The sequence below is a fragment of the Phaenicophaeus curvirostris genome, chromosome 30, assembly GCF_032191515.1.
Source record: "Phaenicophaeus curvirostris isolate KB17595 chromosome 30, BPBGC_Pcur_1.0, whole genome shotgun sequence".
NCBI lineage: Eukaryota > Metazoa > Chordata > Aves > Cuculiformes > Cuculidae > Phaenicophaeus > Phaenicophaeus curvirostris.
Window position 1 is genome coordinate 3947675 of NC_091421.1, and position 141169 is coordinate 4088843.

Below are 141169 nucleotides of genomic sequence, written 5' to 3' on the forward strand. Positions count from 1 at the left end.
ACAGGTGTTAGGTACCAGTTAGCTAAAAGGCAAAGATTCTTTTTCTATTGTTTCTTCAAGTGCTGGTGGAATTCACTGAGGTATCTTAGCCGGGTGACGCCTGATCCCGGCTGCCTGCGCACAGTAGAGTTTGTTCTGACTGGAAAGCCGCTCTCTGTGTATCAGGCTGTAGTGTAATAGAGATGAAGGCTTTCTTTTCAGATGCAGAAGCTTCCTCTGAGAAGCTAAAATATTGCCAGTAACAATGTCTTTCACGTTATGAGATATTATAGCAAGATGATGTATTTTAACCCTTCTGTCTAGCAACGTTGGAATGGGGCAACGAGCTCACGTAGCACTTTCTGATATTTGTGTGTCTCTGCGTTGCAGGATCCAAACAATTCCGAGTGTCTTCGTGGATCTGCATAGAATTGGTGAGACAGGAAGCAACTGCTGTCAGCTAAGGAGAAAGAAAGGTGCTCAGCATCGCCTATTTATAAACTTCTTTGAGTGCCTATTGACTACAGTTCCACCACTAATTGAATAAATTAATTTGAACAGTGAAAATAAACTAGGAATCTCTGTGTGTCTGTCTGAGAGTAAACATAAAGAATGCATTTAGAGATCACCATGGAATTATATGCCATCAGAGCCTCATTCAAAGAGGAATTCGCACCCTGCTTGGAAGGGATGTCAGCATGGATGATCATGCAAGTGGTCTGATGGTCTTTACAGGCTTCTTATTTACCAGCCAGGAACACTCACCTGCTCTTTGTTCAGCTCCAGATGAGCCCAAACTCTGTGCTTTATGCAGTCCCCCCCCCACTATCTGTGATAGTGTAAAGAAGGAAAATCTGTAGTTTTCTCTGTAGGGGCAGAGAAACTGGGGGAAAGGAGGGGGAAGAGGGATGATGTCAGAGTGCTGGAGCACCTTCCATGCAAGGACAGGCTCAGAGAGTTGGGATTGTTCAGCCTGGAGAAGAGAAGGCTCTGAGGAGACCTCAGAGCAACCTTCTAGTACCTGAAGGGGCTCCAAGAAAGCTGGGGAGGGGCTGTTGACAAAGGCTTGTGGTGATAGGACGGGGGGAATGGGGATAAACTGGAGAGGGTCAGATGTAGATTGGACATTGGGAAGAATTTCTTCGTGATGAGAGTGGTGAGACCCTGGAAGAGGTTGCCCAGGGAAGCTGTGGCTGCCCCATCCCTGGAGGTGTTCAAGGCCAGGTTTGATGGGGCTTGGAGGACCCAGATCCACTGGGATGTCCCTGCCCAGGGCAGGGGGGTTGGAACTGGATGATCTTTAAGGTCCCTTCCAACGCAAACTATTCTATGATTCTATGTGTTTTGGATGGAGGGGGATGATGTGTTTTGAGGGGAGAGGGTGGTGTGTTTAGTGGGGAGAGGGATTCAAGTAGCTTTGCTGTTTTCTTTACTCTTGGTTCTTTTCCCATTAAAAGGTATTTCTCCAGACCTGCCCCAGGCCTTTGTGGGAGGGGCACACTCTCCTGGGTGGAAAACTGGTTGGCTGGAGGGCCCAGAGAGTGGTGGGAGATGGTGTGAAATCCAGCTGGAGGCCAGTGACAAGTGGGGTTCCCCAGGGCTCAGTGCTGGATCCAGCCCTGTTCAATGTCTTTATCAATGACCTGGATGAAGGCATCGAGTGCACCCTTAGCAAGTTTGGGGATGACACTAAGCTGGGTGGAAGTGTGGATCTGCTGGAGGGTCGGGAGGCTCCAAAGGGATCTGAACAGGCTGGACCGCTGGGCTGAGTCCAATGGCATGAGGTTTAACAAGGCCAAATGCCGGGTCCTGCACTTGCGGCACAACAACTCTATGCAGTGCTACAGACTGGGAGAAGTCTGTCTAGAAAGCTGCCTGGAGGAGAGGGACCTGGGGGTGTTGGTTGACAGTGACTGACCATGAGGCAGCAGTGGCCCAGGTGGCCAAGAAGGCCAATGGCATCTTGGCTCGGATCAGACACGGCGTGGCCAGCATGTCCAGGGAGGTTCTTCTCCCTCTGGACTCAGCACTGGTGAGACCACTCCTCGAATCCTGGGGTCAGTTCTGGGCCCCTCACCACAAGAAGGATGTTGAGGCTCTGGAGCGAGTCCAGAGAAGAGCAACAAAGCTGGTGAGGGGGCTGGAGAACAAGAGGAGCGACTGAGAGAGCTGGGGATGTTTATCCTGGAGAAGAGGAGGCTGAGGGGAGACCTCATTGCTCTCTCCAACTCCCTGAAAGGAGGTTGTGGAGAGGAGGGAGCTGGGCTCTTCTCCCAAGTGACAGGGGACCGGACGAGAGGGAATGGCCTCAAGCTTTTCCAGGGGATGTTTAAGCTTCCATCTCCATGGAAGGGCCTCCACTTCTTCAGGGCTTTGTCAGCTCTTCTTCTCCTGCCTTCTGGATAAATTCTGCTGGGAAATGTCCAGAGCCCAGAGGTTTCCCATGTTGGTTTAACTCTGCCAGCCTTGCCCAGGGCTCTGTCTCCCCGATCGTATTTATTTCCCGAGTGCTGGATCGCTGCCTGCAGGGTTTGTAGGGAGGCATCCTGGCCTGGCTGCTGGAGCTCCTTTCCAATTGAGCTCCCTGCTCATTTGCTCTGTGATCCTTCAGGACGGTCTTTAACTCCAGCCTTGATTGCCATCGCTTTTGGGGTCTGGCAGTGGAACCTTTCCAGGGAAAAGGCAGAGGAGGCAGGGAGCACAGTGCGGTCGGGTCTGTCCCTGCAGAGCTTGGGGGCTCGGTCACTGGGGAGTTGTCCTCTTCTCTCTTCTGGTGGAGACATGAAGCAGCCGGTCCCCAGCACAGACCATCCCGGGGGTAGGAAGCCCTGAACGTCCAGAGCCAGTGCTTACCGAAATCTCCTCTCAGACCTCGAGCATGAATTTTCTGGCTTCTAAGTGAACCTTGTGCTGCGAACATAACTGGCCTCAGAAGGATGTGTCCACTGAGGATTCCTTGTCTTCCCAGAGAAACACGGAGGTTTAAAACTTTTCTTGACGATCTCCCTGCATAATCTCACTCTGTCCTGCGTGTCCATGAAGTGAAGGGACTATGATCCAGCTCCAGGGGTCTGGTGTGGATGGACTGGGCAAGGTCTAAAGCCCCCCAAGACCCCTTTAGAGTGTCTCAGGACCCTTCTAGGGATGCACAGAACCCCTCTAGGAGCCCCAGGAACCCCTAGAGCCCCCCAGGACCCATCTAGGACCCCCAGCACCCCTTTAGGGAACACTAGGGCCCCTCTAAGACCCGCCAGAACCCCTCCAGGTACCCACCAGAACCCCTCTAGGTACCCCCAGGATGCCCCTATGTCCTTCAGGACCCCTCTAGGGCCCCCTTGGACCCCTCTAGGATTCCTCAGAACCCCTCTAGGGAACCCCCAGGACCTCTCCATGACCCCCAGAACCCCTCTACAGACCCCAAGGACACCTATAGAGCCCTCTAAGACCCCCATAGGGTCCCCCAGCATCCCTCTAGAGCCTCACAGGACCCCTCTTGGGACAACCAGGACCCTTCTAGGACACCCAGAAACCCTCTAGGGACAACCAGGACCCCTGTAAAGCCCCCAGGACCCCTCTAGGGACCACCAGGACACACCTAGGACCCCTTTACAGTCCCCCAAGATGCTCCTAGACCCTCCAGGATGACACTAGGGCTCCCCAGGACCCCCTGAATCCTTCTAAGTTCCACCAAGGCCCCTCTAGAGCTCCCCAGCACGCCCCTAGGGGCCCCCAGGACTCCTAGAATCCCTCTATGGACACCCAGAACTTCTCTAGGGATTCACAGTGTCCCTCTAGACCCTCCAGAACAACTCTAGGGACCCCCAGGACCTATTGAATCCCTCTAAGACCCCTCAAGTTCCCACTAGAGCCCTGCGGGATCCCTCAGGGGACCCCCAGGACCACTCTAGAACTTCCACGCCCCCTCTAGACCCTCCAGGGCCCATCTAGGGACCTCCAGGACCGTCTGAATTACTCTAAGAACCCCCAAAGTCCTTCTAGGGAACCACAGGAACCCTGTAGAGCCCTCAAAGACCCCTTTAGAACCCCCTAGGATCCCTCTAGGGACCTCACCGGACCCCTCTAGGGCCCCCCAGGACCTCCTGAATCCCTCTAAGAACCCCCAAGTCCCCTCTAGATCCCCGAAGGACCCCTTTAAGGACAACCAGGACTCCTCTATCGACCCCCAGAACACCTTTACAGACACCCAGAGCCCCTCTAGGAACCCCCAAGACTCCTCTAGATCCCCCCAGGATCCTTCTAAGACCCCCCCCGTAGGGCCCCTCTGGACACCCACAGAACTTCTTTAGGGACCCCCAGAACCCCTCTAGGGACACCCAGGATCCCATGAATCCCTCTAAGGACCCCCAAGGCCCCTCTAGGGACCCCAAAGACCCATCTACTGACCCCCAGAACCACATTATGGACCACCAGGTCCACTCTAGAGACCCCTCAGGACCCCCTGAATCCCTCTAAGAACCTCCAAGCCCCCTTTAGAGACCCAAAGGACCCCTCTAGGGACAACCAGGACCCCTCTAATGACCCCCAAAACCCCTTTAAGGACCCCCAGGACCATTCTAGGGACCCCCAGAACCCCTCTATGAACCCCCTTGGCCTCTCTAGGGACCCAAAGGAAATTTAGTACCCCCCCAGGTCCTCTTTAGACCCTCCACAAACATCCTAGAGACCCCCAGGACCCCTCTAGGCCATTCCCTGATTCCCTCTAAGACCCCCAAGAACCCCTCTAGGGACCCGCAGAACTTCTCTAGGCACCCACAGAATACCCATAGAACCTCAAAAGCCCTCTAGAACCCCCCCAGGACCCCTCTAGGGTTCCCCCCGGGGCAATTGGGATGGGAAATAGGGAGAAGGAGCCGCTTGTGGAAGAGAATCTCGAGCCCCCCCTGCAGTACTGGATACGGCCACACGGCGGCAGCACTGAGCGGGGGGGCGCTATTTTCCTCTTTTTATCCCCAAATTGGTCCTGGGGAGTTCGAGAGGCGGCCTGGAGCTCCCTAAAGGGGCTCTGCTGACCCCTAGAGGGGTTCTGGGGTCCGTAGAGGGGTTGTAAGAGGTCTTAGAGGGGTCCTGGGGGTCCTACAGGGGGTTGTGGGGTCCCTAGAGGGATCCTAGGGGGTCCTGGAGGGGTTGGGGGGGTTCCTGGAGGGGTTCTGGGCTTCCCTACAGGGGTCCTGGGGTGTCTCAAGCAGTTCTGGGGCACCCTAGAGGGTTCCCTAGAGGAGTCCGGGGGTTCCATATAGAGGTTTTGGGGGTACTGGGGGTCCCTAGAGGGGTTCTGGTGTCCCTAGAGGAGTTCTGGGGGGTCAGTAGAGGGATTCTGGGGTCCCTCGAGGGGTTCTGGGATCCCTAGAGTGGCTCATGGGGATCCTAGAGGGGTCCTAGTGGGTCCTAGAGGGGTCCTGGGATGCTCCAGAGGGGTTCTGGGGGATCCTAGAGGGGTCCTGGGGGACTCTAGAAGATTTCTGGGGGTCCTAGATGGGTCCTGGGCTTCCCTATAGGGGTCCTGGAGTCCCTAGAGCAGTTCTGGGGGGTCCTAGATGAGTCCTGGGCTTCCCTATTGGAGCTTTGTGGGTCCTAGAGGGGTCCTGGGGGTGTCCTAGAGGGGTCCTAAGGTCTCTAGAGGGGTTCTAGGATCGCTAGAGCGGTTCTGGGGGGTCCTAGAGGGGTTCAGGGGGATCCTAGAATGGTCCTGGGGTCTCCAAAGGGGACCCCTCTAGGGACACCCCAGGCCACTAGAACCCATCTTGAGACCCCAGGACCCCTCCAGGACCCCCCAGGATCCCTCCAAGACCCCCAAGAACCCTTCTAGGGACCCACAGACCCCCTATAGAACCTCAAAACCACCATGCTTTGGGGTGAGGGACTCCAGCTCCCACCATGCTTTGGGGTGAGAATCTCAAGCTCCCACCATGCTTTGGGGTGAGAATCTCAAGGTTCTGTATCAAAAAAGATATTGTGGACCACGTGGGGCATAGCGCCTCACTCTCAAAGTAAAGATCATCCCAAAATTGTCTCCCATGGAGTCTCATGTACGTTCTAGGGTTTCACTTGCTCCATGGGTGCATGTGGCTCTTGGAGGTGAGCATTGCCTTGTGTTTTTGAGAAGGAAACCTCTTGGAGAAAAGCCTACTGGAAGAGATTCTTAGTTTGAGCCTCCTGAAGGTGATCCAGAAGCTGTTGATCAGCTCAGAACCCGGGTGGGTGGGCTCCTGTTTCCCCAGAATGAGCCAGGCAGGTGTGCTCATCAAGGGACACTATTTCACAGGAGATCATGCTTGGGTTCTTGTTCATTAATCTTCCTCCCAGCTGAACCTCTCACTGCTTTCTGTCTTGTGTCTCCAGTTCCCAACAGTTGACCTGGAATGGAGCTTGTTCCAGCCTGTCTCATCAGAGATTGTATTTCAGAGCTACATTCCCTATGAGGTCTATGAAATGCCACTGGTTCTGAGGAATATAGACAAGGTAAGTGCTGGGATATAGAGGTTTGATATTACAGAAACACAGAGCGGTTTCAGTTGGAAAAAACCTTTAAGATCATCAAGTCCAATCGTAAGTCCAGCCCTGCTATGTCCACCACTAGACCATCTTTCCAGGAACGATGTCTAACTCTTCTTTAAACACCTGTAGGGATGGTGACTCAACCACCTCCCTGAGCAGCCTATTCCAATACTTGACAAGCCTTTCAGGAAAGAAATTCCTCTTAATATCTTAACTGGGGGGTCATCGTGATGTCGGTAAGTTAACAGCTCTCATCTTCTGCATCAGTTTTCCCTGCCGAGGGAAAACTTCTCCCTCGTTTCTTTACAGCCCCTTTGAAATTCCCCTAGCTTTCTCCTTGTTTCTGGGGTTATCTCTGTTCTTTTGGGTTCCTCCTTTTTCTCCGGCTTGCTTTTACTCCCAGTAAGGCCACAGCATCTGTGGTCTCCTTCTCTTGCAAGGGAATTCCTTCCTTGCCCCTGGAGGGCCCCTCTGGAGGTGTGACTGCATGGATGTGTGCAGGCAGAAGCAAGCAGGTTCTTTGGGCTGGTTGATGATGTGATTGCAACTGAATACAGCTGGTGTCTTCCCTGCTTGGTCCTTCCTTCCCAGTGGGACATTGCCCAGCTGCTTCTGACCTAGAGGTTTTTTCCCAGGGATTCAATCTCACCCTCGTGTGGTCTGTATATTGACCTCTGGAGTGAAAAGGTGCTCTGGAAGGGTGTCCTAGAGGGGTCCTAGTGGGTCCTAGCGGGGTCCTGGGATGCTCCAGAGGGGTTCTGGGGGATCCTAGAGGGGTCCTGGGGGACTCTAGAAGAGTTCTGGGGGTCCTAGATGGGTCCTGGTCTTCCCTATAGGGGTCCTGGAGTTCCTAGAGCAGTTCGGGGTGGGGGGGGCTAGGTGAGTCCTGGGCTTCCTTTTTGGGGCTTTGAGGGTCCTAGAGGGGTCCTGGGGGTGTCCTAGAGGGGTCCCAGGGTCTCCAGAGGGGTTCTAGGATCGCTAGAGCGGTTCTGGGGGGTCCTAGAATGGTCCTGGGGTGTCCAAAGGGGACCCCAGGATCCCTCTAAGACCTGAAGAATGCCCTTTCTGCATTGCAATGCCTTGTGACTTTGGTGAGAATCTTCAGTTCCAAGTGTTATCCTTTCCAGAGACAGACTGTGTGAAAAACCACGTGGATAACTCTCAGAAAAGGATGCTCCTTAGAGGAGGCTGAGCTAAAAAGTTAGAAAATTGATTCTGCTTTAGCTCAAATCTCAACATTCACCGTTTATTCTAGAGCTCAGGTGACTCCTACTGATATCTTCAAATACACACACGCACGTATAGATTGCTGCTCCAAGATGTTGTCGGCCTTCTTGGCCACCTGGGCTACTGCTGGCTCATGTTCAGCTGCTGCCAACCAACACCCCCAGGTCCTTCTCCACCAGGCAGCTTTCCAGCCCCTCTTCCCCAAGCCTGTAGCCCTGCATGGGGTTGTTGTGTCCCAAGTGCAGGACCCAGCACTTGGCCTTGTAGAACCTCATCCCATTGGCCTCAGCCTATGGTGATTCTATGATTCTATAGGGGGAGCTGGGTCCAGGGGAGCAGCTTCGAGCCCTTGTTTCTCCTGTCAGGGCAGCAGCCAGGACCCTTCCTCTGAGATGCTGGCTGCCAAGAAGAAGGTGTCCTCCACCAAGAGACACTTGAAACCTCCTGGCTCTGCAAGGCTGGGGTGTCCCCAGCAGCCTTGGAGGGCTGTGGGGCTGAGGGTGCGCTGCAGGGGCTCAGGACCCAGGTTCACAGCTGCACAGTTTCTTTACCGTGGGGGAGGAAGGCAGCATGGATGCCTCGGTGGGTGCAGCCCCACCATCACTGCTTCATCCCCAGGACAACATCTTCGTGGGCTGCAGCGGGGACAGTGACACCCCCGTGCGCCGGGAGCCGTGTCCCATCCCGGGCTCAGCTGCAGGATGGGGCATCACGGGTTCATCGTGGGTGCCCTTCCTGCTCCCCATCCCCCCGCAGATGCTGCTGGGTCCCCCCCAGAACCATGTCCTGCAGTACTTGGGGTGTCCTCTTGGGAAGGTGCACAGCTGGTGGCCAGCAGCTGGTGGAGTTGGGGTGCTGCAATTCCTGGGGTGAAGGGCAGCAGCCCCAGGGTGGTTGGCGGGTGCCAGAGGGTGAGGAGGGGTAGGATTTTTTATTATAACCATTTTATTTTTTTCCCATGGCCTTGTAAACCAGTGCGGAGGACCTGCAGCAAATAAACACCCGACTGTGCTCAGCCTCCTGTGGTCTCTGTGTGGCGCAGGATGACCAGGACCCCCTGTCTCCCACCACCAGTGTCTGCCTCATGCCCCAGCTTTGCAATCGGGTTCATGCTTCTCCCAGCTCCAAGGCTTTTGTGCCTGGTGCTGCAGAGATGCCACAATGGAAGAAGCTGGCAGGGCTGTGGACAGCATGGCCCTGGATTGAGTTTCCACCTGTTCCCGTCGGAAGCCTCTAATTTCTGGAAGTACTGGAAGGCATGCCTTGTGGCCTCACCAGCTCCTCTCATTTTCCACCTGGCCAGGAAGGTGCCTTCTCACTGCAGGGCAGGGGGAAGCTGTGTTGGGGTGGGACGGCTCCTGGTCCTGCATCCTGCGTGCCCACCTACCTGGTGTGCAATAGGGCTGGCACCAAGCTCCACTGGGCAGGGGGTGGCTGCCCACCCACAGGGATCTGCAGGCTGCTCGATGTAGTGCCAGACCCTCCGGCTGCACAGTGGCAGGAGGTTTAACGAGGCCAAATGAAAGCTGAGCTGAAAGCTGAGCCAAAAGAAAGCTGAGCCAGGTCCCAGGAGCCCCTGTGATTCTTCCTCCTCCCCCTACTTCTCTTCCCCCTCCTCCTCTTCCCCCTCCTCCTCCCCCTCTTTTCCTCCCCCTCCCCCTCCCCCTCCCCCTCAATCCCCTCCCTGGGCAGCCTCTACCACTGCCCAATGACCCTTTCCCTGAAAATTTTTTTCCTGATGTCCAGCCTGAACCTTCCCTGGCAGAGCTTGAGGCCATTCCCTCTCGTCCTGTGCCCTGTCCCTTGCGAGAAGAGCCCAGCTCCCTCCTCTCCACAATCTCCTTTCAGGGAGTTATAGAGAGCAATGAGGTCTCCCCTCAGCCTCCTCTTCTCCGGGATAAACACCCCCAGCTCTCTCAGCCGCTCCTCTTCTTCTCCAGCCCCCTCCCCAGCTTCGTTGCTCTTCTCTGGACTCTCTCCAGAGCCTCAACATCCTTCTTGTGGTGAGGGCCCGGAACTGACCCCAAGATTCGAGGAGCGGTCTCCCCAGTGCCGAGTCCAGAGGGAGAAGAACCTCCCTGGCCCTGCTGGCCACGCCGTGTCTGATCCAAGCCAAGATGCCATCGGCCTTTGCAGGCAGCTTTCCAGCCAGACTTCACCTGGTCTGGAGCTGCACAGCATTGCTGTGCCCCAAGTGCAGGAATCCTGCGCTCTCGGCTGAGATGAAGCTCCAGAGAACAACCACTGAGCACCAGACTCCAGAAATGCACTGCCCTCTCCAGTGAGGGCTTTGCTGCAGCTTCTGGTGTCACACAGCTGGGAGGAGGCAAGGATCCGTGCGACAGGCAGGAAGGACAAACCCACAGGGACCCTGAGAGAGGGCTCTGGGGCAGTTTTAGGAGCTGGTGTGTTTGCTGGGCATTTATGGACAAAGACTCATTGGGGTTTTTTTTTCTGCTGGCAGGAGAATGCATGCCTGTTTAAGGCTGTCAAGTCCTCGCAGGTCTGGCTGGACTGCTTGGGATACAAAGACAGAATTGTGCTCAACGGCCTCTTTGAACTTGTGCACAAATCTCTGCAGCTGCTGCTCACCAACATGGACCCTGAGGTAGGTCCATGCTTTTTTCCCCCAGCGCAGTGCCCCTGCTTTGCCCCTGCTCAGGATGTTTTGTTCACTTCCTCAGGTGTTTGGTGGTCGAACGTGCCCATCTCAGCACTCCCTGCGTTCCCCTCCGTGCACCCAAGCAGCGAGCGCTGGAGGGGCTGGTGTCCCACCTTGTTCTGCTGTGCTGGGACGACGGGGCTGGGGGTTGGGAGGGATGTGGGATGTGATATCAGGAAAAAATATGTCAGGGAAAGGGTCATTGGGCACTGAACAGGCTGCCCAGGGAGGGGGTTGAGTCACCTTCCCTGGAGGGGTTTAAGGGACGGTTGGACGAGGTGCTGAGGGACATGGTTTAGCGATTGATGGGAATGGTTGGACTCGATGATCAAGTGGGTCCTTTCCAATCTAGTGATGCTATGAAGCATCACGCAAGGCACTGACCTCTTTCAGGCCGACGTGGCCCTGTTGTTTGAGGTGCACATGGAGGTGGTTGATGACAGAGTGCAGTACAGTCCCTCACTGGAGGCAACAGATGACAACAGCTTCTTGGAGCTGATGGAGAGCCTGCTCAATGATATCTTTGCCTGTGCGGCATGTGTGCTTCGACTGCTGAAGGAGAAGCTGACCTACAAGGTAAGTCCACAGTGGGCAGCAGCTTCCAGCTCAGCTGGAGCTGAGAGAGGGAGCCCGGTCCCTCAAATCGATCCCTGAGAGCTCTGCCCATCCCTTCAGAGCACCCTGGAAGAGCAGACGGAGCTCAGCAGGATGCAGGAGAAGGTGGTGACACTGGTGGTCAATGCCATGGCAGAAGGTGAGGAGCATCAGCTTTGAGGAGCAAGCCCGGCAGTGGCTGGAGGATCCTGAGGAATTCCTGCAGCGATTCCTCACCTTTGGCAGTGCCACCAGCCCCGAGGAGCTGGAGCCACAGCCAGAGGAGGAGCCCCTGGCTAGTAAGACCTCATCCATCCAGCTCTTTCAGCAGGAGGTACGGTGTGGGTGCCTGGGGAGGTCCCAGGTGCCTGGGGTGGCCATGGTGGTGTGGGATGCCCAGGGAGGCGCCGGTCACAGGCTGTGACCAGCTCTTGTCCCTAGATTGAGGCGTGCGAGGCGATGTACGAGGAGGCGTCAGGCTTTGCCAACACCCAGGTGTTTAAGGGGTGGCTGCAGAGCGACTGCTGCCCCTTCAAGCAGGCGCTGCTGGGTGCCGTCAAGTCCCGGGGCCTTGTGCTCTGGCAGCACCTTGTCAACCACGTCACCACCAGGTAGGTACCTGGTGAGCCCAGGTGTGGGAACAGGGCATTCCAGGTGACTGGCACCTGGCTGGGCTGTGGCAAAGGCACCACTGTGTGCCAGGGCAGGGCTGGGGCCCGAAGGACAGAGCCATGGAGGTGTGGGTGAAGGTGCCAGACACCCCCTTAGGGGCAATTCTCTGCTGAGCCAGCCCTGAGCAAGGGCAGGGGGGCTGTGAGGACCATCAGGGATGCCTGGTGAGTGACACCACCTTCGTCCCAGTCTCCAGGACCTGGAGGGTTTCCTCCAAGATGTGAACGCTGCCTTGAATAAACCTCTGGAGGAGGGAGATTATGACGGGCTGGTGGAAATGATGGGGCACCTGAGGAGGGCCAAGGAGAGGCAGGCAGTGACTGATGGCATGTTTGAGCCCCTGAAGGAGATAGTTGCTCTGCTCAGCACTTACAGAGAGCAGATGCTAGAGGAGATCCACCTGCAGCTCCAGGTGAGCTGTTTGGATTGGGACAGGGCTGGGCACAGGCTCCCTGGGGCCACGCTGCCAACACCATAGAATCATAGAAGCACCAGGTTGGAAAAGACCCACTGGATCATCGAGTCCAACCATTCCTATCAAACACCATGTGGTGCTCACTACAGGACCTCCCCGAGTGCTGGAACAGCACCAAGAAGCTCTGCTTGCGTGTCAAGAAGAGTGTGGCCCCTCTGCAAGCCAATGAGGCCAAGATCATTCGCAGAAAGTGCCAGCAGTTTGAGGTACCTTCCCCTGGGCTTGGAGGCAAGCGAGCAGCTTCTCAGCAGCTCCGGGAGGACTCCACTTCTTTCCCTGGCTGCCAGCTCCAAGCTGCTCCTCCTGATCCCTGTCCTCCCCACACAGATCCTGCAGCATGCCTTCCAGGAGAAGTTCTGGGGAAGAAGCCCCTTTTTCCTACACCCAGACCACTTCATGTCCTTGCATAAGGTAAGGAAGGGTAAGGAACACTGGGGTCATCGCTGTCCCAGCAGCTCTGCCCAGCCACCCCTGGCCCTGGGCACCGGGTATTGCTGCACATGGGGCTGGGGAAGGGTGGCTGCTCTGGCTCCAGCTCTGGCTCCACCTCTGGCTCCCAGATGGGGAGGGTGGCTCTGATGGGGAGGGTCTGGCTCTGCGGCAGTGACTCTCCCATGCCCACCCCACTGCGGTGAAGATGGAGCCATCGCCGGGATAGGACACACATCCCTGGCACACAGTCCCTGGCTGAGACCATTTCTTTCTCTCCAGACAGCAACAGGCAAGCATTGCTGCCTTGGAGAGAGAGATGGCAGCCCTTTCCGAGTCAGCGGGGCTGTTCCAAGTGTCAGTCCCAGAATATAAACAGCTCAAAGCATGGCACAGGGAGGTGCGCTTGCTGAAGGAACTCTGGGACATGATCAACCTGGTATGTGCTGTGGTCCTATGAGCCAGTGTGACTGGGGTGGCAGGAGGAGGCAGGAGCACAAGGCTGTGCAGAACAGGCTTCTGCGCTGAGATGCTCCTCACAGTTTTGAAGTTCCTGAGGGCATGAGGAGATTCCCAGCATCTGCAGACAGTGGATGCCGGCAGCATCTGCGGTTGCACACAGAGACTGAGAGGCGGGGGCTCGGTGCTGGCCACTGCACCAGGACGTGGCACTCAGTGCTGCCTCCAGAACAAGGGCTTGGCAGCAAACTGCTGTTGGCAGGCATGGGCACCTGGCCTCAGGTTTGCCAGCCAAAAATGCAAAGCTGTTGAAGCTCCTCCAAGAGTCTCGTGGCTGTGAGAGGTGGGATGGGACACTGGACAGTTGTCACAGCTGTGCTGCAGCGGCTGTGTGTGCTGGTGGGGGTGTGAGGGGTGTGCGGGCGCTAGGTGTGGGAGACGTGGCATGGACACGCAGGCAGGAGTGCTTCTGCTAGTGATCTGTTCCGTGAAGATGTATTCCTGGATTCAGGTGAACATGACCATCGATGGCTGGAAGACAACCAAGTGGAAGGATATCAATGTTGAGCAGATGGATAGAGACTGCAAGACCTTTGCTAAAAAGATTCAGAGCTTGGATAAGGAGATGAGAAGCTGGGATGCGTTCACAGGGCTAGACAGCAGCGTGAAGAACATACTCACGTCCCTGCGTGCCGTCAAGGAGCTGCAGCACCCAGCCATCAGGGACCAGCACTGGCAGGAGATCATGGAGGCAACCAAGGTGCGCCTGGCGCTTTCACCCTTCCCTGGCTCCAAGCTCTGACCCAGGAGGCTCCTGAGATTTGCCTCCATCAGGGGAAGCATGCAATCTCTTTTAGAAGCTGGCCATACACAAATAGCAGCGTAACACCTTTAAACATGGCTCTCAATGAGCCACTGGGTTGCCCCTCTGTGGAGGGGAGCCCATGTCCTGACAGTGCTGGTTATGCTCCAGGTGAACTTCATCACGTCTGAGGACACAACCCTTGCAGATGTGCTGAGCTGAACCTGCACAAGTTTGAGGATGAAGTTTGTGGCATTGTGGACAACGCCATGAAAGAATCTGGGGTGGAGAAGGTAAGCAGGGCTCAATTCCTCCCGTGCTTTGCTGAGAGCCCTGTTTTGGTCATAGAATCATAGAATCACGAGGCTGGAAAAGACCCACCAGATCATCAAGTGCAACCATTCCTATCAGTCACTAAACCATGTCCCTCAGCACCTCATCCACCCGTCGTTTAATCATCTCCAGGGAAGGTGACTCAACCGCCTCCCTGGGCAGCTTCTGCCACTGCCCAATGACCCTTTCCATGAAAAATTTTTTCCTAATGTCCAGCCTGACCCTCCCCTGGTGGAGCTTGAGGCCAGGCGCAAGGTCCTACACCTGTGTTGCACCAATCCGCAGTTTCAATACAGGCTGGGGGTGGATGTGATTGAAAGAAGAGCTGCGGAGAAGGATTTAGGGGTGGTCATTGATGAGAAGCTCAACATGAGCGAGCAATATGCACTCACAGCCTAGAAGGCCAACCGTGTCCTGGGCTGCATCCAAAGAAGCGTGGACAGCAGGGCAAGGGAGGGGATTTTCCCCTTCTACTCCTCTCCTGTGAGACCCCACTTGGAGTTCTGTATATTGTTCTGGAATCCTCAACATAAGAAGGAGGTGGAGTTGTTGGAACGGGCCCAGAGGAGGCTACAAAGATGATTGGAGGGCTGGAGCACCTCCCAGATGAGGACAGGCCGAGAGAGTTGGGGTTGTTCAGCATGGAGGAGGGAAGGCTCTCAGGAGATCTTATAGAGACCTTCCAGTACCTTAAGAGGCTTCAAGAAAGCTGGGGAGGGACTGTTCACAAAGGCTTGGAGTGATAGGATGAGGGGGAACGGGTATAAACTGGAGAGGGGCAGATTTAGACTAGACAGAAGGAAGAATTTCTTCACTCTGGGAGTGGTGAGGCCCTGGAACAGGTTGTCCAGGGAAGTTGTGGCTGCCCCACCCCTGGAGATGTTCAAGGCCAGGTTGGATAGGGCTTGGAGGACCCAGATCCAGTGGGAGGTGTCCCTGCCCACGGCAGGGGGGTTGGAACTAGATGATCTTTAAGGTCCCTTCCAACCCAAACTATTCTATGATTCCATGACTCCTTAGGGAAATCTGCAGCCTTCCTGGCATCCCCGTTAAGGACATCCCTAGGAAACCTCCTAGCACAGTGCACCCCTGGACTATGCCCCATTCCTGCTCTTCCATGTGGGAGGTGAGGAAGCTGCAATGCGTAGCCCAAGGGTGATCAAAAGAAACTTCAGGGCCTTGGGGCGGTTGGTGAGGGGGATGTGGGGAAGATGAAGAGATGGCGTGTTCTTGGAGATAGTTATTTCATGCTCTGCAGCAGGCGGGTGGGAGCTCCCTGCTGGAGCTGTGTGGGTGCTTGCAGCAACGTGCAAAGCCTGGGCTCTCAAGATATGTTCTGGGTCTTGCCCCCGCTGAGCTGGCGGGTGTTGGGATGGAGCAGGGGGCCCCTGCAGGGACCAGGCAGGTGCTGAGCATCCCTAGGCAACCTCTGCATCCCTTGTGACCTCACTGGCATCGGAGCTGCTGGGGTACCCTGTTACCCTGGAGATGGCCTGATGTTAGTGTGTTCCTTGAGGAGCTGGCACGTACAGCATGCAGACTGCTTCGGGAGCATGATTTTGCTTGTCACAGGTTGTCCAGCCTTGCCCTTTGGCTGAAAGAGGGGGAATAACTCGGGGTTTTACTTCTGTGAATCTTAACTCTGCTGCTTTAACATTATCCAGCAATGAAACAGGGTTGGGGAGGCCTCCTGTTCTCCACTTAGGAAGGATGCCGCAGCCTCGAGATACGGGGGTATCCTTTGGTTCTGCTGTGAACGTGATGCCAGATTTTCAAACTCAAATTGTTGTTCTTTCCAGGTGACTGAGACATGGACACTGGCAAGATCTGTGAGCCCCTGAGGCCCGCTCTAAAGGCTCATGGATCCCAGGGCAAGGTGTCAGCACCTCGTGTTCAGATGTTCAGATCGGCAGAGAAGCCTGTAATTGACAGTACCTCCAGTGGCCAGGTAGGAGCGGTGTTCAGGCTGTAAAGTCCCCCTGTGTCCCTCCTCTGCCCACCTTCCTGTTGTCTAGTAGTACTGGGAAGCTGGATGCCTGCTACCAGTTCTACTCTGCTGTGCTTCTATCAGAGGTGACTCTCAGGATGTGCTTCCTTCCATCCTCTGTGGGTGTCCTGCCAGCAAATTCACCAGTGCTGCTCTGGCCAAACTGGCCTTCCATGAGCTGGGCTTTTGGTGGGCGACTCCAGCTCCATGAAAAATTTTTCTCTAATGTCCAGCCTAAGCCTCCCCGGGCAGAGCTTGAGGCCGTTCCCTCTCGTCCTGTCCCCTGTCCCTTGGGAGTAGAGCCCAGCTCCCTCCTCTCCACAACCTCCTTTCAGGGAGTTGCAGAGAGCAATGAGGTCTCCCCTCAGCCTCCTCTTCTCCGGGATAAACACCCCCAGCTCTCTCAGCCGCTCCTCTTCTTCTCCAGCTCCCTCACCAGCTTCATTGCTTTTCTCTGGACTCGCTCCAGAGCGTCAACATCCTTCTTGTGGTGAGGTTGTTCCTTTTACTGACTGGAGTTCACTTGGCTGGAGGTGACCTAGTGCTGAGCTCTGTCAAGGAGATATTTCTGCATACTTCTGCGGAGGTGTCTATAAGGCCAGAACAGGGAGAGTACAAGTGTTAATTAAAAAAAGAGAGAATAAAAACTTGGACCAATTCCTTTCCACGTAAATCCTGGCACAAGGCTGCTTTCCTGCATTCCTCTAACTCACTCAGCAGTGACATCTCCACATGTATGTTGGATGCGAGCATTGTGCTAGGGTTGAGTTAAGGGATTTCTGATGGCTCCTCCCCACTGTCTCCAAGGGTCACTGAGTCACTCCAGCAAAACTAAGGAGGAAAGAAAGGCCCAGTCAGCAGAGTTACAGCACGGGTGGACGAGGTGCTGAGGGACATGGTTTAGTGTTTGATAGGAATGTTTGACTTGATGATCCAGTGGGTCTCTTCCAACCTGGTTATTCTATGATTCTGTGATTAGATCATGAAGGAGAATCTAATAGGACACAGTCACTTGGTTGAAGCATGCGCATTCTGCTCTGTATCATTATCTGTTGCCTCTGATAAATTACCCGTCAGTGGCACTTCAACAAGAAAAGCCTTTGTGAACCAATTTCTGTAGCTCTTGTGGATGTTTTGTGTTTCAGCTGACTCCTCGTGCTTTCACGAAGAAGTCTCCCACTGCCAGGCAGAGGCTGGCTGACTCTCAGGAGTTGAAGCTGCCCGCAATTACCCAGCAGCGAGGGCCGAGTGAAACATCTCATCACAAGGTAGCCTTTCTCTGCCCTTCCCCTTGCTGTTTGATGTGGCATTTGTAGACTCAGTCCAGCAAAACTAAGGAGGAAACAAATACCCAAACAGCAGAGATATCCACAAGTGGCACATGGGATCGTGAAGAAGAAGCTAATGGGACGCAGCTACTTGCTTAGAGCATGTGCATTCTGCTCTGTATCATTGAATTACTGCTGTTAAATGTTTCAGCAGAGAACTTAAGGGATTCCAGGATGATCCTAGCATCTGACAGTTTGCCTCTGACAAATTATCCGTCAGTGGCACTTCAACAAGCAAAGCCTTTCTGAACCAATTTCTCTCACTGATGTTTTGCATTTCAGCTGACTCCTTCTGCTTTCATGAAGGAGATGTCACTCACTACCAAGCAGAGGATGGCTGCCACTCAGGAGATGAAGCTGCCCCCAATTACCCAGCTTCGAGATATGAGCGAAACATCCTTCTTCAAGGTAGATTTTCCCTGCCCTTGCCCTTTCCTCTTGATGAGGCATTTGTAGAGGGTGTGTATTTGTGACCAGCTTCCCTCCAGCTCATCCAAACACCTCAGTGACTGGGTCCCATTGTCCCCTCAAACTGTTGGTGGCAGTGGATTCCTTCTGCAATCTGCTAGGGGAAAGGGAAAGCGTTTTTCACGAGTCAGATGCTGAAATCCTGCTCTATGCTAGGCCAATATAAAAACCCCTCTGCTGAAGCTGGAGTTAGCTCCCATCTTAGCTCCCATGGCTAAAACACGGTGCTGGGGGAAGGCTGGGGCAGTAATGACCTTCCCATTTTCCAGCCTCTTGCTGGAACAGCCACCTCGTGCTTTGACGTAGTCACTATCAAATTCTGGAGTCACGACTCCCTCAGTGGTGGCACCATTGGCCTTTAAAGGCTGCGGGTGCTCTGGTAATGACTCAGGATTTAACAAAAGATTAATGCTTTGGGTTGGAACAACGTATGGGACCCCTAGAAAGGTTTTAGCTTTGCAGGGTGCTGGATGCTGCCAGATACACAGGGGAATTGCCCTGGGCAGAGTGGAGTGGCTGTGCTTTATCAGGATCAATGTTTTCTCAGATGTATATTTAAAGCTGTTTTTTTTCCACGTGACTGCTCAGCGTAGCAGATGGTCCAAAGAGGTTGATGACTGAGGTGAGCTTCTGAGCAGAAAACTTCCAGCAAGAGACCTGTGAAAAAAAGGTTAAGGATCGCTCTAGATTGCACAGGAGGTCGGGAATGCATGAGATGAGCACAAAAGCAACTGTCAGTGTGATGCATCTGGTGGCTTCAGCTTGACCAGGGTCTCTGTGGAGGAGCAGGGGACCTGCCTGTGCCTTTAGAGTGGGAACAGCGCAGCTGGAAGTGGAGAAGCAAAGCAGGGAGCAATTTTCTCAGAGTAATGCCTCAGTCAACACTTGCTGTTAGTCTATATTTTCAGGCATGCTTCTGCAGTGGTATTAAAGAAAGCAGCAGTCACGGAGTACAATAAATCATCCATTTAAAGCTTATGGAAAAGGAGATGCCAAGCCTACTCTTACTCATAGGGTGGCTGTGAAGAACTGAAGCTTATCACCAACCGATTGATCTCACTTGTCCTTTCCCTAATGAGTGGGTTAGGGTGCTGGTTTCTAGGTTCTGTATCAAAAAAGATATTGTGGACCACGTGGGGCATAGCGCCTCACTCTCAAGGTAAAGATCATCCCAAAATTGTCTCCCATGGAGTCTCATGTAAGTTCTAGGGTTTCACTTGCTCCATGGGTGCATGTGGCTCTTGGAGGTGAGCATTGCCTTGTGTTTTTGAGAAGGAAACCTCTTGGAGAAAAGCCTACTGGAAGAGATTCTTAGTTTGAGCCTCCTGAAGGTGATCCAGAAGCTGTTGATCAGCTCAGAACCCGGGTGGTTGGGCTCCTGTTTCCCCAGAATGAGCCAGGCAGGTGTGCTCATCAAGGGACACTATTTCACAGGAGATCATGCTTGGGTTCTTGTTCATTAATCTTCCTCCCAGCTGAACCTCTCACTGCTTTCTGTCTTGTGTCTCCAGTTCTCAACAGTTGACCTGGGACGGAGCTTGTTCCAGCCTGTCTCATCAGAGATTGTATTTCAGAGCTACGTTCCCTATGAGGTCTATGAAATGCCACTGGTTCTGAGGAATATAGACAAGGTAAGTGCTGGGATATAGAGGTTTGATATTACAGAAACACAGAGCGGTTTCAGTTGGAAAAAACCTTTAAGATCATCAAGTCCAATCGTAAGTCCAGCCCTGCTATGTCCACCACTAGACCATCTTTCCAGGAACGATGTCTAACTCCTCTTTAAACACCTGTAGGGGTGGTGACTCAACCACCTCCCTGAGCAGCCTATTCCAATACTTGACAAGCCTTTCAGGAAAGGAATTCCTCTTAATATCTTAACTGGGGGGTCATCGTGATGTCGGTAAGTTAACTGCTCTCATCTTCTGCATCAGTTTTCCCTGCCGAGGGAAAACTTCTCCCTCGTTTCTTTACAGCCCCTTTGAAACTCCCCTAGCTTTCTCCTTGTTTCTGGGGTTATCTCTGTTCTTTTGGGTTTCTCCTTTTTCTCCAGCTTGCTTTTACTCCCAGTAAGGCCACAGCATCTGTGGTCTCCTTCTCTTGCAAGGGAATTCCTTCCTTGCCCCTGGAGGGCCCCTCTGGAGGTGTGACTGCATGGATGTGTGCAGGCAGAAGCAAGCAGGTTCTTTGGGCTGCTTGATGGTGTGATTGCAACTGAATACAGCTGGTGTCTTCCCTGCCTTGTCCTTCCTTCCCAGTGGGACATTGCCCAGCTGCTTCTGACCTAGAGGTTTTTTCCCAGGGATTCAATCTCACCCTCGTGTGGTCTGTATATTGACCTCTGGAGTGAAAAGGTGCTCTGGAAGGGTGGCCAAGGAAGGATTTTGCTAGGGTGTGGCCAGGTCTCTTCTCATCTTTCTGCAAGTGCAAAATTGTAGTTTCATGTCTTTCCTGCAGGTTCCTCGGCGGGTGAAGGTCGTCATGGAGAAGTCACTGTATTTCAAACTGGTCGTCCCCAGTGGTGTGTGCCGTAAGGTAGCACCTGGCATGACTACATCTTTCCGCGTCCTTTTCACCCCTGAGGAGAACAAGGTGAGAGTGGAGGCCCCAGGAGACTGATGGTGCCTTCAGTGGAAGCTGAACGTGCAGGGCTGGATTAGGAACAGGGCACGTGGTGTGGGTTTTGAGGAACTGTCCTGGTTTCAGTGGGGTGAGACTGGATCTAGAACTGGGGGAAAACCCTTTCCCATGGCAAAGATGATGCTCTCAAAGGCTGGAGGCTCTTAGATGTTTCACAAACAGATTTTTCAGCATTTCACCAGGGACTGACTGTCGACCTTTCATGTGACAAAGTCTTTTTGAACACGAACCTGAGCATCCCCTGCCACGTGTCGCTGGCACGTTGCAGGTATTAGGAGCCAGTGCTGTGGCCCAGCTGGGTTCTTAGTGGTGCCTTTAATAGCTGGCAGTGGGGATTGAAGCAGGTTCTTGTTACTGCTGTAGTCCCCCACATGACATGACTCTGTTTTGGTGCCTCAGAATCAAAATATGAGTCAGTTTTGTCTGGTTCTGCAGGCTGAGAGCATGTGAATCCAAGGAGCTGTTTCTTCCTTGTGAGTTAACAGCCCTGTACACGTCCCGTTGCTGGAATGAAAGGTCATTAAGGCAAAAAGTATCATTGTGTTATTGAATGCTGTGGCTGGAGTCTTAGAAACAGCAGTTTTCCTTTTGCTATGGGGGTGGTATAAAATGCCCAGTGCCGAGACTGTTTCTTTCCTTGCAGGATTATTTCCACCAGCTCACCTGCATCACAGAAAGGGAAACGTTTAATGTGCCCATTCGAGCTATTGGTGCTCGAGCTATCCTGGATTTCCCGGATGAGCTGAACTTCTCCTCCTGTCCAGTCAAGTACACCACCCAGAAAACTCTGCTCATTCACAATGTCGGTAATCGGGTGGCCCACTACTGCCTCAGCACTGAGAGGTAATGGAGCTCATCTCTTTTGTGCAAAACATTGTTTTGCGATGATGTAGCTGGTGAGCAGTAATGAAAAGGAACCAGAGTGCATGAGCTGCTGTGTTGCCATAGGTAGAAATGTGCAGGAAGTGGGTTCTGAGGTTCCTTACAGTGTTTTAAGCATGATGTAACCATTGACCAAACTCCGCAAGCTGCAGAGAATCACCAGGTTGGAAAAGACCCACCGGATCATCGAGTCCAACCATTCCCATCAATCACTAACCCATGTCCCTCAGCGCCTCATCCACCCATCCCTTAAACCCCTCCAGGGAAGGTGACTCCACCACCTCCCTGGAATGGATCCCTTCGTGGAGGAGAGTCAGTAGCTCTGATTGTGGATGTTGTGTTTTTCTTCTGCTGACCGTGGTTTGATTGCTTCTTGCTTGCATAAGTAAGCTGAAAGGAGCTAGACTGCAAAAGGAATGTAGTCCTCCAGTCTGCCACAATAGTCCCGATATCTCTCTTTGTGTTGCAGCCCTTTCTATGTCAGTCCATCCATTGGGACCCTTGGAACTGGTGAATCCATGCAAGTAACAGTGGAGTTCCACCCGCTGAAAACTGGGGATCATTCCAAATCCCTGCTAGTTCACTATGACACGGGTAAGTTTCAGTGCCAGAAATGAGCAGATGAGAGGAAAAAGCTGAGTCCTCCTGTGTGTCCTGTGTCCCAGTGTGCTGGCCCATCCCTGGGGACCCTGGTGTCACCAGGGTGTTCTCCATTCCACATGGTGTCTGCCACCACTCCACCTTGTCCCAGCTGGCTTCCTGCCCTCTCCAGGTGTTACCTCCCCATCCCAGCTTTGCCTCAAATAGCAGTGAAAACGATTGGTGATTAGGGGATTGCTAACGCAGATCCTCTCAAACAGGAAGGCGGTTTTGGAATCCTGTTTTTCTGGCAGTTGCTCAGTGCCAGAAGGAGGAATGTGGATTCTCCATTGCAGGGTGCATGCACACCTGAGGAATTTTCTTCCTATGCCATGCCATGTTTGCAGTGTAATGTGGGGAATGCATGTCTCTGTCAGACTCTTCCCAATGCCTGCTCTTTCTTACACATCTCCATTCCAAACACTGCTTCTCGGTTGTCTTGCCACAGACTCTTTTTCTGTGTCACCCCCTGCCCGTGCTTCGCAACATCAGCTCTCAAACAGCCAGGACCTGAGGGCTCTTGGGATTTGGCAGCAGGTGCTCACTGTTTCCCCAGATAGGTGTAAAATTTGTGGCAGGGTACCAGAAGCCAAGATCAGGCCACAGAAACGCTGTCGGCTTATTGAGTCACTTGAGGAAAACATACAACATGTTAAAACACTTCCTTGGTTCAGCAGAGGGATCTCATGATCCAGAGCTCTAGACGCTTTCTCCATTGCATTTTCTGTGCATTTCCTCTTGCCTGAAGCCTTGGTTTGTCCCTGCTGCTGGGCGTTAGTCGTGGGAAGTGTTCTGTCCTAATCTAGGTGACTCTGTGATGCTTGTACATTTTGGTTGTCTCGAATTTGTAGAAGTTATAAAATGGCTCCTACGTCTTCTAGATGCTCTTTACAGCCTTGTGAGTTCGCTTCCTTCTGCTAGTGGTGGTTTGCTCTCTTCTAGTATCAGCAAGTGAGGTGAGTAAAGGTTCTCCCGTGCTTTGTTCCAGGTGAGGATATCCACACAAACCTTTGTGGGGTGGCTGTAGATGTCGACATTGGACTGGAGAAGAGTTCCTTGAGAGTAGACAACACATACGTAACTCTGACAAACCGCAGCTCTGTGGTCCTCCACAATCGGAGTGAAATCACAGCCCACTTCCAGTGGAAGACTTTTGCTACTCAGGAAAAGGAAGATCAGGAGAAGCTGAGGTTGGTTTGAAAGACTCATTTCAGTAACATACTCTGCTCAAGGGTAAAACCTTCATCAAAGGTTGTGGCTCAGGAGGTGTCGGTGCTTTGGAATGATTTAGGAAAAGTATGATTTAGGACACCATCTGCGGTGTCAGGGGATGTCACTGAGCTCCAGGGTAGTGGAGCTCAACACTTCCCATTCCAATTCCACCCGTGCTCCAGCTGAGGATGATGTTTTGGGGAGAGAAGTTTGATTGCATTGACTAGATAGCAAATTTGTGTTTTGTGGGAGCAGAGACCGCTGAGGTCCAGAGATCCAGCACTACAGAGGGTTCACGAGGCTGAGGAAATAGCTGCTGTGACGTGTGACTTAGTGTAGCTGCGGGGAACAGAGCTGTTGGGACAGTCACTGCAGCTGCTTCTTCTCTGGTTTTGATAATGCAGCAACTGCTTTCCCAGCAGGGTGCAGGGTGGAGTCCTGTGGCCCAGAAAGCAGAGGCCATCCTGCTGTGGGAATTGACTTCCACTGTCCTGGTTTCCAGCAGAATAAGCTGTTTCTCCCCTTCCTTAGAACCTGGAGAGGGTTTGGAGGTGAAGGCTTCTGTGGGGAAGCTCGGAGAGCACAGGACAGGGAATGTCCATGACTGTAGTTCCTTCCTATCTGCATTTGAATTTAGCTGGGTGGTGATCGCTATCCTGTTTCTGCTGCAGTGCCTCTATCTGTTGCACTTGGAGTCTTCTACTCATCCCCCAGCCTTGTCACCTGCTGGTTCTTCAAGGCCAGGGGACTGCAGCCAGCTCGGAAGCAGCTTCACTGGTTCTCCCTCTCCTTCCCTTGGCTGTGATTTCTGTGATTTCTGCTACGACTGCCAAGCGTAGGAGAGGTCAGCTGCGTCAAAGCTCTGGAGAGAAGGCCAAAAAGGAAAAAAAAAGATGGTTCAAGGCTAGATTTAAGGGTTTGGATTCAGAGGTGATGCTCCTTCCTTTCTCAGGGCCTCTCTTTTCATGCATATAACCCCATTAATTTCACTGAGGTGATGCGATGCCTGAATTAATTCATCTGCTTTTTACGTGCTCTGGTGGAAGGCAGTATAGGAAAGAAACAGTATAGAGTTGAGTTTTCCCTGCAGGTCCAAAAGGGAAGATAAAAAGAGTGATGCTGGTAACCTCCAGCAGCAATGCAGCTCTTTCTCCCCTCCCCAGTGAAGCACTGCAGTGGATGCTCCTTGGTCTTCATCTGGCTCCCCCAAGCAGCTCGGTGGTAGGAAAAGTCAGTTGAGGTTGTTGGTGGATTTTCCATCAGCTGCAGTGATGGCTTTGAGCCAGGTTGCTCTCTTGAGGGCTTCTGGCTTTCGTAAAACCTCTTCTCAGCTTGTGAGCGTAGAGTAGAACTGCCTGCCGTGCAAACACACAGCACGTGGCAGTCAGATCCCTTTGGGACCCCGTGGCTCAGGGTCCCCTTGCTCAGGGTCCCCTTGCTGAGCTGCTGCTGTTCCTCCCTGAGCCCATTGCTGTCCCTGCAAATTTGTTGCTTATTAAATGATCTGCATGCTTTGTCTCTCCCCGTGGCTTCAGGCTGTGCCATAAGCTGCAGACCCGCAATGACAACATGAGTTATTTTTACATGGATGACATAGAGGACGCCGTTCTCCAGGAACAGCTTCCTCTTCTCTCTCACGCCTTCAAGAGCAAGAAGGCAAAACTGCTAAGAGGCCCCATGCTCTTCTCTGATGATGTCTTCAGCATTGAGCCGATGGTAAGCAATAGCTGAGAACTTGCCTTTCTTCCCTGCCTCATAGAATCACCAGGTGGGAAGAGACCCACCGGATCATCAAGTCCAACCATTCCCATCAATCACTAAACCATGTCCCTCAGCGCCTCATCCACCCCTCCCTTAAACCCCTCCAGGGAAGGTGACTCAACCCCCTCCCTGGGCAGCCTGTTCCGGTGCCCAAGCGATTGGCAGATCCCGCATCTTTCGGTGTCCTGAGAAAGAAGACTTTGGGTTTATCTTGTGGGGCTGAGCTTGTTGCAAAAAGTATTTCTGAACTGTGGGCTCCTGGCAGGCAGCCTGAAGCCAAACTCGGCTGCAAGGGCTATAAACTTAATTATCCTTGCATCCTTCAGAGGTATCGATTGTTATACTTAAAGGCACGACTTACACGTAGCATATGGGGATTAACAAAGGGTCTTAGAGCGCTGTCAGTTCACACAGTGACCTGCAGAATGAGATGGTGTGTGGAAAGGAGGCCAAATTCAAGCGGAGTTTAATTGTGGAAGTGCCAGTCCCTTTATATAACCTGGACTCCTCATGCCTGAATCTCCCTTCCAGTGTTGCCTGTGAGCCTGGACACAAGGCTGGCAGGTTTAAATGGACTTTTTGAGTTCTCTTGCATATAGATACGGAAAATGTTCTGCCTTTCTGTTTGTGTAAGCAAACTCCCACGTCCTTGAATCAGCCAAAGCCCAAATTCTGAGTAATTGCATGATAATAAAAAAAATCTTTCTACAAATACATCAATAGCAAAAGGAGGACCAGGGCGAATATTCAATCTTTTTTGGATGCAAAGGGAACAACTGTGACAAAGGGTGAGGAAAAGGCTGAGATACTTAGTGCCTTCTTTGCTTCAGTCCTTAATAGTAAGGGAAGTTGTACCCTGTGTGGACGTCCCCGTGAACTAGAGGAGCAGAACAAAGCTCCCACGATCCAAGGGAAGGTGGTTAGAGACTTTCTTGGCCAATTAGACACCCGCAATTCTATGGGGCAAGTCTTGCTGTGCACTGATGCTCTGAATAAAGGCTCAAGTGCTGGGGCTGAAAACAAGAAATGTAATGCTTGAAGAGAAATGATTTACTGTCTGCTTCTGTTTTAGGAGGGAGATGTCTTGCCAAATTCTTTGATTGAAATTAATGTGACCTTTAAACCTCAAGAAGCCACATTCTATCAAAAAATGGCCTACTGTGACATCTCAGGTACGGCTCCTTCATCTCCTGTTGGGCACGGGGAAGGCAAGACACAGTCTTCCAGCCCACTCTGCTCTAGTGTAATTGCTAGGAAGGGTTAGCGTGTGGTTTCCTGGAAGCCTTCTGTCCAAGACCAACCCTCCGGATTCCTGACTGTGAGGTTGGATCACTCATCCCAGAACAACCAAAACATGGGTTTGCCAGCGTTTGCTCTGCTGTTAGGTGTCTGTGAATGTCAGAGACTATCGTGGAGGCAGCCTGGAAAATCCAGGATAACAGAAGGAATTATTATACTGAAACAAAATCTCTTCCCCAGGCCGTGAAACCAGGCTGCCCTTGTTCATCGAAGCGGAAGGCATTGAGTCCCAGCTTCGCCTAAACCTGGAGGAGCTGGACATGGGGGAGGTTTTTCTTGGATCAACCCACAGCTATGAGGTGAGCAGTTAGGGTTTCACAGGGGTTGGTGTGGATCTTGATGTCTCCCTGGGCCACCCTCATGGACCTGCAGGATTTCTGGTAACTCAAGCAGTTGTTGGCAGGGAATAGCGACGTAATAATCATATCGGGGGGGTTCAAAGAATGTGGATGTTTTTTTGATGGGTTTTGAAATGTGCGTGTATTGTTCCTGAAGCCCTAATCCCTGGGAAGCCTCCTTCTGAGATCAGCTGGGAGGCTTCATGCAAAAGAAATCCCTTGACATGCAAAAGCAACACTGGGTCCAAGAGCCGCTTCAGCCTCGGTACAACTCAGGCTGTAAAGCAAGAAAATCATTTCTGGAAAGAGGCAAAGAAACTTTCTACATATTTGCACCCCCCCGCCCCTCTACTCTCAAGTCTTCTGCAAAAGAAACAAGATAGAGGAACTGAAAGAGGTAGAAGATGAGGTGGTCCATCATTTCAAAAGATTGAATGTGGTGGAGAGGGACACGTTAAGGTGTTTTCTTACCAAAGCATTGTGCTCTGCACTTGTAATGCTGATACTTTATTGATTCTCTCTGTACCAATTTATTATTTTCATTACTTGAGAAAATGTGAGTAAGTAGGTGATGCTCTTAGTGCTGCACTAAGCAGCAAGGCTGGAGGTAAACCTCAGCTCGGCATACAGTCCCAGACTGCAATTTATAACTCAGGTGTGAGACAGATGAGAGGAGAGAGCAGTTTTCAAGTCACCTTTGCAGACTTGGAGTATGGGAATATTTTCAACAGCAGCTGCAAGACTGAAAAATCAGGGACATCTCTTTGCTTCTGTCTCAGCTTTTCTGACAGGTTTTGCAAGGACTAAAATTGGGGAACTGAAATATGAAGTAGAGAGATTAGCCCATGGAAATGGCAGGGTTTCCCTCTGCAGCAATGAGCGATGTCCCAGCTCTGCTCTGGGGAGGTTTGTTGGTGATAGTGCACAGGCAGATGTGGATGTTCCTTGCCTGACATGAAAAAGGTGAATCTAAACAAACACTGCAGGACTGTGTCATTGGCTCGAGGCAGTTTATTCTCATAATGGTAAATATATTTGTGGTGGCTGTGCCTATTTAGAATCATAGAATGACCAGGTTGGAAAAGACCCATCGGGTCACTGAGTCCAACCATTCCCATCAATCATTAACCATGTCCCTCAGCACCTCGTCCACCCACCCCTTCAACCCCTCCAGGGAAGGTGAACTCAACCCCCTCCCTGGGCAGCCTCTGCCACGGCCAAATGACCCTTTCCAGGAAAAATTTTTTCCTAATGTCCAGCCTGAACCTCCCACGGCAGAGCCTGAGTCCATTCCCTCTCATCCTGTCCCCTGTCCCTTGGGAGAAGAGCCCAGCTCCCTCCTCTCCACAACCTCCTTTCAGGTAGCTGGAGAGAGCAATGAGGTCTCCCCTCAGCCTCCTCTTCTCCAGGCTAAACACCCCCAGCTCTCTCAGCTGTTCCTCTTCTTCTCCAGACCCCTCACCAGCTTGGTTGCTCTTCTCTGGACTTGCTCCAGAGCCTCAACATCCTTCTTGTGGTGAGGAGCCCAGAAGTGACCCCAGGATTCGAGGAACGGTCTCCCCAGGGCCGAGTCCAGAGGGAGAAGAACCTCCCTGGCCCTTCTGGCCACGCCGTGTCTGATCCAAGCCAAGATGCCATTGGCCTTCTTGGCCACCTGGGTCACTGTTGGCTCGTGTTTAACCAACACCCCCCAGGTCCTTCTCCTCCAAGCAGCTTTCCAGCCAGACTGCTCAGGGTTGTGCCCCAAGTGCAGGACCCGGCATTTGGCCTTGTTAGACCTCCTGCCATTGTTCTCAGGCCATGGATCCAGCCTGTTCAGATCCCTTTGGAGCCTCCTGACCTTCCAGCAGATCCACGCTTCCACCCAGCTTGGTATCGTCCACAAACTTGCTAAGGGTGCACTCAGTGCTTTTTTAGGGAAGAGAAATTCTTTGGAGTAGATGGTGCTGCTCTGCATCTCTCACTCCTCCTTTGCTGATGCTGAGCAAAGCTGAGAAAATGTCACATTGAAGGAAAAGTAGAAGAAACCTGAATTATGTCCTGTAGCAGAGCTGGGAGCCAAGCAGCAGCACTCAACGTCTTCTGCCTTTTTCAGATGTGGAGTGTTTAATTAAACACAAGTCGTACTTCTGTAGAAAGGAAGACTTAATGTATTTCTGGTTTTGTTTTCTTGTAGGTGATCCTGTTTAACAAAGGAGCCATTCATGCTTTCTTCACTTTGCCGCATCCAAGTACAACTGTGGCCTCCTGCTTCAGCTTTGACCCCAAGGAAGGCACCATTCCACCTAATGGGCTCCAAGCCATCACGATCTCTTTCAGTCCCACCTTCCTGGGGAAGTTCAAGAGAAGATTGAAGTTCAAGATTAAGGGATCCCCTGAGTTTGTGACTTTGACTGCCAGGTAAGGAGGGGTAGAGGAGCTCTGTGGGCACGTTTGTAGCCACCTCTGGGTACTAACCTCCTACCAACTGCATTCCAAGGGAGGTTCAGGCTGAACTTTAGAAAAAAATATTTCACAGAAAGGGTCATTGGGCATTGGCAGAGGCTGCCCAGGGAGGGGGTTGAGTCACCTTCCCTGGAGGGGTTTAAGGGGCGGGTGGATGAGGTGCTGAGGGACAGGGTTTCGTGATTGATGGGAATGGTTGGACTCGATGATCCGGTGGGTCTTTTCCAACTTGGTGATTCTATGATTCGATGAAGCTGAGGGGAAAAAAAGGTGTTGCCTACAGTCTTAGTGCAGGGGCAGGTTTTGCTTGTAAAGATGTGCTGATAACAGGTGAAATAGAGTTTTTCCTGGATAGCACCCACTGTCTCTGCCCTGCAGCCCCAGTTCTTTTGCTCCTGAGGAAGGAAAGAGCTGGCAGCAGGACAGATGTCTTTTGGTTTCACCATTACCAAATGAAGTTGTCCTTTTTTTCCCCACCAACTCCTTGGCTCTGGAGATTCCCACCTACCAGGACAACCTGAGCCTCCCTCTGGAACACTTATTCCAGCTAAGAAATACCAAAGCGGGGAACTTGCAGCGGGGGAGGCTGCTTACAGCAAATCCACTTGGGTGTGGACACCTCTGTATCCATCATGTTACAGATGAGGGAACTGAAGCAGGAACCTCGGGGCAGACCCTGCCTGGCACAGTCCATGCAGATGTCATGCTAAGCACAAGGGTGATGGGTTGATTTGAAACCCACTGTGGTTCTGAGGCCGGGTTTTATTGATCTGAGCACTCATGCAAGCAGAAAGCACTGCACGTCTCTAACCAAGCCTGTCTTTGTCCTCACAGGGGCTGTGTCATCGCACCAACTTGTCATTTCAACGTACCTTCCCTGGACTTTGGTATTGTCTCCTTTGGTGAGTGTGCCCTCGAGTTGAGAGGTGTGACCAAGGTGGAGCACTGTGGCACCAGAGCATCTCTCAGTTGTGTTTCTCTGCAGCAGCCTTCAAGGTGTTAAACCAGGGCTGCTGGTTGCAGTATTTGTCCATCATGACCTCAAATGGGACCAAAGGAACAGAAACCCAGTGTGTCCTGGTGTTTCAGGGAGGTGTTTGAGTCACCTTTCCTGGAGGGGTTTAAGGGATGGGTGGATGAGGCGCTGAGGGACATGATTTAGTGTTTGATAGGAATGGTTGGACTCGATGATCCGGTGGGTCTTTTCCAACCTGGTGATTCTATGATTCTTGTCCAGCCCCAGCTTCCCACCCCTTGGCAGCAAAATGACTGTGAAAGGGACTGCAGGAGAAAGAATTTTATGCCACTTGCAAGCCTGTAGCTACTCTGTGGTCTTGCTTTCTGTGGAGTGGGCTGCAAGTTGCCTTGTGCTCCGACTGGTTGCCCCAAACCAGGAGATGCCTTGAGGCTCCTGCCTAGAGAAACTGCATTAGAGTGCTTTGCATCATGCTGTAGTTCCCAATTTTCTCCATCCTTTATCTTCCTGTGGCTTCTCCTTGATGCCAATACACTACTTGTGTTTTATGAATGGAATGTTTGGAATAAGTGGTCTGTCTGGAAGTACACTCATAAATGAAAATTAATTGGTGCTGGTTTAGGGATGTATGAGATGGCTCTTCAGTTAAGGAGAGAAAAAAATTCTCTGTGCAGCATTTCTAAGAGCAGGCATTGCCAAGGAAGTAAACTGTGATCAGTATAAAAGGGAACTTGAGTGGCAATTCCTGGCTCAATTTCTCGAATTAGCTGTAATTCCTACTGAAAAGAGCTGAACTCCAAGCACAGTTTTGTCCTAACACTAGGAATCGTGGGATAATCGGTGTCTAAGTTCATACTTGTTTTTTTTTCCTAGGCTTTCCTCGCACCTTGTCATGTTGTCTCACTAACACCTCCTCAGTACCCATAACCGTCAAACTTCGCATTCCTGGGGACGGCTTGGGAGAGCCCAGTGTCGCCAGTACCGTTCTGATGTTGGACAACACTCAATCATCCCAGAGAAGGGGAGGTCAAGGGCACAGAATTCCAATGGAATTTACCATAACTCCCTGTAGAGGGACCATTCTACCCCACGGAAGCCTGGATATCCAGGTATGGAAACATTCTGGCTATACGTGCTTCAGCAGGTGGAGCTGAAGCTTTGCTGATGTATGAGAGGGTTTTAGTGCTGCTAGCGTAACACAAGTAAGATATATGCACTAATATTAGGCTTTTCTTGGCTGGGCTACTCTGGGACATTTCTGAAGGAGCACTATTTTGTCTCCAAAGTTATAAGCTGAAGGTCTGGTACTATTTTGTGAAGGACAGAAGCCGTTCGTGTGTTTTTGGGGGCTGCTTAGAGCGATTATGGTTAGACTCGATGACCCAGTGGGTCTCTTGCAACCTGGTTGTTCTATGATTCTATGATTTCTTAGGTTTACAGTAGGCAAAGGGAAGATGAGGACAGAAGGTGGCTGTTAAAGAGAGATGTCATTGCATAGAACAATTTGCTTTTCTTCTTGGTCTGATTTCACCTCTCCTGTTGAGGAGAAGGAGCTGTATTCACAGCAGAGGTCTCCAGTGGAGGCTGGAAAAGCTCTAGTACCTGTGAACTGCACAGCACCTGCTGGGTCACATTTTGCCCTCAGCTTCCCATTGTGAAGTTGAGCTCCTTTTGTTGACATCAACAGTTTTCCTCAGGATTTACACTATTGTAGTCGAGACTGAAAATCGGTCCTTTAATTTTAATACAGTGTGGAGTAGAGCATTGGTCCAACTCTGCTTTGATTTACCTCGTATGTGCTCTGATAACCACACAACATATTTAACAAAGCAGATATTGTCAGAAGACTTCTATTATCCAAGAGACCGTGCTCTACATGTAGACCAGCAGAAGAATATGGGAAAAATCATCCCTTTCCTTACCGTGGAAGGAGAACCTGAGGACACCATGCATTCATTACTGATGGCTTTTTGGAGTGATGGCTTTTTGGAATGATGGCTTCTCTTCTCTTCCACCAGGTCGCCTTCTGTTCCAATACCGTGAAGAGATATCACCTGGTACTTCTGGTGGATGTGGAGGGTGTTGCCAAGAACGTATTATCATTGCCTCTCTCAGCCAGGTATCGGAGCTTTCCTTGCAGCTCACCCTCTCTCCTTGTGCACCCACCACCAGCACAATGCCTTGCACGCAGTTCTCTGGCTCCAGCTTCCAACAAGAAGCAGATGACACTAAGCCGGGTGGAAGTGTCGATCTGCTGGAGGGTCGGGAGACTCCAAAAGGAATCTGAGCAGGCTGGATCCATGGGCTGAGACCAATGGCAGGAGGTTTAACGAGGCCAAATGCCGGGTCCTGCACTTGGGGCACAACAACCCTGAGCAGCTCCAGACTAGAAGTCTGGCTGGAAAGCTGCCTGGAGGAGAAGGACCTGGGGGTGTTGGTTAAACATGAGCCAGCAGGGGCCCAGGTGGCTAAGAAAGCCAATGGCATCTTGTCTTGGATCAGACACGGCGTGGCCAGCAGGGCCAGGGAGGTTCTTCTCCCTCTGGACTCGGCCCTGGGGAGACCGCTCCTCGAATCCTGGGGTCAGTTCTGGGCCCTCCCCACAAGAAGGATGTTGAGGCTCTGGAGCGAGTCCAGAGAAGAGCAATGAAGGTGGTGAGGGGTCTGGAGAAGAAGAGGAGCGGCTGAGAGAGCTGGGGGTGTTTAGCCTGGAGAAGAGGAGGCTGAGGGGAGACCTCATTGCTCTCTATAACTCCCTGAAAGGAGGTTGTGGAGAGGATGGAGCTGGGCTCTTCTCCCAAGTGACAGGGGACAGGAGGAGAGGGAATGGCCTCAGGCTCCGCCACGGGAGGTTCAGGCTGGACATTAGGAAAAAAATTTTCCTGGAAAGGGTCATTGGGCAGTGGCAGAGGCTGCCCAGGGAGGGGATTGAGTCACCTTCCCTGGAGATGATTAAACGACGGGTGGATGAGGTGCTGAGGGACATGATTTAGTGATTGATGGGAATGGTTGGACTTGATGATCCTGAGGGTCTCTTCCAACCTGGTGATTCTATGATTCTAAGAAGCACTCCCTTAAGGTCCAGCTCTGCCCAACTGGATATGAGAACCGCAGTGCTTTGAAGCAGCCTATATTGCTGGTCTTACTGGATGGTTATGACCCTGAGCGTTCTTCTAAAGGGAACAGCCTGATTTTTGGTGTAACAGATTTCCAAAGGGCTGCCTGCAAGTGCTGGCCACGTGTTGGGTTACAATCAAAATTCAAAACTTGTTTGGGATGCAGTGAGCCTACAGAAAGCTGGTGTATGGTTCAGTTAACAAAGGTTAAGGGGCTTGTGGCAGGACTGGTGAGGGAACAATCAAGCTAAGAGCTCACATAGGGGAAAACAGTCCTTGATGTTGAAGGTGAGCTTTTGTTTCTCCACTTTCTCTTGTTCTTTTGAGCATTAACATTCTCAGAGCTAAGCCAAACATTGTTCTGGCTGCAGCCGGGTTCAGTCCTGTTGTGCTGCAGTGGGTATCTGTTTAATTACAAGAGGGATGAGTTTCCTTCTCCCAGGGAGAGCTGTCCAGTCAGTTCCTGGGCAGCGGTTTGTGTGTAACAAGTGCAGATGGGAACAGACAGTGTGTGGACCCAAGGGGATGGAACTGGGGGAGGGTGATGAGGCAGGTGGTGGCTGGTGCTCTCCATCGCTGGAACAAGTGGCTGAGTTTTCAGGAAGGGCAACAGGCTGGAGAAGTGGAGCTGTGGGAACCTCATGAGGTTCAACAGGGCCAAGTGCAAGGTCCTGCATCTGGATCGGGGCAATCCCCTCTGTTCCTTTCTTGTGAGACCTCATCTGGAGTCCTGTGTCTGGTTCTGGAATCCTCAACATAAGAAGGAGGTGGAACAGTTGGAATGGGCCCAGAAGAGGCTACAGAGATGATCCGAGGGCTGGAGCACCAGCTGTGGCTGCCCCATCCCTGGAGGTGTCCGAGGCCAGGTTGGATGGGGCTTGGGCAGCCTGATCCAGAGGGGTGTCCCAGCCCAGGGCAGGGGGATTGGAACTGGATGATCTTTAAGGTCCCTTCCAACCCAAACTATTCTATGATTCTATGATAACAGCACTATGGGAGAGGAGGGAGTCGTTTTTAGTGAGATACTGGAGTCTTGCGTTCCCTTAGCCTTGGCAAGCACTCAAGCCCCAGTGGAAAGGCTCCCCCAGAGCTCACATCTTGCTGGAATTGTTGGGAAGGTCCTTGCAAGACTCCTGCAGCAAAGGTGCCCCTCAGAGAACTCTGGCTCTGCCGGGGCACCTGGCAGTTTCTGTGATGCTGAGCCTCAGGCTTTTCCCTTCCTTTACAAGAGGTTGTTGAGTAAGGCGTTAGAGGTGGTTTATTGCCATAGGGGTATCAAATGTCTGCTTGGCAGTGACCAATGTGTTACGTTCCATTTCATGCTATTCAGGGGGTAAGCAAACTCTGCATTCTCTCAGTATCTCTAATTCCCTTTTGGTCATTTCTGCCTAGATGCATAGTCCCTCCGCTGCGAGTGCTCAACCCTTTTATGATGTTTGGACAGTGCTTCCTGAAAGTCCCCTATGAGCAGACACTGACGCTCATGAATGATGGCGATCTTCCGGGCTGCTTCAGGGTTCTTCCTCAGGTTTGGCACCTCCTGCCTTCAAATGTTATCGAGGGGGTTGTTAGAGAAAAAATTAAGAAGGGATTTGGATAAGACCTTGGTGAATTATACTCAGGTTGATTTCCAATTTCATATTCCTACCTCAATATAAACTCTTTAGGAATCAGTTTATCTCCTGACCTTCAGGATGCTTTCATACAGGAGAAATTAGAGGGCCGTGAAAAGCTGCTGCAAGGAGGCTGCCAGCACAGATGTGGGTATTTGTGGATGCATCAGCTTCTGGACCTCCTTGTGGTGCTAAGCCCAAGCTTGTCTTTCACCTGATTTTGTGCCTTTCTACTTTCTCCTAAAGATTTTTGTAAATCTGTTAATTGCCACTCTGGTAGATGTCAAGAAGTTGAACGCTTCCTCTGAATCTGAGTTTGATTCTGTCCCTTATAGGAGCACAAGGCTACTGCCGCTGTGCAGTACTCCAGCCCCGTGACATGCGGGATTATCCAACCTCACGGCTTGGTGGACATCCCATTTACTGTGGAAGCCCAGGTGATAGGAGAGCAGACCACGGTTCTTCAGGTTGCAGCATGTGGGCGTGAAGCGTTCCCACTGGTGAGTGCTAGAGGAGATGTGAGCTGCTGCGTGACTCGTTCTGGGGGGCCAAAAGCGTGCAGGGATTCTTCCTGGGGAAATGAGGACTTGTAATACACGGCTGGTGTGGATAAGGACCAAGGGGATTCATGGCATGAGCAACAGCCAGTGCATAGAGAAGAGGAAGGATGGTGTTCTCTTAGGTCTCCTTGCCTTCCTTCTCCTGGAGTCCATCATCATGCATGGCTTCAGCCACTTAATTTTGAGGTACCAGCCTTAACAGGTAAATTTTGACTTGCTTTTGCACAGTGTTGTGCCAAGGGCTGAGCATTTCGGGATGCTGCTTCTCCTGTCTGAGCTGCCTAAGTTTCTAGCGAGTCTTACAGCTGTTGCTGCTGTTTTCTGGAGTCAGACAGCCTTGGAGATTTGACATCACGGAGGCTGGTTTCTTTTGTGGTTAAGTCATACTCTGTGCCCTCACTGAACTGCACTGCGACTTGTCAGTATTGGGAGTTTTATCCATTCAGATCCCATTGAGGTATTTGGAATCGATGAAATCCAGCCAGACTGGATAAATTCTCTTTTTATTTTTAATGATGTGAGAAGGTGGTTTAGCAAAGCGATTTGCATTCCTTCTCTATAGACTGTGCCAGTTCTGCAAGAAGAAAACTTTCGGGTCTCAGACTGTCAAAAGGAAAACCAAAATGCTGCTTGAATGACGTAATTATTAATGTCTGTTATTCCTATCATAGCAGGAGCACAATCGGCAGCAAATGACTAGCAAGATCTCTACTCCAAAGAACCTGCTTTGCTCCTGGCTTGTGCCAGTTTCCAGAGGGTTGGCTTTGAGGGTGTTAAAAAAGTTCCTCTCCAAGTGTGGCTGTGGAGCAGCAGAAGTCAGGGAGAGTGGTTTGGGGCAAGAGAGAGTAGGAAAAGGGCTGGGAGCAGGCACAGGGGAGAAAAAGAAGAGCTGGGAGCAGACACAGGGGAGAGAAAGAAGAGCTAACACCTGGAGAAGCTGTGGAAAAGCAAGTATGAGAACCTGGGCTTCTTCATCTGCTGCTAAGGGGAGACGGTGGCTTTCAGGTGGGATCACTCCGGGTCCCACACTTGCTCCAAGCCTTCTGTTTCAGGGTTACAACACTGCGAACTTCAAAAAGCTGTAATGATCCTTTCATCTAGGAGCACTCATGGAGCTGTCTGACCTTTTTAACTTTCCCTGTTCTTTTTGATGTCTCCCACCTGCTTCCTGGAGCAGGAAGTCCATTTGGTTTGCATTGGAGAAGGAGCAGTTGTCTACGTCCATCCGAACAAGATAAATTTCGGCAAGATCCAAGTTCTACAGGATATTTCTCAACCTCTCTACCTCTCCAATCAGACTCCTACACCTGCATCCTTCCGGGCAGAGATGGCAAGTATCTGTGGGGCTATTTTCCAACAAAAAAGACTGGTCCATAGCAGCTTGTGACTTGATTTTTATATACATTTCCTTTGGCTTTTGGGGTTATTATAATGCTTCCTATGATTTCAAAGTGCAACTTGGTTTTCTGATGCTCTTCTCCCTGGTCTGGCTGGTGTCCTGTTGGAGCTCGGTGCTGCCAGCTTGACAGATAGAAACCCAAGCTAACATCTCCTGGATCAAGCACTCGCTTGGATCGTGTCAGGCCTCCAAATCACTCCAAGAAAAACCCCAACCCCCTCTTTTCTCTAACAATATTGTGGTGTTTTGGGTGAGTACTGCCTGATGTCCCACAGCACTGAACTGTGCTGGGCACTTGGAAGCCATAAATCTCCATCCTGGTGCATTTCGTGCTGGCCAGGAGGGAGCATCGCATGTATTTCTCTCTGCCTGTTGTGAGCTTATTTGCCGTGAATGGGATTTTGGATGGGCTGAGTGTCCAGTGCTCTTATTGACCCATCCATAGAGAGAGATCCATGAGATACCTGAGGCAGAGAGTTCTTGGGGAGCTGGGGTCATGCCCACTGGGGACACAGCTTGCAGTTTTCTTTCCACTTCTTGCTTTACTAACCATTTCTAGCTGGATTTTCCAAAGCAGAGGGCACTGGGGCACCTCTCTGCAGTTGCTGGTCAGGGGGAGCAGAGCACATCAGTCCTCCAGGGGCTGTTGAGAAGCACTATTGAGCTCTTGGGTAACAAGACATCTGTTCTGGGCTTTTGGTCAATCGGTTTTGCAGTTGTTCCTCAGGCTCTCAGCAGCATCCCTCAGCCATGTGGCTGCTGCGATGAGATTTTAGCACTCCTGGCTTCCTCTGGCTTTGAGCCCCTATGCAAACTTGGCCACTGTTGGGAGGAAGCCGGGAGAGGTAAAGGAGCTTCTCTTGGCTCTTCCAGAAGAGAGGCTGGAGGGGGGATAGCCTCCTCCTGAGGATGAGCATCCCTCAGGTTGAGCAAAATCGAGTCAATGAAGTCACTCTGTTAAAGGAAGGTAAAATACAGGTTGTATGAGCTCCTGCTTAGCATTTCCAAGACTGTAGCTTAGATTTAAGGAAGCTAACCCTTCGGTTTTTACCCTCATATCTTTAGTCCTTCCTCTTCCTGCACCTGACATGGGTCCATGGTTTCCCTCCTCAGTGTTCAACTTGTCTTGCAGGTTGGCAAACCCTCACGCTGGAGGATTGAACCCAGCAAAGGAGTGATCCCCCCCAACACCGAGCTCTCCGTGGCCGTCATTGTAAACTTGGATGACAACAAGACATTCAAAGACGAGGTGAAGTTGTTCATTGAGAACAGCAGAAGCTACATCATCCCCGTCCAAGCTACAGGCATTGGCAGCACGATTGTCACGGACGAACCCATTCCTCCGCAGCTCATCTTGGGGCCACAGTTCAGGTAGAGTATTTCGCTGCTCCCGCTTCTCCTGTGGGCTCAGTGAGGAGGAATTTGGCTGTAGTCCTTCAGGCTCGTTCTCTTTCTGTGCTCAAGGTCCTGGCTGCATTTCATTGACGCTACAGGAATTCCATGAGAAATATTTTATGGTCATGTGGAAGTTAGGAGATCCTCAAAAGGCAACAAAATAGAAACCAGTTGCTGCATCATCTCTCAATTTCCCTTAGTCTTAATCTGTTTATTTTTGTCCAAGAATACAGCAGCTCCCAGAAGCCTCCACCTGGAAAATGCTTCATTATGCGTATAAACATATTTCCCTTTGCAAGAACAGTACGTGCTTTTCAACTGTCTGTGGAGCATCATCTTGCAAGAGCAGAAAAGCTTAGCAGTAGCTCGTTAGCACCTCCTTGACTAAATTAATGCTGCTGTTTTATTTCCCCTCTGCCTGGGATTCCTAGAGGAGCAGCATAAAGGAATCAGTTTCCATTGAACATTAATTTTATTTCATGTCAAGCTGCAGTTATTCATCTCTTCTTGTCCCTGTCTCAGCAGTGAGACTTGATTTTGCTGCTGGGTTCATACTGGGGAAACTTCTGTTGATCCGATGTTCTTGCTATGCATCTGTCTGTATTTGATAGGAATGGTTGGACTCGATGATCCGGTGGGTCTTTTCCAACCGGGTGATTGTATGCTTCCTAAACCACCAACCAGTTGGCCGTTCAGGCAAAGGGGCAATGAGGGCTTTCTGCTCCCTGAGGGATGGGGGAATGAGGAGGAGATAGAGGTGCAAGGGCCCAACATTAAGGCGAGTGGTGCCTGGATCACCAGATGATCACCAGCTCCCAAACAGCATCTTCAGAAGAAGGCAGCTGAGACAGCTTCCGAAGGGGAAGCTAAAATGACAGTGAATCTCTTCCTCCATCTGCTTCCTAAGCACTAGGTGCAGTGAGACCTGCAGGCAGCGCCTCCCAAAAACTGTCTGAGTGCACAGCAACCAAGGCTGGTGATGCTCTGTCCACAGTGGCTGCGATGATGCTTCTTGATGAAGTTTTTCCCTTGCTGTCCACACACAGACCAGCTACTGGATGGGCACAAGCTTAGGGGTGGCCAAGGTCTTGCTCTTGCTGAGGGTTGGTGCTAGATCAGCCTTTTCGGAGGTGGCTTTATTGCTGAGTGCACAGTCAGATAATGGCATTGGAATGCTGAAGCTGGGTTACTGCTGGGAAACGGCAGCTCCCGTGACTATGTCCTTCTGCTTCTTTTCTAGCCTGACTCCCGTCCGTTACCGCTTCCATGTAACAAACAAAGGACGACGCACCCATTTGCTCTATTGGAAAATGGAAGGGACTTCCGCATATCACCAGCGTCATCGACTCCCCGCTCTCAGTAGCACCAAGGATAAACATTCCTCCCAGAACTCCAAATCTGCCTGCCCTGCCTTTAAGCTTCGACCACTGAGGATGGAATTAATGCCAGGCAAGAGTATGGAGGTGGTGCTTGAGTGCTTCTCCAGAACTCCACAGGTGAGGTCCCTCACAGGAGCTGAGTCTTTCCCATTGAATCATCTCCACTGGGGCTTCTTCAGCAGCCCCTAGGCGTTTGCCTGAGAAGATGTCAAGTGCTTTCCAGACGTTGTTTTAAGGACACAAGTTACCACAGCAGCACCAGTTGCTTTCCTTGCTGGCTACCATCAGCTGCTAAGGCTTTTTCATATTTCTATAGCTACTCTAAATAGAACTTGCTGATACTAAAATACAGGCTGAGGGAAGCACTGCTCCTTCAGGGGCAGGCGCCAGGTTACGAGGTGTCATGTGCTGAGGCAGAAAGGAAAGATGGAGGAAATAAATTACGCTTAGACGAGGAGCACAGGGAGAAAGTGAATTAGGAAAAGCAAGTTAATCTTTCTGAGGGGAGCAGTGAATGAAACAAAACCCTTTTGAAGGGAGGGAGTGTCTGGGCACAGCAATATTTTTCCTCTGTAGACAAACACAGGCAGAGGGCTTGTCTAGTACTGAGTCCTGGGGAAGAAAAACGAGCACAGTGTGTTAGCTCGATGTGACGTTCTCTGTGTGGGAAGCTGTTCCCAGGGATCATGTGGAGAAGCTGCCATCTAACCCTCGTGTGCATTCTCTGGCTCTAGGATCACTGGGCACAGATGTTTAAGCAAATATAAAATAAACATGCATTAAGCTCCTGCTGATCGTAGTGATACGGAAGGTGTTTTAAAGGGTTGTCTCAGTGGTGGCTTGAGGAAGACTTGATTACTCCCCTAGCTGACTGTGAAGCAAATGTCCCTGTGTGGTTCTGAGCTCCAGGGTTTTGCTGAAGAGGAGTAAAAGGTACCGGAAAGGAAATAAAATGGTCAGGGCACTGTGAAGGGTGTCTCACCTGGAAAGCTAAAAGGGCTGAGCACAACCAGCTCCTGCAGTCGAGGCCAAGACCTTGGGAGTGGGCTTTGCACCTTCTTTGGGTCTGGAGAACTTAATACTCTTCAGGCTGGTCAGAAGTCCAGCTCCCTCCATTGCATGTGCAACACAGGTGACTTTGAAGGCTGTAGGCTCTGAGGAAGAGTTGTCGTACCGGAGGGAAGAGCGAGAAGTGAAGGGAGGAATCTGGGGAAGTGAAACCATGAGAAGTCAGGAAAAAGTCTTGACTAGAATTGCATCCAGCTTAAGCAGAAGCTTTTCCTATGAGATGCAAGACCTCTCTTTTCCAGGGAGATTTCTTTTAAAACTGGCTCTAGGAGGGCACAGTTCATCCTAGGAATGAGTGATCCCATTCCTAGGATCCATTTACTGGAAGGCAGGCTGCCTATCTGAGTTTTTTCCGTGTGTCCTTTCCACTAAGCTTCCAAGGGAGGGTTTGCTGGCATTGATCCTTCTGCCACCAGTGCCCCTAAATATAGTTATGTAATTTTTAATCAGCTCCTGCAGCTTTCTGTAAGCACTGTGTTAGCAATGGGGTATCACAGAATCACTTGGTTGGAAAAGACCCACTGGATCATCGAGTCCAACCATTGCTATCAATCACTAAACCATGTCCCTCAGCACCGCAAAACATTAATCATTTGGGGTAGTAATTATTATAGCTGTAGACAGCACATAGCTCACAAGTGAGTTTTTGTGGATGTTAGGGTGTAGTGGTAGACATTTGAGAGCAGAATAAATAGGATGCAGCGTAAAAGGAGAGGGGGCTATTGAGGAAAGCCGTGGCTGTAACTATAAGGCAGTAATACCTGCTGATGGTTGATGGCCCGTGGTACAATTTCATCCAGGCTATCAGAATCCTTTATGCCTATAGCTGAGCAAATGCAGTGTGTTTTCTGGATGCCCTTCTCGCACCCACTGGCTGACAACGTGACTCTTGCACACAGGTGGTGAAAGAGCGCCTGTTGTGTCATGCTGTCGTGGGGAGCAAGGCAGGAAAAGTGGAGATAATGCAGGTGGATGTCGCATGTGAGTTCGTTACACCTGTTCTGCAAGTGTCCCCCAGAGAAGTCACTTTCCAGGTGATGAAGGTAAGGCTCTGGATTGCATCCTGGCAGTTAAAAGCGTGGCTGGTGACTGAAAGCCGGTGGGGCGTGTGTGCACTTGTCATAGAATCATAGAATCACCAGGTTGGAAAGGACCCACCGGATCATCGAGTCCAACCATTCCCACCAATCACTAACCCATGTCCCTCAGCACCTCGTCCACCCGTCCCTTAAACCCCTCCAGAGAAAGTGACTCAACTAATTAGCGCAAACTAATAAAAATAGAGATGAAAAATTTGAAATGGAAGGATGTCCAAGGCTGCTTTACGATGTTTTTTCTCATCTTCTGTTTCTGTAGCAACCCAGTGATGTCCTGACTCTGCAGTACCAGCCTCTTTCTTTAAAAAACCTCACACCCCTGCCACTCAGCACTGTGCTGGCTGTAGAGCAACCGTTCTCCATCCGTGATGCGAACCAGCAGCCCCTCCCTGCAGACGTTCCGGTGAGCAGCCATGGAGCTTCCTGGTGGTGGGGGTTGAACAGGAGGAGGGTGGTGAAGCGTTTCTGCTGGGAGGCCCTCCGGCAGAGAAGTTTCTTTTTTGGAGTCAGTAGTAGACTGGCCTGGACTAAATCATAGAATCACAGAATGGTTTGGGTCAGAAGGGACCATTTCCCCTCCCCTGCCATGGCAAGGTCACCTTCCACTAGATCAGGTTGTTCATAGCCACGTACAACATGGTCTTCAACGCTACGTTTGAAGCTGCTGAATGAAACTAAAGATCATCTGAAGTGGGGAAACATCCTGGCTCTAAAATATGAAGAGAAGGGAGAAGGCAGCTGGGTCTGGCCAAGTCTGTTTTCCAGGGATCTGACAAATTGCTTTCAACTTTCCCTTGTGAAAAGAGCAACTTCAGCTGTGGGCGGGGTAGATGGTATCTCTTGGAAGACATCCCAGCGCCCAAAATTGTGAATTCAAGCCCACGTGGAGGTCCCGCTTTGAGCATTTATGTGTTTTATGCCATCGGACCTCGGGAATTGATCACACTGGTGCTTAATACTCTTCATCTCCTTGCAGCATGTGAAGTTGGAGGCAGGGGAGGAACTTCATCTCACCATAGGATTTAATCCTGCTTACGAAGAGGATCTGAAAATCCGGGAGGTAGAGAAGGCTCTGAAAATACAGTTTCTTGAGCACCCTCACGAGGAGCAGGTCACGGTTCGGGGAGAAGTCTTCTTTCCAAATCTCCATATCCCAACCACAGCCGTGGACTTTGGCTGCATCTTGAACAACACTGAAGATGTGCGTTATGTCAAGATGACCAACTGCAGCCCGCTTCCCGTGCGGTACCACTGGGTGTTCATAACAGACAGCCTCGAGAGCCAAGTGAGGTATGTGCCCCTTTGCCCTTTCCTTGAAGCTCCTCTTCCTGATGTCCTGCTTGTTCCCTGCAAAGCCCAAGGCTGTTTTCCTGGGATCTGACAAATTGCTTTCAACTTTGCCTTGTGAAAAGAGCAGCTCCCAGCTGTGGTCAGGGTAGATGCTCAGGGAGCAGGTGATCTCCACCAGTTTGATTCTGGGAAGGCCGCAATGTTCTCCAGCTAAGCTGGGGCCGTAAGACCATATGAAGCCCTTTCCACATAGCCCAGAACTTAGAATCCTGTTTTACTGCTGGATCTTTAAAGCCACACTTAGACAGCTGGACAACCAGACCTACAGGGACCTCTTTTCCTTCTCTGCCAAACCAATTTGTTGTCATCTCATCCTAAGAACTTACGCTGGCACTGGAATGATGTGCAGCTGCCCCAGTCATAGAATCACAGAATCACCAGGTTGGAAAAGACCCTCAGGATCGTTGAGTCCAACCATTCCTACCAATCACTAACCCATGTCCCTCACAACCTCGTCCACCCGTCCCTTAAACCCCTCCAGGGAAGGTGACTCAACCCCCCTCCCTGGGCAGTCTCTGCCACTGCCCAATGACCCTTTCCATGAAATACTTTCTCCTAATGTTCAGCCTGAACCTTGTCTGGTGGAGCTTGAGGCCATTCCCTCTCGTCCTGTCCCCTGTCCCTTGGGAGAAGAGCCCAGCTCCCTCCTCTCCACAACCTCCTTTCAGGGAGTTGTAGAGAGCAATGAGGTCTCCTCTCAGCCTCCTTTCCAGGCGTTGACTTGCTCCATTCTGGCTTTGGAGCTGCGGGCTCAGGCCCGTTACTGAGCTCACACCATCAGTGCCCACCCAGGGGCCACATGCTGCCGAGGAGCTGCTTGTGCAGGCTCTCATCCCTCCCACTGCAGGTCCACGATCAATGCCATGTTATTTTCCAGGTTCAGCCCTCCCGTGAGTCAAAATTTCATCAATCCTCAACTATCAGAGGAGGAGAGTGCCCAGTCAGAATGCCCAGTGTCTGCAGAGAGCAGCTCTGAGGAAAGGAGTGTGGAGGAGCGAGCCAAAGGCCTGGAAACAGCGGAGAATCCTCTCCTGACCATGGAAGATGAAGATGACTCCCTGGACGCAAAGGTACATTTTCTTGGGCTTGGCAGCACGGGACACGGGGCTTCTGCAGGGGAGAAACAGAATTGTTTAGGATAGTTTTACTTGGAGAATCCCACTCAGAATCACGTACCTCTGTTGGATTTACGAGGAGGGTCTTTTTTTCGTTTGTTTCTGTTATTACAACATCACATGAGGCTTTTATCTGCATTGTGATACAAAGGTTCCCTGGGTCCTTTTTATATGAAGCCAGGCCACGGACTGATCTCGGGGTCCTGCCTTCTCAGCTCCAGCTAAAACCACCCTTTTCCACTTGCCTGCCTTCCCCCATGAGCCGGTGCTGCCGTGCCACTGAGCCGACTCTCGCAAAACAGGGCTTTGCAGGTGGCTTTGATCTTGCTAACCTTCATGAACCTCGTTGCTTTGGAGCTTCACCTTGGCAGTAGCGGGAGCTGGTACCTTGTTCTGTATCGTGTGGGACAAACCCTGCTCCTGGGGTCATAAAAAGGGATGTAAGAGAGCACAAGAGGTTCTGAAAGCACCCGTGTTGGCATGAAGTTCAAGGAGAGGGCTTGCGCTTCTCATATCCAAATATCATCAGTTTTAGTGTTATAACTACACTTCTTTTGTGAATCAGGAGAAATGATGAAGAATGGTGTGGCTGAGTGTTTCTGATGGAAGCGTGAAATCATCCTCATTTATGGCTTTGTTGCCGTGTGTGCACACATACACTAGGAAAATACAAGTGGACGTGGCTAAGTAGTCCAAAATTGCTTCAAAGGATATGTATGGATTGCGGTTTCATCTTCGGCTTGTATCACTGTTTCAAGGCAATATCTATCGAACCTCCCTTGGGAGGTGGGAGACCGTAGGCCAAGGAAAGGTGTGGTTAGCTTGGCAAAGCTTTGCTGGTTTTAAAACTTGAGAAGACTCTGCCCTCCTCTCATCTAATTAATTAGATTTATCTAATCTCCTGGGGTGGTGGAGCCTCTGATCAGGTGTGAAGATGTCCCATAAATGCTCTTGTACTACTCTTGCACTCTGCTGAATTCAAGGTCACAGCACGAAGCGCTTCTTCTCCTTAGAGAAGAGGAGAATGTTCTTCCAATTTGAGAGCAATCACAATGTCGTCGTTTATATATACAGGTTGAAAGCCTAGGGACAAGCTTCCTTTTGAAAGGTGGCACCTCTGAGGTTAAACATGCACACTCAGACAAAAAAACCCAAAACCCTTCTCAGCTGCCTTTCTCAGGAAGCTGCCTTTGGAGAAGAATGCCCGAGCAGAGATCTTCAGATCTCCTGCACAGATGAGAGCACGCGATGAAACCTAAGCACCATCTGAAATGGGGTGGTTGTCTCAAGCACTTTTAAAGTCCTTATTTTCCTATTTTTAATACATTTCCTTGCAGTTGTTTTCCTGTTTTTGTCACTAAGGACCTAACCTGTCCAGACATCAAGCCTCCTCGCTTGTTCCTTTGGCAGGAGTGAATAAAGCCAGGCTGGCGTGAGGGTGTAAAATGTCCTCGAGGTCTCTGCCAGCACTGAGTGCTCTGTGCACCCAAATTGCTTGGGAAGCTTGTGTTTGGGACGTGCAGAAGGCACCCGTGTCTCATCTGTGGGTGGGCTTGCTTGATTTGCACCCAGGTCCTGTCTCAGCTGCTCCTGGCTCGAGGAGGTGATGGAGCCTGCAGCAGAGCAGCCTCTCGCAGATCAACCAGCTGCTTGCTGCAGCCCACGATGCTTGTTTTCCAGGCACCATCACCCGCCCTTGCTGTGGAGGCAGAAGGTGCTGCAGAGACTCAGAACCTGATGAGGATCGAGGAATGTTTGAAGTCTGTGGGGTTGGAGCCCTTCAACGTGGGAATAGAGAAGGTAAGTGGAAATCAGCCTCGCTTCTCCATTTCCAGTATGACCAGCAGCTATATGGCCCCACTCCCACTGGTGGCCCTCGGTGATGCTCACAGAGCGGCTTCATGCCCCTCGAAGCATCTCATTGCCGAAGCAACTGGTCATTTGAGGAGTCGTGTGGGTCATGTCACAGGGCTGACCAAGGACGTTAACTGCACAGCAGATATGGAGGACGTTATTTGTCTCATCTCTAATCAGGTGGTTGGTAGGATATTTCTGCAGTGGATTTTGCTGTAGCATCTTGAAAGAGAGCGGCTTGCAAGTCAGAGAGAGAGAGTGAAAAGTACCAGGAGTCAGATGAGCTGGGCTGGAGTTCACAACTCAGCTCCTATGGCTCTCACCTCCAGGCCTGGTGTTTCTCTAGAGGTATTCAAGGGTGTTTTTAAGGGCAAGTTCTGCAGCAGAGAGAATTTCTTGCTGCCTGGAGACCTCCCAGATTACTTCAATGTAGTGTGGTAATTAATGCATTAAGCGGTGAATGTGGGAGAACATTTTTCATGTAATTTCTCCACAGGAAGATGCAACAGATGGAGGATGAGATGAGGATGACTTCACCTGTTTTTAAGGTCTCTTTGAGGGTGGTTCTTCCTACAGGAAGGCTGAGGAGCCTGGCGCCTGCCCTGTTGTTAGCAAAAAGTGTTGGGCACAGACTCTAACAAACGCATATTGTTATAGGCACGGTCACCACTGCCCCAGCAAGGGTGAGAATGCAAAGTCATTGGGCTCGTGTTGAGCAGGAGGGTCAAGGAGTTCCTCAGGAGGCAGGGCAAAAATTCCTGGCTCGCCAGTGTGCTGATTTGGTTATTTACTTAGCATGCAGCTTTTGTGGTCCCAGAATTCATAGAATCATAGTAGCAGCAGGTTGGAAAAGACCCACCGGATCATCGAGTCCAACCACTCCTATCAAACACTAAACCATGTCCCTTAGCACCTCGTCCACCCGTGCCTTAAACACCTCCAGGGAAGGGGACTCAACCACCTCCCTGGGCAGCCTGTTCCAGTGCCCAATGACCCTTCCTGTGAAGAATTTTTTCTTAATGTCCAGCCTAAACCTCCCCTGGAAAAGCTTGAGGCCATTCCCTCTCATCCTGTCCCCTGTCACTTGGGAGAAGAGCCCAGCTCCCTCCTCTCCACAACCTCCTTTCAGGGAGTTGGAGAGAGCAAAGAGGTCTCCCCTCAGCCTCCTTTTCTCCAGGCTAAACACGCCCAGCTCTCTCAGCCGCTCCTCTTCTTCTCCAGCCCCTTCCCCAGCTTTGTTGCTCTTCTCTGGACTCGCTCCAGAGCCTCAACATCCTTCTTGTGGGGAGGGCCCAGAAGTGACCCCATGATTTGAGGAGCGGTCTCCCCAGTGCCGAGTCCAGAGGGAGAAGAACCTCCCTGGCCCTGCTGGCCACGCCGTGTCTGATCCAAGCCAAGATGCCATTGGCCTTCTTGGCTACCTGTGCCACTGCTGGCTCATAATCAGTCGGCTGTCAACCAACACCCCCAGGTCCCTCTCCTCCAGGCAGCTTTCTAGACAGGCTTCTCCTAGTCCGTAGCACTGCATAGAGTTGTTGTGCCCCAAGTGCAGGACCCGGCATTTGGCCTTGTTAAACCTCCTGCCATTGGACTCTGCCCAGCGGTCCAGCCTGTTCAGATCCCTTTGGAGCCTCCCGACCCTCCAGCAGATCCACACTTCCACCCAGCTTAGTGTCGTCCGCAAACTTGCTAAGGGTGCACTTGATGCCTTCATCCAGGTCGTTGATTAAGAAATTGAACAGGGCTGGAGCCAGCACTGAGCCCTGGGGCTCAGTAGAATTCAGTAGAATAAGATATATTTCCCTCTTGTACTGACGCAGAGCCCAGAGATGTGAGCCTGAGATTGTCTCAGACATGAGTCTTGTGGTGCTTGCAGAAGATGAAGGATGAACTGTGAAGACCTCCTAAATACTTCAACGTAGTGTGTTAATTAATGCATTAATCGGTGAATGTGGGAGAACATTTTTCCTGTAATTCCTCCACAGGAAGGTGCAATTGCTGGAGTTAACAGAGTTATAGAGTTTGATTCTGCAAAATGCAACAGATGGAGGATGAGATGAGGATGATTTTGCCTGTGTTTAAGGAAGAGGCCCCTCCAGCGACATCTCTCCTTGGCTCCAGACCACGGCTGCCCTTCTGCGTCGATTTTGGTGCTTGACCTCTTGATCTCTCCTCCCCTATTTTCAGGTTTTTGACATCCTGCCGCGGTTCTGCGTGCTGCAGCCGAGTGAGAGCCAGTGGGTCACGTTCACCTTCTTTGGCCATGCGAACATTGTCGCCAGCGTCCTGGCTCTGTGCAGGGTGGAGGGAGGCCCCACCTACGAGGTGTCACTGAGCGGCGAAGCTTCCCTTATCAACTACCACCTGAACACCACGGAGATCCACTATGGGCTGCAGGTACCACTCCTCTTGGCATCGGTCCTTGAAACCATCACCAGTGGGTCTAGGGCTCTCTCCCCTCCCAGCAACTTGGTTGGCTGTGTGGCTTGGAAATACACTTGAGAGATACGTCCTGCATCCAAGCTGGTTTTTAGTGGCCATGCTCTTCAAGATAACAAACACTGACTCTTTGGGCAGGCAGGATCCCAGTGGTGATCTCCAGAGGAATGTGTTCCCAGGACACTGATCTACTCCTAAAGCCCGAGGTCCAAAGAGATGGGTTTTTTTTCAATGCTATGATTACTAAACAAAATCATAGAATCATAGAATAACCAGGTTGGAAAAGACCCACCGGATCATGGAATGATCCATGTGATCACTCACATGTTCCCATCAATCACTAAACCATGTCCCTCAGCACCTCGTCCACCTAGCTCTTAAACCCCTCCAGGGAAGATGACTCAACCGCCTCCCTGGGCAGCCTCTGCCACTGCCCAATGACCCTTTCCCTGAAATATTTTTTCCTGATATCCGGCCTATACCTCCCCTGGCAGAGCTTGAGGCCATTCCCTCTCGTCCTGTCCCCTGTCACTTGGGAGAAGAGCCTATCTCCCTCCTCTCCACAACCTCCTTTCAGGGAGTTGGAGAGAGCAATGAGGTCTCCCCTCAGCCTCCTCTTCTCCAGGATAAACACCCCCAGCTCTCTCAGCCGCTCCTCTTCTTCTCCAGCCCCCTCACCACCTTCCTTGCTCTTCTCTGGACTCGTTCCAGATCCTCAACATCCTTCTTGTGGGGAGGCGCCCAGAACTGACCCCAGGATTCGAGGAGCGGTCTCCCCAGGGCCGAGTCCAGAGGGAGAAGAACCTCCCTGGTCCTGCTGGCCATGCCGTGTCTGATCCAAGCCAAGATGCCATTGGCCTTCTTGGTCACCTGGGCCCCTGCTGGCTCATGTTCAACCAACACCTCCAGGTCCTTCTCCTCCAGGCAGCTTTCCAGCCAGACTTCTCCTAGTCTGGAGTTGCTCAGGGTTGTTGCGCCCCAAGTGCAGGACCTGGCATTTGGTGTCGTTAAACCTCATGTCCTTGGTCTCAGCCCATGGATCCAGCCTGTTCAGATCCCTTTGGAGAACCTCAAAACCCTCCATCAGATCTACACTTCCACCCAGTTTAGTGTCATCCTTAAACTTGCTAAGGGTGCACTCGATGCCTTCATCCAGGTCCTTGATAAAGACATTGGACAGGGCTGGACCCAGCTCTGAGCCCCGGGGACACCACTTGGAACTGGCCTCCAGCTGGAATTAACTCCATGTACCACCATTTACCATTTGCTTTCATCCCAGTGAAACAGAAGGAATTTCCCAGCATCAGGCCCGTGTCTGTAACTCCCCGCTCCTCTGTGCTCTCTTCAGCTGTTTAACAAAGTCGTGGAATCAGAAGTCACCCTGCGCAACAGTGGGAAAGCAGGATTCACCTACGAGGTGTTAAACCCCAGTGTGGCCACTGCCGACTGCCCACAGCCCCGCGAGCCCCTGGTCCTGCCCAGCACAGTGAGTATGGAGGATGCACAAGTGATTAACTGTGGCCCTGTGTCTGGCTATAGGAAAGAAACAGGGGAAAATAGACAGAAGAAGAAAATTGAATAAAAAAACAAACTGTGAAGTAATGGGAGAGGGAAGGCAGTCCTGCTGAGAGCACAGGGACACTTTGCTCGTCTTCCACAGTGGCTTTAAAAAGAGCTTCTCTTTATTTATCCTGATTCTTGCTTCAGAGGAGAGACACCACTAGCAGCAGAGCTGGGTTTGTGCTGCGCAAGGGCAGTCTGTAGGTCTGTGCTGGGGGAATCCATCCCCACAAGTCCTCTGAAGGACATGCTGATAGGGGACCTTGGCATTTGATACAAGACAGCTAGAGGGTGATGTTTTCTGATACTTTCTCAGGGTTGCCTTCTCTTCTCAGAGTGTCCATCCCTCCACTAGTCCCTCTTTGATGCATTCCTCCCCTCTTCTCACGCACCTGCAGGGTTTCCTTGGACCTGGCAAAGAGCAAGTAATGAAGATCTACTACCTGCCAGGAGTGCCGGGAGACTTCTGCAGGACTTTCCGGGTCCAAATGGGTCACCTGGAACCGGAGGAGATCACCCTGAATGGAGAGGGGCGCTTTCCCAGGTTCTCCTTGGACCTCCCGAGGAATATCAAAGGTGAGCACCGCCTGTCTGCTCTCCAGGAAGGTCCTTCTTTCCCCACCTCGTCTTCTCCACGTCTTCCATCCCCAGGGGCAGCTCACACTCACTCCACCAAGCCTGGAGGTTTCAGGGCCACCAGACCAACACTCAGCCTCTGGTTTCTTCCTGAGTCTCTGGCAGATGAGCCTGTGGGCTTTGCCCCAGGAACCATCCTGCAGAACTTGCCAGCATATCCGTTGAAGTCCTGGAAAGCTGATGGCTGGGTAGAATTGCTCAGGAAAGCTGTAATAGAGGCTGGCAGGGTTGGATTTGGATCACATTGAAGGGGATGAGAAGCTTCTTTGTGGGGAGGAAGACTGAAAGGGGGTGAACATCAGGATTCGGAGAGGAGCAGCAGGGTCTGCTTGCAATAGATTGTTCAAGTAGCGTGTTCCTGGGAGAAGCTGATGTTGGGAAAATGGGGCTTCCAGCTCAAATGGGAACGGCGCTGTGCCCAAGCTTCTATTTGAGGTTGTTTTCTTCCTTCAGGAAATGAAAAATATGAGAAGGTCTACCAGGAGGCAAAGGAGAAGGTAGAACAAGACAGCCAGAGAGACAAAGCGGTTGTTCTAGGGGAGGCTGTGGCTGCGGAGCCACCAACAGACGGCTCAGACACCAAGGTGAGAAGAGCTGCTGCCCTGTTTGGCACATGCCACCCTCCCTCTGTGTCATTTGGTTTCCTTGAAGCCCAGAGCCAGCTTCCCAATGTCCTGCTGGTATTTGGGACCTTCCTGCTCACACCTGGCCATGATCCAGCGTCGGCTCAGCACTGCCCTAGGAGCTGCCCACCCCTGGCTGTAGTCCTCCTATAGCCACACCAGTTTCCAGACTGCCGCAGGGAGAGATCCTGAAGTCTTTGCTCAAGTGATTGAGTGTAAAACAGTCTGTGATGGAGATGGAAATCCTCGCTGGGATATTTGTTGCTCACTGCCCAAGCCCTGCCAGGCATGCAGAGCTTAATAGCAGCAGCCTCGCTGCACCCGGGGACTGTGCTGCTAATGTTCATCTCCAAGAGGCATCAGCTTTATCGAGGTTCCATTTCCAAGAGGGATCCTGTCCAAGCTGCTTTGGCATTGGCTGGGGGCAGGCAAATAACTTGGAGCTCTGAAAGGTTCCTGGCTTGTCTGTCTGTTTGCCAGATAAGCTTCCGTAAGAGTCACTGGGCAGGTGAAGAGGCTGGAGTTCTTTTCCCTTGAGATAAGGCAGAGAGAGTAGAAGGTGTCACAGGCACGGACTAGGGAAACAGGAGGACCCTGTTACCCCTCTCAACAGGAGCAGGGTGGGATCCTCTTTGAGAGACCTTCCTGTGCCTTGGGAAGGACCTTTGCTAACCAGGCACTGTTTTTTCTTTCCTCAGCTGGAGACTCAGATACAGATGCAGATGGAGGAGATGCTAGTGGAAGAACATGCCCTGGAGCAGATGGAAGCTCTGGCCTCCAGTCCACCAGAGGACAGTGTCTTTGACCACCAGGCTCGCTGCAGGCTTGTTGAGTTAGTAGAGACTGTTGTACCCTGTCTCAGAGTGGCCCGAGGGTAACACCCAGCAGTGCCCCCAGCTCCTGAGACCTCCTTGTGTCTGCAGAGCTGCGGACTTCAGAAAGGAGCTGGTCCTAATAGTTTTGATGTGCTCCCTGTGAGTGGATGAGTGTCCTCACATCCACAGTGCCACCTTGAGCTTTGGTGCTCAACTCCCCAGAGATGCGAAGTTCTGCTCTTATGGTTGAGGGCAGGGCAGTGCAGACCATCAGGGCTTTCCAGACAGCACAGACACCACCTCTGCTGACCAGCTCTGAAAGAGGCAACTCGAAGCTGATGTCTTTGACCACGCTAAGTCAAAAGGGCAGGGGATCACACAGGTTGACAGACCCTAAATTGGATGAGTTGAATGCTGGTGGGACTGCAGGGCTTTCCTTGGTAACTCAGCCCTTCCCTTTGCTCTCTCGTGATGAGGCATGAGCACCATGGGCTCCAGTTCAGGAAGAAGATGCTCTGCAAAGCAAATTAATTTATGTGCTTTCCTGAGTGGCATTGCTCTGGAAAAGGACCTTCCCAGGAATCCTGTAGGGGTTAATGACTGCATTTACTGTTTCTGCTTTGGGGACAGATCCGGTTGCAGAGCAATGAAGATTTCTTGTGCAGGCAAATCCTATTACAAGGTCCTGAACCAATTTCAGGCTTAGCAGTACCATTGAGTCCAGGAGACTTATCTAGGATGGCTTTTTGTAGCAGAGGAACTATGAGCAGTATCTGTTTTAAACTGATTTTATTTTAAGGTCCCATGGGTAGGTGGTAAACCCTTGGACCTATGGTCCCCATGACTTACCAAAGCCTTATTACCACGTGGCCTTAGGTTTCACAGATATGAGCTGAGTTTTTACAGCAGTGAATAGAAACAAATCCACTATATTTGCTTCTTCATTTGCTTGGAAGTGCATCCAGGCTCTGGTTTAAGAACTGTCCTTTCTCCTCCTTTCAGGGTTGAGCTGCCCGAGTACATCCTGGACTTGGGATATGTCATCCTCAGTAGCGTCCACACACACACCGTGACGGTCACCAACACTGGGCAGTTCCCTATGTCCTTCCGCACCGATGGAAGGGTCCTGCGTGGCACAGGTAACCACTACTATGAGACTTCACTTGGGCTTGAAGGAGTTGTCTCTAACAGATTAGCTTTAGCCACTGGACGTGGAGAGTTTTTTGAGTCTTTGTTTCTCTAGCTTTTTCCTTCTTGGTGCTTTAGAGATGGATTTCTCCTGGCCAGCAGAGCCCAGAGACTTGTCCTGCCTGTGACTGCCCTGACACTTTATTGCAGGTGCTGGATTGGGGGACCTTCTTGGTCAGCATCTTCTACTCTTCTCTACCATGAGAGTCATCTATGTTTCCCTGTGTGCTCCGTGGGCTTGTGTTGCAAACAGATGGACCCTTAGTGGTTGGGAAGTGCTTTGTTTAAAGTTCATAATGTTATGGCACTTCTGTTCAGCCTTTATTGATAAAACAGCCTCTGAAGTCCTCTGGCTTCCAAAACAGGTCTCAGGCTGAGGCTACAGCACCACCCAACAATGACTCGCTGTGTCTGAAGGGTGGTCAAGTGTCTCCTCTAAATGGTTTTCCAGGGAGCACTTCGGCATGGAGGAATCTTAGCTGGAAATTCTCCTTTGGAGAGTTCTGTGCATCCTTCCCTGGGATACCTCGTGAAGGAATTGCTGGAGCCTCTCGGCTGATAGGTTTCCTCTATCACCATGTGGGATCCTTTTTTCTTGTGCTGGGACAAGGGAGAAAGAGTGATGTTCTTCTCCACAGGTGTAAAGAGTCCTTCAGGTCTCCCAGGCAGGACACCCATGGCCTTAACATGCTTGTGATGTGCTCGTGTTGATTGTGTGTCTCAGCTGCTTTATCTTCATCTGTTCAAGGTTTCATTGTGCAACCAAACCACATCAAGGACCTGCCCTGCTGCGAGACCAAGACACTTGAAGTACGCTTCGACCCAGAAAGTGCCAACCTTCCTCTGGGACAGGTGGACACACTCCTGCCCATCAAGGTACTGCCTGCTTCCTCACGTCCCTGTGCCCACGCTCCCTCTCAGGGCAAGTGGCAGGTTGGGGACAGCAGCAGATGTCACCTGGGTTCTCAGCTGGATGCTCTTCACTAGGTGGAAGGAGGCCCCACATTTCACATCCGACTCCGAGCCAACGTGTCTCTGCCGTCTCTGTGCCTCTCCAAAGACAGCCTGGTGTTCTCTGCTGTCCAGTGTGGGCAGTGCAAGGAAGAAACCATACAGTTCCACAACCACCTACAGGTTCCCTGTAAATGGTTCCTTACAATCAGTGGCCCTGTGAAGAAGGTAAAGCACAGATAATGTCTTAGGTCACTTCTTGGTTGGCTTTTCTTTGCCTCTTTTGCCTTTTCTGCCCCTGTGGCTGCATCAGCGCTTGGGCTGTAGATCATTTAAGGATGCTTTTGAGGCTCTGGAGCAAGGCTGGTTCACCTGGACCTGTTCCTGAGCTGATGCTTTGCTTCTCTGCCACCTTCACCCATTCCTCCTCTTCTGAGAGCAGCGTCCCCCTATCTGCTTGCTCTCCAGTTCTAGAGCTGCTTTGAATGTGGGTGCTCTCAGCATCTCATTTGGGTGGGTGGACGAGGTGCTGGGGGACATGGTTTAGTGATTGATAGGAATGGTTGGACTCGATGATCTGCTGGGTCTTTTCCAACCTGGTGATTGGATTCTACTCAATTCTACTCAATTTAGTTATATTTCTAAACCGTATGTAGATGACGTATGTAGGTGGTTGGACTCGATGATCCGGTGGGTCTCTTCCAACCTGGTTATTCTATGATTCTATGACTTCTTGAAGTTTAACAAAGCTGCAGATGGAAATGTTACCAGTTTTTGGCACAGAAGGTATCTTTAGATCAGTTGTAATTTTCTTAATATGAATGGGATGCTTTCAGTTATTATTCACTGTGAGGTTTTGAGTTTCATATGTTTGAAACTAGAAATTAAGGGTTGTATCCAGACTAAATTTTGGAAGAGCGTATAAGCTGTAGTGAACTGTAGACAATGGATCCTTTCACCTGTGAAAAGTCCATAAATATGCAGCACTCCACTGCTGTTTGTTTTGTAATACAAGAGCAAGTTCTTTTTAGTACTTCCCATGGAAATGTTTTGAGGAAAAACAAGTATCTTCACGGTTATCCAGAGCACTGCAGGAATTGAGGGTCTGTCCTCCCAGACCAAGGAGACATCACACTCTTGCTTTTGTGCTCAGGTGGACAAAAACATGCAAGGGAGAGCACGTCAGAAGCTGCTTCGGGAGGTGAAGAAGAGGAAGCCTCATGTTTTCACAGCACTGCCATCATCTGGAGCCCTCTCACCAGGGCAGCGGTGCAACGTACGGATCAGGTTTTCACCCACAGAAGAGGTGAGATTGGTGGTTGTCATCCCCAGGAGGTCTGGCAGGGCAGAGTGGTAATGAGAGCCCAGCGCGGGGAGCCGGGGATGAGTCTGCAAGCTTTCTGCAAGCCCCATACCTGCAGTGCCCCAGTTTCCCCTGCAGCCCCCTCTTCTGAGAGGTGCTTTGAAATCCCCATGGGGAGCTTGCATGGAGAGCATCAGGGCACTGCTCCCTCTCTGCACATAGTGGGAAATCTGCTTGCTTCCTCTCGTCTTTGCCCTCGCCTGGGTGTATTTGCAGGCTGAAATGCTCTTGTGCAGAGCAGCTGGCACCCTCGCAGGGGATTATAACCTTAAAAGGACTGGGCTAAGCTAATCCTGCTGCTGGTACCAGCAGAAAAAACAGCCAGCAGACACCTTTCTGGGCATGGCAGGACAGTCACCTGTAGAGGTTTGCTGCCAGCAGTCCCTGTGGCTCTGGCACAGCCTGCCTGCAGGCTCCCGTGCAGTTTGAGGGTAAGCAGAAATGATGGAGCAAACATTCCCAAAGGCAGCTTGTGGGGCCGTGGTGATTTGGAAACTGGCAGCGTGTAACACTGTGGCTGCCACAAGTGCTTGGCTGGAAAGCTGCTTGGAGGAGAAGGACCTGGGGGTGTTGGTTGAACAGGAGCCAGCAGGGGCCCAGGTGGCCAAGAAGGCCAATGGCATCTTGGCTCGGATCAGACACGGGCGTGGCCAGCAGGGCCAGGGAGGTTCTTCTCCCTCTGGACTCGGCACTGGGGAGACCGCTCCTCGAATCCTGGGGTCAGTTCTGGGCCCTCCCCACAAGAAGGATGTTGAGGCTCTGGAGCGAGTCCAGAGAAGAGCAATGAAGGTGGTGAGGGGGCTGGAGAAGAAGAGGAGCGGCTGAGAGAGCTGGGGGTGTTTAGCCTGGAGAAGAGGAGGCTGAGGGGAGACCTCATTGCTCTCTGCAACTCCCTGAAAGGAGGTTGTGGAGAGGAGGGAGCTGGGCGCTTCTCCCAAGGGACAGGGGACAGGATGAGAGGGAATGGCTTCAAGCTCTGCCAGGGGAGGTTCAGGATGGACATTAGGAAAAAATTTTTCAGGGAAAGGGTCATTGGGCAGTGGCAGAGGCTGCCCAGGGAGGGGGTTGAGTCACCTTCCCTGGAGGGGTTTAAGGGACGGGTGGACGAGGTGCTGAGGGACATGGTTTAGTGATTGATGGGAATGGTTGGACTTGATGATCCGGTGGGTCTCTTCCAACCTGGTGATTCTATGATTCTGTGGTTCATGCTTTGCAACAGTCCCAGGGATGTTTTAACTGCTAGTAGAAATGTGTCTTGTCTCTGGCTTTGACCAGAGGCGAGGACTGAGCAGAAGAGAAAGGGTCTCACTTGTATCCAGCAAGACCTCATCTGCCTCTTCCATGTAGCTGATGTTTGTGTGATGTAGCAGTGCCAGGTCTGTGTCTGGGCAACGTAACCCTGAGGAGCTTTTTCCAGAGTGTTGTGCTCCCTCATCACTAGGTGAAAACATGTGATAGATAATTTTAGATCATCCAGTACCCAAATGCCCTGTTATGCTTCATGCTAGGACTTGTCTCTGTTACTTGGAGCCAACATGCAGATGCTGTAGCCCCTGCTATAAGTAAATCCCTGTTTTCCATTCACTTTAGTGGTACTAATAACTGCCCAGATCTTGGGGCCAGGGTTGATTTTGAGACCTTGTCACGTGGAACTTCACCAAAGACCTTTCTACGCTTCTCTCTTTGCAGAAGTTCTACAAAAGCATTTTGAAGATTGACATTTGCCAGAGCAGCCAGCATCTCCAGCTGCCGGTCTCGGGGCATGGGCTGGAGCCACAGCTGGAGTTCTGCCCCCCGGTGCTTGAGCTGGGACCATTGCTGCCAAACAGCCAAGGGGTGGAGGGGACAGTCATGGTGAAGAACCCATGCGAGTTCCCCATTGAATTTTACTCCCTGGAGTTTGACCACCAGTACCTCGAGGAGGAGCAGGTGAGAGGGAAGGTCTGACCCCATGGGCCATGGGCCCCTAGCTTCACAGTGCTCCTGCGTTCCCAGGATAATGTCAGGGAGATGGAGGCATCTCCCAAACAAAGCCTGGTGGTGTTTCAAGGGCAGCCACGCTCTGCTGGCAGGCTGTGGAGGGGCTTGAATAGTCCGTGTTGTTGGGATGAAGGAATGCAAGAAAAGATAGATTGGCTGGGGAGTCTGTTAATGCGATGAAGTGATGTTAATGCGATGAAGCGATGATGGTCAAGAAACACATCCTATATATGGTTTCTCTTCCCCATGCACGCAGATCCTTAGGATGCTGAAGGACTACAACTCCCAAAACACCCTGTTGCTACCTCCTCGTGCCCCAGGTGACAAGCTGCCCCAAGAGCTGCTGGAGTACTATGAGGACCAGAAGAGGCTGCAGGACGAGCAGTCAAAGTCCGAGAGTGGGAAACCAGAAGGCCAGGCCAACGGTGAGGCTTTGGCATTTGGGCTATCCTGAGTGTAGACGCAGCAGGGAGTCCAGCCTACACACCCTGAGCTCTCCTTGACCTTGGTCTCCATGGAAAGCCCGTGCTTTTAGCAGCCACCCATTCCCCAGCGTGGTAGAGGGATTCCCAGGTGAAACACATCATCTGCCAGCCCTGAGCATGGCCAAAGCTCGTGCCTGCCTTCTGTGGACTGGGAAAATAATCAGGGTGTCTCTTTGTGTCCCTCAGCCACACGGAGTAGGGTGGGATGAGTTCTTCAGCTCGTAGGATCAGGACCAATGTCAGTAGCTATTTTATATTTGCTCCTTCCCAGCAACAAAAGCACAAGCTCAGAATTCCTGTGAGGGCAGAGATAGCCTGGACGGGCCTTGGGAGTCTCCCTGCTTGGGAATTTCTCCACCTTTTGCCATGCAAAGTTGTGTGTGGCAAAGCGCAGATTGCCTGGCTGTGTTCACCCACTTCTTCGCTCCCCGTCCCCTTCCTCCTCAGGAAAATCTGAAGGCACCCAGTCTCTGTCAAACAAAGGAAGAAAGTTGGCTATTTGCACCATCTCATTGCGTAGCTCAGTCGCTGCTCCCTTCATTTTTGTTGAAAACCAGTCCAGCAAGGTGGACTGTAAACTTGAATGTGGAGATGAGGAGGAGAAAGGTATTGAGAAAAGACACAGGAGAGGGGCAATAACCCTAAGCTCTTCACTTCTTTTATGTCCATTGTGGCAAAAGGGCCTCGGTGAAGGACTTCGGTGTTACCTCCATCACTTCACTGCAGCCCAGTGTCACTTTCTCTCCTACAAGCTCTGAATCCACTCTTCTATACGTCGTCTGTGGAATCCTGAGAAGAGTCTGGGGCAGGGACAAGCGAGAGGCTGGGGAGGTTTTCTCCAGCTTTGCCAAAGGAGCTCTTTTTCAGTCCAGGCGCTGGTGGGATCAGGGTGATGCTGTTCCCTTTCCCAGACGGTGCCCTCTGTGGCACCACAAGCTGAGGTGACTTTCGGTGACCCCCTAAGGGCTTGGAGCTCTTTGAAAATCCTCTTCTGGTGAATTCAGAGCCCAGTCACATCTATATTCCTGAAGCCTTTGGATAATTGCTTGGTCCCCAGATGGAGCCTCTCCCTTGGGACTGTGTAAAGCGCCCGGTCCAGCCTGTCTGGCCCCGTACCCAACAGGACTTGGGACAGAACTCTCATGAGGACCATGTTGAGAGTTGGTGGAAGGAGGTTTGGCTCAGTCCTTTTAGATATTGCCAAATGCTTGTTCTTTCCTCCTTCTGCCACCCACTTGCTCTGACCAGACACCTTCACCAGTGTCTAGGGCAGACCCTGATCTGCACGAGCCTAAAGGAAGGGCACGGTGAGACCTCGGATATGATGTTGGTTTCAGCAGAGTCTCTTCTTCCAGGGTTTGAGGGGATGGGGAGGATGATCAGGACCGTGGGTAGGCAGGTGGCTGACTTTTCTACATCGTTCTACACAGCAGAGCATGAGGAGAGCGCTGCCAGCAGCAAGGAGGCCGCAGAAGAAGAGAATGACAGCCCTGTCTACAGGGCCATTGCCCGCCACCTCGGGATCGACATCTCTGCAGAAGGGCGTGCGGCCCAAAACCTCAGAGGAATTGTCATCATCATCCACGGGGCACCCCTCACAGGCACGTGAGCTACAGCCCTTGGTTGTGCAAGGAGGGAAGGAGGGGAATTGGGTGGACTATGCACTTTGTTAATGAGTCCAAGGGACATAGACCACAACTCTGCTGGTAAAGGAAACTCCCCTAGGCCTTCACCTGGCTGGTGCAAGTGGCTTGGCTCATGCATCTAGGCTCTCATCCCCAAAACAGGATGGCCATGTCCCTGTTGCCATGTGGGACCACGCTGCCTAGGGTCCACGTTGCCTCGTCAGAGCCGTTTGTGACCCCTACTGACCCCCAAACCGTGGCCAGATGTTGCCTTGGACAGCACCAACCAACAGAGGCTGGAGAATGGTCAGAGTCGTGGTGGGACAAGGCTCAAAACCCTGGCTCAGAGTTGATGTCACCACAAGGGACAGAGTCCACAGCTGAACACGAGGTGGAGACGACTTGCTTGGCTCTGGAGTTCAACACATGTAGCCATGCTCAAGCTGCCCCTTTCGTGGCCTTCCCTAAAGGGGCACTCACCTTCTGACTATCCTTGAAGATTTGAAAAAATCGCATGTGCAAGTGTCACCAAGCAGTCATTCCCTCTGTCTCTCTCTCTCTCCAGGAAAGACCTCAGCAGCGACCTACTTGTCCAAATACTACGGTGCTGCCTGCTTATCCATTGACAGCATCGTGACAGAAGCCATCGCAAACAGCACGAGCTTGGCAGGGCTCCGTGCGCGGGATCTGTGCATGGCGGCTGCCTGTGAGCAGAGCAGCAAGGATACAGAAGATACCGGTAAGGAAAGATCACAGAATCATAGAATCACGGGGTTGGAAAAGACCCATCGGATCATCCGGTCTCACCAGTGCCGAGTCCAGAGGGAGAAAAACCTCCCTGGCCCTGCTGGCCACGCCATGTCTGATCCAAGGCAAGATGCCATTGGCCTTCTTGGCCACCTGGGCCACTGCTGGCTCATGGTCAGTCACTGTCAACCAACATCCCCAGGTCCACAGAAGGCTGACTACCCTTTGGTCACTTAGGGAGCATGGGTGCAGCATGTAGAGATGCAAAGCCGTTTCATATAGCATCTCTGGTTATTGGAAAGCAGTCTCTGTTTGAAGGGCTCAGGCTGATGTACAATTCCTGCCCCTGCGTGTCTTGGCACATGTTCCTTTTTCCACGAGTGATGAAACACACTTGTATCTATCTCAGAGGTTAATATTTCTTCAAAGCTGAATCCGCCTTGCTCCTCATGGTTATCTGGCAGAACTGCTGCCCATTTTGATGAGGAAAAATCCCTCTGAAGTAGCTCATTGAGAAGCAGATGGGCGACTTTGAGTATGGCTTCACAAACATGAGATGAAGGGAAGAATGAACACTCTAGGGACTTTCAGATGAGGGAGGCACTGCAGATGAGCTCTTTTCTCCAGAGATATTTCCCATACATGCTGCCAGGTCACGCAGCTCATGCATGTTGTGTGGTTCTCCACATGAGATCAGAGACTTTTAGGAAATTTCACTGGGCAGCTGGTGCCCTGAGCTCTGCGGGGCGAGGGAAGACGTTGGCTCTGGGGGGAGACGTTTTGCATCGCACAGCTTTGAACCGGGTTGGGTTGGGAGCTGGAGGAGTGGAAGAGGGGCCTGGGGGGCTGAGTCGGGTTACTCCGCGTGGAGGATTTGGCACGAGCAGAGATGAGTGATAGAGCTGGGGCAGGGCTGCGTGTTACAGTCTTTGTGTGAGAACACAGGATGGGTGCAAGGTGTGGAAGCTGATGGTGCTGGAGGACAAATCCTTGGCTTGATCCACAAGATCTACCGTGCGGATGGTGTCACCCGCATGCACGTTTGTTGGGAGGGACGCGGGGCTGTGTATCAGAAGCTCTCCGGCTTTAAAACAGCATCTGAAGGTGTGCTTTATCATACCACTAAGAGGAGCAAGGAAGGAGCTGCTTGTGGAAGGCAGTGCTGCCTGTGCCCAGCAGCTGGGGGATGCGTTCTGCATCCCTGTCAGAGCACAGGGTTGTGCCCAGTGGGGTGGAAGGCGCCTGCTTGCTCCCCGAAGCACAGGGCCATCCGCAGCCCAGCTGAGGCGTCTGTCCCCTCCGCAGATATCTCCTCCCGCCGCAAGCTCAGCGTGGACAGGAGACACAGCCCGCACAGGCCCCAGTCCGGCTTCAGACGGAAAGACAGCTTACGGTCCATCGGATCCCGAGTCTGGGTGAGCACTGCAGGAGGCAAGAGGAAGAGAGCGGGGCCACACATCCCAGTCTCAGAAACAGCATAAAATAGATACTGCAGGCTCCCAGGCAAAGCAGGATTAGCTCTGGTTAATGCACAAGACATTTCTGTTGCCTCTGAGAATCGTAGAATTCGTTTGGGTTGGAAGGGGCAGTTAAAGGTCATCGGGTCCACACCCCCTGCAGTGAGCAGGGATATCTTCAACTTGATCAGGTTGCTGAGAGCCCCAAACAACCTGATCTTGAAGAATTCCAGGGATGGGGCATCTACCGCCTCTCTGGGCAAGCTGTTCCGGTGTTTCACCACCCACGGCATAAGAAAATGTCTTTTCTGGTCTGAATCTCCTCGCCTTGAGGGGATTCAGCCCTTGTCCTGTTGTGTCTGTGCTGGCCAAGGGATGTGACCCCCTCCCAGGTCTCTCCCCTGATGCTTCTGGCCTGCAGTTCTGGTCTGGTTTCCCACTAGTGAGAGACCTCAGCTCCCAAACCCAGCAACTAGAATTGTTGAGGGGTTTCCAAAGTATTTTCCTTCTCTTGTGGTGTTCAACATTGCCCATCTTTTCTCAGCCCGTCCTTTCCTTTATCTGCGCTCCTACACCGCGACGGCTGAGCATCTGCAGCAGCACCGCAGGGGAGAAGGGATTTATGAGCTGTGTGTTACCGGAGGACTTGCTGGTGGACATCCTCTCAGAAAGGCTGCAGGTACGCGGGGTGGGGGCCGACGATAATTCCTGCTACAGTGAGACAGGCGGCAAGAGGCAGTTGGGAGAGGAAAGGATCTACATCTACTCTTGGAAAAGTCTTGGGCTGCATGCAAGGATCTTTGAGTGAAGCTGTGTTGGGAGTGTAGGGAAAGAGCAAAGCTTTGGAGCAACGATGGCTGGTGTCCTTCACCATTTGGATTTGCTGAGCAGCTGCCCAGTGCATGCAATAGCTGACTTACTCTTCCCATTTGACTTAATCCTCAGCGGAGTGACTGCTACCAGGGGGTGGTGTTTGACAGCCTGGACACACTCTTTGCGCACAGCATGGCGTCAGCTCTTCTCTGCCTGCTTAGAGCTCTCAAGAATCGTCGTCACATCTATTTTGTGGACCTGTCCCAGGATTACACTTCCTGGAAAACGAAGGAGTTAGAGGTGAAAGAGCAGAAAGGTGAGGCTCTTCATCGCTCTGCCTCTCAACTGTTCTCTCTCAAGCCCTCAGGCTTTCCCATGTGTGGTTCTGTTACCAGCAAAGCTTGAAGGAAATGCTTTTATTAATTCTTCAACCTTCCACATTAGCATAGCCAGCACTCAGCTCGTGATTTCTCACAGCTAATGCTGTAAGCCTGGCCTGAGTCTCTTGCACTAGAGTTTGGGCAAGCAATTGCGGCTTAATAATTAACCACCAGCCAGCTGTCCACAACATTGGTGCATGTTAACCAGGCAAGGACAGGAGCTCGATGCCTGGTGAAAGTTTGGGGGATGATTTGAGTTTGGAGCAGGGCTCGGAGCTCCCCAGTATCTCCTGATAGGATGATGGGCTGGGTCAGGGCAGAGTTGTGGATCCTCACAGCTTGCCCAGCGCAACAAGGTCTGCTTGCACTCACTAATGATTTCTCCTCTAGCCCGTGACGAAGAACGGGAGTTGGAGGAAGCTGCTAGGAGGGAGAAAGAACGTCTCTCCCAGGTGAATGAGGAAGAATATGAAGCCCTCACTGAGGAGGAGAAAACTCTGCTTAATAAGTACATACGAGAAGCTCAACGTGCGAGGAAAATGAGGTCTGTAAGCCTTCCAAGGGTGAATCCCCAGGACAGTATCCCTGAAGGGTTTCTCTGCTCCAGAGCTCAGGGAGGTTGCAGAGCAAAGGCCACAAGTGTCTATGACTCCAGGATGGCCGTTTCCACCTTCATGGTTCCCCATGGAGGAAGGATGAGAACATCTTCCCTCTGTTTTAGTGGCAAGCCCTCTGGTTCAGGCACTAGCAGCAGGGAGCTGGGCTCTGTGCTGGCCTTGCCACTGCACTTCTGAGTGTTTCTAAGGTAGTGGATTGTCACCTGCAACACCTTCCTCACCAAACCAGGTGGATTGTGGTGTCAACAGGAGTGAGGTGCAGCAGTGCTGGCTTGGTTTGGGTGCCATAGGTGAAGTCTTCCCAAGGTTTTCCTCACTGACACCAGCCATAAAAGCTGGTGTTTCTTAGGCTCCCCTTGAGCTACACCAGCAGCTGAGCAGGAGGGCGTTTATTGCAGCCTTGGCTTTCCCACTGATGTGATTATTCTCACTAGGGAGCAGACTCTGGAGGGAGAAGAAGGGCTGGAAAAGCCAAGTATTGGTGCAGGGATAAGTGGGTGTTAGTGATGTGCGAGCTGATTTACGCTGGGAACTCAGAGAAGGGCTTCAGGCATCAGTGCAGAGAGATAGTGGAGCAGATGGACCTTCTTCGAGAAGTCACGCAATCAAGACCTGATGACAGCAAGGCTTAGAATTGGCTGGCCCCGGAGGTCCTCTCCCACCTTTCCTCAGTTAGAGCATTCCCAATCTCCCCAGGCTGAGGGAAGTCCATAGAGATGGTCTAACAGTTCTGCCTGGTCTTAGGGTCAATAATGAAGGGCAGGACCAGCTGGGATTGCAGTGAGCCCAGATTTCTGATGCTGACTCTTGGGAATATTTTCTGCTTGGCTTTTTTCAAGGGAGATGAAGGAGCTGGATCAAGAGCTTGAGGAGAGGCAGTTGAAAGGCTCAGAGAAAGAGAGTAGAAGCTCCTCTAAGAAAGGGAAGAAACAACCTGGAAAAGACAAAGATACTGCTTTGAGGAGTAAAAGCCAGCCTAGAGAGAAGCAGGTGAGTGGTTCTGTTTACAGAGATCAGAAAAGCCCTCGAGTTCTTCTCGCTGAGCTCTACCATACCCTGAGAAGCCAGCAGCCACACACAGAGCTGGGGACGAGTACCTGGCCATGAGTAGCGTGTGGGGCCATCCTGGGAAACAACAGCTTGTGTGCTGCTGCTTCACCAGGAGTGTTTTCTCATGGTTTTGCGGGAGCTGCTCTTCTAGGATCATGCTGCCTTCGAGTCACAGTTTCACCTGATTCCGTGCATCCACTGTGAAGCCTTATGTAGTTTTAGTCCATCAATTCTCCCTATTTAGCACAGGAGTTAACATCTCTGAACCACGACCCATGTGGGGCGTGGTGTCTTCTACATGTTTGGCAGGAGATACCACCAGGCCTTAGCTATTCTTTACCCACCAGACTTCTCAAACAGTCAGCCCACCACAGGGATGCTCAGCACACCAGGAAGGAGCTCAGAGAACTGCAGTGGAGTAAGGAGGTGTCCGAAGTTCTCTGTTTGGGTTGGGAAGCTGTTCTATTTCCCAGCTGGTTTGCAGGACTCCTCATCAATCTGACACAGGGGAGTGTGGTTTCAGGTGAGCCACCAGCTGCGTTCTGAACTGGGAGTTGTAGAGCGATGAGCACAGGTCTCGAGCAGGGCTGAGGCTGCTGTTGCAGACACCGTTACTGTCCTACAGCATTTGGGTTGATGCTTTGAAATGTTCACTGCTTTTTTTTCCGCTTCTCCTACCCAGAACTCGAGCGCATCCATCACCACCATGTTCACCAGCATCCAGCCCAGTGTCAACAAAGGGGCAGAAAAGAAGGACTCTACTGCAAGTGTCAGGGAAGTTAGAAAGCAGCAGAGCAAAGTTTCCCTGAAATCTACCTCCTCGGCAGTAGAGGAACCTGCGGACCCAGAATCAGGGGAAACTGAAGGCGAGGCCTTGAGTGACAGCGAGAAAAACTTGGCTGTGAAGTTCAAGATGTACGAGGCATCACAGAAGGACGTGGCCCACATTTTATCATTCTGGGACAGAGCTCAAGGTATCTTGCTGTCCCCCCTGAGCCACAAAGAAAAGCATCTCAGGCGTTTATCCATCTCCAAGAACATGGAGGATAGAAAGAAGTGCAACAAGAAAAAGCACCCGGAGGAGGAGTCGGTGGAAAATCTGAAGGCTGTTGAGGAGAGCACGTTATCTGTTTTGGAAGAGGAACCTGCAGAAGAGTCATCCAGAGGCCAAGCTGTCAGGGTGCCGTGCTTGGAGGTGCAGGTTCTGAAAACGGAAGACGTGATTAAGGAGATCCTGGGGAGTGGCAAGTTGCCACCAGTGGAACAGGTAAAACCCTGCCAGGGTCAGAGCTCAAGGTGAGCTTGCCATGATCTGAGCCCTGGTGTGTCCTGCCAGGTGGCAACAGCACAGAGCCTTGTCCAGGCCACTAATTATATTCCATAACGACTCCATGGCAGCCTTCTCAGCAACCTTCACGTGGTGGGAAAGAGGGAGTGCTTTCTGTAGAAGCATCCTGGTTTTTTCAGTTTCCCAGTCTGGAAATCATGAAAAATGGTCCCAGGCCAGGGCAGATCAGGGTCACTGTTTCCTTCAGCTAAGCTGCTCAAGAGAGACGTTTCTCTCTAGGTCCCACCTGTAGGTGCTGGCACTGCTCTAGAGCTGCCAGCCCCCTTGGCCATAAAATAAAGCACTTTACTCCATGTAAATAGTAAAAAACAAGTGCCAAAAGCTCAGTGCCTGTAAGGAGTGTGAGGATGAGGGTGGTGGGAGTATAATCAGGATTTTCTCTTATGCTTTAGATCCTGGATGAACTGGGTCTGGGTCCCTCAGGGCCTCCCATTCCCTCCTCCACTCTTTACTCCGTGGTCCATTACCCAGAGGAGCGGGTGGCCCCTGCGGCAGATCCCTTGGAGCGCTTCTACCTTGTTGATCCAGAAGATGCCACCGCGGAAGACAAAAAGAAGAGTGCCTCAAGTCACCTGCATGGCCCGGCTCTGCTCACGGTGAAGGTACAAGAGACCGGGCTGGATGGGGGACGTGGTGGTGGGGAGGATGGGAAAGGATCGCTGGGGATGGGCAGTGAAGATGTGATGGGGTCCCCAGTCTGCAGGCATCCCTTTTGACTGTCCAAAAGAGACAGTTTTGCTTGAGATACGGGTTCTGTAAGATGAGCGTGTCACCTAAAGCCCTCAACATCCCTTGAGGAGAGGATCCTGAGTGAGGAGAGGCTCCTGGGTGCGAAGGTGTTGTGGCCAAAACAAAATCCAATCAGGAAGATCAAGTCCCTGGGCAGTTGTGAAACGAGTAGAGGCAGGTTATGTATTTATTCTCTCTTCTGTTGGTTAAGAGAAGACACGGCTTTGTTTCTAGAATGGAGATGTCTCAAAGCAGGTCTTACCTCTCCCTTTTCTTTCTCCTCTTCATGCGAAGAAGTCAGAGTCGCTGGTCCCCTCAACCAGGGGCAGGGAGAAAGCTGCTCACGGCCGGAAGACTTCCAAAGGCAAACGGAGCTCCAGCCGTGGCAGGAGAGGTCACCGAGTTGGATCCAGATCTTCCTCCAAGGAGAACCTTAGCAATGTGGAGAGGGCCCCGACCCCACAAAGACCTGCCAGGTAAGCTGCAAGGGAGGAAGTGATCCCATCCACCTCACCGAACGAGGTCCATCATCCACAACTCCACAGGGATGTTCTGCTGGCCCCTCCATGGGATGGCGAGTCCACAACCCTCCTCTTTGTCTTGTTTGCTTGTTAACAAGGTCTGAATTCTCCTCTTCAATTGCTAGGCTGAGTCATTGCCGATGGATAGTGCCAGCCCACGGCAAGGTCGAACTGAAGATCTTCTTCAACTCCACGGAGCTGGGCCAATTTGAACAGATGCTGCATTTTGAGACCGTGGGAACAAGGCGCCAATACCAGCTGCAGTGCAGGGGCACCTGCCTGTATCCCACCATCAGCCAGGACCCACGGTAAGGCTGGTTGCTCCCCCTGAACTCAGAGCCAAGGCTGCCTCTCATACCCCAGTGACCTTCTGGCTTGAGCAGACAGTGCCACCTGAGCTGCCCAGAGTCACTTCCTATGCTCGGAGCTGGGAACCAATACTGCTCTCTCCACCACCAAGAAAGAATATGGCTATGATAGAATCATAGAATCACCAGGTTACAAAAAAAACCCATCGTATCATCAAGTCCAACCATTCCCATCAATCACTAAACCATGTCCCTCAGCACCTCGTCCATCCGCCTTTTAATCATCTCCAGGGAAGGTGACTCAACCCCCTCCCTGGGCAGCCTCTGCACTACCCAATGACCCTTTCCCTGAAAATTTTTTTCCTAATGTCCATCCTGAACCTGCCCTGGCAGAGCTTGAGGCCATTCCCTCTCGTCCTGTCCCCTGTCACTTAGGAGAAGAGCCCAGCTCCCTCCTCTCCACAACCTCCTTTCAGGGAGTTGTAGAGAGCAATGAGGTCTCCCCTCAGCCTCCTCCGGGCTAAACCCCCCCAGCTCTCTCAGCCGCTCCTCTTCTTCTCCAGCCCCCTCACCAGCTTCATTGCTCTTCTCCGGACTCGCTCCAGAGCCTCAACATCCTTCTTGTGGGGAGGGCCCAGAACTGACCCCAGGATTCGAGGAGCGGTCTCCCCAGGGCCGAGTCCAGAGGGAGAAGAACCTCCCTGGCCCTGCTGGCCACGCCGTGTCTGATCCAAGCCAAGGTGCCATTGGCCTTCTTGGCCACCTGGGCCACTGCTGCCTCGTGTTCAACCAACACCCCCAGGTCCTTCTCCTCCAGGCAGCTTTCCTGCCAGACTTCTCCTAGTCTGGAGCTGCTCAGGGTTGTTGTGCCCCAAGTGCAGGACCCGGCATTAGGCCTTTTTAGACCTCCTGCCATTGGTCTCAGCCCATGGATCCAGCCTTTTCAGATCCCTTTGGAGCCTCCCGACCCTCCAGCAGATCCAGCTTCCACCCAGCTTAATGTCATCCGCAAACTTGCTAAGTGTGCACTCAATGCCTTCATCCAGGTCATTGATAAAGACATTGAACAAGGCTGACCAGGTTTCCTACTTGCAGCATCTCACAGCCCCTCATTCCCTGTTTTCTCTGCCCAGGGTGGTGTTCCCTCAATGCAGGAAAAGCAAGAAAGTTGGTGACGTTATCTTCAAGCAATATGTCATGGACACGGGCGTGTTCCACTTCGGACCCCTGTTCTGTGGGAAATCAAAAGACTGGTACGTGCTCCCCTCCCTGAAAGAGCATCCTGATGTGCTGCTTGCTTGGAGGGAGGTTTTGGGATCTCCAGGGTCCTGTGCTTTCACGGACACGCTGTTCCAGCAGCACAATTCAGGGCAGACCCAGGTAGAAGCCTGGGAGATTCGTGGGGTTGAAGGACCATGGATGAGCCAACTTGAGCAGGCAACAGGACCACAAGTTCTGGAGGAGCTGGGGAGGGATGTAGCTGATCTTGAAGTTGAGCAGGCACCAGGACCACAAGTTCTAGAGGAGCTGGGGAGGGATGTAGCTGATCTTGAGCTTGAGCAGGCAACAGGACCACAAGTTCTGAAGGAGCTGGGGAGAGATGTAGCTGATCTTCCTACGTGGTGGGTGCCTTGATGGCCAGAGCCACAGGCTGCTTCCAGCCTGAAGGTGACTTGGAGTAACTTGTGTCCACTGTCCGCATCTCAGTTTCAGCACCTATGAAAATTAACTTTCTGGTGATTTTTTAAAGGACTTTGAGCTCTACAGGTAGACCGAACGAGCAATCGTTCAGCTGATGCTTTGCAAACCATTAATTAATCTGTAATATTAGCGAAACTTTGTTTTGTTGTGCTATTATGTTGGTGGGGAAAACCTACAGAGGAATCCAAATGAGGGTTATGTTTTCGTGATCCTCGCTGCTGGATAAAGTCTGCCTGAAAAAAGTTGTCATTGTAGCTGCTGCCATATTTCTGGGTTTGACTTTGCTCTTCTTTTATTTATTTCATATCAGAAGCACAGTTCTTGTCACCTTGGGAGCTCAGGGGAGCGGGTGGCATTTTGACCTCACAAGGAAAGTAAATCCAAACAGTTTAAAAAGCAAGAGAGGATCTTTAGCCGGGCTGGTGAATGGTCTGGGGGCTTCTGTTTGCTTTTTTAACCCCTAAACTCCAATTTCTTTTTCACACCTGAGAGGAGGGACATTTATTACATTTAGCATTCCTCTTGGGAATTGATCCTTTCCGTTTCCTTCGCTGAAACTTTGATCTCACCCACGAAACACAGGGCAGTCTCATGACCTTTTTTGAAAGAGATACGGTGAACTATTTTTTAAAATCTCTCTTCCAAAGTGTTTCATTATGCCCTGCAGGGAAGGAAACTAAACAAAGAGCGGGGGGAAGAAGCCGTGTGCCTGGCCTACTTTAATTTTTCCAAGCGCCTTTGAATTTTTATTTCCTAAAACACTCATTAAGTGGCTTGTGCATCATCACACTTCTGGGCTGGAGGCACCAAGTAAAGGGGCTCACGTTAAAGTAATGCAAGGATGAACACGCGTGTGCAACGTCCTCCTGAAAAGGATCCTTGTTCTCAGCCTGCCTGTTAGACCTTGTTTTCACGATGCAGCCTCCCACAGACGAGACACAGGGCTTTCCATGTGTGATAAAGGCAACGGTCTCCTCTGCAGCCTTTTCCTCTTTCATGAACAGGCACGAGGTGGAGCACTGTCCCAACTACTGTGAGAAGATAACCATCCTCAATGTCTCATCCTGGGAAGAAGAAGTACGTTTCTCCTTTGACCGTGATCACCAAATGGAAACGTTTCACTTAGACCCTCCCATCATGAAGCTGAAACCTAATGAGAAGCAGGTAGGAGAAGACGGACAAGTAGGGCAGGGACCCGCAGAAAAGTTGTTCCTCCTGCTCATGGAATGCTCTTCTCTATTTCTTTTTGCGGGGACGGAACTAGGAGCTGAGCATTTGGGCACATCCCACTTCAGCTGGGCTGGTGGAGGACAACCTCATCTGCACCATCAAAGAGAACCCGGAGCCGGTTGTCTTCCGCCTGTGCTGCCAGGGGACGTTGGCAGAGCTGGAGGTCAGACCCAGAAAGGTGCTTAACTTCAGCAAGCTGCTTCTCCACAGGTCAGTCACCCTACGGCTGCTCTTCTGGGCACCAGCGTTATCAGTGAGGTCCCTTTCAGCTTCTCTTGCTGGCTGCGTGGCTGCTCGGATCAGAGGCTGGGCTAACATCCCTCTTTCTCCCAGCAGTTCACAGTCTCTTGCTCACTGTTTTTTTCTGCTTGCTTGGAGATTCCATGACAGCCACAAGCTCTGTAGTCCACAGAAATGCTGTGTGATGAGCATCCTGATGCATTTGTGTCTTGTCTGCTGGTACAGAGAACAATCCAGTTGCTCGTCCTGATCCCTCTACTTTCTGATACACTTTTAGCCCCGGACCTCACCTTTGAGACTCGTGACACAGAGGCGCTGAGGGGCATGGTTTAGTGGTTTAGTGTTTGATAGGAATGGTTGGACTCGGTGATCCGGTGGGTCACCAACCTGGTGATTCTATGATTCTATGAAAACATTCAGCCGTGTTTTCAGAGGCACGGATAGGACTGCTTCAAGTTGCCTCCAGTTGCGAGGCCGGTATGACTGCTGAGCAGCTGGTTCTGAGTGTCTTCTTGTCCCTGCAGGGTGGAGAGAAAAAGCCTTGCCCTGAAAAACCGCACCCCATTGCCGATGGCCTGGTGCATTTCTGGGTTGGAAAACCTCGGCTTCTTCCTGTCACAACGTACGGGCATCATCGGTCCCCACGCCGAGGTTAGCGTGGATCTGTATTTCAAGGCCACAGACGTTGTCCGCTTTAAGAAAACGTTTCAGATAGAGGTAAGAGGGACTCAGAGTGCTCTAAGGGATGGATACTGTGCTTGAAAATACTAAGATAAAGAACGTATGAAAGCCTGAGAATCCACAAATGCTTGTCAAGCAGGGGAAGCCATGGTGCGAGCAGCTAACAGAGACAAGGACTCCTATATTGTCTACCAAAAGGATTGAGGACAATGGTCTAAGCAGTGTTTGTTTCTTGCTGCTTCAGGTTTCAGATGCGGAAAATCTCCTGGGCACTCTTTACACTGAAAAAATCCGAGTCCTTGTGGATGTCTATGAGGTTTCTCTGGACATCACCCTCCCTAAAGGTCAGTGGATGCCCCCAAAACAAGGTAATCCAGGTGTGTTGCATTGCCTCGGCAGAGGGACAGCCAAAGCACTTGGGATGGGATGAGAAGAAGAGGCTGAGGGGAGACCTCACTGCTCTCTCCAACTACCTGAGAGGAGGTTGTAGAGAGGAGGGACCTGGGCTCTTCTCCCAAGGGACAGGGGACAGGATGAGAGGGAATGGCCTCAAGCTCTGCCAGGGGAGGTTCAGGCTGGACATTAGGAAAAAAAATTTCCTGGAAAAGGTCATTGGGTGCTGGCAGAGGCTGCCCAGGGAGGGGGTTGAGTCACCTTCCCTGGAGATGATTAAAAGGTGGGTGGGCGAGGTGCTGAGGGACATGGTTTAGGGACTGGTGGGAATGGTTGGACTCGATGATCCAGAGGGTCTTTTCCAGCCTGGTGATTTTGTGATTCTATGAGATAGCAAGCAAGCATGGCACGGATCCGTAACGCATGGATCCTTCAGTCTCCTGGGAGTAAAGCACTGTCAGGGCACAAAGACAGCCTTCAATCTCACATCTCTAAAATTGGAAGCGTGCAGCCCCATGTGCAGCCACACATGATGTGGGTGCTTTGAAATGACAGCTATGTAAACAGGCAGTTGGTGATTCCTGAAGGGTCACCACAGCTTGTAAAGTTGTTGGATATGTGCTTGGAAGCCAGGAGGTGAAAACTGAGCTCCTTAGCTGCCTAACCCTTCAGATATTCTCTGAGTAAAGGAGAGGGCAGAAAAGCAGCACGAGAAAAATTCTGCAAAGGGAAACTTACTGCAAGGGTTTTGTGCTGCCTGAGAACTCCAAAGGTGGATCTTGTCACTTGGTGTAGTCTGCAGCAGCTCACAGATCTTCACCATCTTTTGCCTTGCTGTGTGGTTTTTCTGCAGGGACAGGTAGTGACAGTCTGGATTTTGGAACTCGTAAGGTCCTGGATGAGAAGGAGCAAGTAGTGCTGTCTCTAGTGAACAAAGGGAGGAATGACATCGGGTACAGGTGAGTCCAGCTGCCTGGTCTGTGAATGCCTGGTGCCACCATCTGCCCAGGACCACATTTTCCTTCTGACTGTCGCATGCTGGCGCCCTGACAGCTCAGGTACCTTCAACATCTGAGCTCTCCAATCTCGAGTGTGTTAATAGAGAATTCAAGCCCACCCTAGCAGTTCTTTACAGCTCAGCAGGAACCAGAAGGAGAGACCCTGAAATTGAAGCCGCTCACTAGTGAAATTAATTCCTTCCCTTCCTCCCCAGGTTCAAGCTGGAAACTCTGGATACCAACATATCCTTGGCAACCCACTTCACTGTCCAGCCAGAGGAGGGCATACTGACCGCCTACAGGAAGCCTGTGCAGGTCCAGCTGATCTTCCACCCCAAGACGCCGGTGAACATTATGGACAAACCCATCCTGCAGTGCCAGGTGAGCTACCTGGACTTGGTGGTGTTGGCGTACCGTGTCCGGGAAGTGTAAGCAGAACGTGTTTCTATAGGAAGGAAGGCTCTATCTGGGGAATCGTCTCTCATCTGCATACGAGGAAGTCATTCAGAAATGATTTGTGATGTTTCTGAAGAAGAGCTGAAAATGTTGCTCTGGAGGAGCTGTTTAAACAGGGGAATTAAGCTGGTGGGGACCTGGGAGGGGGTCAGGGGACAGAGAAAGAGATTGGCCTCCTTGCTGTATTTACCAACCCCTGCCCTGGTTGCAGGTGTTTGATCCCGACGTCTCCGAAAGTGGCGAGATCATCACCACGATCCCAGTGAAGGTGTCGGCGAGAGCCGTGTTCAGCAAATACAGCATTTCCCCTGCTTCGTTCATCAGCTTCGGTGTCATGCTGAAGGGCACCAGGAAGACTCGCACCTTCGCAATACAGAACAAGGGCATCGTTGCCTTTAAATTCTCCATCCAAGCACAGTCAAAGCCCAGGTGAGAAGACCTGCGCCTCCCTTCCTGCTGAGGAGGCGCCGCAGCATGGCTGGCATGTTAGAGACCTAGGTTATTGTCTCTTTGGAGACAATTTGTCCCTTTGAGCAGGAGACCTAGGTTATTGTCTCTTCGTGTCACTGGCTTGTGAGCAGAAAAACACCTTGGTAGGACAAAGCTGGTGATACTGCTGACCTACCTGTCAGCTACAGCAAAAGGTGCTACAGGCAGCCTTCCAGGAGCCATCAGGAGCTGGAAGGCTTTCCTCCGTAGGGAGGAAGGCCAGCTTTGGCGTCAGAGAAAGACAGGGGGAACTCAGCATGATGGGTGTTTTCTGCTTTCTCCTCTCAGCGCACACCAATTGAAATCTAATGCTCCGAAGAACGAAGACTCCAACACGAAAAGGAAGACCTCACTGAAACAGGATCTGGTAGGTGGCTCTTGCTCCCCAACATCTGCCACTGCAGGTGGGGTGGAAGGACGCTACGTGGGCTGTGGGCTCTTCATCACGGGGTGGGACAAGATCTGTGTCCATCGCCTGCCAGCCACGAGCAGAGGCAGGAACTGCTCAGCGCCACTGAAAGTTCCGTGCTCTGTCTCAGACTGGGAGTTGTGGAGTCAAGGGAGGGGAGCAGGTCCTGTGTTTGGTAGCTGCCAGCCAAAATAAGTCTGTGAATACCACAGGTGAGAACGTCCCTGTTTGAACACCCAGTCCATAGGTATCAGGTGGCCTTTTTTTTTCTTATTTCCAACACCCTCTCCCATAATTTGTGACCGTTATTTCTGCTCTCTTGTCTTACCCATGGTGGTTGAAGGAACCTAGCTACCACCTTCACCCTTTACACCCTAAGTCTTTCCTCTATGCCACTCAGAACAGGCTCGGAGCTCCTTGTGGCTTTTTCCTCCCATCTTGGGGCTGCCTTTGGGTCATCCCTCCCTGCCCTGGGACTGGGCTTGGGCTCAGCTGGAAGCCCAGGAGTGGCACGCTTCTTGCTGGGGATGCTCGAGGTAAGGCTGCTGGACGTCAGTCTCTCCTGGGACTCTTTCTGCAGGCTTACGTCACTCTCGGAATGTTCACGGTTCACCCTGGCTATGGCTCCATCCCTCCTGGGGGCCACCAGACGATCACGGTGGAGTGCCACGCAGTATCACTGGGGAAACACCAAGAGCACCTCTCCATCGATATCCAGGACAGAGACCCCATGGACAATCCACTTGGCATCCCCTACACCCTGCTTGCCGAGTCCTGCATCCCAGGTACGCTTCATCCACAGGTTCCTGTGGCCAGACCTGCTGCTGATCAGCATCTGAACAGACCCTGAAGTCCTATCCTGAAATCCTCAGAGGTTCCAGTCGTTTCCAAGTGGGGAGAGGCTTGGGGAGGGTGCTTGGAAGGTCGAAAGGAAAGCCGTACCCTTTAAGACTGTGGGTAACTGAGCTCCATCCTTACAGCACCCCTTCCCCAGGCAGTGACCTGCACAGAAAGGACTTATCGAGCCTTCTGAGAGGCCAGCAGAGCCCAGGTAAAGGGAGCAGGAAGGCTTCTCCATCCTCAACCCTCCCTCTGGTCTACTCACAGGATTTGTGGTCGATGACATAGAGTCCATCTTTGAGGAGCATCAGATCTGCAGCAGCATCAACCTCTACCAGATCCTGCAGACACCGAGAGACAAGGGCGTGTTCATCAAGGATGAGAACAGGTTCCTTTTCACCAATGTCCTGGTTGGTCAGCAGGCCACAGCTCGCTTCAAAATCTGCAATGTGAACAAAGTGCCCTGCGATGTCGCCCTCGCCGTCAAACCCGTCAGCGCTCAGGTAGGAACAGAAGGCCAGGCCAAGGTGACTCTTGCTTTTTAAAGGTTGTGTGATAGCCTCTGCCTCGTGCTCCAGATTCAGTGCTTCTCCTTGCCTGGACCCTTCCAGTTCATTGCAGGGTAATCCATGGGGTAGAAGAGCCGTGCTGGGGTGACAGTTGGGTTTCATTCAGCGTGTCTCAATCAAGGTTTTGTCTCACCCGCCTGGGTCTTTGGTGGGAGACCTGAACCTTTCTGAATATCTCTTAGAAGCATGCTTGGAGGGTGCTTTTCTACCAGACCAGGGCTCAAACCAGACCATTTATCCAGGCTGCCTGGTCTTTTCCTTCTTTTTCTAGGCTCATTTTAGATTATTGGCAGGGTTCTCTGTGCAGTCCCCACCTCCCATGTGCAGTGTTGTGGCTGCCCAGCACTCAGAGCGAGATTTTGCACTCCTGGGCTTGATGGCAGCTCTCTGTGCGAGGTCAGCACCGCTTTGGGGTCACTCTCTGAGCTGGAAGCAGCCTGTCCTAGGAAGCAGGAAAGCAGACACAGTCTAAGGCTATTCCACACGATGCGTATATGTATAAGGCTGCAGCATGCTGAAGGATGTTTCCTCCTAACACCACTTTGTGGGTTCCCCCAAGTGTAAGAGAGAGATTCCTGGCGTGTTCAAGGTGGATCCCGTTCAGATGCGCGTGCCCAGCTGCTCTCACACCTTTGGCACGGTGACCTTCACTCCACGAACGGTGCAGAACTACCAGTGCACTTTTGAGGCTTCCATTGACACCAAGACAAGGTAACTCACACTCTGAATTCCTGGGGGAGACATGAGTTTCTGACAGCTGCCTCTCCTCGGGAAGGGCGCAGACCTCTTCTTAGCAGCCTTAGGTGGAGCATTAGATGACACAAGAGGCAGTAACTTCTAGATATGACAGAGCAGAAAATAGGGGTCAGAGTTTAGTTGATGCGAGTGACTGTGAAGACAGAACATTAGGCAGCCAACTGGGATTTACTGAATTGCAAACAAGTGGAGATGTGCAACAGCTGAGCTGTGGCTTTGCAAGGAAAAAAGGGTTAGATGCAGAGGTTTCTGTTCCAACGAGTCAGTGTGCATTGTTTTGTCCTTGTTTCTGCTAAAATGAGAAGATCTGGTGTGTTTACCTGGAGGATATTCGGCTATTTCATGTGAAGGAATGATCCCTTTAAAAAAGAGGAGCCTAGTTCATCTGTCCTGGGACCTGTGTTTGTACCAGGGCTCTAACCTGCTCTTCCCCGACCCTTTTGTCACTGAACCAGGATAAGATAAATCAGCTTCCTGCCCTAATAAGCATTTCCCGGTTTAGTGTCCTTGGAAATAATCTTTACTGATGCTGTTGTTTTTTTACTTCTCCTTTCTTGCTTCTATCCTATTTTCATGCTGTGCTTTTGCTTTATTTGTCAGCAAAGACAACAAGTTTGCTGTGTCTCGTCTGTTTTTACCTGCTGTACTGTATGAGTCGATTTAGTGAAATGACTTTTTGCTGTTATTCTGGAAAGCTCTGGCTCTCCAGAGCAGATTCCTCTTGCGAATTGTCCTGATCTAACTGGGGTGATGGGGAGCTGTGAGTGGGGTACAGGAGCACCAGCCAGAGAAAACACAGGGGATGGCTCTTGCTTGACTGCTTGGCAAGTTGGAAATAGGTTAGTGCCAGCCCCAGTGATTTTCCTTTTTTTTGCCTGTCCTGCAGCTCTGAAGCAAATGAAGCACACAGCCTGACTTTTTCTATCAGTGGAGCTGGGAATCTACCTCAGCTGACAGTCCTGCACCCCATCCTTCGCGATAAGAAAGGGAACCCTCTGCTGCTTTTCAAGAAACTGTTGCTGGGTCATTCAAAGGAGCTCCCTCTGGTCCTTCATAACGGTGGAATTGTAGCTATCAAGGTGAGGACAAGTTCTTGTGCCATAAAGGAAAGTTGCCAGAAACCACGGCAGAGATGCACCAGTACTATAGGCATGCAACACCAAACGAAACCCTTTCCTTGTGCTCAGAGCTACCCTCACAGGAGAATAAGCCCCTCTGACTTCCTGGAAGAGGCTTTGCCAAACTAATAGGCTCATTTTTCAGCCAGATCCCTCTAGCAGAGTCCCATCAGCCTTTCACCTTTGCCTTCATCTCCTTTGTAAAGACCACTGCTGTCTTTGAAGGTCTTGACTTCCTCTCGGGTTTTATGCTGGTTACTCTTCGCACTCTGTGCTTGGGTGAACTGCATGGAATGGGTCTCAGAAATTCTCTTTAAGCAAATGGCTGATGACTTCTGATTGATAGGAGTGGTTGGACTCGATGATCCAGTGGGTCCTTTCCAACCTAATGATTCTATGATTCTTTCTAGGAAGGGAGTTCTTGCAAGTGTGATTTTCTGACCAGCCTATCCTTCTCAGTTCAACTCAACACAAGAAAGTTGGTGGGGTATTTTCTCCCCTGCCTCTCTTCTCGCAGTCTTTCTCATGTGGGAAAGTGGTGTCCTAGTTATACTAGGTTGTTTTTTATCATATTTCACGGCCTTGTAAGCAAACTGAATTGTAGCCTATTTACACACTGCTTATTGCTTCTAGTACTCTCTGTCCTGTTTGGTGATATTTTAATTATATTCCAATGCCTCTGAACACTTTTCTTTCTGTGTGATTCCACATAAACTTTGTGCTATGAGCTGTGCAGCTGTGCTTGAGGTGGGGAAGTGTGCGATGTTGATCCACGTGCTGCCCTGGACCCACACCAGCGTGTGTTCCCTTTTCTCAGTTGATGATGGACCTGATACATGAAGGGGGAGCTTTCTTTTTGAAAACCAGACCCGGCACGCGCTACGTCTACGGAGTGACAGACGTGTATGAAGACTCATCTAGAGACGGTAAATTCATTAAGTGTGGTCATCCACACAGGGAAAGTGTGTGCCCTGCTCTTGGCTTGGCCAAGCAGCAGCCAGATGTCAGAGAGAGTTTCTTCCCTGGTTTTCTCTGTACCCCTCATTTCTCAAGTGGAGCCTTTGCAGGGTTTCCTTCTTGCAAGTTGTAGGAAGTTTTTCAGTTCTTCTGGACACGGTGGGTTGAGTTGTAGGGTACTTTCAGCACTTGAATGGACTGTCTGAGGTCTCTGCTGCATCTGGGGAATTTCCAGCCTGAACGGAGGCAGCCCTCGAGCCCACAGGCCCTGACAAAAGCCCAAACTGCCCTTTGACTCAGCTTTACGTGTGGCAGGAGCTGGCTGGGTGCAGCTTGAGTGAGAGATGAGCGCTAACTCGAGGTTAAGACATTTAAGCAGTGATATGCAGTGTCATAATCTAGTGAATATAGGAGGAGGGTCAGGAACCAGCGATGGGAGAACCTGTGCTTAGACGCAGCTGGGTTTCAACTTCTTATTCCTCTTAGAACCCGTGGGAATATTTCCTCTGCTTGACTGTATTGCTTGTCTCTGATTTCTATTACTGTGCAGAGAAGAAGCTCCACACCGCTTCCCTAGTCCTCCTTCCCGGGGAAACAGCTGAATTTGATGTACTTTTCAAACCCACCCTGGCCCAGCTTGAGGAAGGGAAGATCCACCTAACAGTGGCGGGCTTCCACCACCAAGACCTCGACATTCAGCTGGTGGGTGACTGCTATGAAGATGACTTGGTGCTCGAAAACGTCCACGGACTGGTGGAAGAGAGCGAGGACGAGGGCAGTCTGAGCAATGACGACATAATTGAGGGTAAGAGAAGAGAGGCTACCGAGAGCAAGTATCAGGAGCGTAGATATTTCTGAGTGCCAGTGCGGGTGTGGTCCAGACTCAGCTGGCAGATGCCGTGGCCTTTTGTAGCCTGAAGAACATCCACACTTGAGAACACAAGGAAAGACCCTCTGTCAGGGGGAAGTTTTGGACTCGATGGTCCTGAGGGTCTTTCCCAACCTAGTGACTCTGTATGCAGGCTGGCAGGGAAGGCTCAGAGGTAACACTTTGCAGCTGAGTATCTCTTTTGTGTCCTTGATATAACCGGGTCTGTGCTGTTGCCCACCAGAGCTGGTGGCCTTTGAGCGTGCTGTCCCTCTGCACAGAGACAGCTGCTTGTTCAGGGACAAGGTATTTCCCTGAAACACCTGTTGAGGTGTTTCCCTGAAAGAGGCAAGATGGGGAGCGGCATCTCCCAGAGGGAGGAAAGCTCAGAACGAGGAAAAGAGTTGGACGTACACCTTTGTCTGTGCATGTGACAGGGGACAGGAGAAGAGGAAATGGCTTCAAGTTCAACCAAGGGAGGTTTAGGCTGGACATTAGGAAAAAAGATTTCAGGGGAAGGGTCATTGGGCAGTGGCAGAGGCTGCCCAGGGAGGGGGTTGATTCACCTTCCCTGAAGAGGTTAAAGGGACGGGTGGTAGAGGTGCTGAGGGACATGGTTTAGTGATTGATGGGAATGGTTGGACTCGATGATCCGGTGGGTCTCTTCCAACCTGGTGATTCTATGATTCTGTGATTCTCTGTGAGGAGAGCAGATGGAGCTTGCCTCACACGGAGATCCCTGGCTCTCGTTCTGAACAGCTGTTAGAGAAGATCATATCCATTTTGGGGAATGTCACGTTGGGATGCCCTACTCAGTGACCTTCACCATCACCAATCGCAGCAGAGCGGATGACATGCAGTTCGAGTGGCTGCAAGAGGCCCCGTTTCGCTTCTCCCCCGAGGTGAGCTTGTATGTCTCTGCTTTTTCCACGGCTCAAGCACTGCCTGGCAGGTTCCTGGGAGCTGGCAGGGAGTTCACCACGTGCCAGTGAGAGGCCGTTTCAGTGCTATATAGGATGTCTGGAGGACAAAGACCTGGGGGTGTTGGTTGACAGCGACTGACTATGAGGCAGCAGTGGCCCAGGTGGCCAAGAAGGCCAATGGCATCTTGGCTCGGATCAGACACGGCGTGGCCAGCAGGGCCAGGGAGGTTCTTCTCCCTCTGGACTCAGCACTGGGGAGACCACTCCTCGAATCCTGGGGTCAGTTCTGGGCCCCTCACCACAAGAAGGATGTTGAGGCTCTGGAGCGAGTCTAGAGAAGAGTAATGAAGCTGGTGAGGGAGCTGGAGAAGAAGAGGAGCAGCTGAGAGAGCTGGGGGTGTTTAGCCTGGAGAAGAGGAGGCTGAGAGGAGACCTCATTGCTCTCTGCAACTCCCTGAAAGGAGGTTGTGGAGAGGAGGGAGCTGGGCTCTTCTCCCAAGGGACAGGGGACAGGATGAGAGGGAATGGCCTCAAGCTCTGCCAGGGGAGGTTCAGGCTGGACATCAGGAAAAAAATTTTCAGGGAAAGGGTCATTGGGCAGTGGCAGAGGCTGCCCAGGGAGGGGGTTGAGTCACCTTCCCTGGAGGGGTTTAAGGGATGGGTGGACAACTTGCTGAGGGACATGGGTTTGTAAAATTCAGAGTAACTCACAGTAAGATGCAGAGCTGCTCACCACATCAATCCTTTTACTGTCGGTCCTGTCCTTACCATAGATTCCAGTTTGGTCTTGGTTCTCTGATTCTCCATAGGTGGGAGACCTCCCTGCTGGCTCTTCCAAGGACATCACGCTAACCCTGGAATCAGATGTTCCAGTCACGTTCAAAAGGCACCCTCTAAAGTGTTGGGTGACCAGGATTATCGCCCCACTGCCACCAGAGCAGGTGACTGACAGAGATGAGCGTCTGTACACTGTCAAAGGGATAGATGACATGAGGGACCCATCAGATGCACGGCTTGACGAGGAGAAGGTAGGAAAGACAACCACAAAAGCCATCCTAGCTTCCACAAAAAACTGCTGATGGCAGCAGACTGCCATCTCTGCTGTCTAAGCAGCTCCCGCTTCCTCGTGGTGTTTAATCCATCCAGGAGCTTAACCAGCAGTGCATTTTAGGGGAGAGGTAGATGCCCGGCGCTCGCACAGGATGGGGAAGTCTTTGTGATGAGAGATGCTTAGTTTGACAAGAGACATTCAGCCAGAGGCAAACTATTGGTCTCTGCTAAAAGCCGAGACTCATCTCAAGAGATTCTTGCCTTTACTGTCGTGATTACCAAACACTTATCTTGAGTGATGGTTCTTGTCCAGTTTCTGAAGCATTGTAAGACCTGTAATCCAAACTTCTTCCCCATCGGAGCATCAGCAGTCCGAGGCGTTCCTAGAGTTCATGCCCATCCCCAAATATCCATCCGCAAACTCTGCCAGTGTGGCTGTCACCCCACCCATGACATCTGGGAAGTACTTTCTCCTAAAATAAGAAGGAAAAGGTGCTTTCTAGGTGTGTTAATTCCTGGGATTTTCCATCCACAGAGCTCCAGCTGGAGAACTTAATCCTATTTTAGAGGCCTGCTGGATTTATAGGGGGCCAGGAAAAAAGTCAGACACTCTACAGGGTTGAAATTGAGGGACTGGTATCTGGTCATGGTACCCTTGGGTGTATTCACAGTCGTGGTGGTGATGGCTTTGATCAGTAGGTACAAACAAATACTACAGCAGAAGGATCAGATGTCACCTTTCCAGGGAAATAAATCCGAATGGTCCTTTCTACCCCCTATATGTGGGTGATTTTGGAGGCCAGAAGGCTCTCAGCCTGGCTTTCTGGGCTCCGCTCAGTGATTCTTCCCTGTTGTGTTTGGAGGTGATGGAGACAGACTCGGAACGTGCTCACAGTGTCCAGGTGGAGATCAGCCGTGAAGTGGAGCTTTTCCTAAGTGCTGTTGTTGACTACGCCAACTTCAAGCTAGACAGGCACAAGATTGAGTTCAAGGAGACGTTGCTGTTCCAAACGAAGATGTTCAAGTGAGTGCTGGAGGCCAGGCAGGGACTCGTGTGTGGGAGATGACTTTGCCCAGGGCTGCTTCCCCAGGGCCACACGTGCTCTCTGGTGGCCTCTGCTTTTCCTTCTACTCGTGGTCGTGTGCCAGCAGCGATACCACCCATGCGCTCGTTGCTCAGCTACTGAATGAACCTCTTCTAATTCCAAACAGGCTGATCAGCCTTGGCGGGGGGTGTTGCTGCCCTCTGGGTCTGAGGATTCAGCTTCTACACGCAGTCTGGCACATGCCAGGATGCAGAGATACTGGATGTGGATATGCCCAGCGTGTGGACCTGAGTCCATTCTAGGGCTTTATGTGCAGTCTCACCTGCTCTTCATCCCTTTAAACAAATCATTTATTGTTTTGTCTTTTCTAAGTCCCATCTGGGTGCTGGGGCCTCTGTATCTGCCCACAAAGCCAAGCAGGAGATGCTGGCTGCTGTCCTGCCACGACACGCCAGGAGAGGTTTGGTTCTGTTGAGAACGCCCATGGTTTTGTTGCATTGCATGGTTTGCCTGTCCTCATCTACTCCAGGACAAGCATGCAGTCCAAATAATGTGAAACCGAGACACAAAGACCAGAGTAAGACCCTCAAATTAAGTTTCCTGGGCACCGTGTCTGCCTTTTTCACTTCCAGACTTCGCAATACTTGGTCTTAGGGCAGCTCAGGTCAGTGACCCAAATTTGACCAAGTTGCCTAGGGAAGAAGATGCTACTCAGGGTAAAGAACTGGCTGCCAGGAGCCCACTGTACAGTGTTACGTCTTGTTTTCTTTGTAGTTATTGATCTCATTAATCCTCCTCCTTGCTTTGCAGTTTCCAGCTGACCAATACAGGGGATGTGACCCTAGAATACACCTGGGTGGTGGCTGAGAAGGCTGGAAAGGCAAGAGCTCATGAGGAGCTTCCACCCAGTACTGATGGTAGGACATGAGCTCTGAGGCAGCTGAGGGTGCCTGGTGTCTTTCAGTTTGTGGCTGATGACCTGGGGAGAAGACTATGCCCCTTAACCCCAAAAACATTAATTGCTTTTTCATCCCTGTCCAGTTGTCCACTTTGATCTGCGTCTTCCCAGGTGCAGCTGGAGACACTCTCCTTGTCCTTTCTCTGCCTTTCAGACCCTCCTGTGCTGGCTCTGATGCTTGTGTTCTTCACGGGAGCCGAGTCTGGCTTGGGGAGGAGCCCCGTTGTGGGTCAGGACTGGGAAGGGGGCACCAGGGCACCTCTTTAGGAATTATCTGAGACTGGAAAAAACGATGCTGTGACAATGAGTTTGCTGCAGTCACGCTGTCTGGGTGCAATTTCCCTGGTCCAGGGCAAATGCAAAGTCTAAAATGAACCCTCCTTCAGCGCATTTGTGCTGAGGCTGGTCTGCTCCACGGTGCAAAGGCTGCCTGGTCATGGGTTATAAAAGCCTGACACAGAAAAAGGAAGGAACGGGTGTGAAGGACAGAGCAATACTGTTCCCCAAAGCTTTCTCTCTACTGTGCACAACAAGCCAAGCGACAGGGGACGGGATGAGAGGGAATGGCCTCAAGCTCCGCCAGGGGAGGTTCAGGCTGGACATCAGGAAAAAAATATTCATGGAAAGGGTTATTGGGCACTGGCAGAGACTGCCCAGGGAGGGGGTTGAGTCACCTTCCCTGGAGGGGTTTAACGGGTGGGTGGACGAGGTGCTGAGGGACATGGGTTAGTGATTGATGGGGATGGTTGGACTCGATGATCCAATGGGTCTTTTCCAACCTGGTGATTCTATGATTCTATGAAAAAGCAAGCTGACTGCTCTCCCTGCTCTTCACTGAGAGTCCTCCTGCTGAAAGCGCTTGCGCCATGGATGCTCCAAGTGCATCCCAGCTCCCCCCTGTCCACCTGCAGCAGGAGGCAGAGGTTTTTCTCCTTGAAAAATATCCTGATATAACCTCTTCTTACCACAGGGAATTTCTCCTCCACCTCCTCCACTCCTGCTGCCTCTGCGAAGGTCCAGTCAGGCCATTGTTTGAGCCAGGTGAAGCACGCTCCGGAGCCCACGTCTTCCTCCCAGACATTGTCTCTGAACACCACCAATGCCACCCAGCCCTTCTCTGTCGAGCCCAGCAGCGGCACCATCCCTGCTGGCAAGGAGCAGCTCTTCCAAATGAAATTCTCTCCAGTGCACGTCGGGGTGTTTAAGAGCGTCATGTCCTGCAGGTAGGAAACATCCAGGTGCTTTTCAGCTCATGCAACTGATGGGTAGTCATTGTATTGTCTCCAGCTGGGGTGGGTGGGAGTGTGGAGCTGGAAACAGGCAGCAGAAACAACCACCATACAGGAGCAAAGAAAGATGATCCCCAGCCTTGGTAGAAGCAGGTATGTAGACACTGGGAAAAGACATTGTAGCTGGGTAGAAGCGTGGATCTGTTGGAGGAAAGGGAGGCTTTGCAAAGGGATCTGAACAGGCTGGACCGCTGGGCTGAGGCCAATGGGATGAGGTTTAACAAGGCTAAATGCCGTGTCCTGCACTTGGGGCACAACAACCCTGTGCAGCTCCAGGCTAGGAGAAGACTGGCTGGAAAGCTGCCTGGAGGAGAGGGACCTGGGGGTGTTGGTTGAACAGGAGCCAGCAGGGGCCCAGGTGGCCAAGAAGGCCAATGGCATCTTGGCTTGGATCAGACATGGCGTGGCCAGCAGGGCCAGGGAGGTTCTTCTCCCTCTGGACTCGGCACTGGGGAGACCGCTCCTCGAATCCTGGGGTCAGTTCTGGGCCCTCAGCACAAGAAGGATGTTGAGGCTCTGGAGCGAGTCCAGAGAAGAGCAAGGAAGCTGGTGAAGGGGCTGGAGAAGAAAAAGAGCAGCTGAAAGAGCTGGGGGTGTTTAGCCTGGAGAAGAGGAGGCTGAGGGGAGACCTCATTGCTCTCTCCAACTCCCTGAGAGGAGGTTCTGGAGAGGAGGGAGCTGGGCTCTTCTCGCAAGGGACAGGGGACAGGATGAGAGGGAATGGCCTGAAGCTCTGCCAGGGGAGGTTCAGGGTGGACATCAGGAAAAAAACTTTCAGGGAAAGGGTCATTGGGCAGTGACAGAGGCTGCCCAGGGAGGGGGTTGAGTCACCTTCCCTGGAGGGGTTTATGGCCGGGTGGACGAGGTGCTGAGGGACATGGTTTAGTGATTGATGGGAATGGTTGGACTCGATGATCCGGTGGGTCTCTTCCAACCTGGTGATTCTATGATTCTATGAATATGAAGCTCCTGGAGGGTTGTAAAATCAGCAACAAGACACCCAGAAAAGCTTTCCAGGGGGCAAGCCGTTCCCTAGATTTGCTTCTATATTAGCCCAGCATGGTTCCCCCTATCTACACAGCGAGCTGTGTGCTGCAGTTGGTCTCTATACACATAAATGCTTGTGCTTCTGCCGTTTGATCTCTGTGACAGGGAGCTCAATTCTATTGGATTTGCTTGTTGGTGCTCGCACAGAGATAAGATGCCACGGTCTCTGGTGTACCAGCAAATAGGCAAGCAGCTGGCTGCCTGGAAATGTTTCTCTGGCTAATAGCAGTCCCTGTCTTCCTAGAATTCCTAACCTGATACCAAACCTGAAGGGCCCAAAAGTGACTGTGAAAGGGAGAGGCCTGATGCCAAGCTACCACTTCGAGCTAGAGGACTCTGACTATCTCACTTCAAAGAGGCACAAGCTGGAGTCGAAGGGACGAAAACATGCGCGGCTGGATCCCAAGACACGAGTGGTCGAGTTTGTCACAGTTGGAGTGTGCAGCAGCAACATCAAGTAAGCACGGACGTGGCTTCTCGTGTTGATGGTCTCCTTGTCATCCCCCTTAGAGACCCCTCTGGCTACTCTTCCAACCCACAAGGTGCATCTGTACCTTGTCTGTGATCAGCTGACCCTTGGCCACCAGCCGATTTTGGGGCTGGAACAACCTGTTCACTGAAAACTAGATGGCTATTTTGTTTTTCTCTCTTTGTCCCTTTCTTCAAGAGGGTGTGGGTCGGTCTTGGAGGACCGTGTACCCGCAGTGTGATCAGTACAACCTTTGTGTCTTGGAAGAGCATCTTTGGGACATTCTCACTGCTGTTTGTTGGTCAGGCAGGATCAGTGAAGGTTGAACCACCACAGAGGATGTCATCTTCTAAAGGAATCTTACTGGACTTGATGATACCATTTTCACTTGGTCTCCCTGTTGTGTCATTCAAGATGTTGGCTATATCCTCACTAATTTCTTCGTTGATAGCTGTTAATCTACAGGGAAACAATCAGGGCCCCTAGAAAGCAGGCGAAATATTTGTGTTGCCAGTGTCATTTGCCCTCTGACAGGGCAAGAGGGAATGGCCTCAAGCTCCGCCAGGGGAGGTTCAGGCTGAACATCAGGAAAAAATATTTCATGGAAAGGGTCATTGGGCAGTGGCAGAGGCTGCCCAGGGAGGGGGTTGAGTCACCTTCCCTGGAGGGGTTTAAGGGATGGGTGGACAAGGTGCTGAGGGACATGGTTTAGTGATTGATGGGAATGGTTGGACTCGATGATCCTGGGGCTCCTTTCCAACCTGGTGATTCTATGATTCTATGATTCTATACCAAATCAGTCCTCCCAGATGGTGACCAGGACTGGCAGTGCCTGATTTCTGCTGCAGGACAGAGTCATTAATGTCCCAACATCACCTTACTAGTCCTTTTCTCTTTGTGTGCCCAGGACTTTCATGGTTTTGAACCCAACCAGTTCTACATATTCCTTCCAATGGACTTGTCATGACCCCGAAGACCCACTGAAACAGAAAGCTTTCTTCTGCCTCACAGAGAGAGGTCAGATCGAGCCAGGGGAGAAAGCAGAGGTAGGTGCAGTAAATTAAGAAGGGGGATCCAATACGCGTGTGTGCCAGTTTAATACCAGCTGCATCTTCACTCGTTGTGAGCTTGCTAGGACCGTGTAGAAACCTTTGACTCTAGGTGTAAATGAACTGACAGATAAACCTGTTATCACTCTGGACGCCACAACTACCTGAAAGGAGGTCGTGGAGAGGAGGGAGCTGGGCTCTTCTTCCAAGGGACAGGGGACAGGATGAGAGGGAATGGCCTCAAGCTCTGCCAGGGGAGGTTCAGGCTGGACATTAGGAAAAAAATTTCCCGGAAAGGGTCATTGGGCAGTGGCAGAGGCTGCCCAGGGAGGGGGTTGAGTCCCCTTCCCTGGAGGGGTTTAAGGCATGGGTGGACGAGGTGCTGAGGGACATGGTTAATGATTGATGGGAATGGTTAGACTTGATGATCCGGTGGGTCTCTTCCAACTTGGTGATTCTATGATTCTATGATCTCCTATGCTTCTGGGCTGTAAGTGGCACAGCAACTCAGCAATATAAGGTGGAGGTTCCATGTGTTTCTGGGTGGTATAGGCTGCACCCCTCTTTCCTTACCCTGCCAGGCAGCAGCTTGCCTTCATTTGCCTCTTTGTCCCACAGATGCAATTTGAGTTCGTCCCCCAGCACTTGGATTTCACGGAATCATCCTGGGTCTTTACAATTCCCGAGCAGAATGTCTCTGTCCCATTCCTGTTGGTGGGAAATGCCACTGACCCAGTAGTGGCTCTGGACAGACCCTACATCAACTTCCACTCGCTGTTAATTGGTAAGCACCGTGCTTATACTTTACGCCTCTCCAGAGGCTCAGCAGTCTCGTTATTCCAGCAGGCTCCCATGAGGAAGCTGGAAATGGAAATGGGCTCTTGGGAGCAGAGCATCCAGCTCTTGGCACCCAAGGGTACGAGGGAGAGGAAGGGAAGAAGGTCTGTGTCAGGGACATGGCATGTAGTTGGGGCTGTTTCCAAGAGGAAATTGGAGGGCAGTGCGGGGAGCTCAGGGGATCAGAAGTGTTGATTCCACGGTGGCATCGTGAACGTGCCATGCTGCAAGGTCCTTGGTGTAAGGACCAGTACAGGTCCTTACAGGTCCTCAGCCAGCAGGCAGGAGCACCGCGGGCAGTAGTGGCCTAGTGGCCAGAGAAACAAAAGCTTTTCAGCCGCTGCTTTGTCCTCTCTGCAGGGCACAAGGTCCAGAAGACTGTTTATATGATCAACAAAGAGAAGGAAGCCTTCAGCTTCGCCTTCAGAAAAAGCTCTCCCTTCTCAGAGGGGTGCAAAGTGAAAATAGAACCCCTGAAAGGCTCCATCGCTCCTCTTTCAAGGTAATTCCTCTCCCCCGTGCCAAGCGCAGCGCTGTCGTTTTGCTTTTGAGGCTCTTTTCCCTCTGCAGTTACCAGGCGACTCTCCGCTATAGCGTGCATGTGCCTTGTTCTGTTCCTTCCCAGTGGAAACAGGCTGAAACTGCAGGTTTCTCCATAAAGTGGATGTGTCTGGGTTACCCTGATCTTCTAGACACCCTTCCTGGAGCAATTCAAGCATTCAATCTTCTAGTTTTCATGACAGAGAGATGTTTGGGGGTTTTAACTCCGTGACCCTGCTGAACCAGTGACCTTAAGTATGTGAGGTCTCCTCTCTCCTCCATGTTCCTTTAGTGCAAAGTCACCAAGAGCACAAAGCACACGTGCAGCATCGAAGCCCGTCACGGGGGGCAGCATCAGTGTTACCAAAGTAGATGTTTCACAGGTCTGCCTGTCTGAAAGTGAATGCTCTTTTCTTGTAAACTGCAGCTATGAGTAGTTATCAGACATATCTACAAGATCAAGCAGTGTCAGGTCACCAGCTCCCCTGCTCACCCACTCTGGATGTCCCACTCAGAGCCTGCCCAGGCGTAGCACCAGGCAGCTTTGCTGTGGCTTAAAAGATACCAAATTTTGCTTTGCTGTGGCTTAAAAGATACCAAATTTTGGCTTGCCACTGGGTGCGAGGTAAGAGAGCCCCCTGCATCAGCTCCCCTGAGAAGTGTTGATTCCGTAAGTCCCTGTGTTTGATCCCACACTCAGAAATTACATTGGAATTACTCAAAGAAATTACACAGGGTCAGTTTGGTGGCCCTTGCGTTGCGCATCCATCGCGGGAGCTGGATGATTCCTCTTTGCAAAGAGGATGTCACTGTTGCCGTGTAGATCGGAGACACTAGAGATCTCTGCACGTGCCTTTCTCTGTGTTTGGGAGAGAAGTGGGATCTCGTAGCACAGGAGCAGGGTGGTAAGATCAGCGTCAGTTCAATGTTTGCTGCCTTTTTGCTGTATCCTCTGCCATTTCAGCAACATTTTCTGCCATTAAACTACCTGAAAGGAGGTTGTGGAGAGAAGGGAGCTGGGTTCTTCTCCCAGGTGACAGGGGACAGGATGAGAGGGAATGGCTCAAGCTCCGCCAGGGGAAGTTCAGGCTTGACATAAGGATAAAATATTTCATGGAAAGGGTCATTGGGCAGTGGCAGAGGCTGCCCAGGGAGGGGGTTGAGTCACCTTGCCTGGAGGGATTTAAGGGACAGGTGGACGAGGCGCTGAGGGACATGGGTTAGTGATTGATGGGAATGGTTGGACTCGATCCGATGGATCCTTTCCAGCCTGGTGATTCTATGATTCTATGATTTTATTGCACAGCATCATCATACCCTAAACGGTTCTCACCAAGCTTTGCTCCATCAGGGGAGGCCCCGGCAGAGCAGAATGCTCTCCTGGTTTCTCCTAGGTCTGGAGTCCCACCACAGCTTCTCTCCTGTAGAGCAGGCAACGTGGGGCCACAATAGCTGAGAGAGAGTGAACGGAGCAAAACAAGGTCTTCTCTCCCCAGGCTTCCCATTACGGTTGTCCTGACACCGAAACAAGAAGGACAGCTAGTCTTCAACATCAAGTGTGACGTCAACAAGAAGAGCCAGTCCCTGTCGCTGAATATCAAGGCCACCGTCTGCAGCAAAGTGGAGAGACAGAGGGCTGCAGCTCACGCTGCAGAGAAGCAGTAAAATGTTAAGTAATGTAAAGCGAAGTTTTTTACAGAGTTTGATAGCAAATGCACCCACGATTTTCAAGGTTTGCTGGCAAGGTACAGGTGTTTATTTACTGCACAGAGGAAGAGAAGCTCGACATGAGCTGGCAGTGTGCGCTCACAGCCCAGAAACCAACCGTGTCCTGGGCGGCATCAAAAGCAGTGTGGCCAGCAGGTCGAGGGAAGGGATTCTGCCCCTCTGTTCCTCTCTTGTGAGACCTCCTCTGGGGTATTGGGTCCAGTTCTGGAATCCTCAACATAAGAAGGAAATGGAGCTGCTGGAATGGGTCCAGAGGAGACTACAGAGATGATCCGAGGGCTGCAGAACCTCCCAGATGAGGACAGGCTGAGAGATTTGGGGTTGTTCAGCCTGGAGAAGAGAAGGCTCTGAGGAGATCTTATAGAGACCTTCCAGTACCTGAAGGGGCTCCAAGAAAGCTGGGGAGGGGCTGTTCCTAAAGGCTTGTGGTGACAGGACAAGGGGCAATAGGGATAAACTTGAGAGAGGCAGATTTAGACTAGACCATTTGTATGCTAAGGAAAACAGGTGTTAGGTACCAGTTAGCTAAAAGGCAAAGATTCTTTTTCTATTGTTTCTTCAAGTGCTGGTGGAATTCACTGAGGTATCTTAGCCGGGTGACGTCTGATCCCGGCTGCCTGCGCACAGTAGAGTTTGTTCTGACTAGAAAGCCGCTCTCTGTGTATCAGGCTGTAGTGTAATAGAGATGAAGGCTTTCTTTTCAGATGCAGAAGCTTCCTCTGAGAAGCTAAAATATTGCCAGTAACAATTTCTTTCACGTTATGAGATATTATAGCAAGATGATGTATTTTAACCCTTCTGTCTAGCAACGTTGGAATGGGGCAACGAGCTCACGTAGCACTTTCTGATATTTGTGTGTCTCTGCATTGCAGGATCCAAACAATTCCGAGTGTCTTCGTGGATCTGCATAGAATTGGTGAGACAGGAAGCAACTGCTGTCAGCTAAGGAGAAAGAAAGGTGCTTAGCAACGCCTATTTATATATTTATATATTTATATTTTTATATATTTATATATTTATATATTTATTTATATTTATATTTATTTATATATTTATATATTTTTGAGTGCCTATTGACTACAGTTCCACCACTAATTGAATAAATTAATTTGAACAGTGAAAATAAAATAGGAATCTCTGTGTGTCTGTCTGAGAGTAAACATAAAGAATGCATTTAGAGATCACCATGGAATTATATGCCATCAGAGCCTCATTCAAAGAGGAATTCGCACCCTGCTTGGAAGGGATGTCAGCATGGATGATCATGCAAATGGTCTGATGGTCTTTACAGGCTTCTTATTTACCAGCCAGGAACACTCACCTGCTCTTTGTTCAGCTCCAGATGAGCCCAAACTCTGTGCTTTATGCAGTCACCCCCCCACTATCTGTGATAGTGTAAAGAAGGAAAATCTGTAGAGTTTTCTCTGTAGGGGCAGAGAAACTGGGGGAAAGGAGGGGGAAGAGGGATGATGTCAGAGTGCTGGAGCACCTTCCATGCAAGGACAGGCTCAGAGAGTTGGGATTGCTCAGCCTGGAGAAGAGAAGGCTCTGAGGAGACCTCAGAGCAACCTTCTAGTACCTGAAGGGGCTCCAAGAAAGCTGGGGAGGGGCTGTTGACAAAGGCTTGTGGTGATAGGACGGGGGGAATGGGGATAAACTGGAGAGGGTCAGATGTAGATTGGGAAGAATTTCTTCATGATGAGAGTGGTGAGACACTGGAAGAGGTTGCCCAGGGAAGCTGTGGCTGCCCCATCCCTGGAGCTGTTCAAGGCCAGGTTTGATGGGGCTTGGAGGACTCAGATCCACTGGGATGTCCCTGCCCAGGGCAGGGGGGTTGGAACTGGATGATCTTTAAGGTCCCTTCCAACACAAACTATTCTATGATTCTATGTGTTTTGGGTGGAGGGGGATGATGTGTTTTGAGGGGAGAGGGTGGTGTGTTTAGTGGGGAGAGGGATTCAAGTAGCTTTGCTGTTTTCTTTACTCTTGGTTCTTTTCCCATTAAAAGGAGTTTCTCCAGACCTGCCCCAGGCCTTTGTGGGAGGGGAGGGAGCGCTGGGGTCAAACGGCACCCAAGAGGTGCAAAAGCCCCACTGAGCCCCAAATTAGAGCCAGGGATTCCCAAAGGGCATGAAGCCCTCCCCCCAAGGGCTCCAGAGGGACAGGCAATGGCAGGAGGGGGCTCTCCTGTCCCCTTCTCCAGGAGATGCAGCCCTTTGGCAGGGGAGCTCGGACAGTCGGGTTCCTGCAGGACTCCTGGACACAGCCCCATGCTGGAGGCAGCAGGGATTTATTGATTGGCAGTGACTGACCATGACCCAGTAGGGGCCCAGGTGGCCAAGAAGGCCAATGGCATCTTGGCTTGGATCAGACACGGCGTGGCCAGCAGGGCCAGGGTGGTTCTTCTCCCTCTGGACTCGGCACTGGGGAGACCGCTCCTCAAATCCTGGGGTCAGTTCTGGGCCCTCAGCACAAGAAGGATGTTGAGGCTCTGGAGCGAGTCCAGAGAAGGGCAATGAAGGTGGTGAAGGGGCTGGAGAAGAAGAGGAGCGGCTGAGAGAGCTGGGGGTGTTTAGCCTGGAGAAGAGGAGGCTGAGGGGAGACCTCATTGCTCTCTGCAACTCCCTGAGAGGAGGTTGTAGAGAGGAGGGAGCTGGGCTCTTCTTCCAAGGGACAGGGGACAGGATGAGAGGGAATGGCCTCAAGCTCCACCAGGGGAGGTTTAGGCTGGACATTAGGAAAAAATTTTTCATGGTAAGGGTGATTGGTCCCTTGCAGAGGCTGCCCAGGGAGGGGGTTGAGTCAACTTCCCTGGAGGGGTTTATGGCCGGGTGGACGAGGTGCTGAGGGACATGGGTTAGTGATTGATGGGAATGGTTGGACTCGATGATCTGGTGAGTCTCTTCAGACCTGGTGATTCTATGATTCTATGATCTCCAGATCTTTCCATTCCACGCAGTGCCAGGCATAGAAGAACACGTGGCTGTTGTGCGACAGGGATTGCTCACAAAATTTTTTGCCTCCTGGCTTTCTTTAGGAGAAATGTTATCATTGAAATGTTGGATGATATAACAGGAAACTTGCCAGGTTTCTTTGAAATCTCCTGGAGGAAGCAGGAAGTGATGGAAATTGAAGAGATGGCTGAATGGAGGCAAAACAAAAGTGGTTTTGGTGACTTAATTCTGTTTTCCACTTGTTCTCCTCCACTGCATGGCAACCTGGCTTTGTTGCTGCTGCAGACACTGCTCCCTGGCCCCTTCTGAAGAGAAAGGGATAAAATAGACCAGGTATTTCTACCTCAATGGGATGTTTGGAATTCTTACATGTGGACATAAAGTTCTTTAGAAGTTAGTCTGTGCAGGAGACCTGATGAAATGTTGGAAGAAACCAGATGGTTCTTGGGCGAAGGAGGCCAACTTTTTCTGATTGTTGGAAATCCTCTAACCTGCTCCTGTTCCCATCAGTCACCGTCCTTTCTCCAAGAGTTTGGAACTGCTCTGTAGTCCAGAGGCAGCTGCCGTGTGGTTCCTGAGGGGGAAGAGCAGGAATTGATTTCAGCAGCTCAATGATTTCTCAGTTTGCTGAAGAAGCAATCTGTAATGTGGAAATGTCAGATCTGCTGGAACGGAAAATCTGTCTGCGTGAAGGGTAAGTCAGGTCTGCCTGTGTCTGCTCCTGGGCAGTGATTGCTCAGAGTTTTGGTTGAGGAGAAGCTCAACGTGAGCCAGCAAGGTGCGCTCGCAGCCCAGAAAGCCAATCGAATCCTGGGCTGCAATAACAGAAGTGTGGCCAGCAGGTCAAAGGAAGTGATTCTGCCCCTCTGATCCTTTCTGGTGAGACCTCAGCTGGGGTTCTGTGTCCAGTTCTGGAATCTTCAATGTAAGAAGGAGATGGAGCTGTTGGAGCAGGTCCAGAGGAGGCTAGAGGGATGATCAGAGGGCTGGAGAACCTCCCATACGAGGACAGGCTGAGGGAGTTGGGCTTGTTCAGCCTGGAGAAGAGAAGGTTCCAAGGAGACCTTATAGAGGCCTTCCAGTACCTGAAGGGGCTCCAGGAAAGCTGGGGAGGGACTGTTCACAACGGCTTGTGGTGACAGGGCTGGGGGGGGACAGGTATAACCTGGAGAGGGGCAGATTTAGACTAGATATTAGGGAGAATTTCTTCACCATGAGAGTGGGGAGGCCTTGGAACAGGTTGCCCAGGGAAGCTGTGGCTGCTCCATCCCTGGAGGTGTCCAAGGCCAGGTTGGAAGGGGCTTGGAGCCCCTGATCTAGTGGGATGTCCCTTCCCAGGGCAGGGGAGTTGGAACTGGGTCATCTTTAACGTCCCTTCCAAGCCTAATATTCTATGATTGTAGGATTTTAATCTCCATGGAAGGGCCTCCAGTTCTTCAGGGCTTTGTCAGCTCCTCTTCTCCTGCCTTCTGGATAAATTCTGCTGGGAAATGTCCAGAGCCCAGAGGTTTCCCATGTTGGTTTAACTCTGCCAGCCTTGCCCAGGGCTCTGTCTCCCCGACCGTATTTATTTCCCGAGTGCTGGATCGCTGCCTGCAGGGTTTGTAGGGAGGCATCCTGGCCTGGCTGCTGGAGCTCCTTTCCAATTGAGCTCCCTGCTCGTTTGCTCTGTGATCCTTCAGGACGGTCTTTAACTCCAGCCTTGATTGCCATCGCTTTTGGGGTCTGGCAGTGGAACCTTTCCAGGGAAAAGGCAGAGGAGGCAGGGAGCACAGTGCGGTCGGGTCTGTCCCTGCAGAGCTTGGGGACTCGGTCACTGGGGAGTTGTCCTCTTCTCTCTTCTGCCTATGCAGTGCTACAGACTAGGAGAAGTCTGTCTAGAAAGCTGCCTGGAGGAGAAGAACCTGGGGGTGTTGGTTGAACAGGAGCCAGCAGTGGCCCAGGTGGCCAAGAAGGCCAATGGCATCTTGGCTTGGATCAGACACGGCGTGGCCAGCAGGGCCAGGGAGGTTCTTCTCCCTCTGGACTCGGAACTGGGGAGACCGCTCCTCAAATCCTGGGGTCAGTTCTGGGCCCCTCAGCACAAGAAGGATGTTGAGGCTCTGGAGTGAGTCCAGAGTAGAGCAATGAAGGTGGTGAGGGGGCTGGAGAGCAGGTCTTACGAGGAGCGGCTGAGAGAGCTGGGGGTGTTTAGCCTGGAGAAGAGGAGGCTGAGGGGAGACCTCATTGCTCTCTCCAACTCCCTGAGAGGAGGTTGTGGAGAGGAGGGAGCTGGGCTCTTCTCCCAAGGGACAGGGGACAGGATGAGAGGGAATGGCCTCAAGCTCCACCAGGGGAGGTTCAGGCTGGACATTAGGAAAAAATTTTTCATGGAAAGGTCATTGGGCAGTGGCAGAGGCTGCCCAGGGAGGGGGTTGAGTCCGCTTCCATGGAGGGGTTTAAGTCACGGGTGGACGAGGTGCTAAGGGCCATGGGTTAGTGTTTGATAGGAATGGTTGGACCAGATGATCCGGTGGGTCTCTTCCAACCTGGTGATTCTATGATTCTATAGAGCCCTCTAAGACCCCCATAGGGTCCCCAGCATCCCTCTAGAGCCCCACAGGACCCCTCTAGGACAACCAGAACCCCTCTAGGACACCCAGGAACCCTCTAGGGACCCCCAGGACCCCTGTAAAGCCCCCAGGACCACTCTAAGATGCACAGGACCCCTATAGAGCCTCCCAGGACCCATTTAGTGATGCCAAGGACCCCTCTAAGGACCACCAGGACACCCCTAGGACCCCTTTACAGACCCTCAGGATGCTCCTAGACCCTCCAGGACAACACTAGGGCTCCCCAGGACCCCCTGAATCCTTCTAAGCTCCACCAAGGCCCCTCTAGAGCCCCCCAGCACCCCCCTAGGCACCCCCAGGACCCCTAGAACCCCTTTATGGACCCCCAGAACCTCTCTAGGGATCCACAGTATCCCTCTAGACCCTCCAGAACATCTCTAGAGACCCCCCAGGACCCCTTGAATCCCTCTAAGACCCCTCAAGTTCCCACTAGAGCCCTGCGGGACCCCCAGGACCACTCTAGAACTTCCAGGACCCCTCTACAGACACCCAGGACCCCTCTAGACCCTCCAGGGCCCATCTAGGGACCTCCAGGACCAACTGAATACCTCTAAGAACCCCCAAAGCCCTTCTAGGGAACCACAGGAACCCTGTAGAGCCCTCCAGGACCCCTTTAGAACCCCACCCAGGATCCCTCTAGCGACCCCCAGGACCTCCTTAATCCCTCTAAGAACCCCCGAGTTCCCTCTAGATCCCCAAAGGACCCCTCTAATGTTAACCAGGACTACTCTATCGACCCCCAGAACACCTTTACAGACACCCAGGACCCCTCTAGGAACCCCCAAGACTTCTCTAGTTCTTCCCAGGATCCTTCTAAGACCCCCCGTAGGGCCCCTCTGGACACCCACAGAATTTCTTTAGGGACACCCAGAACCCCTCTAGGGACACCCAGGATCCCATGAATCCCTTTAAGAACCCCAAGGCCCCTCTAGGGACCCCAAAGACCCATCTACCGACCCCCAGAACCACATTATGAACCACCAGAACCCCTCTAGAGACCCCACAGGACCCATCTAGTGACCCTTCAGGACCCCCTGAATCCCCCTAAGAACCTCCAAGTCCCCTTTAGAGCCCCGAAGGACCCCTCTAGGGAAAATCAGGACCCCTCTAAAGATCCCCCAAACCTCTTAAAGGACCCCAAGGACCTTTCTAGGGACCCCCCCCAGGACTCGCAGAACTTCTTTAGGGACCCTCAGAACCCCTCTATGCCCCCCCTGGACCTCTCTAGGGACCCACAGGAAATCTAGGAACCCCCAGGTCCCCTTTAGACCCTCCAGGAACACTCTAGAGCCCCCCAGGACCCCTCTAGGACCCCCCCAATTCCCTCTAAGACCCCCAAGAACCCCTCCAGGGACCCGCAGAACTTCTCTAGAGACCCACAGAATACCCATAGAACCTCAAAAGCCCTCTAGAACCCCCCCAGGACCCCTCTAGGGTTCCCCCCGGGGCAATTGGGATGGGAAATAGGGAGAAGGAGCCGCTTGTGGAAGAGAATCTTGAGCCTCCTGCAGTACTGGATAGGGCCACACGGCGGCAGCACTGAGCGGGGGACGCTACTTTCCTCTTTTTATCCCCAAATTAATCCTGGAGAGTTCGAGAGGCGGCCTGGAGCTCCCTAAAGGGGCTCTGCTGACCCCTAGAGGGGTTCTGGGGTCCGTAGAGGGGTTGTAAGAGGTCTTAGAGGGGTCCTGGGGACTCCAAGGGGGTTTTGGGGTCCCTAGAGGGATCCTAGGGGGCCCTGGAGGGGTTGGGGGGTTCCTGGAGGTGTTCTGGGCTTCCCTACAGAGGTCCTGGGGTCCTTAAAGGGGTTCTGGGGGTCCTACAGGGGGCTTGAGGGGTCCCTAGATGGGTCCCGGGTACCCTAGAGGAGTTCTGTGGGTCTTAGAGGGAGCCTGGGTGGCTCCAAAGGGGTCCTGGCATCCCTATAGGGGTTCTGAGGGGCTCCAGATGAGCTCTGGGGGTCCTAGATGGGTTCAGGGGTGCTCCAAAGAGGTCCCAGGCTTACCTATAGGGGTCCTGGGGTCCCTAGAACAGTTCCGGGGGGTCCTAGATGAGTCCTGGGCTTCCCTATAGGGGCTTTGAGCCTCCTAGAGGGGTCCTGGGGGGCACCAGAGGGGTCCTTGGGTCCCTAGAGGGGTCTGGGGGTGTCCTAGAGGGGTCCTAGGGTCCCTAGAGGGGTTCTAGGATCGCTAGAGTAGTTCTGAGGGGTCCTACAATGCTCCTGTTTCCCCAGAATGAGCCAGGCAGGTGTGCTCATCAAGGGACACTATTTCACAGGAGATCATGCTTGGGTTCTTGATCATTAATCTTCCTCTCAGCTGAACCTCTCACTGCTTTCTGTCTTGTGTCTCCAGTTCTCAACAGTTGACCTGGGACAGAGCTTGTTCCAGCCTGTCTCATCAGAGATTGTATTTCAGAGCTACGTTCCCTATGAGGTCTATGAAATGCCACTGGTTCTGAGGAATATAGACAAGGTAAGTGCTGGGATATAGAGGTTTGATATTACAGAAACACAGAGCGGTTTCAGTTGGACAAAACCTTTAAGATCATCAAGTCCAATCGTAAGTCCAGCCCTGGAACGATGTCTAACTCATTTTTAAGCACCTGTAGGGATGGTGACTCAACCACCTCCCTGAGCAGCCTATTCCAATACTTGACAAGCCTTTCAGGAAAGAAATTCCTCTTAATATCTTAACTGGGGGGTCATCGTGATGTCGGTAAGTTAACTGCTCTCATCTTCTGCATCAGTTTTCCCTGCTGAGGGAAAACTTCTCCCTCGTTTCTTTACAGCCCCTTTGAAACTCCCCTAGCTTTCTCCTTGTTTCTGGGGTTATCTCTGTTCTTTTGGGTTCCTCCTTTTTCTCCAGCTTGCTTTTACTCCCAGTAAGGCCACAGCATCTGTGGTCTCCTTCTCTTGCAAGGGAATTCCTTCCTTGCCCCTGGAGGGCCCCTCTGGAGGTGTGACTGCATGGATGTGTGCAGGCAGAAGCAAGCAGGTTCTTTGGGCTGGTTGATGGTGTGATTGCAACTGAATACAGCTGGTGTCTTCCCTGCCTTGTCCTTCCTTCCCAGTGGGACATTGCCCAGCTGCTTCTGACCTAGAGGTTTTTTCCCAGGGATTCAATCTCACCCTCGTGTGGTCTGTATATTGACCTCTGGAGTGAAAAGGTGCTCTGGAAGGGTGGCCAAGGAAGGATTTTGCTAGGGTGTGGCCAGGTCTCTTCTCATCTTTCTGCAAGTGCAAAATTGTAGTTTCATGTCTTTCCTGCAGGTTCCTCGGCGGGTGAAGGTCGTCATGGAGAAGTCACTGTATTTCAAACTGGTCGTCCCCAGTGGTGTGTGCCGTAAGTCTTAGAAACAGCAGTTTTCCTTTTGCCATGGGGATGGCACTAAATGCCCAGAGCCGAGACTGTTTCTTTCCTTGCAGGATTATTTCCACCAGCTCACCTGCATCACGGAAAGGGAAACGTTTAATGTGCCCGTTCGAGCTATTGGTGCTCGAGCTATCCTGGATTTCCCGGATGAGCTGAACTTCTCCTCCTGTCCAGTCAAGTACACCACCCAGAAAACTCTGCTCATTCGCAACGTCGGTAATCGGGTGGCCCACTACTGCCTCAGCCCTGAGAGGTAACGGAGCTCATCTCTTTTGTGCAAAACATTGTTTTGCGATGATGTAGCTGGTGAGCAGTAATGAAAAGGAACCAGAGTGCATGAGCTGCTGTGTTGTCATTGGTAGAAATGTGCAGGAAGTGGGTTCTGAGGTTCCTTACAGTGTTTTAAGCATGATGTAACCATTGACCAAACTCTGCAAGCTGCAGAGAATCACCAGGTTGGAAAAGACCCACCAGATCATCGAGTCCAACCATTCCCATCAATCACTAAACCATGTCCCTCAGCGCCTCATCCACCCATCCCTTAAACCCCTCCAGGGAAGGTGACTCCACCACCTCCCTGGAATGGATCCCTTTGTGAAGGAGAGTCAGTAGCTCTGATTGTGGATGTTGTGTTTTTCTTCTGCTGACCGTGGTTTGGTTGCTTCTTGCTTGCATAAGTAAGCTGAAAGGAGCTAGACTGCAAAAGGAATGTAGTCCCCCAGTCTCCCACAATAGTCTCGATATCTCTCTTTGTGTTGCAGCCCTTTCTCTGTCAGTCCATCCATTGGGACCCTTGGAACTGGTGAATCCATGCAAGTAACAGTGGAGTTCCACCCGCTGAAAACTGGGGATCATTCCAAATCCCTGCTAGTTCACTATGACACGGGTAAGTTTCAGTGCCAGAAATGAGCAGATGAGAGGAAAAAGCTGAGTCCTCCTGTGTGTCCTGTGTCCCAGTGTGCTGGCCCGTCCCTGGGGACCCTGGTGTCACCAGGGTGTTCTCCATTCCACATGGTCCTGCACTTGGGACACAACAACCCCATGCAGGGCTACAGGCTTGGGGAAGAGGGGCTGGAAAGCTGCCTGGTGGAGAAGGACCTGGGGGTGTTGGTTGGCAGCAGCCGAACATGAGCCAGCAGTAGCCCAGGTGGCCAAGAAGGCCGACAACATCTTGGAGCAGCAATCTATACGTGCGTGTGTGTATTTGAAGATATCAGTAGGAGTCACCTGAGCTCTAGAATAAACGGTGAATGTTGAGGTTTGAGCTAAAGCAGAATCAATTTTCTAACTTTTTAGCTCAGCCTCCTCTAAGGAGCATCCTTTTCTGAGAGTTATCCACGTGGTTTTTCACACAGTCTGTCTCTGGAAGGGATAACACTTGGAACTGAAGATTCTCACCAAAGTCACAAGGCATTGCAATGCAGAAAGGCCATTCTTCAGGTTTATTTGCTGTGGAAAACAAGGTTGCATGCAGGAGTTGGAGCCCTCCACCCACAGCACGCTGGGAACTGGCGGTGTTCGCTCCATGGCTTGCTGGGAACCAGTGTCCTTCACCCCTCAGCATTCTTGGAGCTGGAGATGTTCACCCAACTGAAAGCTGGGATCAGGTGTGTCCCCCCCCATGGCACGCTGAGAGATGGACTCCATCACCTGCAGATGCAGAGAGCTTGAGATTCTCACCCCAAAGCATGGTGGGAGCTTGAGATTCTCACCCCAAAGCATGGTGGACCCCTCTAGGGACCCCTCAAGCCCCCTGTAGGACCCCCAGAACCCCTTTAGATACCCCAGGACCTCTATAGGGAAGCCCAGAACCCCTCTAGGAATCCCCCCAACCCCTCCAGGACCCCTTAGAATCCCTCTAGGGACCTCAGAACCCCCTTCGAGCCCCCAGGACCCCTCTAAGACCTCTTACAACCCCTCTACAGACCCCAGAACCCCTCTAGGGGTCAGCAGAGCCCCTTTAGGGAGCTCCAGGCCACCTCTCAAACTCTCCAGGACCAATTTGGGGATAAAAATAGGAAAATAGCGTCCCCATGCTCAGGGGTACTGCGGCGGCGTTCAAGATTCTCTTCCACAAGCAGTTCCTTCTCTCTATTTCCCATTCCAATTGCCCCGGGGGGAACCCTAGAGGGGTCCTGGGGGGGTTCTAGAGGGCTTTTGAGGTTCTATAGGTATTCTGTGTGTCCCTAGAGAAGTTCTCCTGGTCCCTGGAGGGGTTCTTGGGGGTCTTAGAGGGAATCGGGGAGTGGCCTAGAGGGGTCCTTGGGGTCTGTATAGTGTCCCTGGAGGGTCTAAAGGGGACCTGGGGGGGTCCTAGATTTCCTTTGGGTCCCTAGAGCAGTCCAGGGGGTTCATAGAATGGTTCTGGGGGTCCCTAAAGAAATTCTACGGGTCCTGGGGGGGGGAGCTCTTAGAAGGATTCTAGGGGGCTTTAGAGGGGTCTTGGGGGTCCCTAGAAGGGCCCTAGGGGTCCTTAAAGGGGTTCTGGGGGTCATTAGAGGGGTCCTGGTTGTCCCTTAAGGGGTCCTTTGGGGCTCTAAAGGGGACTTGGAGTTTCTTAGAGGGATTCAGGAGGTCCTGAGGGGTCGCTAGATGGGTCCTGTGGGGTCTCTAGAGGGGTCCTGAGGAATCCTACAGGGGTCCTAGGGGGCCCTAGAGGGGTCCTGAAGGACATAGGGGCATCCTGGGGCTAACTAGAGGGGTTCTGGTGAGTACCTGGAGGGGTCCTGGTGGGTCTTAGAGGGGCCCTAGTATTCCCTAAAGGGGTGCTGGGGGTTCTAGATGGGTCTTGGGGGGCTCTAGGGGCTCCTAGAGGAGTCCTGTGCATCCCTGGAAGGGTCCTGAGAGACCCTAAAGGGGTCTTGGGGGGCTCTAGACCTTGCCCAGTCCATCAGCACCAGACCCCTGGAGCTGGATCATAGTCCCTTCACTTCACGGACATGCAGGACAGAGTGAGATTATGCAGGGAGATCATTAAGAAAAGTTTTAAACCTCCGTGTTTCTCTGGGCAGGACAAGGAATCCTCAGTGGACACATCCTTCTGAGGCCAGTTATGGTCGCAGCACAAGGTTCACTTAGAAGCCAGAAAATTCATGCTCGAGGTCTGAGAGGAGATTTCGGTAAGCACTGGCTCTGGACGTTCAGGGCTTCCTACCCCCAGGATGGTCTGTGCTGGGGACCGGCTGCTTCATGTCTCCACCAGAAGAGAGAAGAGGACAACTCCCCAGTGACCGAGCCCCCAAGCTCTGCAGGGACAGACCCGACCGCACTGTGCTCCCTGCCTCCTCTGCCTTTTCCCTGGAAAGGTTCCACTGCCAGACCCCAAAAGCGATGGCAATCAAGGCTGGAGTTAAAGACCGTCCTGAAGGATCACAGAGCAAACGAGCAGGGAGCTCAATTGGAAAGGAGCTCCAGCAGCCAGGCCAGGATGCCTCCCTACAAACCCTGCAGGCAGCGATCCAGCACTCAGGAAATAAATACGGTCGGGGAGACAGAGCCCTGGGCAAGGCTGGCAGAGTTAAACCAACATGGGAAACCTCTGGGCTCTGGACATTTCCCAGCAGAATTTATCCAGAAGGCAGGAGAAGAGGAGCTGACAAAGCCCTGAAGAACTGGAGGCCCTTCCATGGAGATTAAAATCATAGAATCATAGAATATTAGGCTTGGAAGGGACGTTAAAGATGACCCAGTTCCAACTCCCCTGCCCTGGGAAGGGACATCCCACTAGATCAGGGGCTCCAAGCCCCTTCCAACCTGGCCTTGGACACCTCCAGGGATGGAGCAGCCACAGCTTCCCTGGGCAACCTGTTCCAAGGCCTCCCCACTCTCATGGTGAAGAAATTCTCCCTAATATCTAGTCTAAATCTGCCCCTCTCCAGGTTATACCTGTCCCCCCCCAGCCCTGTCACCACAAGCCTTTGTGCACAGTCCCTCCCCAGCTTTCCTGGAGCCCCTTCAGGTACTGGAAGGCCTCTATAAGGTCTCCTTGGAACCTTCTCTTCTCCAGGCTGAACAAGCCCAACTCCCTCAGCCTGTCCTCGTATGGGAGGTTCTCCAGCCCTCTGATCATCCCTCTAGCCTCCTCTGGACCTGCTCCAACAGCTCCATCTCCTTCTTACATTGAAGATTCCAGAACTGGACACAGAACCCCAGCTGAGGTCTCACCAGAAAGGATCAGAGGGGCAGAATCACTTCCTTTGACCTGCTGGCCACACTTCTGTTATTGCAGCCCAGGATTCGATTGGCTTTCTGGGCTGCGAGCGCACCTTGCTGGCTCATGTCGAGCTTCTCCTCGACCAAAACTCCGAGCAATCACTGCCCAGGAGCAGACACGGGCAGACCTGACTTACCCTTCACGCAGACAGATTTTCCATTCCAGCAGATCTGACATTTTCACATTACAGATTGCTTCTTCAGCAAACTGAGAAATCATTGAGCTGCTGAAATCAATTCCTGCTCTTCCCCCTCAGGAACCACACGGCAGCTGCCTCTGGACTACAGAGCAGTTCCAAACTCTTGGAGAAAGGATGGTGACTTATGGGAATGGGAGCAGGTTAGAGGATTTCCAACAATCAGAAAAAGTTGGCCTCCTTCGCCCAAGAACCGTTTGGTTTCTTCCAACATTTCATCAGGTCTCCTGCACAGACTAACTTCTAAAGAACTTTATGTCCACATGTAAGAATTCCAAACATCCCATTGAGGTAGAAATTCCTGGTCTATTTTATCCCTTTCTCTTCAGAAGGGGCCAGGGAGCAGTGTCTGCAGCAGCTACAAAGCCAGGTTGCCATGCAGTGGAGGAGAACAAGTGGAAAACAGAATTAAGTCACCAAAACCACTTTTGTTTTGCCTCCATTCAGCCATCTCTTCAATTTCCATCACTTCCTGCTTCCTCCAGGAGATTTCAAAGAAACCTGGCAAGTTTCCTGTTATATCATCCAACATTTCAATGATAACATTTCTCCTAAAGAAAGCCAGGAGGCAAAAAAATTTGTGAGCAATCCCTGTCACACAACAGCCACGTATTCTTCTATGCCTGGCGCTGCGTGGAATGGAAAGAACAGGAGATCATAGAATCACCAGGTGGGAAGAGACCCACCAAATCAACCATTCCCATTAATCACTAACCCATGTCCCTCAGCACCTTGTCCACCTGGCCCTTAAACCCCTCCAGGGAAGGGGACTCAACCCCCTCCCTAGGCAGCCTCTTCCAGGGACCCTTTCCCAGAAAATTTTTTTCCTGATATCCAGCCTGAACCTCCCCTGGCAGAGCTTGAGGCCATTCCCTCTTGTCCTGTCCCCTGTCCCTTGCGAGAAGAGCCCAGCTCCCTCTTCTCCACAACCTCCTTTCAGGGAGGTGCAGAGAGCAATGAGGTCTCCCCTCAGCCTCCTCTTCTCCAGGCTAAACACCCCCAGCTCTCTCAGCCGCTCCTCTTCTTCTCCAGCCCCTTCACCAGCTTCCTTGCTCTTCTCTGGACTCGCTCCAGAGCCTCAACATCCTTCTTGTGCTGAGGGGCCCAGAACTGACCCCAGGATTCGAGGAGCGGTCTCCCCAGGGCCGAGTCCAGAGGGAGAAGAACCTCCCTGGCCCTACTGGCCACGCCGTGTCTGATCCAAGCCAAGATGCCATTGGCCTTCTTGGCCACCTGGGCCCCTACTGGGTCATGGTCAGTCACTGCCAATCAATAAATCCCTGCTGCCTCCAGCATGGGGCTGTGTCCAGGAGTCCTGCAGGAACCCGACTATCCAAGCTCCCCTGCCAAAGGGCTGCATCCCCTGGAGAAGGGGACAGGAGAGCCCCCTCCTGCCATTGCCTGTCCCTCTGGAGCCCTTGGTGGGGGGCTTCATGCCCTTTGGGGATCCCTGGCTCTAATTTGGGGCTCAGTGGGGCTTTTGCACCTCTTGGGTGCCGTTTGACCCCAGCGCTCCCTCCCCTCCCACAAAGGCCTGGGGCAGGTCTGGAGAAATACCTTTTAATGGGAAAAGAACCAAGAGTAAAGAAAACAGCAAACCTACTTGAATCCCTCTCCCCACTAAACACACCAACCTCTCCCCTCAACCCAATCATCTCCCCTCCCCATCATCCCCCTCCACCCAAAACACATAGAATAGTTTACGTTGGAAGGGACCTTAAAGATCATCCAGTTCCAACCCCCCTGCCCTGGGCAGGGACATCCCAGTGGATCTGAGTCCTCCAAGCCCCATCAAACCTGGCCTTGAACACCTCCAGGGATGGGGCAGCCACAGCTTCCCTGGGCAACCTCTTCCAGTGTCTCACCACTCTCATCATGAAGAAATTCTTCCCAATGTCCAATCTACATCTGACCCTCTCCAGTTTATCCCCATTCCCCCGTCCTATCACCACAAGCCTTTGTCAACAGCCCCTCCCCAGCTTTCTTGGAGCCCCTTCAGGTACTAGAAGGTTGCTCTGAGGTCTCCTCAGAGCCTTCTCTTCTCCAGGCTGAACAATCCCAACTCTCTGAGCCTGTCCTTGCATGGAAGGTGCTCCAGCACTCTGACATCATCCCTCTTCCCCCTCCTTTCCCCCAGTTTCTCTGCCCCTACAGAGAAAACTCTACAGATTTTCCTTCTTTACACTATCACAGATAGTGGGGGGGTGACTGCATAAAGCACAGAGTTTGGGCTCATCTGGAGCTGAACAAAGAGCAGGTGAGTGTTCCTGGCTGATAAATAAGAAGCCTGTAAAGACCATCAGACCATTTGCATGATCATCCATGCTGACATCCCTTCCAAGCAGGGTGCGAATTCCTCTTTGAATGAGGCTCTGATGGCATATAATTCCATGGTGATCTCTAAATGCATTCTTTATGTTTACTCTCAGACAGACACACAGAGATTCCTAGTTTATTTTCACTGTTCTAATTAATTTATTCAATTAGCCAATAGGAACTTTAGTCAATAGGCACTCAAAGAAGTTTATAAATAGGCGTTTCTGAGCACCTTTCTTTCTCCTTAGCTGACAGCAGTTGCTTCCTGTCTCACCAATTCTATGCAGATCCACGAAGACACTCGGAATTGTTTGGATCCTGCAATGCAGAGACACACAAATATCTGAAAGTGCTACGTGAGCTCGTTGCCCCATTCCAACATTGCTAGACAGAAGGGTTAAAATACATCATCTTGCTATAATATCTCATAACGTGAAAGAAATTGTTACTGGCAATATTTTAGCTTCTCAGAGGAAGCTTCTGCATCTGAAAAGAAAGCCTTCATCTCTATTACACTACAGCCTGATACACAGAGAGCGGCTTTCTAGTCAGAACAAACTCTACTGTGCGCAGGCAGCCGGGATCAGACGTCACCCGGCTAAGGTACCTCAGTGAATTCCACCAGCACTTGAAGAAACAATAGAAAAAGAATCTTTGCCTTTTAGCTAACTGGTACCTAACACCTGTTTTCCTTAGCATACAAATGGTTCTACCATAGAATCATAGAATAACCAAGTTGGAAAAGACCCACCGGATCATCGAGTCCAACCATTTTTCTATCAAAAAGGATGAGTAATTATTAAATGCCAACAGCGGCTTCAGGAACTGAGAGCTTTTATGATATTTGAGTGCAACCAGAATGTGTTTCTTTCACTCAGAACAGCTCTCATAAGGAAGATTATCATAGAATCATAGAATAATTTGGGTTGGAAGGGACCTTAAAGATCATCCAGTTCCAACTCCCCTGCCATGGGCAGGGACACCTCCCAATAGATCAGGGGCTCCAAGCCCCATCCAACCTGGCCTTCGACACCTCCAGGGATGGGGCAGCCACAGCTTCCCCGGGCAACTTGTTCCAGGGTCTCACCACTCTCATGGTGAAGAAATTCTCCCTAATATCTAGTCTAACTCTGCCTCTTTCCAGTTTATCCCCATTGCCCCTCGTCCTGTCACCACAAGCCTTTAGGAACAGCCCCTCCCCAGCTTTCTTGGAGCCCCTTCAGGTACTAGAAGGTCTCTATAAGATCTCCTCAGAGCCTTCTCTTCTCCAGGCTGAACAACCCCAAATCTCTCAGCCTGTCCTCATCTGGGAGGTGCTCCAGCCCTTGGATCATCTCTGTAGTCTCCTCTGGACCCATTCCAGCAGCTCCATTTCCTTCTTATGTTGAGGATTCCAGAACTGGACCCAATACCCCAGAGGAGGTCTCACAAGAGAGGAACAGAGGGGCAGAATCCCTTCCCTCGACCTGCTGGCCACACTGCTTTTGATGCCGCCCAGGACACGGTTGGTTTCTGGGCTGTGAGCGCACACTGCCAGCTCACGTCGAGCTTCTCTTCCTCTGTGCAGTAAATAAACACATGTACCTTGCCAGCAAACCTCGAAAATCGTGGGTGCATTTGTTATCAAGCGTGAGGTGCAGCCCTCTGTCTCTCCACTTTGCTGCAGACGGTGGCCTTGATATTCAGCGACAGGGACTGGCTCTTCTTGTTGACGTCACACTTGATGTTGAAGACTAGCTGTCCTTCTTGTTTCGGTGTCAGGACAACCGTAATGGGAAGCCTGGGGAGAGAAGACCTTGTTTTGCTCCGTTCACTCTCTCTCAGCTATTGTGGCCCCACGTTGCCTGCTCTACAGGAGAGAAGCTGTGGTGGGACTCCAGACCTAGGAGAAACCAGGAGAGCATTCTGCTCTGCCGGGGCCTCCCCTGATGGAGCAAAGCTTGGTGAGAACCGTTTAGGGTATGATGATGCTGTGCAATAAAATCATAGAATCATAGAATCACCAGGCTGGAAAGGATCCATCGGATCGAGTCCAACCATTCCCATCAATCACTAAACCATGTCCCTCAGCGCCTCGTCCACCCCTCCAGGCAAGGTACAGATGCACCTTGTGGGTTGGAAGAGTAGCCAGAGGGGTCTCTAAGGGGGATGACAAGGAGACCATCAACACGAGAAGCCACGTCCGTGCTTACTTGACGTTGCTGCTGCACACTCCAACTGTGACAAACTCGACCACTCGTGTCTTGGGATCCAGCCGCGCATGTTTTCGTCCCTTCGACTCCAGCTTGTGCCTCTTTGAAGTGAGATAGTCAGAGTCCTCTAGCTCGAAGTGGTAGCTTGGCATCAGGCCTCTCCCTTTCACAGTCACTTTTGGGCCCTTCAGGTTTGGTATCAGGTTAGGAATTCTAGGAAGACAGGGACTGCTATTAGCCAGAGAAACATTTCCAGGCAGCCAGCTTCTTGCCTGTTTGCTCGTACGCCAGAGACGGTGGCATCTTATCTCTGTGCGAGCACCAACAAGCAAATCCAATAGAATTGAGCTCCCTGTCACAGAGATCAAACGGCAGAAGCACAAGCATTTATGTGTATAGAGACCAACTGCAGCACACAGCTCGCTGTGTAGATAGGGGGAACCATGCTGGGCTAATATAGAAGCAAATCTAGGGACCGGCTTGCCCCCTGGAAAGCTTTTCTGGGTGTCTTGTTACTGATTTTACAACACTCCAGGAGCTTCTTATTCATAGAATCATAGAATCACCAGGTGGGAAGAGACTCACCGGATCGTCCAAGTCCAACCATTCCCATCAATCACTAAACCATGTCCCTCAGCACCTCGTCCACCCAGCCCTTAAACCCCTCCAGGGAAGGTGACTCAACCCCCTCCCTGGGCAGCCTCTGTCACTGCCCAATGACCCTTTCCCTGAAAGTTTTTTTCCTGATGTCCACCCTGAACCTCCCCTGGCAGAGCTTCAGGCCATTCCCTCTCGTCCTGTCCCCTGTCCCTTGCGAGAAGAGCCCAGCTCCCTCCTCTCCACAACCTCCTCTCAGGGAGTTGCAGAGAGCAAAGAGGCCTCCCCTCAGCCTCCTCTTCTCCAGCCTAAACACCCCCAGCTCTTTCAGCTGCTCTTCTTCTTCTCCAGCCCCTTCACCAGCTTCCTTGCTCTTCTCTGGACTCGCTCCAGAGCCTCAACATCCTTCTTGTGCTGAGGGGCCAGAACTGACCCCAGGATTCGAGGAGCGGTCTCCCCAGGGCCGAGGCCAGAGGGAGAAGAACCTCCCTGGTCCTGCTGGCCACGCCATGTCTGATCCAAGCCAAGATGCCACTGGCCTTCTCGGCCACCTGGGCCCCTGCTGGCTCGTGTTCAACCAACACCCCCAGGTCCTTCTCCTCCAGGCAGCTTTCCAGCCAGTCTTCTCCTAGCCTGGAGCTGCACAGGGTTGTTGTGCCCCAAGTGCAGGACGCGGCATTTAGCCTTGTTAAACCTCATCCCATTGGCCTCAGCCCAGCGGTCCAGCCTGTTCAGATCCCTTTGCAAAGCCTCCCTTTCCTCCAACAGATCCACGCTTCTACCCAGCTACAATGTCTTTTCCCAGTGTCTACATACCTGCTTCTACCAAGGCTGGGGATCATCTTTCTTTGCTCCTGTATGGTGGTTGTTTCTGCTGCCTGTTTCCAGCTCCACACTCCCACCCACCCCAGCTGGAGACAATACAATGACTACCCATCAGTTGCATGAGCTGAAAAGCACCTGGATGTTTCCTACCTGCAGGACATGACGCTCTTAAACACCCCGACGTGCACTGGAGAGAATTTCATTTGGAAGAGCTGCTCCTTGCCAGCAGGGATGGTGCCGCTGCTGGGCTCGACAGAGAAGGGCTGGGTGGCATTGGTGGTGTTCAGAGACAATGTCTGGGAGGAAGACGTGGGCTCCGGAGCGTGCTTCACCTGGCTCAAACAATGGCCTGACTGGACCTTCGCAGAGGCAGCAGGAGTGGAGGAGGTGGAGGAGAAATTCCCTGTGGTAAGAAGAGGTTATATCAGGATATTTTTCAAGGAGAAAAACCTCTGCCTCCTGCTGCAGGTGGACAGGGGGGAGCTGGGATGCACTTGGAGCATCCATGGCGCAAGCGTTTTCAGCAGGAGGACTCTCAATGAAGAGCAGGGAGAGCAGTCAGCTTGCTTTTTCATAGAATCATAGAATCACCAGGTTGGAAAAGACCCATTGGATCATCGAATCCAACCCTCCCCATCAATCACTAAACCATGTCCCTCAGCACCTCGTCCACCCACCCATTAAACCCCTTCAGGGAAGGTGACTCAACCCCCTCCCTGGGCAGTCTCTGCCAGTGCCCAATAACCCTTTCCCTGAAAGTTTTTTTCCTGATGTCCAGCCTGAACCTCCCCTGGCAGAGCTTGAGGCCATTCCCTCTCATCCCGTCCCCTGTCGCTTGGCTTGTTGTGCACAGTAGAGAGAAAGCTTTGGGGAACAGTATTGCTCTGTCCTTCACACCCGTTCCTTCCTTTTTCTGTGTCAGGCTTTTATAACCCATGACCAGGCAGCCTTTGCACCGTGGAGCAGACCAGCCTCAGCACAAATGCGCTGAAGGAGGGTTCATTTTAGACTTTGCATTTGCCCTGGACCAGGGAAATTGCACCCAGACAGCGTGACTGCAGCAAACTCATTGTCACAGCATCGTTTTTTCCAGTCTCAGATAATTCCTAAAGAGGTGCCCTGGTGCCCCCTTCCCAGTCCTGACCCACAACGGGACTCCTCCCCAAGCCAGACTCGGCTCCCGTGAAGAACACAAGCATCAGAGCCAGCACAGGAGGGTCTGAAAGGCAGAGAAAGGACAAGGAGAGTGTCTCCAGCTGCACCTGGGAAGACGCAGATCAAAGTGGACAACTGGACAGGGATGAAAAAGCAATTAATGTTTTTGGGGTTAAGGGGCATAGTCTTCTCCCCAGGTCATCAGCCACAAACTGAAAGACACCAGGCACCCTCAGCTGCCTCAGAGCTCATGTCCTACCATCAGTACTGGGTGGAAGCTCCTCATGAGCTCTTGCCTTTCCAGCCTTCTCAGCCACCACCCAGGTGTATTCTAGGGTCACATCCCCTGTATTGGTCAGCTGGAAACTGCAAAGCAAGGAGGAGGATTAATGAGATCAATAACTACAAAGAAAACAAGACGTAACACTGTACAGTGGGCTCCTGGCAGCCAGTTCTTTACCCTGAGTAGCATCTTCTTCCCTAGGCAACTTGGTCAAATTTGGGTCACTGACCTGAGCTGCCCTAAGACCAAGTATTGCGAAGTCTGGAAGTGAAAAAGGCAGACACGGTGCCCAGGAAACTTAATTTGAGGGTCTTACTCTGGTCTTTGTGTCTCGGTTTCACATTATTTGGACTGCATGCTTGTCCTGGAGTAGATGAGGACAGGCAAACCATGCAATGCAACAAAACCATGGGCGTTCTCAACAGAACCAAACCTCTCCTGGCATGTCGTGGCAGGACAGCAGCCAGCATCTCCTGCTTGGCTTTGTGGGCAGATACAGAGGCCCCAGCACCCAGATGGGACTTAGAAACGACAAAACAATAAATGATTTGTTTAAAGGGATGAAGAGCAGGTGAGACTGCACATAAAGCCCTAGAATGGACTCAGGTCCACATGCTGGGCATATCCACATCCAGTATCTCTGCATCCTGGCATGTGCCAGACTGCGTGTAGAAGCTGAATCCTCAGACCCAGAGGGCAGCAACACCCCCTGCCAAGGCTGATCAGCCTGTTTGGAATTAGAAGAGGTTCATTCAGTAGCTGAGCAACGAGCGCATGGGTGGTATCGCTGCTGGCACATGACCACGAGTAGAAGGAAAAGCAGAGGCCACCAGAGAGCACGTGTGGCCCTGGGGAAGCAGCCCTGGGCAAAGTCATCTCCCACACATGAGTCCCTGCCTGGCCTCCAGCACTCACTTGAACGACTTCGTTTGGAACAGCAACGTCTCCTTGAACTCAATCTTGTGCCTGTCTAGCTTGAAGTTGGCGTAGTCAACAACAGCACTTAGGAAAAGCTCCACTTCACGGCTGATCTCCACCTGGACACTGTGAGCACGTTCCGAGTCTGTCTCCATCACCTCCAAACACAACAGGGAAGAATCACTGAGCGGAGCCCAGAAAGCCAGGCTGAGAGCCTTCTGGCCTCCAAAATCACCCACATATAGGGGGTAGAAAGGACCATTCGGATTTATTTCCCTGGAAAGGTGACATCTGATCCTTCTGCTGTAGTATTTGTTTGTACCTACTGATCAAAGCCATCACCACCACGACTGTGAATACACCCAAGGGTACCATGACCAGATACCAGTCCCTCAATTTCAACCCTGTAGAGTGTCTGACTTTTTTCCTGGCCCCCTATAAATCCAGCAGGCCTCTAAAATAGGATTAAGTTCTCCAGCTGGAGCTCTGTGGATGGAAAATCCCAGGAATTAACACACCTAGAAAGCACCTTTTCCTTCTTATTTTAGGAGAAAGTACTTCCCAGATGTCATGGGTGGGGTGACAGCCACACTGGCAGAGTTTGCGGATGGATATTTGGGGATGGGCATGAACTCTAGGAATGTCTCGGACTGCTGATGCTCTGATGGGGAAGAAGTTTGGATTACAGGTCTTACAATGCTTCAGAAACTGGACAAGAACCATCACTCAAGATAAGTGTTTGGTAATCACGACAGTAAAGGCAAGAATCTCTTGAGATGAGTCTCGGCTTTTAGCAGAGACCAATAGTTTGCCTCTGGCTGAATGTCTCTTGTCAAACTAAGCATCTCTCATCACAAAGACTTCCCCATCTTGTGCGAGCGCCGGGCATCTACCTCTCCCCTAAAATGCACTGCTGGTTAAGCTCCTGGATGGATTAAACACCACGAGGAAGCGGGAGCTGCTTAGACAGCAGAGATGGCAGTCTGCTGCCATCAGCAGTTCTTTTTGTGGAAGCTAGGATGGCTTTTGTGGTTGTCTTTCCTACCTTCTCCTCGTCAAGCCATGCATCTGATGGGTCCCTCGTGTCATCTGGAGGTGGTTGATTCACCTTCCCTGGAGGTGTTTGGGGCTCGGGTGGATGAAGTGCTGAGGGATATGGTTTGGTGTTTGGTGGGAACGGTTGGACTCGATGATCCGGTGGGTCTCTACCAACCTGGTTATTCTGTGATTCTGTGATTCTGTGATCTCTGTCAGTCACCTGCTCTGGTGGCAGTGGGGCAATAATCCTGGTCACCCAACACTTTAGAGGGTGCCTTTTGAACGTGACTGGAACATCTGATTTCAGGGTTACCGTGATGTCCTTGGAAGAGCCAGCAAGGAGGTCTCCCACCTAGGGAGAATCAGAGAACCAAGACCAAACTGGAATCTATGGCAAAGACAGGACCGACAGTAAAAGGATTGATGTGGTGAGCAGCTCTGCACCTTACTGTGAGTTCCTCTGAATTTTGCTAGGGGAAAGTGCAAACAAAAGATGCCTGGCCCCAGCAAAGCCAGGCACTGCATAGAATCATAGAATCACCAGGTTGGAAAAGACCCACCAGATCATCAAGCCCAACCATTCCCATCAATCTCTAAACCATGTCCCTCAGCACCTCGTCCACCCGGCCCTTAAACCCCTCCAGGGAAGGTGACTCAACCCCCTCCCTGGGCAGCCTCTGCCACTGCCCAATGACACTTTCCATGAAAAATTTTTCCTGATGTCCAGCCTGAACCTCCTGTGGCGGGGCCTGAGGCCATTCCCTCTTGTCCTGTCCTCTGTCACTTGGGAGAAGAGCCCAGATCCCTCCTCTCCGCAACCTCCTTTCAGGGAGTTGCAGAGAGCAATGAGGTCTCCCCTCAGCCTCCTCTTCTCCACGCTAAACACCCCCAGCTCTCTCAGCCGCTCCTCTTCTTCTCCAGCCCCCTCACCAGCTTCATTACTCTTCTCTGGACTTGCTCCAGAGCCTCAACATCCTTCTTGTGGTGAGGGGCCCAGAACTGACCCCAGGATTCGAGGAGCGGTCTCACCAGGGCCGAGTCCAGAGGGAGAAGAACCTCCCTGGCCCTGCTGGCCACGCCGTGTCTGATCCGAGCCAAGATGCCATTGGCCTTCTTGGCCACCTGGGCCACTGCTGCCTCATGGTCAGTTGCTGTTAACCAACATCCCCAGGTCTTTGTCCTCCAGACATCCTATATAGCACTGAAACGGCCTCTCACTGGCACGTTGTGAACTCCCTGCCAGCTCCCAGGAACCTGCCGGGCGGTGCTTGAGCCGTGGAAAAAGCAGATACATACAAGCTCACCTCGGGGGAGAAGCGAAACGGGGCCTCTTGCAGCCACTCGAACTGCATGTCATCCGCTCTGCTGCGATTGGTGATGGTGAAGGTCACGGAGTAGGGCATCCCAACATGACATTCCCCAAAATGGATATGATCTTCTCTAACAGCTGTTCAGAACGAGAGCCAGGGATCTCCACGTGAGGCAAGCTCCATCTGCTCTCCTCACAGAGAATCATAGAATCATAGAATCACCAGGTTGTAAGAGACCCACCGGATCATCGAGTCCAACCATTCCCATCAATCACTAAACCATGTCCCTCAGCACCTCTTCCACCCGTCCCTTAAATCCCTCCAGGCAAGGTGACTCAACCCCCTCCCTGGGCAGCCTCTGCCACTGCCCAATGACCCTTTCTGTGAAAAATTTTTTCCTAATGTCCAGCCTAAACCTCCCTTGGTGGAGCTTGAGGCTATTTCCTCTTCTCCTGTCCCCTGTCACATGCACACACACAGGTGTACGTCCAACTCTTTTCCTCACTCTGAGCTTTCCTCCCTCTGGGAGATGCCAGTCCCCATCTTGCATTGGAATATAACTAAAATATCACCAAACAGGACAGAGAGTACTAGAAGCAATAAGCAGTGTGTAAACAGGCTACAATTCAGTTTGCTTACAAGGCCGTGAAATATGATAAAAAACAACCTAGTATAACTAGGACACCACTTTCCCACATGAGAAAGACTGCGAGAAGAGAGGCAGGGGAGAAAATACCCCACCAACTTTCTTGTGTTGAGTTGAACTGAGAAGGATAGGCTGGTCAGAAAATCACACTTGCAAGAACTCCCTTCCTAGAAAGAATCATAGAATCATTAGGTTGGAAAGGACCCACTGGATCATCGAGTCCAACCATTCCTATCAATCAGAAGTCATCAGCCATTTGCTTAAAGAGAATTTCTGAGACCCATTCCATGCAGTTCACCCAAGCACAGAGTGCGAAGAGTAACCAGCATGAAACCCGAGAGGAAGTCAAGACCTTCAAAGACAGCAGTGGTCTTTACAAAGGAGGTGAAGGCAAAGGTGAAAGGCTGATGGGACTCTGCTAGAGGGATCTGGCTGAAAAATGAGCCTATTAGTTTGGCAAAGCCTCTTCCAGGAAGTCAGAGGGGCTTATTCTCCTGTGAGGGTAGCTCTGAGCACAAGGAAAGGGTTTCGTTTGGTGTTGCATGCCTATAGCACTGGTGCATCTCTGCCGTGGTTTCTGGCAACTTTCCTTTATGGCACAAGAACTTGTCCTCACCTTGATAGCTACAATTCCACCGTTATGAAGGACCAGAGGGAGCTCCTTTGAATGACCCAGCAACAGTTTCTTGAAAAGCAGCAGAGGGTTCCCTTTCTTATCGCGAAGGATGGGGTGCAGGACTGTCAGCTGAGGTAGATTCCCAGCTCCACTGATAGAAAAAGTCAGGCTGTGTGCTTCATTTGCTTCAGAGCTGCAGGACAGGCAAAAAAAAGGAAAATCACTGGGGCTGCCACTAACCTATTTCCAGCTTGCCAAGCAATGAAGCAAGAGCCATCCCCTGTGTTTTCTCTGGCTGGTGCTCCTGTACCCCACTCACAGCTCCCCATCACCCCAGTTAGATCAGGACAATTTGCAAGAGGAATCTGCTCTGGAGAGCCAGAGCTTTCCAGAATAACAGCAAAAAGTCATTTCACTGAATCGACTCATGCAGTACAGCAGGTAAAAACAGACGAGACACAGCAAACTTGTTGTCTTTGCTGACAAATAAAGCAAAAGCACAGCATGAAAATAGGATAGAAGCAAGAAAGGAGAAGTAAAAAAACAACAGCATCAGTAAAGATTATTTCCAAGGACACTAAACCGGGAAATGCTTATTAGGGCAGGAAGCTGATTTATCTTATCCTGGTTCAGTGACAAAAGGGTCGGGGAAGAGCAGGTTAGAGCCCTGGTACAAACACAGGTCCCAGGACAGATGAACTAGGCTCCTCTTTTTTAAAGGGATCATTCCTTCACATGAAATATCCGAATATCCTCCAGGTAAACACACCAGATCTTCTCATTTTAGCAGAAACAAGGACAAAACAATGCACACTGACTCGTTGGAACAGAAACCTCTGCATCTAACCCTTTTTTCCTTGCAAAGCCACAGCTCAGCTCTTGCACATCTCCACTTGTTTGCAATTCAGTAAATCCCAGTTGGCTGCCTAATGTTCTGTCTTCACAGTCACTCGCATCAACTAAACTCTGACCCCTATTTTCTGCTCTGTCATATCTAGAAGTTACTGCCTCTTGTGTCATCTAATGCTCCACCTAAGGCTGCTAAGAAGAGGTCTACGCCCTCCCCGAGGAGAGGCAGCTGTCAGAAAGTCATGTCTCCCCCAGGAATTCAGAGTGTGAGTTACCTTGTCTTGGTGTCAATGGAAGCCTCAAAAGTGCACTGGTAGTTCCGCACTGTTCGTGGAGTGAAGGTCACCGTGGCAAAGGTGTGAGAGCAGCTGGGCACGCGCATCTGAATGGAATCCACCTTGAACACGCCAGGAATCTCTCTCTTACACTTGGGGGAACCCACAAAGTGGTGTTAGGAGGAAACATCCTTCAGCATGCTGCAGCCTTATACATATACGCATCGTGTGGAATAGCCTTAGACTGTGTCTGCTTTCCTGCTTCCTAGGACAGGCTGCTTCCAGCTCAGAGAGTGACCCTCTTTCCTCTCCTGCCTTTGCTTCAGGTTCTTATCACTGGATCTTCTGGGATGGGGTTTGGGTTAAGCTGCAGTTCAGAGACCAGCCATGTAGATGTAGCCATGAGGGTAAAGAGTCCAATCCCTCTCCTAACTGACAAGTTCAGGGCAATGCAAATGGGCAGATTCTCCTTTCAGGACACCCCACATTTATGACATTTGATTCTTTGCTTGCAGGGTCCTGCTGTGCTTCAGGCTGCCCTCCAGAAGGACACAGCTCTCCCATGGTATCTCTGTGTCATCTGGCTGTCCCGTGGAGAAGATACCTCACAGTAAGGCCATGGAAGTGCTGCTCATCCTCTGTGTGGGGGACACAGCAATGAGCCCTCTGTGTCCCTGGCTGGGAGGGGAGAGCTGAGATCCCCCTCCAGTAGGAGGGGGTGAGGGTGTTTGGAGTTCTGCAATTGGAAACTGGAATCCTCTGCTCACAGAGGATCAGTTTCTTTGGAGGAACACCTGAGTGCAAAAGTCCTCCAGCACAGGGCAGGTGAGACCAGGACTGATGGACAGACTGGCTGTGCTCACTCTGCACAAAGGGACAGTCAGTTTGCCTGCCTGGTCCCAGGAGATTTCACAGTGGAAAAGTTAGGAGTTTTGACATCACAACCATCCTGAGCTGTGTTGGGGCAACCAGAACAGAAGGCACAAACTCCCCAGATCTGCTCTGCAATTGAGTGACTGGGGAGGGACAATGCTGGAAAGCTCTTTGATATCAGGAGTGGATTCACCCTGAGATCACCCTGTGCTCCATTTCGCTGTTGCTGTAGGGCAGCACTGACTCCTGCAGAGCCCAAATCACAGCCTCCCGCTCCCTGGGGAAACCTCAGTGTGGAGCAACCAGAGCTTGTGAAAGGGGCCTGCCAAAGGTCCTCCTTCTGGAAAGGGGCCGTTTGGGGGTGATTCTATGAGAAATAACTTTGATTTTCATCAGAGAAGTGTCCCCTAACTTCTCTCTCTCTTTTCCCTCCTTGAAAGTGCCCTGTGCCCAGAGGCAGCAGATGTCCAACAGCAGCTCCATCACCCAGTTCCTCCTCCTGGCATTCACAGACACACGGGAGCTGCAGCTCTTGCACTTCTGCCTCTTCCTGGGCATCTACCTGACTGCCCTCTTGGGCAACGTCCTCATCATCATCACCATCGCCTGTGATCATCACCTCCACACCCCCAGGTACTTCTTCCTTGTCCATCTTGTCCTCCTCGACCCAGGCTTTATCTCTGCCATTCTCCCCATATCAATGACCAATACCTTATGGGACACCAGGGCAATTTCCTACAGAGTATGTGTTTCCCAAGTTTTTCTCTATATCATTTTAGTTTCAGCAGAGTATTCTCTTCTCATTATCATGCCCTACGACCGCTACATTGCCATCTGCAAACCCCTGCACTACGGGACCCTCCTGGGCAGCAGAGCTTGTGTCCACATGGCAGCAGCTGCCAGGGACAGTGGATTACTCAACGCTCTGCTGCAGAGTTCCAATACATTTTCCCTGCCCCTCTGCCAGGACAATGCTTTGGACCAGTTCTTCTGTGAAATCCCCCAGATCCTCAAGCTCTCCTGCTTAGGTGCTGACCTTAGTGAGGCTGGGCTTCTTGTAGTTGCTCTCTTTATAGGATTTGGCTGTTTTGTGTACATTGTGGTGTCCTATGTGCAGATCTTCAGGGCTGTGCTGACGATCCCCTCTGAGCATGGACGGAACAAAGCCTTTTCCACATGCCTCCCTCACCTGGCTGTGGTCTCCCTCTTTATTATCACTGTTACAGTTTCCTATCTGAAGCCCCCTTCCACGTCCTCCCCAGCTCTAAATCTTGTAGTGTCATTTCTGTATGCAGTGGTGCCTCCAGCATTGAACCCCCTCATCTACAGCATGAGGAACCAGGAGATCAAGGACGCCCTGAAGAAACTCATACTACAATTAATATTTCACCAGCACTGAATCACTCGTGTCTCTTCACAAGTGACCTCGCATTCTTCTCAACAAAGGCAATGTTTGTCTTTTTCATCACTGTATCAGTCATAAACCTCTTGGTACATATAATGCTTTTGTCCCCTTGCTTCAGAAGATGAACCCAATCTGTTAAACTCAGGCATCTTTTGTAAATGAGTCCATCTCCACATTAATGCTTGTCTATTGTGTCATCTCTGTAATAAAAGAGAATAAAATTAAAATAAAAATTTCCTGAGTGCCAGACCAGAGTACAGAATGAGTTCAGGGAATTGCAGGCTGAAAAACCTTAATGATGTGCTTGTGTGCTGGGTGGACCTGGGGGATGATGGCAAGGGGTGTTGTGTCAGGGCTAGGCTGAGCTTAGACTTGTGAGTTCCCAGGGCCACCGGAGATCCTGAATGACCACAAGGCATCTGCTGGGGACTCTCACATTTGGAAAGGCTGCTGACTTGCTTGTGCCCTTCAGGGCAGTGTCAGGAGGCACCAGGAGGGCACAAGAGGTCTCCAAGGACACCATGTGCCTTGTGTTGTGTGCACAATGGATGGAGCACCACACTAAGGTATGGACATGGCTGATGAGGGCTCTGCCCTGTCAGGATAAGCAGTGGGGACGCGGCAGCCATGAGGAAGGGAGACTGGTGAGTGATTCCTGTCACCTTCAATGAGAAGCCATGGGTTGGATCCAATAACAACCATGAACACACCCTGAGAGAGCTGGAATGACCTATAATTACTCACAGACAATGGGAAGGGTCTGCTGACCAGCGCAGACAGTGTAGGGTCACCCCATGGCCCAAGGGCTCTACAACCCCCTTGCTATGCAGAGCAGCACCAACAGATTAACACTTTGCAGGGAGGTCAGTGAGGGAAGCAGGAATGTCTGACCAGGCAAGCACTGATATGGTCACCTTGGGAAAGGCTCTCTGGGGAGCAGGGATGTCTCTGGAGATGAACAGAGCATCATGTGTGTGTCTGTGTGTGTGTGTGTAATCCAAGTACTCTATGAGACTTCTGTGACCCACCTATGACCCCTCCACCACACTTCTATGAACAGACCCTTCTATGACCCTACTCTTCTTTGACCTGACTGTTCCATTACCCTTCTGTTACCTAACCCTTTTATGACCCCGGCCTTCTATGACCCTTCTTTGACTGAACTTTTTTATGACCCAGCTTTACTATGACCCTTCCATGAATCCACTCATGTATCACCCAAATCTATGACCTGACTTTTTCATTGTCCAACTCTCCCATGATCTAACTTTTCTATGACTTTACCATGACCTGACCCAGCTTTTACACAACTCTGCTATGACACAAATCGTCTACGATCCAACTCTTCTATAATCATTTTAAGACCTGACTCTTCTATGACTCTTGTATGACTTTTCTCTGGCCAAACACTCCTATGGTCTGGCCATCCTATCTCTCTTTTATGACCTGACCCTTGTATGACCCAACCCATCCTTCTGTGATCTGCATCTTCTATGGCATTCCATGAGTCAAACTTTGTAGGACCTGAACTTTCTAGGACCCTAACTTTCTGTGACCCTTCTATTACCTAACGCTTCTGTGATCGCTGAGTGACCAAAACTTTCTGTGACCCAAACACTCAATGACCCAACTCTTCCCTGCCACTTCTATGATCTCACTTATCCAAGACCCTTCTATGACCCATCTCTCCAATTGCTTGACTCATTTGTGACTCTGAAGAACAGGCCTTCACCTCTTCTGGAGGCTTGGCAAAACTGCTGTGTTTCATTTAGAGGAGAGGGCAGAGCACATCTCTCATACATGGATGGAGCAGAGCAGGGAGATTTGGGGGCTCCTGGACTCTGTAAAAGACACACAAATTATCTTTCTTAATGCTGTAGCCTCAGTGTGAAGGAAGCCTTGAGAAGAATTTAATAAAAAGAACAAACAAACTGAATGGAAGAGGTAGAGTGAAGGAAATGTCCTGTTCCAACTTTAAGCTTCAAACATTGTTGGTGTTGTTCTCCTCCATGCTTTGTTTTGTCCTGTTTTAGTGTCCTGATCTCTGAGGATTCTGTGCATTTCCTTTGTTTGCAAAGGAAAGGGATCATAAATTGGGGTGGGATGCAGTGACAGGGACACAGGCACGTGGTGCCAGTGCAGGTGCCCTGGGACTCTCTGCCCAGGCCCCAGCTGCAGCTCCCAAGGGCCTCTGATCTCCATCAGCTCCGCTCTGCCAGCTGCCCATCCCAGGAAAGGGCTAAGGAGACACTGGCTCCTCTGGAGGCATCACTGGGTGCTTATGGCCCGGCAGCAGAACTCGGCCTGGAACACTCAGACATTTGCACAAGGGTTTAAAGTGTGAGCACGCCTCATCGGCTGATACCATGGGATATTGTTCTTGACATGCCAGTGTTTCCCATGGGATCACAGTGAGAAGCTGTCAGGATGGTCATTGACAGCAAGAGGAGAGCTATTGCCTTTCCACCACATCTGCATTGCCAGTGCTCACTCTGTCAGGTCATGCATTTCATCTCCCCCATCTCTCACCAATTCCCACCTCTCCTGACTCAACTGACCATGGCTGAAGACCCCATTCCAGCATTACGACTACACAGAAGCCCTGGCCATTGCTCTCCCTATTTCCCTCCCCTCACTCTTTGATCCTTCAGGTACTTCCCAACTGTCCAGTCATTGCTTGGAGCTTCAGGGAGTTCAAAGCTGGCCTGGCTGTCCCTGCTCGGTCTGATTCTGCCTCCACTTGACTGTTTAATTGTGGTTATTTCATCATTTCCTTTCTGTCTAAAGCATTTGTGGCATGGTTCTGCCTTGTGGAAGGTGAACCTCATGGGTGGCAGGCTGTCCTGGGCACACAGGGGAGGAGTGGTGTTCATTTTCATGGTGAATCTTCTCTGTTTTGTTTTGTTTCTTCCAAACTCAGAGTAATCCCTCTCTGCCTTTGTGCAGCCGGGGCTCTAAGGAGAGCAGGGGGAGCTGGAATGAAGGAGCTGGAACCCCCAGGTGCAGAGGGCAGAGGAGAAGGTTGATGTGAGGAAACGGGATGTGATTCCCAGGTGTGTGACGAGGGCAGTGATGGGGCTGGGAAGCTGAGGAGCAAAGTTTTCCATGCTGTGTCAGAGCTCAAGGGACGGCTTCTCTGAGAAGTCCAGGTCTCCTTAGGAGAGAGCCTGGATCAATTCCCATCAGACAATGCTACCATCACCTCTTCTCCAAACTGGAAAGTAATGAAGTGCACCCTTGACAATGAAAACTCATTTTTATTAGAAGCTCTTTGAATTCTTTCTCCATAACCCAACTAGGAAAATTCTCTTCAATGCACCAGTATGAACCATTTCAGTAGTTCCTCTGAGGAATGTCTTTCCAGTCAAACCCTCTGTCCTGACTCTTCCATGATATTACTATGACCAAGCTCTTCTGTGATGGGACTCCTTTGTGACTCTTCTATAACTCGATTCTACTATGACCCTACCCTTTGATGGCTCTTCTATGGCCCTTTTATAACACTTACATGAACCTTGTATGATGGAATTCTTCTCTGACCCACCTCTTCTATGTCCTGAATCTCCTATGACTCTTCTGTGACCTGACTCATCTATGACTCATCAGCCTGTGACCTGAATCCTCTATGACCCTTCTAAGACCCAACTCTTCCATGACTCTACTCTGACCTGGCTCTTCTATGACCTGACTCTGCTATGACCCTTTTATGAACTATTTCTTCTATGACTCCTCTGTGAACTAATTCTTCTATGAGCCTACTATGACCTGACCTTTCTATAACCTGATTGTGTGATTACTCCTCTGCAATCCAAACCTGATGTGACCTGATTACTTCTGTGACTTATGTATGGTTGTATGTCCTCTCAACAATGCAGTTGCAGACCTCTGACAAACTGATTTCATCTCCACTCAAAGTTGGGATGAGAGGTCAGTCCTGGCGAAGGTGGTTGTGCAGGGCTACTCCAGGACGATTGCCCTTGGGAGATTTCCCAGGGTGTCCAGCGCACACAGGAACAGATCAGACCCTGCTGTACTTGTCCATGGAGGAGGCTTGGCTGTGTGAGAACAGTGCTATTTGCCCCGACCCTGCACACCCACAAAGTTATCTGCACCTTGGTGTTTTCATCTGCAGGCCCTTCTCTTGGGCATGTTCTGGAGAGAAACTATGGAAGAAGCACTGACCTGAGGAGATCCCCTCGCTTTATGGAAAGGCTGCTCACCTCACGTGTACGTGTTCACATCTTGTCTGAACAGTGTGAAGTTTGACCCCGATCTCATTTTGTGTCCTTACAGGGAGGGACAGATAACGTCTTCAAGCTGGGGTGAGAGGGCAGTGCTGGGAATGGGGGTTTGAGGGGCTATTCCAGGATGATTTCTCTGGGGGACAAACGGACATGGACACAGATCTGACCCTGCTCTGTTTTTTCCTCAAGTCGCTCACAGGAGGTTAGGCTGTGGAAGTTCTCAGCTGCCTGCCACAAACCTGCATACCCACAGTCTTCATCTGCAGATCTGCAGAGTGGCGTCTGCACCTCTGGGTCACTTCCTTGGTCTTGTTCTTAAAGGTAGCTATAGAAGAAGACATCAGCCTTCAAACAGTGCCCTAAGGAGACCCCGCTCTTCATGGAAAGGCTGTTCTGGAGGCAGGTCTTTCCCACAAGTGCCCACCGCCTGTCCCTGACTGCAGGCACAGCACTGCCACGCAGCACGGCTGTGACCAAGCTCAGAGCCCTCAGACCTTACAGCAAGGCAAGGGGTGAGGAGGAAAGTGTGGAAGGGGAAAGAGAGCAGCTCTGGGAGATCAAGCACTGGTGCCTGGCAGTGCTGCTGTGCCGGGACTCTTTTCCTCTCCACCCATACCCGCAGGAACTGTCCCTTCAGCTCCAAAAAGGCCTTTGAGGAAAGATATCAGGAATAAAGGACAATGAATATCCCTTTATTTTGTTTAAACACACAGAGAGCACAGCTTCTCTTTTACACAACCAATCAGTAACAGAAGAAAAGAAGACAGTGAATTAAAAATGGGATGAAAACATTATCCCAATTAAAAACCAGCAACACCAAAAAAATAGAGAAGCCAGTCTGGGCCAACTATAAGTTGCATGATAACTGCTACACAGAAGATGATGAGCAGTTCATTGCTTCCAAGAACCATCCTGTCATCAGTTTCCACACTGCATCCTTGAGCTGCTGGTTCCTAAAGCTGTAGATGAGGGGGTTCGATGCTGGAGGCACCACTGAGTACACAAATGACACCACAAGATCCAAGAGTGGAGAGGAGGAGGAGCGGGGCTTCAGGTAGGCAAATACTGCAGTGCTGACAAACAGGGAGACCACAGCCAGGTGAGGGAGGCATGTGGAAAAGGCTTTGTGCCGTCCATGCTGAGAGGGGATCCTCGGCACAGCCCTGAAGATCTGCACATAGGACACCACAATGAAAACAAAACAACCAAATGTTAAACAGGCACCAAACACAATAAGCCCAGATTCCCTAAGGTGAGAATGTGAGCAAGAGAGCTTGAGGATCTGGGGGATTTCACAGAAGAACTGGTCCAAAACATTGTCCTGGCAGAGGGGTAGGGAAAATGTATTGGAACCCTGCAGCAGAGCATTGAGTAATCCACTGTCCCTGGCAGCTGCTGCCATGTGGACACAAGCTCTGCTGCCCAGGAGGGTCCCGTAGTGCAGGGGTTTGCAGATGGCAATGTAGCGGTCGTAGGGCATGATAATGAGAAGAGAATACTCTGCTGAAACTAAAATGATATAGAGAAAAACTTGGGAAACACATACTCTATAGGAAATTGCCCTGGTGTCCCATAAGGTATTGGTCATTGATATGGGGAGAATGGCAGAGATAAAGCCCAGGTCGAGGAGGACAAGATGGACAAGGAAGAAGTACCTGGGGGTGTGGAGGTGATGATCACAGGCGATGGTGATGATGATGAGGCCGTTGCCCAAGAGGGCAGCCAGGTAGATGCCCAGGAAGAGGCAGAAGTGCAAGAGCTGCAGCTCCCGTGTGTCTGTGAATGCCAGGAGGAGGAACTGGGTGATGGAGCTGCTGTTGGACATCTGCTGCCTCCAGACACGAGGAGGAAAGGAGGAAAGGACAGTGAGAAGTTAGGGGACCCTTCTCTGAGCAAAATCAAAGCCATTTCCCATTCCCCCACCCTGCTGCACACACCCTGTCCCTTTTCTCCCATCCCTTCCTCCAGCTCCGTGCCTGGAGCCCTGCTTGGTGCCAGCTGAATGTGCCGGGAGGAGCAGGGCCTCTGCCCGCTGGCTGCGAGGAGTCAGCCCTGCTCTCAGCAGGGGGTCATGGGGACGGTGGGGACAGGGGACACTGCTGGGGTTCAGCTTTGTCCTCTGGAACTGCTTTTAGTGCACAAGGGCTTTTCAGCATCTGCCCTGCCTGGGATGCAGAACTGAGAAGGCAGAAGAAGGCTGAGAGTTTTGGGGTTTTACCATTTCTACTCCCACCCTGCGCAACGTTCTTGGATGTCAGAAACCCTCAGAATCTCTGCTACACTCAGGGGAAACAGAGGGAGTCCTGTGAGGTGAAAGCATTGCCTGTATCTCAGTGCAGAGGGAGGGGAGGTGCTTTTTTTTCTGAGATGGAGGGGGGACCACAGTCACATGTTGCCCTCAAAAGCCACCAGGCCCTGCTGAGAGCAGAGGGGTCCACCTCACAGCACTCAGTGTCTCACCCTTACTCAGAGTCTCAGCCTCCACTTGCAGTCCAGGACACGTACAGCTCATTTCACAAACCCAAGAGCAATTTCTCTCTCTTAGTATCTCTGCGTTTCTCCGTGGGGCTTTTAGATAACACATGAAGTAAATTCCCCCTCCCAGATCTTTCCAGATTTTACTTTCCTCTCATTTCCTGATCCTATCCCTGCTGTCTGGGGATTTTTCTCATGGAGCTGTTTCCCTCTCCCATGCATTTTCTTTGCTCACAGACCCCATCCCAGTCTTTGGGCACTCCCCTACACAAACCTGCCTGTTTGCAGGGCACTGCCTGGGCTTGTGGTCCTGTTTGGAGATTCCAAAGGGCAGAGCAACCTAGTGGGTCCAGGAGAGCTGATGCTGGTGCTGTCCATAGGCAGAGGAGTAGCTCAAGGTGCTTTAGGAGACTCATGTCAGACCCCTTGGTCACTCACAGTCATAGCTCAGGAGTCTCAGTCATTTATTCAAGCATGAGAGCCTCCTGTTCCATCTGTCCCCTGAAAATCCCCAAGAGTAGAAAACTGAGAAGGCAAAAAAAAACCTCCTTATCTTTAGTGTAATCCCTTCCTTGCCCTTCCCCTTGAAAAGGCCCCTCAGAATTGCCCTGGGGTGATTTGGACCTGTGAGCCGTCCCAGTCCATGCAGCAGCCTCTGCAGAGCAAAAACACCTTTTCATGACAGCAGGTGCTTCTTGCACCCACAGCCTCTCCCTGCAGCACAGCAGGGATCTCCCCAGACAGGCTGAGCGCTGACTCCAAACAGCGGCAGAGTCTCTCTTCCAGCACACAGACCCCGATGGTGCAGGGACCCTGCTCTGAACAACAGCCTGGAGCACCCCTGGCTGCACCCCTGGCTTCACAGCCCTTCCAGACTGCCTCACAAGAGCCCCCTCCTCACAGATCCCAGGAGCTGGGTGCTGGGCCAACTTTAGGAGAGGCCACCAGGATCTACACCTGCATCGCCCTGCACCCAGACTCACCATGTCCTGGACTGCAAAGATTTCTCCTCCAGTCAGGTGTCAGTCATCCTCCTGACCACTTTTAAGCTCTTTCTGCCTTGCTCATCTCGCTAAGAAACCCCAGGAGTTCCCTTCTGCTTGTTGGGCTGTTCCTGGGCAGAGCATGAGCTCCCTCAGCCCCAGGAGCCCAGCCCAGCTCAGCAGCAGAGGAGCAGCCCAGGGCGTTTTCATGACCCCTCTGGTGGGTTTGATGCCGAGCCCATGAACCTCAGACCCTTAGAGGGAGTTGAACAAACTTCTCAAGAAGTCAAAGTCAAATTAAAGCTCCAAAGTTTCTCGTAGTGTTAATGGGTCCCACTGAGGGCACTGCTGAGGAAGCATCTCCAGGGCCCAGTTAGAGCAGAAAACTGGAGGCAGTGATGAAAGGTTGGGAAAAGCCAGGTAAATGTGGCTCTGATGCTGAGTCAACCTGGATGTGTTTCATGAATCCAAAGGGCCAAGCCTTGACCCTATTAACCAGGTGGCCAAGCCTTGACTCCTCACTCATTCCTCAAGGCTCTTCCTGGGCAGTGGGATGTGAGGATGAGCAATTCCAAGGGCAGGACTGTGGAAAAACACTTTCCAGGCTCCCGAGTGGGGATGAGGAGGACATGAGACCCCGGTATTGTAAGGATAAGGTGCTTCCTTACTGGCATCAGTATTAGAGACAACAGCCAGAGCCAAGGCGAGGAAGACTTTGGCTGTGATGGGGGATTTTACCCTTGTCAGAGCCCTTGATGAATGAGGAATTAAATACTGACAAAACCATCATGTTCTTAGCAAGATGGAGGAGAGGGTGATGGACTCCTTAAAAACGTGACCCCTCATTGTGAATCCCAACCCAAACCCAAACCCAAATGCTGACTAACCCACTCCTAGCCCTGATCCTTCCCCATCTTCCCAGGCCAACAGTGCCACTGGAACCACTCCAGTAATTTCACAGTGTTCCAAGGTTACCATGGTAATGACATCAGATAAAAAAACAAATGTGGTTCTAGAGGCAGCACAACTGGTGCTGATGAGCATCCTTCTTCAACCTTGTTAACTACTTAGACAACTACTACAAGACTTGGAGGCGTTAAGAACTGCCCAGTGGTTCCTCATGTGCTCACTCATGCCAACTCATTCCTCTGGAGGCACCATTCTGTGCCACCATAGTCACTCTTTTGGGTCACATGAACCACTTTTCAGTTCTTACTGACACTATTTATTGTGACAGGTATCCTGGCTGCAGACAGGCAGTTCTTCATGCAGTAGCTCCTCTGTTTCTCCCCACACTGACAGTCCTACTTGTCTCACAGAAGGATCATCCACAGTTCCTGGATGTTCCCATAGTTGCTCCAACTCAGGCTGTTGCCTCTTCGTAGCCTTTCTGATTTGGGGATCCGGGTGGGAAAAGGCCTCACTGTCCTGATCCTGGCTTCGTTGGACACCTAAAAGGACTAACTGTAGGTTGCTGGGTTTCAGAGCAGGAAATCCAGGACTGCCTGAGCCTCACCAAAGGGCAGGAGGGGTTGTTGGCATTAGTGGCTGTTGCTGAAGGTTTCCTAGGTCAGAATCAGTCCTCCAGGGTTTTAGGCACTGGGGCCACACCAGGCTGTACAAATGTAGATCCCCAGAGTGGAGGGACGTGACTCGGTGCTTTTCACCTCCCCGTGCTCCTCCAGCCTCAGCTTTCTCTCCATGCCCTTCTCCAAGGGGAACTGGAGCACAGACAGCACGACCAGTTGGCGTTTGTCCTCCCAGAGCCGCCTCCCCTCTGAGCTGTCACTGGGCACAGACAAGGATTGGGACCTGGGGACAGGGAGCTGCAGGGAAGCCTTTTCTGTTGCTGTAACTTAAACCCTGATGGAATTTACTTAGTTTTTGCTCCTTCTCTTGCTTTTTTCTACCCTCTAACAAGTTTTGAATTATCCTTTGAGCCACCAGCTATCGTTTCTCAATTTTTCTTCTTGCTGATGTCACAGTTATTATGGAAGTTGCTGAGATCCTGCCAACCATGAGGAAGACGTTCTTCACCTTGACGATGAGGAGGCCCTGGTCCAGGTTGCCCAGAGCAGGGGTGGCTGCCCCATCCCTGGAGGGGTTCAAGGCCAGGCTGGATGGGGCTTGGAGCCCCTGATCCATGAGAGGTGTCCCTGCCCATGGCAGGGGGTGGCCTGGATGGGCTTTGAGGTCCTTTCCAACTCAACCCGTGCCATGGTTCTAGGAATCTAACAGTGCTCCCAGCATGGGAGTAAGACACAAGTGTGGGACCAGCATGGGACCAGTAATCCCAGTATGGACACCACAGGCAACAATGTGGACACCAGAGCTCCCAATGCAGCACCAGTGCTCCTGATACAGACCAGTAAGGCACCAGTATGGATGCTGATGTTCCCCGTATGGACACCAGAGACACCAGTATGGACAATAGGGCTCTTAGTGCAGGCTAGTAAGGCACCAGACTAGTATGAGACCAGTGCTCCCAGTACTGACAGCAGGGACACCAGTATTGACAGCAGGGCTCCCCGTGCTCCCAGTACAGACCAGTAAGACTCAAGTGTGAGACCACTATGGGACCAGTACGCCCAGTACGGACACCAGAGACACCAGGATTGAACACAGGGCTCCCAGTATAGATCAGTAAGTCACCAGTATAGGACCAGTATGGGAACAGTGCTCCCAGTATGGACACCAGGGACACCAGTATGAACCCCAGGGACACCAGTGTTCCAGTTATGGCACCAGTATAGACCCGTAAGGCACCAGTGTGCCACCAGTATAGGATCAATGCTCCGACAATGGAAAGCAGGGATGCCAGAACTCCTAGTGCTCCCAGTACAGATCAGTAAGACTCCAGTGTGGGACCAGTACGGGACCAGTGTTCCCAGTATGGCACCAGTATGGACCAGTAAGACACCAGAGTGCAACCAGTATGGGACCAGTAACCCCAGCAGAGACACTAGGGATTCTAGTATGGATACCAGTGCTCCCACTATGGCAGCAGTATGGACAAGTGAGGCACAAGTGTGGGTCAGTATGGGATCAGTGCTCCCAGTATGGACACAAGAGACACCAGTACAGCACCAGGGCACTCATTGAAGGCCTTTCTGTGGGGTCCTAGTCCCAAATCCTGCTGGCAGGGGGTGTCCAAATATTCAGAATCCTCGTGCTCTGAAACACTTGTCCAAACACACTTGATACCTTTGAGGGAAGGGATGTAATGTTAATACATTAACAATAAAAGGATCACCAGGAGAAATATTCAGTCCCTATTGGATGCAAATGGAACAACTGTGGCAAAGGATGAGGACAAGGCTCTGGAGCGTGTCCAGAGAAGAGTAACGAAGCTGGTGGAAAGGCTGGAAAACAAGTCTTATGAGGAGCGGCTGAGGGAATTGGGGCTGTTTAGCCTGGAGACCAGGAGGCTGAGGGGAGACATTATTGCTCTCTACAACTATTTGAAAGGAGGTTGTGGAGAGGAGGGAGCTGGGCTCTTCTCCCAGGTGACAGGGACAGGACGAGAAGGAATGGCCTCAAGCTCTACCAGGGAGGTTCAGGCTTGACATCAGAAAAAAAATTTACATGGAAAAGGGTCATTTGGCACTGGAACAGGCTGCCCAGGGAGGGCATTGAGTCACCTTCCCTCGAGGTGTTTAAAGGATGGGTGGGTGAGGTGCTAAGGGGCATGCTTCAGTGATTGATAAGAATGGGACATCAGTGACATATATGACATCTGTGACAATTATGGCATAAGTGACATTTGTGATGTTTTGTGGAATCAAGCTCTGTAACTCCGTTAAGGGTTATAAAGTAGGTATGCATTTATTTGCCGGCGGGTGTGAGGGGGTAATCCTTCTAACTCGCACACAGTATGGTCTAACAAGCAGATAGTTTTAGTGTAAAGACAGGCCTATTCATAAGCGCCTATTGCATATTCATGACCTTTCCCCCCTTCTTATTATAATTAGATTTGAGAAGCTTCTCCCATACTTGTGCAGGCGCAGTGTCATGGTCTGGGGTTCAGGGCTGGAGTAGCCTTCATCTTCTTCATGAATCATCCCTGAACCCAATCTGGGCGCAGGCGCATTCTCATCCTGGTTGAGCTCCAAGACTGCAGAGCAGGATGCAGTCGACTTTCTGCTGTTGTGCACATTCCAGCTTTCCCTTATCAGTGAATGTCTGTGGATGAGCTTCTCTCTTATCAACATCCAGGGTCTTCAAGGCCTTTACTAGCAGACAGTGTGTATTTCAGTGAGCTAAGCCTTCTAGGTTTTTCTAACTTTTCCCCTATATCATATGCCCACACATCAATTCCCCCCGTCTTTTAAACTCAGGCAAATTCATTTGCCTCACACATGATGCATCTTTTGAAGGAGAACTGGATAGTATCTTGCTTGAAAATTACTTTTTAATGCATTCTCATGGGCATTAGACAGAGAAGTCAACATTGTTAGTCGTTGTAGCATTCTCCAATTCCAATTAAACAACACAGTAGAGAAAACAAAGCCAACTAAAACTAGCATCAAAAGGATAATACTGAGGTGACAAAGCTTATTTAGAATGCCAGTCGCAGTAGAGGACCATCCAAATAGCATGTCCCACCAATGATGGTTCACATTTTCTCTTACCCTTTTCAGGACCCTGTTCTTTTCCTCCGTGTCATGGTGGACTGTTTCCAGAGTCTTTCTTCCACTTTCTTTGACCTCGTCCAAGATTTTGGTCAAATCCTGATGTTTCATTAATTGTTTTACCAATATAAGATTCATTCCAATAGATACAGGCGATAATTTGTGAAACATAGTGTAATTAGGTTTTTATCAACTGGTAGGATATGACTGGTGCTAAGTAAGAAAAGTCACACCCAACAATCTTAACAAAATTAAAAATGCAAAAATTAGAATGATTCTTGCTATCTGTAATTGTCTCATCTATCACTATAGAAATACAAGCAATTCTTAAACATACACAACCTTGGCCAATATATACAACTACGGTCTTCTGATTAGTGTCCGGATGGATCTCGAAGTGACAGATGGGTCACTGGAACCCCAAAACGGTGTATTATCTCTTGTATTAATGTTCTGGTTACCTCTCGAGTCTTGGCTGTTCTGGTAGGGAATGCCTCTGGCCAACCTGAAAAGGTATCGGTTAGTACTCACAAATATCAATACTTCCGTTTTCTTGGAAGTTCTAAAATAATCAATTTGCCATTGTCATCCAGGCCTGTTGCCTTTCCCAATTTGACCCATTTCCAATGTAGGGGTATTTTGGGGATTAGTCTGGAGGCAAATATCACACTGCTGAGTCACTTGTCTCACAGTAATGTATACATTTCTAGCTACAATTTCTCTAATTAGGCATTTCTACAAGGCCTCTCTCCCCAGTGCCTTTTTCTATGCTTCTCTTTTGCTAAAGCCCATGTGATTAATTTACCTTGTGGGGTGAGAACTCATCCCTCCTCATTATATGACCCTTCCAAATCTGCAGTGAGCTTTTGATCTTCTTTGGTATATTGGGGCTTTCCTTCCAGGGAGATTCGCCCATCAAGGGTCAAAACCCCTTCTGGTTTTACCTCTCCTTTGGCTGCCTGTTTTGCCTCTCTGTCCCCCAGCTCGTTTCCTCTTTCCAGTTCCCAATTCACTTTCTGTAGTGCTTCAATTTGCATGGTTGTTACCTTCTCAGGTAGCTGGACTGCTTCCAATAGTTTCAGGATCTCCATGTTTGATGTGTTTATCCTGTGAGTTCAATAACTCTTTTTCCTTCCAGATTGCTCCGTGAGCATGTACAACTCTGAACACACACCTCGAATCTGTATAGATATTTGCATCTTTGCCTTTAGCCAATTCCAAGGCATGGGTCAGAGCAATTCTCTCTGCTTTTTGTGCAGAGGTATTCATGGGTAAAGGTCCTAACTCTGTTACGTCTCGACTAGGGATCATGGCATATCCAGCATGTCTTATACCACTTAGGATGTAACTGCACAACTGCTCCCATCCATGAACCAATCTTCAGCACTTTCCATAGGACTGTCCTTCAAGTCCAGATGGCTCGAGTATGTCGCCTCAATAGTTTCCAGTCAGTCATGATGTACTGGTTCCGCTGTGTTTCCGCTAAGAAAAGAGGCTGCATTGACAATGTTAGTAATTACAATTTTCCACCATTGTAGTCTGGTATTTCAAGAACCTTTGTATGGAAAGCCAGTGTCCACCTTTCACTTCCAATACAGCAGATCTTGTATGGGACACCAACATAATCATTCTCTGGCTCAGGGTGAATTTTTGGGCTTCCTGGATATCTAGTATTACGGCCGTAACCGCTCGCAGGCATCCAGGCCAACCTTTTGCGGTTGTGGCTGATTGCTTGGAAAAGTATGCAACTGCTCGGTGATACGGGCCCAGATCCTGTGCCAATATTAGAGAAAAAATGTCTTACATCTCGCAGTCCCAAGGCTGACATCAGGGCCTTTTTCAGTAGTTCAGAGGCCTGTATAGCTTCTTTATTCCTTTGAAGGTGTTTCTGTTCAGTGGTTGTTAGTGTGTACACGGGTTTTACAAGCACTCCATCCACAGTGAGCACCACTCAGTCATTCCCAGGAAAATTTGTAACTCTCTCACTGTTTGCAGTGTTTGAGTTTGCATATTGCCTCTTTTCAGGCTTGTCCCAAAGTCCTCTGTCCAGCACTGACTTTGTAGCCCAGGTAAATCATCTTGCGTTGCATTATCTGGGCCTTCTTTTTGGATTCCCGATATCCCTGGAGTCCTAGAAAATTCAATAGACTCACCATCCAGGTCATGCAAGCGTCCCGTGTCCTGGTGGCAATCAGGATATCATCCACGTACCATAAAAGTTTTTCTTCCTCAGACAGGGCTTCTCAGGACTCAAGATCTTTTGCATCCTTCAGGTCTAAAATGGTAAACTAGGTTAGTTCAGGTGTCAATACAGTCAATAGAGTATATGGGTTTACCACCACTAGATAGGGGTCTTTATTACTTTATTTACAGCTCGTAAGTCCTGGACCATACTCGCGCAGGCGCGGTGTCGTGGTCTGGGGTTCAGGGCTGGAGTAGCCTTCATCTTCTTCATGAATCATCCCTGAACCCAATCTGGGCGCAGGCGCATTCTCATCCTGGTTGAGCTCCAAGACTGCAGAGAAGGATGCAGTCGACTTTCTGCTGTTGTGCACATTCCAGTTTTCCCTTATCAGTGAATGCCAGCAAATGAGCTCCTCCCTTATCAACATCCAGGGTCTTCAAGGCCTTTACTAGCAGACAGTGCATATTTCAGTAAGCTAAGCCTTCTAAGTTTTTCTAACTTTTCCCCTATATCATATGCCCACACATAAGAGACGTCTATTACATCTCTGACGATTGTGACATCAGTGACATGTGTCATCTGTGACTATTTTGACATCAGTGACAATTTTTTCATCTGTGACAATTGTGACATCTGTGACATCTGTGACTTTTGTGACATCAGTGACATCTGTGGCATCTTTGATGACTGTGACATCAGTGACCTCTATGACGCCTGTGGCGATTGTGACATCAGCGTCATTTGTCACATCTGTGACAATTTTGACATCAGTGACATTTCTGAAGTCTGTGACTATTGTAACATCAGTGACATCTGTGATGTTCGTGATGATTTTGACATCAGTGACAATTTTGACGTCTGTGAATATTGTGACATCAGTGACATATGTGACGTCTGTGAGTATTTTGACATCAGTGATATATGTGACATTTGTTACGTCTGAGACTACTGTAACATCAATGACATCTGTGACGTCTGTGATGATTGTGACGTCTGTGATGTTTGTGACATCAGTGACACCTACACCTTCTGTGGCTATTGTGACATCTCTGATGTCTGTGACCAGTGTTTCATCAGTGACATTTGTGTCATCTGTGACTGTTGTGACATCAGTGACATCTGTGATGTCTATGACTATTGTGACATCAGTTAAATCTCTGACATCTGTGACCTCTGTGACATCTGTGACGATAGTGACATCAGTGATATTTGTGATGTCTTTGACATCTGTGATGATTGTGACATCAGTGACATCTATGACGTCTCTGATTATTGTGGTATCTATGACGTCTGTTACATCTGTGAAGATTGTGACATCACTAACATCTCTAACGTCTGTGACGATTGTGATATCAGTGACCTCTGTGACATCTGTGACTATTGTGGCATCTGTGATATCTGTGACGTCTGAGACTATTATGACATCAGTGACATCTGTGACATCTCTGACAGTTGTGACATCACTGAAATCTTTGACATCAGTGACATCTGTGATGATTTTGACATCAGTAATATTTGTGAAGTCTGTGACTATTATGACATCTATAACTTCTGTGACTATTGTGACATCTCTGATGTCATTGACTTTTGTTACATCAGTGACATTTTTGACGTCTGTGATGATTGTGACATCGGTGGAATTTGGAATGTCTGTGACATCTGTGACTATTAATACATCAGTGACATCTGTGACTGTTGTGACATCAGTGACATTTGTGTCATCTGTCACTATAGCGACATCAGATCCCCTAAGATGTCTGTGACAATTGTGACATCCAGTGAAATCTGTGACATCTGTGATGATTGTGACATCAGTGACGTCTCTGACGTCAGTGAATATTGTGACATCAGTGACATCTGTGATGTCTGTGACTATTGTGACATCAGTGTCATCTATGATGTCTACAAGTATTTTGATATCAGGAATATTTGTGACATCTGTGATGTCTGTGATGATGGTGACATCAGTGACATCTGTGATGTCTGTGACTATTGTAACTTCAGTGACATCTGTGTCGTCTGTGACTATTGTGACATAAGTGACATCTATGATGCCTGTGACTACTGTGATGTTTGTGATTATTTTCATATCACTGACATCTCTGATGTCAAATTCAAAAATTTGTTCTCAAATTGCAGTACAATTATTTTATATAGCAATACTACAGATGTCTTGGGAAATCTAGCATGCTTGCCTGCCACAGGCACACGTTCTGAATGATATGCAAGAAACCCACCTTGCCAGCCTCATTAAAACTAATAGAAATGTGGCAGTTACTGCTGTCTGTGTTGACGTTTATCCCTGAAAAGCCTTCACTGGAATCACTACAGCTTATTCTAAAGAAAAGAAAAGCAAAACCCCTAGTTTTCTACTTTACAAATGTGTTTGAGTTTGGTTTTTGTTTTAACTGGAGTGATTATGCAGATACTAATAGATAAGGGAAAAGAATGCTGATTTTTACATGATAAAACTTAGTTTGCATGCCTACAGGAAATATTGACTAACACCCAACATTGTTATTGAAAATTATAATATGCTTTTTCCCCCAGGGCCTTTCTTCTTTATTTAAAAAAAACAAAAACAAAAACAAAAACAAAAACAAAAACAAAAACAAAAACAAAAACAAAAAACAGCTCATCATTTCAGCATGTTTCTGCATATCTAGCTGATTATATAAATTATTATATATATTTTCTATGTATTTAATATACTTGGAACCACACTCTGCTTCAATGACATGCTGAAACAAATGCTACGCATGTGAAGACATTTGGATTAAATTAAATTTTTAAGACATCCTTTCATACCCTGTATTTAGCTAACTGTATTCATAATAGTGTACTCTGGGGGTAAAAAGTGTACTAACAGAACATTACCTGATTTGTTTTTCTATTCCTAATGGTTTACGGAAGAAACCAAAAATACCTATGTATATAATAAAACCAAAAGAGAGGATCTGACAAATATTGAGCTTTTTTCCTACTAACAATAAGAGCAGTATATTAAAATAATTTATCTTTCTCCATATCAAACCCAGAACACTAATATATTTGGAATAATTCCTATAAAACATAGTAGAAGAATATCACCATAATAAAAGAACAACTACCATATTTGTATGACTCAAGTACAGAACAAGCCACAGCTTATTCAGATCTTACTGCTATTTTGTATTTTTTTACATGGATAGAGTTTTGTGGCCATTTCTGAAATTCCTGCCACAGTAAAATCAGAATCATAGTAAGCATAGAAGTTCTCAGGCTTCTAGGAATTAAGAAGATAGTTCAAAGATTTGAGAAATTAATACCGTAAAGGAATAAAACATAAAAACTTGCTAAAAAGCCTACTCTTACCTAAGGATTTGAAGTTTATAGATATAGCTCTATAGAAAAGTATAAGGACAAATTGGTATACAAGAGTGGCTAAAATATCTGGAGCTGCGGATAATGGTGAATTATCTGCAAAGAAATATGGATTTTACATATATATGCATTCTACACACAGAAAGCATTGAGTTTAGCAATAATAGCAGAGTGAATACTGAGGTAGTTCAGAACATCTTTACTTTTTCCTTCATATATGCTGTTCTTTTTCACAGTCCACATTTGTAAAGCTTCAAGAAACTCATCTACACTAATACTCCTTTCATATATTTAATGAAAGCAAACATAAATAAGAATACAGAAACTGCATGTAGAGGCTGGTGTTAACATAAGTTATCATTAACGTACATTTTCCTCTATGAAATATTTCTCTTTTCTTATTAGAGAGTTTAAAAATGTCCGGTACAAGTGTTTTGATGTCCCATTTAGTACCTACACACATTTAAAAAATGCTTAAATACTTGTAAAGTTATGAAATCTCAACCTCAAAAGCTACGCAAGGCCAAGGCAAATATTGCATGCAAAGACTTAATTTATGTTCTTCATAGGTATTAGTTAGTAATGAATTTAGTTATTTTTCTGCCATAGATCATCAACAAGGAAACAGAAATAGACTGTTGTCTTTTCTGTGTATCTGTCATCTGAGAGGAATAAACAGCTTTTGATCGGTAGAAAGGAAAACCTGTCCAGGTTGTTGTTTGTTTGGGTTTTTTAACAATTCTCCTTCTGTGCAGTTTTGTGAACTTCATTAATAATACCTTGTCATTTTAGATTAGAAGTGTAAAGCCTTAATTATTAAATATTTTTTCAGATCTGCTAAAAGCATTAATTAAATCAGATTTTAATTCTTCTTCTTGCTTATCATTCCACACCTTGAAGCAGGACAAGCATTTTAGTCTTTTCCCTTTTCTGTTTGCCATTCACTATATGTAAAAGTTTACCAAAAAAAAAAATAAAAAGAAAACTCTACCAAATGCATGTTTCTATGTTCAATGTTTGGAGGAGCAGAAATAGAAAATTCAGATTTGGAATATAAAGTGGATTATAATATAACGCAAACTGAATATCATTGAATATTAGGGCACGTTAATGGATAACAGACTATTAGTTATTAATACTTCGTGACTCCGGTTAATTTAGTTTTCAGACATGAAATAGAGAGATTTCTCCTTGTTGATCAAGTAAGAAGGGAAAGTCATAGAAACACTTACATTAGTATTTTCCTAAGGTCTGTTTTCAGTATTTTATCTGTTTTACCACTTTACCAAAAGCGTGATTTATTTTGCTTACTACAGGGATATATATATATTTATTTATTTATTTTTAAAAAACCCTTGTTCTATATTTATGAACCTATTTCAATAAAAAAAAATAGATAGGAACTTGTAAAGTTTTTTTTCTTTTGCACACTTACTTTGATATAGAAATTTAATTTTTTCTGTAGTATTACGCAGGTACCTGACACATAAAACATTTTATATTTAGGTTTTTGCTTGCATTATGTCGCAGGTGTGTTTTTATGATCAATTTTTGTGGACTTTATATATTCTGATTGCACAAATATCTTTTTTCATGTATCTCATGTGCTAAAACAATATGTCTGCTTGATATATCTTTATATCTTTTACAGGACTGTTTTGGCACATATCCCTTTGCTGTGCAGCACAGCAGTGAAGCCCAGCCTGCCCTCTTATTTCCTGGTAAATACACGGTAGCTCTATCAGTGTCATAGAATCATAGAATCATAGAATAACCAGGTTGGAAGAGGCCCACCGGATCATCAAGTCCAACCATTCCTATCAAACACTGGCCCATATAATGGTGGGAAGAGCTGAAATACAGTTTTTCTGAGGGCTTCAGGTAGGAATATAATAAAACACTTCCCCATTCTTCCTTTAAACCACAGTTTTCCTCTGGACTGCTTGTTCATATTGTGTTCAGGGAAGGAGGAGATGGAAATAATCTGTTTAAAAAGAGTTTTTAGAGTCCTGATGGAAAGGAAATCTCTTTAAGGTTCAGTTAATAAATATTATTAGTTTATGGTAATATTATAAGTAGAAAACTTGTAGAAGATTTTCAAGGAGAGGTATGTGGATGCTTTTGCAAGGATTTTGACCCAAAACCACATAGGATGCTAAATGTACTCCATGCTAGTAGTTGTAACTAAACTAATGTAATCTCTGCCCTGCGTTAGTTGTAAAGACACAGAGACCACTAAACTGTTAACACCAGCATGTGAACAGTAATGAAGTGAGAAGTACAGAAGCAGTAAACCAATGCATAATTCGCAGAACACCGTTGCTTTCTTTGCATCTATTAATTTACAGCCTACTATGCTGAAGAGGTATAAGGGCTTAATTCATATCACAAACTGACAGGAACATGAGTGAGAGAACTGGCTTGAGGAAGCACTGTGACCTACAGTATAATTTTCCCCCATATTTTAAAAAAAGCAAACCACTAGATTTTTGAAATGAAGTGCATGAACAAGGTTGAAATACATTAACAGAGAACTTGGGTTGCTTAAAATAGCATCACTATCTATTACTGGCATTGCTATCTTATGAAATACGTTGTCTAACTCTGGGGATTCGATATGCTCCTAAGATTTCCTTCTACTGGGTCTGTTGCATTGTACTAAAATATCTGTATGGTTAGCCTAGTCTTCTCACAAAAATCCTTGAAATTGGATTCAGGAAACTATATTTTGTAATAAAGATAACAGCTCATACCAGTGTATTCAGATACCGCTAGAAGCTTTTCCTAGAGAGATTTATGAAGCACCAATATTCTTATTTTTATAGAGTACCCATGCATTGCAGTCAACCTCAAGTTTAGCTTCCTAGTAAGACAAAATTAAGAGATATTTTGGCTTCTGGAACATTAGAGTAAAACCGAAAAGGTTTTGCCCTACAGCCCTACCAGTGATTCTAGCTTTGCTTACAAATATCACAGTGGTTTTTAAAAGAATACATCTGTTCCCTCCTTTTTCCATGAAGAAAAACCTAACCAAAACTGAAATTCAAACCGTAATTGACTAATTTGAAGGTCTGTGTTAGCTTGTGAGAAGGATAGAGATTAATGAAGAAAATCTTGCTGAGATCATGTATGAATATAAATATGACAAGTTAAGAAGTTAAAGAAGTAATATGATTTTGTTCATTTGGGCAATTACAATTAACAGACATCAGTACTAGGAATATTAGACCAGTCTAGAAAGAGAAAGACAAATTATTCCCTGGATCTTAAGCCCAGTTCTAATTTTGTCACTGGAGCCAAATTTAGAAGTAATACCAGAAAGAAAATCAGTCATGGAATATTGACAGGAATATTGGCCTCTTATCCTATTAGGATCAGTGAGGATGAAGGGTGGTACTTTACCAAACTGGTTTTGGGGTTTTTTTTCTGATGCATTGCGTCTTTCTCTGTTAAATTTAAACTAAACTAGATTTGTAATACCAGCTATTTCCATTTTCTTAAAGCTATACTAGGGGAGTTTTTAATGTTTCTTAATGTGTTAAACATGTTTTCAAATACTCAAGCATATGAAAAACTAGCTGGTAGGAGTTTACACAGTTGAATGCATTCTTACTTTCCAGCAAATTAAAATGCAAATAAAATAATCTCAGCAATTAATAATTTCATACTTTTAAACAAAAATAGTGTTTTAGGTTATAGGAATACAGTATGACTATGTCTATTTTATTTTTGTCCTAGATATACTGAAAACTACTAAACCATGGTGCGTAACATCTAAAACCTTCATTGGTAGGGTGGGATTTTTCTCCAGCAAGATACCACAGAAGTGGGCGTAATTCCTCAGGAAAGTCTTCCTGAATCTATGCTTTCAAGTCTTAAGAGTCCCTGTGACTGTGCCCAAAATCCTGTTGAAGGGAAACGGATTGTTGACTAGAAATAGCTCTTACGCACAAATTCAATGGCTGGTTAAATTTGAACTACAAAGATCTCATTTTCAGCAACAAAAAAACCACAAGAATGTACATATAGGACTGTGGTGATCAGGGTATAATCACTAGTTTGAGGTACGAGATATAAAGGAATGCCTTATAGAATTATGACCACAGTACTGAGATCATGGCAACAAGAACCACGAAGAAAATACAGGTATGGGAACACTTCATGAAGAAAGAGGGAGTTTTTTAAAAAACAACAGTTAAGAAATTTTCTGCCAAGATTCTTCAGGAAAGTAACAACATGTCTCTCTTCTCAGGACAAGAACATTTTTAAATGATGGAAACAATGAGAATTTATTAT

The 141169-nt window shown here is 50.4% G+C and overlaps 4 protein-coding genes across 4 annotated transcripts; 3 read left to right on the forward strand and 1 right to left on the reverse strand.

The window, feature by feature from the left end:
- The first annotated feature begins 11267 nt into the window (after positions 1–11267).
- Positions 11268–12128, forward strand: LOC138732362 (dynein axonemal heavy chain 17-like). Its single transcript, XM_069878947.1, has 2 exons — positions 11268–11589; positions 11840–12128. Exons 1-2 carry the CDS (start codon positions 11438–11440, stop codon positions 12126–12128), a joined length of 441 nt encoding a protein of 146 aa, XP_069735048.1. The 5' UTR covers positions 11268–11437.
- Positions 12129–12196: 68 nt separating this feature from the next.
- LOC138732363 (hydrocephalus-inducing protein homolog) lies at positions 12197–103629 on the forward strand. The gene is given in 82 exon segments (XM_069878948.1): positions 12197–12331; positions 12453–12536; positions 12841–12993; positions 13525–13773; positions 17281–17403; positions 17746–17871; positions 19443–19562; positions 20389–20523; positions 21215–21414; positions 21923–22047; positions 23081–23282; positions 24840–25020; positions 26138–26237; positions 26545–26663; positions 28879–29102; positions 29982–30049; positions 30997–31232; positions 32142–32242; positions 34632–34767; positions 35188–35352; positions 36590–36742; positions 37944–38182; positions 39447–39702; positions 41553–41696; positions 42010–42153; positions 42727–43040; positions 43978–44170; positions 45719–46015; positions 48257–48466; positions 49857–49994; positions 50467–50644; positions 51158–51288; positions 52026–52159; positions 53145–53281; positions 54079–54206; positions 54318–54509; positions 55435–55587; positions 57334–57573; positions 57881–58049; positions 58557–58733; positions 59534–59710; positions 60300–60482; positions 61784–61920; positions 61922–61984; positions 62483–62617; positions 62884–63067; positions 63534–63675; positions 64588–64738; positions 65481–66065; positions 66539–66748; positions 67170–67351; positions 67522–67704; positions 68838–68957; positions 70410–70569; positions 70670–70845; positions 71400–71592; positions 71801–71924; positions 72803–72908; positions 73163–73328; positions 73615–73832; positions 74181–74259; positions 74882–75086; positions 75409–75644; positions 76270–76421; positions 77353–77545; positions 78402–78510; positions 79092–79346; positions 80169–80311; positions 81142–81360; positions 82246–82406; positions 83239–83345; positions 84411–84609; positions 85967–86179; positions 87099–87237; positions 87859–88024; positions 88438–88579; positions 90114–90278; positions 90388–90517; positions 98266–98385; positions 99339–99538; positions 100047–100171; positions 103514–103629. Coding segments are annotated over 82 exon segments (13878 nt in total).
- Positions 103630–118395: 14766 nt separating this feature from the next.
- LOC138732364 (olfactory receptor 14C36-like) lies at positions 118396–118986 on the forward strand. The gene has a single exon (XM_069878950.1). It carries the CDS (start codon positions 118396–118398, stop codon positions 118984–118986), a length of 591 nt encoding a protein of 196 aa, XP_069735051.1.
- A 5118-nt stretch (positions 118987–124104) lies between these two features.
- On the reverse strand, positions 124105–124716 carry LOC138732365 (olfactory receptor 14J1-like). Its single transcript, XM_069878951.1, has one exon. It carries the CDS (start codon positions 124714–124716, stop codon positions 124105–124107), a length of 612 nt encoding a protein of 203 aa, XP_069735052.1.
- Positions 124717–141169: the final 16453 nt, after the last annotated feature.

What these genes read in the sequence shown, in the direction of transcription:
- LOC138732362 (XM_069878947.1), top strand. Translation starts at nt 11,438, where the DNA reads ATGTACGAGGAGGCGTCAGGCTTTGCCAACACCCAGGTGTTTAAGGGG. An exon ending in GTCAACCACGTCACCACCAG is followed by an intron (nt 11,590 to 11,839) that starts GTAGGTACCTGG and finishes CCTTCGTCCCAG; the next exon opens with TCTCCAGGACCTGGAGGGTT.
- LOC138732364 (XM_069878950.1), top strand. Translation starts at nt 118,396, where the DNA reads ATGCCCTACGACCGCTACATTGCCATCTGCAAACCCCTGCACTACGGG.
- LOC138732365 (XM_069878951.1), bottom strand. Translation starts at nt 124,716, where the DNA reads ATGCCCTACGACCGCTACATTGCCATCTGCAAACCCCTGCACTACGGG.